Source organism: Amblyomma mixtum, chromosome 5, assembly GCF_055824585.1.
Source record: "Amblyomma mixtum isolate Tamu chromosome 5, ASM5582458v1, whole genome shotgun sequence".
Taxonomy (NCBI): Eukaryota; Metazoa; Arthropoda; class Arachnida; order Ixodida; family Ixodidae; genus Amblyomma; species Amblyomma mixtum.
Genome location: NC_143016.1, coordinates 151,335,436 through 151,479,614, shown reverse-complemented (window position 1 = coordinate 151,479,614; position 144,179 = coordinate 151,335,436). Strand labels below are relative to the sequence as shown.

The following is a 144,179-nucleotide window of genomic DNA, read 5'->3' as shown; positions in this document are numbered from 1 at the left end:
GCGTTAATTGGTGATACAAATTGGTAACCTTAACTAACTACATGTTGTCTGCTGTGTATCGTGGTCTCCGGTATGTGGCTCTAAAGAAGCACCTCCTTTTGCCGCTCTCAACCAAAGACCTACCTGTATAAAACCTATCCAGAAGCTGGATGCAAAAGTTCTGATTGAGAGGCTATACAACAGTTTATTCAAGCTGGCGCAACAGGTGTTTGTTCAATCGGCCACAAAGAGTTTTTTTTTAAACTTCACACGTTAAGTTTCCCTGCCAAAACGTGGCTTCGTGAAAAAGGGAGTTCTATGCCATGGTCTCTGAACTGTCCCTTATGTCAGCAGCCAGAAACTATTGGTCGTTGCTTTGTGTTTTGTCATGATTTCGTGTTTTTTGGGGACATTCTCTAATGGACTCTCAAAAACGGCGTTGAGGTTACGCCGTATACTATATTTTTGCCTACAATTGAAGCTTCTAAGGATCCATGTTATCTTTTAGTGCACATGGGACTGTTCAGCCAATGGAAGAGCCGCATCACAGATCGCCACGCAGAACCACCACGTTCATCGAAGTGTATTTTAAGAGAGCAGTTTACTGTGGTAGAAGAATATATGCTGCACAGGATTAAATCTCCTTTCTGGCTGTCTTTATTCGATGCGTGTGTGTGTGTCACAGAATTTTGATGTGCGGGCAAAGTGACAGCAGGATCCTGGTGTTACTGTGTATGACGGGTTACGGGATGCGACCTGGTTAAGTCGGGCTTGAAGCCTGTCCGGGTGGGTGTACTTACATGCAATAAGGATAAAGAAGCGCTTACATGGTCTAGGGTTAGCGTTCGTGGGTCGCGACCCGAGGGACAGCTGCTCGAGTCCCGGCTCGATCTTTTTTTCTTTTCAGCGCAGTCGCTTTTGTTTCTTCACAGGCACTGTGCATTACCGATTGAATGACATGAAGACCCTGTAGGCAAATGAGCAATTTCGTTGTGACCCTGTCGTCTTCACCGAAAGTCCGCTCTAACTCTATCTCTTCAGAACGAACTAAACTATTCTAGCCGCTAGTGAGACATACGCCTCTTTCTTTTGGCCATCTTTCATCATCGCCAGCCCATACTTCACTGTACAGCTCATGTGTTCACACTGAATGGGCCATCACGCCTTTCCTGCCTCCTCCTCTGTGTATCCTTCGAGGTCCCTCATTATCCTTCTTGACACGCATAAACGTCGCACCTGTATCGTAGGTAAGACCTAGCAATGCAGCGCTTTGGCTTCCTGACTTCCGTCTCATGGATTAATGGGTTTTGAGTACCAAAGCAGGATTTTCGGCTTTAAGAACCGCGGTGCTTTATAAGCATGTCTTGTGATCTTTCATATGGTATGAAAACAGTGACCAAGTCTGCGTGGACAAGAGCAGCAGCTGGCGGGAAGCTAAAGGTGGAGCTTATGGGTGTCTCAAATTGTTTTCAGGCGAAAGTCTTGCTAGCCCCATTATACAAAATTCCGTCATCAACCAAGAGATGGTTCCAAAAAATGGTATAGCACTGCAGTCTGCTGCACTGGAGAAATGCGAAAGCATTTGCGTTCCAACGTCAGCAACTTTTCCCTGCAAGTCATAATTGTCACGTGTCACACGACCCTTGGATTACGTCGGCAACTTTTTTGCAACTTATTGCTGTCACGTGACACAACGTCACCCTTGCATGAAGGCAGAAACTTTTTTTTTGCAAGTCACCGGCGTCTAACATAGTACACATCCCCAACACACTATACCATCGTTGAAACCACCACGCGTTCACTCCGTGCCCCTCTAGCACGTTTTAACCAACGAAAAAAATACCCTTCCTGGCGTATCCGTTGCGTGTTCGCCTGCCACTCACATGGCCTGTGTTCGAACCACAATGCCCACGAATTTCTTTTTTCGGGTGGTCATTTTGTGCGGACACGCTCTAATGACGCGCTCAGACGACACGCCTCGCCAACACACTCTGCTGACAGGTCCTGTACTCGCCACTCATGAGACGAGAATTTCGCATTAAAAGATGCCATCGCAACAGCCGTCGTCTAGCCACCGATGCGGTGAGCGCGACGACGGCGCGCACAAAAGATACTAGATGCACAAAAGCCCTCATAGCCTGAGTCACTCTCGGTCGTTAAACTTCGTCGTTATCTCGGCGGCCCACTGCGGCTGAGCAGACGTGCTTGCGTCTGCCATGGCTAATTATAGGTGGAGACACAGAGGTCCGGGCCCCTCTCATATGAAGTCTCCTAGTTGATCGCAGCACCCAAGATGACTGTTCGCTCAGCGGCCTGTGACACAATGCAGGGCAAGGATTTTTTTTTTTTAAACACGCGCTTTTTAAGGCCATTCTATCGGAAACTGTAGCAAATCAAGAGAAGGAATATTTTTGCCGCATTGTTTTCCTTCAGCTTCGCTATTTGCTCCATTTGGTTTGGTTTCTTTTGGTTCATGCGATTTAACTTCCTAAAGCGAGTCGGGCTATGGGGGACGCCGTAGTTAAGGACACCGGAAATTTCGACCACCTGGGGTTCATGCACTGACTTCGCACAGTGAACGGGTCTCTTTAATTTCGCCTCCATCAAAAATCAACCTCCTCGGCCTGGATCGAACCCGTGTTTTTCGGGTCAGCAGCCGAGCACCATAACCTCTGAGCCACTGCAGCGGCTATATACTCGTTTTGTGAAGTAGCGGCTTCGTGCACGCTTAGCTGAAGGCGCAGAAGGCGATGAATTTTGGCACGTTTTTTTCGGCCTGTTACAGAGTAAACGCCGGCGCCTTATTATCCAAGCAGTCACCATCGCTCGTTCCGTTGGCTCTCTAGACCATTGCCTCGTTAGTCCATGCGGAAGTTTGCCCGCTCACCCAATTGGCCGCTCCACGCCCACTCTTTTGTTGCCTAGTTTGCTCGTTAGACAATTCCTTAAATAACTGCAGCATTTCTTCCTGCGTTCGTCAGCCCCGCTCTTTCGTAGTCTCTTTCACTTGCTTGCGGTCTCGTTCGTTCAAATTGTCCATTGTTCGCCTGTGATTTGTCCAGTCGTTCGCATGTCTCTTTCTTCGACTTTCTCCAATTCGGCTGTTCAAGCACGAGCGTGGTTTGCGATATGGTGTGCCCAGCTTTCTTGCCTTAGTAAACGTTGTCAAAAAAGTCGGAGAACTGTTTCTCTTCCGCCTACAGCATAATAACCATGACTCAGTGGTAGGGTTATATGCTGTTGTCTCCGCTGCAATGAAACATCAAGCGCAACCTCAACATTCTCTTTCTTGCGTTGTAACAAGTAAATCCTTAATAATATTAACACACAGATAACACATTATTCTAGTTTTCGCTTCTGCAGTGAAACAGTGGGTGCTCTAAGACTCTAGACCACAAGGTGCACTGTAGCAAGATGGTGATAGTGACCTTAGCTCTGATTTTTTCCTGCACATCTCATTCATGCCCACTATTTTGCGCGTCACTTTTGCGTTACTGCATCTCGCTGATCTTGGCTTACCCACACATCCAAGTAACTCGTGGCACTGCAATTACTGTACTTATGCTTCTGCTTACAAAGGGAAGCTATTTTTCGATACTTGATAATGCTCATCACCATTGTCTTTCTTTTGTAATTAGAAGCTATCTCAAAAAAGCATGCAATCAGGAAAGTTGCGTTGTTCACTGTAATAAACGTTTGTTCATTTCTGCTCGGTGAGCTTAAGTTTCAAGGGCCTTAAGAAAACACAGTGAAATAATGTTTGTGCATTAGGTGGCAGGGAGCTGTGCGGCTGTCTATTTGGTTACAGCTGTACAGAGTCGATCATACTTGTCTAGAGCGCTGGAAAGGTGCAGCTCGGAGGAAATGGAGAGAAATTGTGAAGCAGGTATTGACTTTCATTGATAATGCTTGCGCTGGAGAGCAGCTGAATAGAGACGTGAACGTACAGGCACCAGTGCCTTAACACTAGCAAAGCAGCTCCGAAAAGATTTCAGTTCATTCGCTCCGCAGCACACCGTCCAAGCACTCTAGACAAGTGTGATCGACTCTGTGCGACTAAGCTGCTGGCAACGACGAAGGAAAAAATTCAGGCCATGCGAGTGGCTTGTGCGATGTAGGCGAGCCGTGCGATATTATCTTATTGCTATCGCAACGAGATCATTCATGTATGTTTTTTTTTTCGATGGAGTTCCACCGCTCAGCCGACGCTGAGGCTGCGATCGGCTCGGTTTGGAGGAGCGTGGCAAGTACCTTATCTGGTCGTTTGCGCCCAGTACGTCACTCGCAATATGTCGCACTTCAGCGCGACCTACGCTTTGAACCCCTAAGAAGACGAAGCGGCCACTGGTGCGTGAGGAGCACTCGTGCTGCGCTGCAGCTCAACAGTGGTTCACGTGTCAACAAACCCTATCGTCGTTGAGCTCTCCATAGCTACTTTTCGCAGCGAAATTCTTCTTCGACGCTCACTTCTCAATGACAGGCTCAAGAAGACGAATGCTCACGCAGTCGCAAGCCGATGCGGACGGGCCGACATTGCAGAAGTTCAGCTGTTCCTTCTTTTAGTGTGAAAGCATTAGCCCAATGCGTAAACCATGAGCAAGATCTTGCGATGTTTGTATGCTTGCGGTGTTTGAGCCAAGTGAACGAAATAAGTAAAGAACCGATGGAGTGTAAATCAGTTATACCTAATGACACGAGCGAAAGACCGGCCTCGATCACTCCGCAGAACCGAGCCGCCAACGGTTCCGGCTGAAGCGACCGTGGCGAGGCGGGCTATATACGGCTCACACGGGGTTATGTCACCTGGTACCACGGCAACATGGCGCAGCTTCGAGGCGAGCGGCGAGGCGCAGCTCGGCTCCGGCTGTAGCCAGTCAGGTGGTATGACGTCAGACGTGTGAAGCCTGGTTCAAGTTCAAAGTGAAACCTCGTTGAACTTGAAAGTTGCAGCTGGTAGAGTGGAGCTCTAGCTCCAAGACAGATTAAATAAATATCCGCGATTTGGATTACAACCCGCGGCGGCGCGAGCAGATCAGCTTCGCAGCTCAGCTCGAGAGCACTAGGCTATCGCCACAGCCGAACACGCCTCGTGTTCAACTGGAACACACCCTTGAGCTGCCCATTTTACAATGTCTTCTTCATCAACGAATAGTATTATCAAACTATATTATCGCTTTGAGCTATTTCGCGGTAGTGAAAGAAAAATGCGCGCTTCAACATTGCGCGCTTCAATATGTACAACATTATGGCAGAAACAAGATACTAGAGTACAGGCCAACGTTGTACACTGGGTAAATTCATATTGACGACGAAGAAGTTCAAGATGCGCATTACTGGCTCCCTACGGCAGGGGGCACCTTAATGGCGCTTTTATTAATACGCGGCTGTGGTGTCCACCTGCAAGAAAACTGTGTTTTCGCACATTATTTTGTGCTTATAATTGTTACATCGCCAGCCATTTTTTTTATTATCGATTTTCTTTGTGCCGCCAGTTTACTTGCCTGGAAAGGAAAGTTCTTGTCTCCTCAGAGGGATCACAAAATGAACAAGGGAGAGGAAAACCTCAGGTTGCTTGAGCCAACACCACTTTCCTTCCCCACCCCCGGGGCCTTCCTCCTCGGAGCGAAGGCCCTATTTAATCCCTGCCAATGATGAACGCTTTGCCCAGACGAAGACAAGTCCCCTTGTCGAAACGTTGGCTCAAGCAACCTGAGCTTTTCCCCTCCCTTGTTCATTTTGTGATTGCCAAGGACCATCTACCTCACCCTCTCTCTACCATGGACTCCTCAGAGGGAGGCAGTTAAGGCCTTATGACACCACTGTCCACTTATTGAAATCAAATCAAGCCCAACCATTTTGTTTCAGGACATTTACTGCGGAGAGAAATACTAACGGCCAGCATTGCCTGGCAAGGTCGCTGCCACCGCTCAGGTCACACAGCATTTTTCATAACCTACGCTCAGGGGCACTTTACATAAAAATCGTGGTTTTCACTCGGTATACAAGCGCGACAAAATAACTTATAGCTCACCACATAACATAAACAAGAGAGCAGTACTCTTATACAGAGTTCAGGCAGCAGAGATCACATGCACCGAAAAACTTAGTAAACCTGAGCGCGTAATAAGTATTGAAATAACGCAGCAGTACACAGAGCATACAAAACATAAACATAACAGTAAATCACAAAACATGATAAATATAAAGAGAACAATACGAAGCAATCAAAATAGCACACGCTGTCGTCACAAGAAGTTTTTTACATGTGTTGATCTTACCCGGGCTATTTGTCCAGTTGAATATATTTTCATGTTTATTCACAATCTGACTAACTTAATACGACAATGACTATTTCCCATAATTGGTTCTAGCTTTCGGAAACCATTTTTGATGCCTAAAACCGTGTTGATCATCCACTATTATAAAGAAATGAGTGCACTGCAACGCCGAAATCAAACGTGAACTGTATGAGGCTTTAATACGGGAGGTAAATACGTTTTCCCCGCTTAATCACGGCTGACTTCGTTCAAAGCCGCCGCACCACGCTCCGTGATCGCGCGCGCTACCGAGTGCACGCTGGCCCCGAAGGGACTTGCTCTGAGGGAACAAAGGAACGACACACTGGCTGACACAATCAGGCATTTATTGCTACACCAACAATAGCACCAGCTAGCAACAAAAGGTCGTCCGACTCCCTAGCAAGGTTACGAGCGAATCGTTCACCCACGCTACGGCAAGGGAGATACTCCACGGCCGAACGGGATGAGATGAGGGAAAACGTTCTCCCCCACGGCCTGGCCCCGCTGGCTAAGAGCGGAGCGCTGCGCCGAAACATCAACTCCCGCCGGATTCCCGAGCCGAAGAGAAAGTCGTCTCCCTTGCTCGTGCGCGCCACAATCACGCCGTCCGTGACGCTTAGAGTACGGCATTCCTTTTCCGCGCGCCACCGGCCTTGGAAAGAAAATGTTCACTATGGTCCCAGGTTGCCGGAACAGGAGCACCAAAATTTTCAGGTAAATGCATGGGCCGGAGGTCGTCCAAAGCCTCTGGGCTTCTTTTGTAGGGAGACAATACCAGCGTAAGTTGTTTCTTAGACGAGTTAGAAATATCATTGCTTCTAGTTTCTTCTGAATGTTCATTCACAATATCACTAAAGCTCCCTCCGCTAAGTCTGCCGAAGATTATTTTATATTTTATAATACCAACGTTACGAAGGCAGATACGCATGGCACCACAGACGTAACTGCCATGCAGCAAGTGTCAGGCAGCGGCCGTCATATACCTTCTGGATCCGTTTGCATGGAGAGTGGTTTCGCTGTACTCTGAAAGTTATTCCACTGACTCTAGTGTCGCTGCGACGCTAGCGCCCACCCTTGCTTGTCAAGGCAACAAGCTAGACTAGGGAGGCTGCATCGGGAGAGAAGCAACCACTAAAAGCCAAGTAGCGGGGCGTGGCCCCTACTAGTGCGCCTGTAAACATAACAGAATATTTTGCCCGTGTACTTTCATCGACAGTACAACCAAGCCTGCATCATGTTTCTGTGTAAAGGGTTTAAAATTTAGTTATTTATAAGCCAGATGACAACTAATATCTCGCTACAAGGTAGAAACATACGCCATTTGAATTTTCGCGTTCCATTCCGGCCTTAATGTGCAGTCAGGGACAAATGTGCAACACGTGTTCTTCAAACGAAGCCGATTGCTGTACTATTAGTCCGTGGCTGGAGACCACATTTGTGGAGACGAAAGAAATTTTGAGTTTCACCTTCACAAGTGTGGTCTGCAGCGGCCGCCTAACAGCCGAGCTGTCGTCTTCGTTTGGAGAACACGTGGCCTAAAGACTTTTGTCCCCCACTGTTACATGTTCATGGCGCTGATATGTTAGATTATTTTCTATAGATAAATCAGATTGTCCATGAGCATGTCATCTATCAGAAATAACTCCCTGTTGCGTAACACAGGGATATAAACTGCATAATTTTCAAAAATATGTGTTGTGTTAGCCACCCACCGCCATCGCATTCCCATATATCTAAACCTCTTCTAGGCTTTCTATATTAATTTTCTGACCTTCATTCGGTTAACTGTCTCCCATATTTGTTTTTGCATTGGCATTATAGACGAAAAACTAGCTTTGATAATAGATTTGTTCTCCTTTTTTTAGGTCGGAATTAAATTTACTTCGGACCTTTCTCAAATGCTTGAAAGTCTTACATCTAGTGTAGCAATAAAAGTATGATACGTATTAATTGTTTCTCTTATTCTTCTCTAAAGTACAACGTGGAGCAGTTGTTTTCTGACTGCTTTCTTATTTTTTAGGCGTCCTAGCAACGAAAATGCACCATTTTAACACACTTTTAACCTGTTTTGAAGGCTTTAGTAAGTATAATTGGGATCACGGTAATTGCACAGACTGGTCCAATTTATACCGCCAGCCAAACAAAAGAAAATGCAGCGATTTGTTCCGTATTGTTTGATACTTGGTCACTTCAGGGTATCATCTATGTGTAAAGTGAGTTCTAACACGAAACAGGCAGATGATCACTTATATCGCAGGCTATCACTCTACTCATCGGTTACAACATGCTGATATTCGTAAGACAAGTGCCTATAGTTGTACCTGTTCTACAACCATACGTGTGGGTACATGAGCAGTACTTTCTAAACCGACTAGATAGAAGAGGACGTGGTGTGCGCGTGTGCGTGCGGGAAAATGTACAATCCCGGAGGCTTGTAGATACTTGCTGCCATTACCGCCCTCCATGTGGCTTTTTTGAAAACTTTTTGAGTATGCAGAAAGTATTTTCCACTTTTGTCACCCAAATAACTACAGCTTGTTTCTCGGTGGTGACCTAAATAGTAACATGTGTGCGATTACGACTATAAAGTCACGGTTAGCGGTCTCTTTCGAATCATATATGCTCATTAATGTGGTATATTTGCCAACAAGTATCACAAAAACTATACCAAAAATTTCAGATATCATTGTCACTAATTAAACTGATGAGTCTGTATCCTGAGAAGTTATAAACAGCTGCTAAAAAAGAAAAAAAGAGACAAAATAATACACGCTAGCATTTCTACTACCTCAGTATACCTCACGTGCAACATTAGCACAAAACACAATGTAAAAACACCCTTCTAAAAATTAGCATAGAGCAAATTAATCAAACAACACTAGATACATTTCGGCTTGAAATCTCAAGCTGTGACTGGGGGGAAATATTTGCACATGACACTGCGGATGAAGCTTTTAACCCTTTTACAACGCTTTTAGCCTCGGTTTATAAGAAATGCTTTCCTATAAGCCTACTAAGAAGCCTAAGCAAGCCACGACGCCGCGTGACCAGCGCCAACTTCCGAGGACAAGGTGGCGTCAGCACGCGCTACCACGGGAACACCACCACGGGCACAGCGGTTCGTTTAATTGGTCTGATTGTGTAGTTTGTACTCTTGTTTCATATCACATTGGTAATTTTTGTCCAGATGTTCCCCATATATTTACTGCGTAAAGTATCAATGTGTTTCAAGCTTAGTGGCATTATTTCTGAAAACTGATGTTTATCTAAAGCTGCTCTTCACGTCGGTTACTTACAGGTTTCTTCTGGCGCTTAAAAGTTTGTTGAGTATAATCATTGTCGTGTTCTTCCTGGCCTTTCTTTTTTAATCATTCCTCAGTCAGCATGCCAGCTTGAAGCGTGAACACATAATATTAAAAACGAAAGCTGAATGAATACGACCTTGCATTTTGTCACCAAGTACACATATACACGCTGGATTCATTCTGTACTAACAGCGAGCGAAGCTGTTTAATTGTACGCGTCTGCAGAGAGCGTTGAAACTCATAGCGACGAAAACGATAAGAACCGCTTTCGACGCTGCCGGTGCATGGGCAGACAGATTATCCACCCGAGTATTTCTAATAAAACGCACAGGATTTCTAAAGTCTGCTTACTTGCTCATACGCTCGTGATACATGCGCGGGATAGGAGCCATCGAATGCACTCTTCATTAAAAAAAAAACTCGTTTGGTTGTTTTTCCTTTCAAGGCAGCAGAAATGAACCAATCAAAGCACACAACATTAAATGCGTTTAAATTCAGTGTATTTACACAACGCACAAATGGAACCAATGATGTATTTGACGTTTCTTGCAGAGTTCTTGGCGGCGTGGAGAAGCTGCGTGTTGTCGACGCTTCGGCGATGCCATACCTCCCGACAGGCAACCTCAACTTCCCTACTATGATGATGGGACACAAAGCAGCCGCCATGATTATTGAAGACAATCAGGAGTAGTGGTAAAAATAGAAAAGTTCCAGCCAGCTGCTGATCTGCTGTGCGCGATGGTGATGGTAGGGAAACTTTATTTCAAGCGGATACAGAGCAGCGACCCGAAGCCGCCCCCCGCTGAAACGACGGCCGCTGTCCCTTGGGCACTGGCCGTCGAGCTCCAAGTACGTCATCATTCTTAATGCACATGCGGAAGGAGACAAAAGCAGTACTTTATCATTGGCGCTCTCCTGCTCCCACTTCACAAAATAAAATTATTGTAAACAAGGATTTGGTACTTCTACAGCCATCCATATTCTGCTGTAAGTTGCTACTCGAGTAGCCGCCGCCTTGTTCTGTCGGATGGGACCGCCTATGATTGGTGCGCATTCCACTAGAATCAGGAGTACCCAGCACGGATTTTTTCGCGCTAAATGCGACGTATACTACACCAAGATTCATTTCTTATTACAGCTGAAAGCCGCAGATGTACATTTGGCTTACTACTTCGTAATGCTAATCTGCATGATTGAATAGCCGATGATCGCAAAGGCCTTGTCGCCTGTCGCTGCTTGAGAGCAACGTGCCAATGGACGCATATTGAAGGTTTAGCCCTATGTGCTTAGGCAAATCCCTCAAGGCGGGATAGTAGAGTATGCTATTGTAATTGCTTGTTATATACCGAAGGAAAAACTATATAATAGCTATATCTTGCCAGCGCTCACCTACTCGGCAGAAGCTTGGAGGATAACAGAATTATTTGAAACTAAATTGAGGACAGCCCCGCGAGCAGTCGAGAGGAAATGCGACTGGCGCAGGATAGGTCAATAAGGGAAGCTTTTGTTCTGTAGTGGACATAATTAAGCTGACGATGACGCTTCAGATTATTCATTATCACCCACCCACGGGCACCTTATCGCAGCGAATGAAAGCTATGCACTTATCACAAAAGCTACATAGTTGCGGAAAGTATTAACGAAAAAAAAATTCACTAACACAATAATTTTTTTCAGTGTATAAGTATGTGTGAAATTTCAATACCTTTACTCTTCATTTTTGTGGCTGGGCGTTGTTAATTTTAATGAGTAATCAATCCCTCTCTTTTGTTGAAGGACTTCGCCTGAGGCTGCTTTGTGCGAGCTACGCACTCGGCTGCAGACCACGGTAAACACCGTGGTATACATGATTTTAGTTTCGATACCTGGGCGCCGCCATGTTTGTTTTACTCGAGCGCCGCCTACCGCCGACGCCATCGTCGGCTGATAATTTGCAGCCCGTGGGCTGCAGCCGAAGCAGCGTGCGATCTCTGAAAGTGTCATTCGCCCGTTTTATTCCGGCCAAGCCTAGAAATTTTGGGTGGGCGTTCGTCTCGTGTCCATCCTCGTGTGTGCTATGCCATTAGCTCCTGCAATAACCAACTGGGAGCAAGCGACCATTCCTCGACGCAGCGAACGATCAGCATCGGTGAGTGCCATGCTCGCAGTTCACACGTGCTTTTTTGTCGCCGGTTGCCTGTAGGGCAAATGCGGCACAGTGTTGCATGTTAGAAAAACGAAAGCAAAATGTGTTGAAACACAAGATCGCGGAGAGCAATGAATTCTAGTTTTTCGTGGAGCGCAGTTTTTCATGAACGCTTTCGCTGCCTGCTTGGACATGGCGAGTGTGACAGTTTAGATGCTGAGCTTGCGACAGAGTACCCCGTTTACAAACTGAACATTTTGGAAACAGCGAGTACATGACCGAAGTGAATCCACTTCTGATGATTAGAATGTTTGTTTGCGGAGATACGCGCGATGAAATTGAAATTCGGCCCCGCCTGCCGCTTGCGTAGGGCTGTTCGTACTACGAGCGATACAAGCCAGTTGACTCAAAGCAATTCGCATTCTCGCCTTCTCCGCTCCCACCAGTACTCACTGGTGAACAAATACCATAAAATGTGCAATTACACGATCTAATAGGTTGGTACGCTAATAGAACGCTATTACCACTTACTGGCAGGCAGAATCGCCGCACCTGTGTTGAGAATTCCAATCTCAATCGGGTTGGGGGACTGCTGAAGTCGCTGCGTTTGTTGTATCTTTGGCACGGTTATGCATAGTGTGGATTTTTTTTTACAGTGCATTCGATGCGATTTCAGTCGAATAATTTATTACAATGCGTGGCATAGTTTACCGTCTTATGCAATTCAGTGTATTTTTTCATCTCACGTTGCCATGACAGCATTTTTCCTCACTAGCAGTTGGGTAAAAGTTCATGTCGCCGCTTCTATTCATGTCATGCTGTGCAAATTAAATTTGTATTTTTGCACTAACGACATGTTTATTTTTTTCAGGTGGCGATCCCCACACCCTCCCGATATTGACGATCATGTGGGGCGGCGAAACGAAGTTGTGGCCAAATTTGTGAAGTCCTCACACAGTGTACTGCTGAATTAAAAGAGCCCTGCCAAGGCCGTCCAAATACTTTATCTCTTAAAATTATGCGCAGATTATAGTTTGGTAACCCAGGCGCTGCGCTTCGTTCCGCGCCCGATATTAAGCACAGGCAGTGGGTTTGTTTCTGTCTGCATTTCGTTCACAAAGTGCGCTAACGTTTAAGCTTTTTGTTGGCGCAAGTATTTTTTGTTCCACAACTAGGCCCACTGCCAATGCAACTCGGGACCGGCGGAAAAGCGGTGAAGAAATGGACACCGCAGACGTGCTGAGACCTTCACATAACATGGTGCGCGTACATACTGGCGGCGTTTGTTTTTTTTTTTTCTACGTTCGTCGACTATTTCCGCAACCGACAATAAAACAATGATGTCTAGAAGACGTTGGCGTTCCGTACAACATTGCTGCTTTTGTTGTACAGACGCAAACACGCGCTTGACAGGCAGCTAAGCAGCCGCGGACGTTGCTCCGCGCGCCCGTTTATCAGCCCAGGGGAGGACGGCAACAGTGGGGTGCCGCGCAGCGCACGTGTTTGAGAGTATTTCTCCCTCTTCTGCCCGCTCCTCGTAAAATGGTGTATAGCGAACGAATATAATGATAGCTCAAATCTTTAACAATGCATTTGAGATTTTAGCGAACAGACCGTGAGACGGAAGTCTGATTGGTCGAAGAAGGTGACGTCTCTAGGAAGTAAACCAACTTTTGGTGTGGGTCTACGGCTATAACGGAAAGTTCTGTCATTGAATTACTCGGAAGAACCGGATGTTTTCAGATGAAACCGCTCTTGGTCTTTTCAATGCAGTTTTCTATTTGAGCTCTGGCATGGAGGGGCGAATTAGTCCAGTAAATACTCGAAAAACATGATCACAGATTACGTAAGTATTCAATCGCTTCGCTTCCGAGAGCGGATAGCTTGAAATTCATGAACAGTCACCGAAACCACGGAGCATAGAGGAAAGTTTCGATGTCTTTTTTTTTGTTTTCTGTTGTGTTAATGAATGGGAAATAATGATAGTGAATATTTTCTCGCCGCAGGATAGATAATTAAAAGGCATTGTAACTTATCACAAAAACTCATTGTATCGCATTATTTCAATTGGTTGTACTGTTTTCATGAAAACAAACAAAGGGTGAGTGTTGCAGCATAAGCAGACATACTCGCCGTCTTTGCCTGTACGTGAAGAAATTAAACTAGTGTTAGAGTGGATTGTTCTCTGCCTATAGTCGGCACAATCTCTGTCGTTCAGCAGTGACGTTGTGCCGAAACATTAATCTCGTGATGACCACAGTTTAATATTTACGCGGACATATGAGGTAATCTAAGCGCTGAAGAATCCACTTAAATGTCCTTTTTTTTTAACACAACATCACCGTCTGAAATGCATCGAAAATGATACCTTTCTTACTAATAGGCAGGCACACACACAAAATCAGGGACTGCCAAAGAGTACTAATAGCAAACCGCGTGATATTAAAAACTATGTGAATACGATTTATTTACAACGGCCAATGCGTGTTGCTGATGCAAACTGTTGAAAAAAAATAGAAAGCAAGGGCACCTATTGGACAAAAGATTTGTTTTTCAGAGCCTGATAAGGAAACATTCTATCTGCCAGTGTTGTGGACCTTAGGAAAATAAACACTTGAGTGCAGTGCGTTCGTGTGGGGAACCAGGGGAGTGCTCCGAATTCCTTTCATATAATTAAGTTTTTTCTCTCCCTCTTCGCGACTTGTAACTCAGATACTTCGATACTTCGCGCACTGTAAGTACAAAATTCCGGCCCCGCTTTAGATGGAAACTTATGCAAGCGCTCATGAACATTAGTCGCTGCATACATGTTTTCCTAATTTCGCACGTGAAGGTGTTATGAAACAGCTACTTGAACAACTCGGCCCGTGCTCGTTTTCCCCATCATGCCCCCGATGAAAGCGGCTGCAATAACAAAACATCGTTCTTATAGTTTTTTTCTATTGCTGTTGTTTTTACTGATGCAAAAGCATTAGGTGGCTCAAACTCAACGTCAAGTACGGAAAAAGATCGCAAGGAACCGCACCTTATGTGACGGCATGAGCCGACGAGTCACGTGATGATCAAACGTCACATCATTAATTAGCGCTAATTGTTGTACTCTACTTAAGACATAATTAACGTAGTTATGTACTGCCATGGCTAATTAGTATATTTAGAGACATCATATGAGTGTGACGCCATGCCAACAATCGAATCCGCACCGCTGGACTAACTACATGAGCAATGTCATTGACATACAAAATATTTGATATTTGATATTTGGTATTTATTTACCACCACAATATACATGGTGACAGGGTGCCCATAGTAAAAGCGGCCTCTTGGACCGCTTGACTTGGCCATAGACACCCAGCTGCGAACTTTGGCAACAAAACCGTGGCACACTTTGAAACTAAATACAATATTGCAAAAAAATCGCGACAGGTACTTCCCACAAGAAAAACAAAATGACAAACAAAGCAATGAAGAGTGCAATACAGTAAATTCGGTTCACAGATTCAATGCAGTATCTATAAATAAAAAATATTCTAAAAGCTTTCTGTGTGAGGTAGTTTTTAGGTCAATGTCATTGACACAAAGAGCATTTAGTAGACGCGGTAATATGTTTTCAAGTGTTTGACAGCCATATGTTGTTCTGTATGTTTTAATGCGCCACTGATCGACGTTTCTTGTGTTGTGTACTTTATAGCTTACTACAATGTTGGAGAGTTCATGAAGGAAGGACGTGTGATTAATAATTTCGCGCTTCAGTGCGTGGCTGAGGCGAAAGGTGTACAATTTAGTTACCGGGAGTATTTTGTATTTATAAAAAAGGTCTTGTGTATGGAATGTTCTAGGAACATTTTCAATTATTCTGATAAAATTTTTCTGTAATACGAGTAGCTTATTGATGTTTTCTTGCGAAGTTTTTCCCCACACTAAATTACAGTAATTGAGGCGAGAACAAAAGAGTGAATGATATATGGCCAGCAATGCTCTTGTTGGCAGCAGTTGGCGATATCTGCAAATTAAACCAATAATTTGCGACAGTTTGCTGGAAATAAAATAGGCATGGTCATCCCAAGTCATTTTTTCATTAAATACAACGCCCAGTGTTTTAAATGTAGGTACTATGTCTACTTGAGCATTATTGAAGCAAATGTCTTTTACAAGTGTAACTTTCTTATTTTTTGCTCTAAAAATAACTGCTTTTGTTTTCGCGACATTTACCTGCAAACCATTTCTTTTTGTCCATTCATATAAATTTGAGAGGGTAGAATTCACTGTATCTATTAGAGTATCTACTTGAGTTCCTGAAAAAAATATACTGGTATCGTCAGCATATATTATGTATTTTGCAGGGGCGATTTGCACAATATCATTAATAAAAATATTAAAAAGAAAAGGACCCAGTATGCTGCCCTGGGGAACACCGCGGTGAAGTGATTCTATTTCTGATATATACCCATTATTACTGACAGCTTGTCTGCGATTACTCAAGTAAGAGTGTACAAGAGATCCTGCGTGACCTCGGAAACCGTAGCGGTCAAGTTTGCGGATTAGTAATGCATGATTCAACAAATCAAACGCTTTTGTAAAGTCTATGAAAATGCCGATGACTATTTTATTTTGATCAAGGTGTTTTAATATGTACTCTTTTTGAGCTAGTAATGCGTGCTCTGTAGAACGGTGCTTACGAAAGCCATACTGTGAGTCAGTTATTACATTTTGTTTCTCCTCGAACTTTGCGAAACGTTTGTGAATTAGCTTTTCAAGTGGTTTAGAAAATACTGGTAGCACAGAGATGGGCCTATAATTGCCGAAGTCATTTTTGTCGCCTTTTTTGTATATGACAGACACACGTGCAATCTGCATTTTAGATGGGAAGATAGCATTAGCAATGCACAAATTAAAAATATGTGTGAGGCATGGAAGCAGGACATCAAGGGCAAACTTGATGGGTTTTAGTTGCATCCCGTCAATGTCTACACTTGTGGTATTGTTCAGCTCCTGGAAAACATGCAGTACCTCAGCCAGGGTTGCCAGATGGCTCCGACCTCAGGTAGCCAAATTGGCCTCCGTAGTAGCCCAAACGTAGCCAAAAGCGAAATTTTTGCGTAGCCCAAAAGTAGCCAAAAATATTTGTTTTTTGACGACATTTCTTAAGCATATTGAATTAATTTTCGGCAAGAATATTTACATATCAGATTTCTTTCCCGCAGATGATGTCTGAGGGGGTGCGCACGGCGTGTTCTTTCCGTTGTTACGTTTCGCATCCGTCACGCGCTAACCAGTGCGGCTAACAGGGCAGGTCCTAAAGATGGAGCCGCAGTTCCACTTTGCAGGCGCGGCAGTAGGCCATATCACCTGAGGCGGGTGACGCCCGCCAGTCTGCATGCGGAAAAGAAAGGCGGTGCTAAAAAACGCAATTGCAGCTCTAGTTTAGGAATATTTCACCTTTTAAATGTTCGCGCGCAGATTAGACGCATCGACAGTGAAAATACCTTACTGTATACTTACGCAGCCTCACATTTCAATTTTATATGCTTTAAGAGAAAGGTTCTCACTGAGAGTGTCACCTCAATAAAAGCATCTAGCATGCGCCTTCTTGAAGCTACATTCCGCCTTCGTTAGTTACAGTGGGTTCCGCGCCGCGCCGAAGGGTGGCTCCATGGCTCCGCATGAGTGCATGCAGATTAGGCAACGGACAGGCGCTCTCGCGTCGCTCGCGATGAATCTCGAGGGCTGCACGTGTGCCGCTTGAGGCTGCAGAAAAAGCGTAGGCTCTTGCGAGTGGCGCGCATGCTGTGTCCACCACGAGAAAAGGAAGAAACAGAAAAAGACCTTATTAATGCGTAAGCATTACTTGCCTCATATGCGCATCTTGAGCATAATGTGTCCGCAGAACCAGAATAAACAATACAAGAAAAGAACATGCCTGGCAGTGGGTTTCCAAACAGCCACCTACCGCAGCCGAAGCTGACGGCCAAACCACTAGGCCACGGCTAACGGTTAACACGTGAGGATCCCGAAACCAGGCAACAGAAGCGAAATAGTACCATTTAATGCTTACGCATTCGCATCACGTAGGGAGACTTAAGTTCTCTTAATGTTTTCTCTCTTCTGGTACCATGGTTGTCATGGTCACCCGAGGTGCACCGTCAATGGGAGAACGCTAACATGTGTAGCCGGCAACAGTCTTTATTCGGTGGCGCGCGCGCGCGCGGGGGTGGCGTTATAGTTTGCGGATTAAGTGGAATCCATAGGCCGTTAAGTGTTTTAGGGGGGCAATTTTCACGTAGTGTCCACTCTTTATAAAAGAAATCGAAAGGCCATGATCCTTGACCGCCTGAAATACAAGCTTTCTCGAACACAGCGTTCACAAATTGTCATTTTGTAGCAGACGCGCTCAATTTCTTTAACCTTCTATAGCCTGCATTTTGATTCCAGCATGCCTTTTATTTCTGTCACTGTATAATTGTAACAGAGCACATTATATTGTCACGTAGCAGTTGGTACAGGTAGCGCCGCGTCCAGACGGCAGAGGAACGCCAACACCGAGATGATGCCAGCGCACACCGAGACGGCCAGGATGGAACGTCGAGCTTCGTCTTCTTCAGCAGCGAACCGCGTGGCGCACGAGCTGCGTGCCGAACAGCCGCCGAGCGGCTATTGTTGTAGACGCGGCATTACCCTCCCTCTCGGAAAGAGCATCGGCCCGATGCTTTAAGAAGAAAATAGGGAGAACGAAACAAAAAAAAAAAAAACAGAGTAACGCACAGCACTGAGTCACTGAATGTCTCGCGAAAAATAGGGCTTCATCCGCACTACATGAACAATCTCTGGTCTCTGCTGACGGCGAGTAGTCCGGGAAGCCCCATCAGGGAGGACTTCATAGGTTACGTCGCTTAGCTGACGGAGAACTCGGTAGGGGCCGAAATACTGCTTGAGCAGTTTTTCGGAAAGGCCACGGCGTCGAATGGGGGTCCATACCCACACTTTGTCGTCCGGAGCGAACGTCATCAGTCTGTGGCGGCGGTTGTAACGTCGGGCGTCACGGTCTTGTTGGTTCAGGATGCGCACTCTTGCAAGTTGTCGAGCTTCTTCTGCGCGAAGCGTGAACTCCTCGGCGCCAACGTCGGGGTCGCGGCCATCATGGGGCAGCATTGCTTCCAACATTGTCGACACTTCGCGGCCGTACAACAGACAGAAGGGCGTCCTCCGCGTGGTTTCCTGTTGAGCCGTGTTATACGCGAAAGTAATATATGGCAGGATATTGTCCCAAGATCGATGCTCAACGTCAACATACATGGACAGCATGTCGACGAGAGTTTTGTTGAGGCGCTCGGTCAGGCCATTCGTCTGGGGATGGTAGGCGGTTGTTTTCCTGTGAGTAGTGCCACTCAGCCGCATGAGGGATTCCAAGAGTTTGGCAGTGAAAGCGGTGCCTCTATCCGTGATAATTAGTGCTGGAGCGCCATGCCGGAGGACGATGCGTTCCACGAAAAATTTCGCAGCCTCGGCTGCTGTGCCGCGCTGGAGGGCCTTGGTTTCAGCGTAGCGCGTAAGGTAATCAGTAGCGACGATAATCCACCGGTTTCCCGAAGATGAAGTTGGAAAAGGGCCGAGAAGGTCCATGCCAACTTGCTCAAACGGGAGTCTGGGCACTTGAACGGGATGTAAAAGTCCAGCTGGCTTGACAGGGGGTGTTTTTCGTCGTTGACAATTACGGCACGTGCGCACATAGTGTCGTACAGTCGCCGCAAGCTTAGGCCAGTAATAGCTCTTTTTGATCCGAGCCAGAGTGCGGGCGTAGCCGAGGTGACCTGCGGTGGGCTCGTCGTGACACGCCTGCAAGATTTCTTCACGCAGATTCGCTGGAACGACGAGGAGGTAGTCGCTTCCGGTTGGAGAAAAGTTGGCTTTGTACAGCACGTTGTTGCGCAGACAAAAGGAGGACTGGGTTCTTGCGAAGGGCTGGGGAACCTCCTCGGTACGTGCTTCCAGGAAGTCGATGAGAGGTTTCAGCGCCGGGTCCTCACGTTGCTGACTGGAAATAGTCGCTGCGTCTACGGCTGCGATGAGAGGAAAGTCCGGTTCGTCGTCGTCGCGCGCAGCCTCGACTGGATATCTGGACAAGCAGTCCGCATCGTTGTGCTGGCGCCCTGATTTATAGACGATGGACATGTCAAACTCCTGAAGGCGTAAGCTCCAACGCGCAAGGCGGCCAGAGGGATCCCGTAAGTTCGTCAACCAGCAGAGAGAGTGGTGGTCGGTTACAACTTGAAAATGTCGGCCGTACAGGTAAGGTCGAAATTTTGTCACAGCCCATACCACGGCAAGGCATTCTTTTTCGGTCGTGGAATAATTAGATTCGGCACGAGACAGAGTGCGGCTGGCGTATGCTATTACGCGCTCAGCGCCGTCCTGCCACTGGACGAGTACAGCACCGAGACCCACGTTGCTGGCATCTGTGTGGACGAGAGCCTCCGCACAAGAATCGAAATGACCAAGGACAGGCGTGGTTTGCAACCGTCGCCGTAATTCATCAAATGCCTGCTGCTGCTGTTCTGTCCACGTGAATGGGACATCCTCTCTTGTAAGATGCGTCAACGGTGCAGCAAGTCGGGAAAAGTTGGCAATGAACCGCCGGTAATACGCGCAAAGGCCCAAAAAACGCCGGACCGTTTTCTTGTCCGAAGGAGTGGGAAAGTTGGCGACGGCAGCTGTTTTAGCAGGATCCGGCCGGACTCCACGATGGCTGACGACATGGCCCAGGAAAAGGAGCTCCTCATAACCAAAGTGGCATTTCTCGGGCTTCAACGTCAGGCCGGCAGATCGTATAGCCTGTAGCACGGTCAAGAGGCGCTGGAGGTGTTCTTCGAACGTTGGCGAAAATACAACAACGTCGTCCAGGTATACCAAGCACGTCTGCCATTTCAGGCCCGACAAAACAGCGTCCATCATTCTCTGAAATGTTGCTGGAGCTGAACACAAACCGAAAGGAAGGACCTTGAACTCATAAGGCCATCCGGCGTCACGAACGCTGTCTTCTCGCGATCCCGCTCGTCAACTTCGATCTGCCAGTAACCACTTTTTAAGTCCAGCGAAGAAAAGTAGCGCGCGTGCCGCAACCGGTCAAGAGAGTCGTCAATGCGTGGTAACGGGTAGACGTCTTTCTTGGTAACCTGGTTAAGCTTCCGGTAGTCAACGCAAAATCGCAGACTACCATCCTTCTTCTTAACCAAAACCACAGGCGAAGCCCACGGGCTCCTCGACGGCTGAATAACACCATCCTGCAGCATCTCTTTGACTTGTTCAGCTATGGCTTCACGCTCCCGCAGTGAGACACGGTATGGGTTTTGCCGAATTGGTCGGGTACTGCAGTCCGTAATGATGCGGTCCTTAGCGAGAGGCGTCTGTTTGACTGCCGACGTAGACGAGAAACAGTCTTGGAACTGATGCAGTAGGCCGACTAGGCTCTCCCTATCGGCTGGGGGTAAGCCTGGGTTCACGTCGAGGATCAGCTGAGGTGTGCAAGAATTGGACGACGTTTCGCTCTGGAGGGCAAGGCAGTCGTTAATTTCGGCGATGCCCTCGAAGTATGCGACCGCAGTGCCTTTGGAGATGTGTTGCCGTTCGGTCCCGAAATTCGTTAGAAGGACATCTGCCAGGCCGTTCCGTAGCGTGACGATACCTCTGGCGATGCAGACCCCATGAGAGAGTACAAGCGCAGTGTTCTGTTCTGCTACGCCGTCAGCATTGCACAGGTCGTCACAAATGACGGTAACGAGGGCACAGGATCGCGGAGGGACGGTCACATCGGCGTCGATTATTCGCAGGGCCACTCTGCGTGGTTCGTTGTCGATTGGAATCGTTCCAGGGGTCGAAAATGTTACCAGACGATCAGGAAGGTTTATGATGGCACCATGCTCACGCAAGAAGTCCATTCCGAGGATCAGGTCTTTGCAGCAGTGCGGCAGAACAACAAAAGTGCCAACAAAAGCAGAATTGGCAATGGTGACTCGAGCAGTGCATCTTCCGACAGGCGGCATGAGGTGACCCCCAGCAGTACGTATTTGAGGTCCATCCCAGGCTGTCTTTACCTTGCTGAGGCGATCCGCGAGGTGCTTGCTTATGATCGAAAAGTCCGCGCCTGTATCGACTAAAGCAGTCACTGGGTGCCCGTCAACGTTAATGCGGAGGTCGGCGCTAACTGCATCGGTGTCAGGGAAACTCGGGTTCACAGAATCGTGCTGCGGCGGCATCGGGATCTCGGCATCGCGCTCCGGCGGCGTTCGGGGGTCTTCGTTATATCCGCTGTCAGCAACCTTCCCCCCTGAGGTCGCCGCTTTCAGTTTCCCCGGCGCGGGCTTGGAGACCGGCCCCGCAGTCCATCTGAGAAAGCCTGGCGGCTGGGAGACGTGACGCGTGCGGGAGACGGAGATCGGGGTCGGCGGTTAGAGGTGGTGTCATGGGCAGCAAGGTACTCCTCTATTTCGTGGGGTCGCTCACCGAAACGGGGACAAGGAGCGTCACGTGGGAAACCCCGGAGGCCGATTTCACGGTATGGGCAACGGCGATACAGGTGGCCGGCTTCCCCGCAATGGTAACAGAGCGGCTGCTGATCAGAAGTGCGCCAAACAGCCGCCTTCCGGGCCGGTGGACGCATGGCAGGTCCTCGCTGAGGCCGCTGGTAGAATGACGGTGGCGGAGCGGTTGGCGGAGGCGGGTGGTACGGCAAGCGTTGCACAGGTGGCAACTCGGAACGGAGAGCCGCGGCGTAGCTCATGGGGCGTGGCTCCGGCATGACTGGAGGAGGCGGTGAAAATGCTTGACGAATCTCGTTGCGCACAACCTCGGTAAGAGCCGCAGCCGTCGGGTCAGACGAGGCAAGGGTCAGTTTCTGCAGCTCTTCACGGACCACAGCGCGTATGAGCTCACGCAGCGACGCATTGTCGCTGGACACGCTGAAAGAAGCCGCACTGGCGCTTGGCTCTCCGCACAAGGAGTCATTTCGGCGGCAGCGTTGATGCAAGGCCCGCTCAATGGCGGTCGCCTCTTTGATGAAGTCGGCTACCGTCTGCGGGGGATTCCGGACCAAACCAGCGAGAGTTGGTCCTTCACACCTTGCATCAGGTGGCGGAGCTTCGCGGATTCCGCCATATCTGGGTCAGCGCGCCGACAAAGACGGGTCACGTCCTCGGCGAACATGGCAACGGTCTCATTAGGCTTTTGGACGCGAGCGTCCAGGAGGCGCCGCGCACGATCCCGGCGGTCCGTGCTAGCAAAGGTGTCCCGGACCTGCTGGCGGAAGGTATCCCAGCTTTGGAGATCGGCCTCCCTGTTCTCGAACCAAATCTTGGCTCCGTCTTCGAGGGCGAAATACACGTTCCGCAGCTTCTGCGCAGGGCTCCATTGGTTGAAATCGGCAACCCGCTCAAACTGGTCAAGCCAGTCTTCAACGTCTTCGAAAGTGACGCCATGGAAGCTGGCTGGCACGCGGGGTTGCTGGAGCGTCAAATGTGAAGCGCTAGCCTGAGCCATGGTGGTATGCTCACCAGGTCGATGAGTGCGTGCCTCTTTTGGGAGGAGACCAAACTCTGGGACCAGTCCCAGGAGGCGGCGGCTGCTGCGGTGAACGGGCGTGCAGACAAGGGGTAGCTGGTCGGGACTCGATGAGCGGCTGTCTGAAGAGATGTTGGACATGGGACGTCGAGCCCGCACCTCCACCAGTGTCACGTAGCAGTTGGTACAGGTAGCGCCGCGTCCAGACGGCAGAGGAACGCCAACACCGAGATGATGCCAGCGCACACCGAGACGGCCAGGATGGAACGTCGAGCTTCGTCTTCTTCAGCAGCGAACCGCGTGGCGCACGAGCTGCGTGCCGAACAGCCGCCGAGCGGCTATTGTTGTAGACGCGGCAATATCTACTTCAACTTTTTTTCTCACGCACCAAAAAGATGTCGCCCAAAAGTAGCCACATAGCCAAAACGAAATTTCTGACGCCAACTCGGACAACAAGTAGCCCAATTTGGCTATTAATAGCCCAATCTGGCAACCGTGACTCAGCTTCTTCAATAGCGTCGAGAAATATTGTTTCACTGCTCAAAGGGATGTTGCGAAGGTCGTTATGCACGTATGGCGGGATTGAAAGATTAACGAAATGCTGGTTGAATTTGTTTACTAACTGTTGTCCCGATATCTCAACCCCATTTTGCTTGATAACATTAATATCATTGCGAGTATTACTAAAAGCGAAAAGATTGCTTAATTTTTTCCACATTATCTCCGTCTTACCTCCTGCAGAACCAAACTGGTTAACGTAGTAAGCGTTTCTTGCTCGCTCAAGTTCTTTGTTCAGGCGGTTTCGGTATATTTTGAAAGTCTGCAGTTCACTGATCTCTTTTGATTTGATGAATTTGTGATAGAGTTTGTGCTTCTTATTAATTTTATTTTTCAGGTCAGGTGTGATCCATGGTTTACGGGTGTGATGACTGCGCTTTGTCGTTCTTACAGGAAAGCTTTCTTGGTAAACACTCTTGACGATGTCTAAAAAATGTTCGTACGCTTTGTTCGGGTCAGTCTCGTGAAGCACACTAGTCCAATCGACATTTGTCAACGTGCCTCTGAATTTAAGGAGGTTGTCGCTGTTTATAACTTGAAAACACTGCTTTGAATTCTTGAACTTATTTTTTCTGTGTTTTATACAGAGGAATATGGGCAAGTGGTCACTGAGATCAGAAATAATAATCCCAGCTTTGAGATTGTCAGTTTCAAAATTTGTGATGAACACATCTAGTAATGACGAGCATGTAGGTGTAATTCGCGTTGGTGAATTAATTACATTGCAAAATCCGTTTACTTTTAACAAAAGGTCTAGATTTTTAGTGTGACTATCTGGCACTAATAAGTTAATATTTATATCACCACCAAACAGCAGCCTTAAACAGTTATCATTAGCATAAGAAATCAATGATTCAAGAAAACTAAAGAAATTCGAAATACAACCTTGAGGGGGCCGATAACAAACAACAAAAATCACATTTTCGACACGAGTGGACAAAATTTCATAATCACATGTAGAAATAGTGAACATGGGTAGTAACTCGGGTTGCCATGCCTTCTCAAACAAAACACACACACCGCCACCGCGGCCAAAGACACGGTTTAAAAAGAAAGTCCGGTAGCTGTCTAACCGAGGGACGTCTATTTCACTCGTACACCAGGTTTCAGAAATCATAATGACATCAAAAGAATCATTGCAACATTGAAGTAAAGCTGATAGCTGCGATTCCTTGTTTCTTATTGACCGAGCATTAATATGGAGACATTTTAAGTGCTTTGAAAACGTTGAGCCGATATGACCTCTAAACTCACCCGGAAGAATGTACGGGGTGGTAGAATGACTTACAGTACCAGCCATGCGATGGGAATACAACCATAGGTTAGCCGATCGAGTACAGACGCTTTAGTGATGTGAATGGCTGACATGCCATCAGACTTCCTTAGCAATACCTTGCCATTTGTGTGCCACACATACTTGTGATCGTGTACTTTTGCCCAATCCTTGACAGTTTTCAAGAGTTCCCGATTTCTTCTAGTCAGGTTTTCGAGCACATGCACTCCGTCGCCAGCAGCGATCAGTTTCTTTCGATTCATCCACCACATGTCCCTGACGCCTTGCCTAGCGAACCGGCAGATAACGCCCGGAACTTTATCGCGCCTTCCTGGCAAGCGATGGAGTGCATCTACATCTTGGTTACTAAGCAGTGGCACTTCAAGTTTTTCGGCGATAGCGTTCAGTTTGCCCAAAAGATCTTCGCTGTCCGTTTCCTGAATTCCATGAAATTCTAAGTTTGCTCGCCGATGTCGCCATTCCAGTTCATCGATCTGTCTTTCAAGTGATTCCACACTTTTCTCTTTCGCCTCAAGTCTGTCCACTCTAATCCTGATTTCTTTTATTTCTCGTTCATTCTGTTCAGTGCGCCGAAGCAAGTCAGACATCTGATCAGACATGAACTGCACGGCATCCTCAATGCCATCGACTGTTTCTTTCAATGGCATTAAGATATTAAGTTTTTGATTGATTGCGTTGAGAATGAGCAATATATCCTGTTGTTCTTCTACGCTGTTGATTTCGGGTTTCTCAGTTCGTTGTAGGCGACCTTTCGATCCTCTGCATTGCTGACACCTCCAAGCTTTGCAATATACATCGCCTTTTGATTTCAGAGTAGCCTCAGACACTCCGGCGCATTTACCCATGTGATACACAGTGCTACAAACTGTGCAAAGCACGCCATCATCAGACTCTGACACACTATCTTTACATTCAGCGCACAAAGAAGTTCCAGACATTGCGATAGTTTTGGCAGCAGCAGCAGCAGCAATTAAACAAAATCAGATTTGGTTCATGACAAAAGGCCACCAACCTGCAATAGTACAGATGACGGTTTAGCAGTGTGTTTCCGCGGCCACCGCTGCTGCCAAAGTGCTGCTGTTGATCCCTTGAGGTGATCTTATATCCAGTGCTGGCGACGGCGTTGGCGCCACTGCCGCGGTGGGCGTGTTCCAGAGCAGATGACGGGGCGGCTTTCACAGTGTGAAGGGGGCGTGCGCAGAGACTTCTTCCCACGTGCGGCCGTTGCTTGCGTGCAGCAGGAGCTCTGCAATAGTACAGACGACGGTTTAGCAGTGTGTTTCCGCGGCCACCGCTGCTGCCAAAGTGCTGCTGTTGATCCCTTGAGGTGATCTTATATCCAGTGCTGGCGACGGCTTTGGCGCCACTGCCGCGGTGGGCGTGTTCCAGAGCAGATGACGGGGCGGCTTTCACAGTGTGAAGGGGGCGTGCGCAGAGACTTCTTCCCACGTGCGGCCGTTGCTTGCGTGCAGCAGGAGCTCTGCAATAGTACAGACGACGGTTTAGCAGTGTGTTTCCGCGGCCACCGCTGCTGCCAAAGTGCTATAAAGCAGAGATCCCGATACACTTCCCTGCGGAACACTTGAAGAAACGGGAACAGAGTCCTTACGTTGTTCAACCACTATTACAAACTGTGATCTTTTAAGTACGAGGGTAACCATGCTATGAAAATATCAGGAATGCCAATTTCATTCAATTTACAATAAGTTTACCATGAGGTACCTTGTGAAACACATTGCTAAAATCCCCAAACATTGCACAACTTGGCGCTTTTGTTTATGCGTGATGTTTAATTACCTCTGTTGCCAACCATGTGTTATCAGAGTTGGAATTTATTTAACACTAAATTTCTTCCTAAAAATTTATTCATGCAGTGTGCAACTGTTCTATGAGCTTATAGCACGATGACGTCACTGGTATCAGACGGTAGCCCTGCAACAAAAGACGATCTCCTTTTTTTTGCAAACGGGAGCAACTTGGGCTCTCCTCCAATCATCAGGCACTCTGCATGTCAGCAAAGAAACGCCAAGAATAATCGCAAGGAATTTAGCCAGAGGTTCGGGAAACGACGCAGAATACATTTTTCAGGAATACACCGCGTTTTGGATTTGAGGGTCAGCAACGTAGAAGATGTGCAAGGGACCAGAAAGGAAAATTATTCGAAATTTAGGAACAGCTTAGGGTAAAACAAATGCCTGTATACTCGGCGAGTGAGCCACATCTTCGATGTTGTCGAGCCGCCGCTTATTGCACAGCTTGCGCCAGCCGCGGTAGCTCAGTGGCTTTGGCGTTGGGCTCCTGATTCCAATTTTCCGGGTTCCGTATCAGCCGCGGCAGCTGTACTTTGAAGGAGGCGAATTACAAAAACGCTCCTGTGCTGTGCGATGTCGGCGCACATAGAGAACATCTGGCGGTGTAAATTAATTCGGATTCTTTTACGTTGGCGTCCCAACAGCCCGTGTTTAGCTTCGAAACTTCAAATCTCAAAATTCACTATTTATTGAAGTAATTTTCTTTTCTTGGCAATGGCGCGTCTGACAAAACAGCATCGAACAAATATGGTAGAGGGTGGTATCGTGACCCATCAAGAGAAAGGTTGCCATAGGGCAAAATCGAACGTAAAGAACGTCTTTGCTGTCGGGCACAATGAACGGGAAAAGAACTTTGCTCTGGGTAGCAAATTCATGGGCAGGTAATAATTGTAGGCAACGAGGCCAAGATCATGTACGATATCTTACTGATGATATCAAGCCTTTGTTTTTAACGCAGACTGTATCTTATTTCCCGATACGAATCGGCACGTAGGAGGTATGGATGACTACGTAGATCATAGGAAAGATAACGTTAAAACTCCGTAACATAGTCTAGTTACCGAGAATAGAAAGCCTGACGGTAAGGGCATGTAGCGGCGCCTGCAGGCCTTGCATTCGAAAGGAAACAAGAAGTACGGAGTGAGAAGCCGCGTAGAATAAATATGGCATCCAGGTAGAGCCAGCTGGTTTGTAGGCTGGCCGCCGTCGTTCATCGCGTCGCAAGCCACTCTCAGTAAATATCGTAACGCACTTCCCCACATATCGCGCACATATTCGCACTTCCCCGCTCAGCCAGCACTCAAGTCGTCTTTACCGCAGTGTTCCGCACACATGTGTTATCGGTCCTCAACTGTCAAAAAGTTGCGCGTTCGAATCACTTCCGGGTTATGATTTATGTGTGGAGAAGGGCGGCCTGCTATTTCTGAGGGCGGATTGCGGCTCGCCTATCGGACATCTAAACATCGGTTAGAGGACATTCTTTCTTTTTTTTTATAGATTTCATTTTATTGGTGCACAAACTGCAGATCGAAGAAAGAGCAGGCCAAAGGCGTCTAGTTACACCTTGGAAAGGCCCACCCTCCCCATGTAAATAAAAAAATAGTAGCACTTCGTAATCTTAACAAATTTGAAAAACTAACGAAGAATATTGAGATTATACAACAATACTGACAAAAAATATGTATTCAATAATTGTGCACACAATACAGACAGCATAAAGCAACGAAAACAAAGAAACTTGTTGAGGTAGATAAGCAACCATAGTATTGATTACAGGAACACTCATTGCTTCGCACATTCTTCGTACGCTTGTAGTACAGTGTGCAATCGCCAGACGGGCCAGAATAGGCACATGAGCCGAGAGCTGAAGCCAACGCAAATGTCATCTGGTGTGCTTTCATGTATGTGTAATTGTGCTCAATATGATCTGCAGGAGCTCAGCTCTCCAATCAGGGCGAGCTCACTGGGAATTGGTGCAGTAAGCTGTCGATGAAAAGAGAAAATATACCGTATGTTTGTTTAATTTGGGTGCTCTGTGTGAAGCGCTTTGACTTACTATAAACTGGAAATCGCATTTGGCTCACTTCGGGTGCGTTTCAAGTCATACTGAGTGTGATAGTATGTAAGCCCCTTCACCACCAACTGATGATCGCACAGCCGATTGCTATCGCGACTTGGTGATAGCGAGATAAGTGACGGAAGAGCCACATTTTTGTCTCGCATGTAGCGTACTTAAAGGCATGGCACGGTATACATATTAGGAATGAAGGCACATCCACATCGCCTTGTTCCGAATATAGTGAAAAAGGTTTTCGTTGACCCGCCATGAATTCCAAGTTACTTCAAGCGTCTTCACGGGCGACTAAAACCTCTCGCTCCGAACGAAATTTTTCAGAAGAGGCGCCATTTTAGCTCCCTTTCGGCCTCCCGGCGTCTGCTCTCCAACGCTGCCAAGTCGATCACATCCTGGTGGTCTCACCCTCCCTCTCCCCCCCCCCCCCCCCTCCTCCCAAGTCACGAACGCATAGGACGATTGGAGCGAAGAAAAGTTCCACGCCCTGTTCATATATAATTCAGTATACGCGGCGCAGAAAGCTATCTTGCAGCAAAAACGGAAAAAACAGTGTTGTGCACTGCGCCTTTGTTTGTAGTCGCGCCAAGCAGTCAGCTCGACGTCGACGACAAGCAGTCAGATTCGACGCTTCGCGGATGATTCACAGGGCACATGTCCTGCCGCAGAAGCGAGCGTCGTCGAATTTACCAACGAAACAGGAATCCCGTTGAGAAAGTCACGACTCATGGTGTTATTTCCGACAGTACCGCGGGTTTGTTGCTTGGTTCTCCGGCGCAACGTCCCGTCGCGAAAAAACCAATAAACCAGCGACTGCCCCAAGCATGGGTCTCAGACAACATTTTTTTACGGTTCCCTTACCTTCACAAATTGGCCAAAATCTGTCGTGCCGCAAACGTCGTTTGCTGGTGTGAGCGATCCTCACCGGTCCTTAATTGCTTTAGCGAGCTGCAGTTTGCTTGCCTTCAGTTGTTTACATTTTCCGCTTATATTTGATGCATTTTCAATAAATATTGCCGAACTGATTCACCGACCGAATTATGTAAATTAGCAAACCTTAAAAGTTTAGAATACCGCGCTAAGGTAGATAGGCTAAAGTTTCTTTACCTTTTAATCCATGGCCACTTGAATATCAACACATCACCATATTTTACAATACACCCTAATCAAACCTCAAGACATCGCCATTCCATGTATATTCCTGTGCCGCGTTCTTATAACGATTGTTTTAAGTACAGTTTTTTTTCCTCGTGTTATTAAAGAATGGAACATGCTGCCAGAGTCCATTGTAAATATTAACTCCCTCGACGCCTTACTAGAATGCCTGAAATCTTACCTAGACCGTAGTACACCAATGTAATAGTTTTGCCTCAGCACTTGCATGCGTTATTCTTATCTACTGTTTGATTTTTCCTTTGTTTTTGTGTCGATATCTCAGTTGTGAAATGTACTTTGTTTTGAATGTGAATTTATTAGGCTTTCCACTCCTGTAATAGCCTGCGAAAGGCTGACAGTATCAATGAATGAATGAATGAATGAATGAATGAATGAATGAATGAATGAATGAATGAATGAATGAATGAATGAATGAATGAATGAATGAATGAATGAATGAATGAATGAATGGTTTGATTTGGTTTATGGGGTTTAACGTCCCAAAGCGACTAAGGCTATGAGAGACGCCGTAGTGGAGGGCTCCGGAAATTTCGACCACGTGGGGTTCTTTAACGTGCACTGACATCGCACAGTACACGGGCCTCTAGAATTTCTCCTCCAAAGATATTCTAGCCGCATGAATGAATGAATGAATGAATGAATGAATGAATGAATGAATGAATGAATGAATGAATGAATGAATGAAGAACCGCGCGTTATCCGCGAAAAAATTCGTGTTCAAGTCCGAGCTTCCTTCCATCATGCAAGCTTAGGCGATTGGTTTTTCATTTGTTAGATCCGACGCATTTTAAAGAAAAGCAGTCTGACAAGCAACGTAGCCTTCAAGTCACATCTATTTGCAAAATGCTGTTGCTATCGCTGATCAGTTGTGAAGTACACCAACCACGAAAGGGCTCTGTGTTCCTGCTGTTGCGTTGTGTCTGCTCCGGTAGCGGACTCAACGGGTAGCGAAAACCAAGTCAGTAGTCGAGCTGCAGGCACTCGGGCATCGGGGCTGACGCCGATGCAGAGACGGGTCGAGGAAGAGAGAAACTTAGCAGAGATTTATTTACATGGTGATCAAGGAGATTTCGGTACTGAAAATGAGCACTGCGGCTCCTTTTAAAGGGGTCCCTTGTCCATAGGTCCCTGGTTGGGGAATTTAGCTCGATTAAAAGCGTCCAATCATTGTAGTTTAGGTCACGTGTACAGTCTTCGGGAACCGCCCACCAGGACGTCCCCGACACACTCTCGCCATATCCGGCAAAATGTTGTCCCGGCCGTTCTTGCAGCAGTGATGACAAGCGCGAAGGAGATCCAAGTGGGGGCCAAGGCAGACACCTGAACTGCACAGCTCTCCGTGTGGACGGAATGCCGAAGCTCCACTCGCGCTTGGGTTCCGCACAAGGCAAGAGGAGTAGTCTCTTCACAAGCGCGAGTATACAGGCGTCGTTGCTCGCTGTAAACAACCTCTGCCGCCTCCGCCGTGATGGACTGCCGAAGCTTCCCTCGCGCCCACGGTTCCGCACAAGGCAAGCGGAGAAGTCTCTTCAGAAGCGCGAGTACACAGGCGTTGTTGCTCGTTGTAAACAGCTTCTGCCGCATCCGCCGTGAATCACGCAGACCACCGCCGTCGCCGCCGACGTACACGATACCATGCTGTTGTGGCCCAAGTAGATGGCCGTGATGAAACTTCCCAGGCAGCGGACGGCCATCTCGACGCCGCGGTCTCGATGCACAGAGGAATTTGAAACGTAAGAGCACCGCGAGCCCGTGGGATCAGCCGGAAGGAATTTGCGCAGACAAGCGGATGTCCATCCGAAACCCACTGTCTCGAAGCTCGGAATATTTCGAAACGTAACAGCTTCTCCGGCGGCGCCAGAGATCCCGATGGATAAAGGTCAACAACCATTGTTCAGAGGGATAGTTGGGGAGGATTTCGTTCACCATGTGCTTCACTGTTGCTGGTACTCAGTACTCAGTAGTTGGTACTCAAGGAATTTGCGCAGACTGCACGAAAAGCCTATTAAACCACGTTTGCGCAGCCAGGAGCTGTTTTCGCATACGCTTACTCTCGTCGGGTTTTCAGCTACGCAAACACCCCCGAGAGCGGCGGTCTCAAACTTACATTTGTTTGCAGGCTGCAATGAGAAAATTTCGTCCCCCTCTAGTCAGAAGCAGCAAAATAAAAAACAGGGGTAGGTGGGTCAACAACAATGGAGTTTTTTTTCCTCGGGGGGGCTTTGCGGGGGTGAAGACCACCAATCTGCTTGTGAGTTAAATAAAATAAACTGCGAAGATCATTGGCTTTGTCAAGAAGAGGTTTTGTTTTTTATCGCAAGAATTATCCTTCAGTTCCAAGCATGCTGCTGGCTTGAGGTTTTCGAAACCTTAGCAGCGACAAGGAATGCAATACCTAGCGTTAGGTCTCATAAGGAGATGATTCGCATAGTGGCTCTTAGGTGGTTGTCTGTCATCCTTGAACGCAGTGAATATTTGTTTACTTTCAATAAAAAGAGGTGCGCCTCTCACAAGTAAGTGCTCCCGAACATGGCAATGACCCTTGTCGCTTGCTAGCGCAGAGTCGGAAAATCTGTCTCATCTAATAAAGTGTAAAACTTCTGGACACCTATGCCTTCAGGCTTCTGTCATAATGTGGTGCTTACTTGATGTGCAATAAGCTCTATTTGTGACTCGGGCTCAACGTTGTCAACTCGCAGAGCGATGGGCACAGAGAAAATTTCGAACTGTTTGGAGAGGCTGCGGATGACTTGAAACCAGATTTTGAATTATTCCTCGAGATTTCGGAGCAATTCTGCAAAACATCGCAACAAAACATCGCATAAAAAGAGCCCATCGCATCGCCCGCTTTCGCCATCAAAATACAGTGCTTCCCCCACAAGCCCATACTGTGACCTTTCAACAATCATTTTTCCTACGTACAGCGCGAGACTGAAATGACCCGCCCACCGAAGTTGCCACTATCATCAACCCACATGCATTCAAACGGCTCATCGAAAACCTCTCATCATAATTTATTATCTTTGTTTGCCATAACCGCCCACTCCCTCATGTAATGCCTTCCCCTGAGATCTTTGAGAAAATGAATGAATGAATGAATGAATGAATGAATGAATGAATGAATGAATGAATGAATGAATGAATGAATGAATGAATGAATGAATGAATGAATGAATGAATGAATGAATGAATGAATGAATGAATGAATGTTCTTGGGCAACGTTTCCTAGTGACTTGAGAGTTGGAAATTGGTCCAGCTTATTTGATTTTATATCGCCCTGGTAGAGTTGTAACTTGAACTAAAATGTGCGAGTGTAAACGCTATCTTCTTTATCATTTTTCATTTTCCCTGAAGTTTTACGTTGAAGATGTTCGGATGATCATATATGTCCGAAATAAATACAAGGGAATGGAGCCACTTCTCTTCTGACAGCTAAGCAATTGGCTTAGTTTTCTCCTTCAAGAAGCTTCGATTTCCTCTCCGGGGTCAAAAAATCTTTTCCGCCGCTCAACTAGCGTACGTTCGTACGGTGTAGGATCTCCTCGTGATTGCATTCTTCCTCTTGTAACAGAGTGGTCAAGTGACGGTGGTTGAGCGCTTTTGAACGAACCAAGTCCTCTGCGCCGAATGTAATAGCCATGACATATTTCATATTCAGTGTCCTGCCGTATGCTGCTTCTTTGTGTAAGCTACAGTGCACGGCCACAAACTGTTCAGTTACTCCTAGCCGTTCAAGCTACGCTCGCAAGCTTCCTACAAAGCCGCTTGTGTCTCCTACCATTGACGGAGCACCGTCGGTTACCACACACATCATCCGCTCCCACTGCAAGCCAGCGCATTCAACAACTCCTTCAAGCGCCAAAATAATCTCCACTTCTGTAGTGGTACCTTAATAGGAACAACATTCGGTAGTTCTACTGTCACGTTGAGATTTTTGTCTGGACGTTATTTCTGATGTGAGCTCCTTCGTCAATAGCGCGAGAAAAGGCTTCGAAGATACGACAAAGGTTCACTAAGGCGTTTTCAGTGTAGCGTCCTATCTCATATATTCTCTCCGCAACTGTATCTGGTAAAAGGTTTATAGTTTCAAATTGCTTTTTCATGCTGGGAGAGATAGCGCTTGCGGCTTCAAGCAAGGAGTTTTTCACAAGTAACCGATCGTGAAAGGTTTTGCCGATTTTGTAATTAGATGGGAAATAATTTAGCTTGCTCTCAGCGTTTCTTGCGCTGTTTTGAGACGGCTCTTGGAAAAATTCTTACTGTTTTCCGAGTGACACTTCAGTTGATTAGCTTGGTCGTCACGCATCGTTCCAGCTAATGCTCCGTACTTGTCATGATGACAGCTAGGACATGAAGTGGAGTCGCACGTTTTACTCATTCGGCACAGACACAGCCTAACGTGAGATTAAACACATCCCCTTGTCCCGCGACACGATGAATAAATATAACTGTCTCCGTTAAGTTTGAAAACACCGCCCTTCATCTTCAACTTTTCGTTTTGTAGAAACCTTTGTCAGCGGCATTCCAACACTGAACTGTCGCTGCAAAAAGCCTATGTTCTTACAGCCACAAGGGCTTAGGAAATATAAGTGAAGACCAGTTAGAGCAGGCTAATAACTGAGTGGCGTTCGGTACGGTGACGTGCATAATATAGCTTCCCAAATAATGTCAGAAAGTGTGAGCAAAAGAGGAAAAACTCTCCTCATAAATGCGGCTGTAGTATACGGTATGTGCATTTCAATGTCTGCAAGTGGTAAGTGAGCTATGAGGTATGCAACAAGTACTTCTGGCTAAGAGGGCCACTCCTCCACCCACCCAATGTATGCCTTCGTAGGAACACTTGCATGGCACTGCGATCACCGGTACTGACTGAAAGCGCTTAAGGAAACAAGCAAAAGAGGTGGCCAGCTAAATTTTTTCTTCATTCTACGCGTCTTAACCACCCCCTAGAATTCCTTTATCTCCAATTCTTAAATCTAGAGTATACAATTATCTGCCCCAGCTAAACCTTCATACTTCATACTTGTAGCCTTTTTCACCTTGGTTTTCCTGATATTTCGAACCGCAGTTCTGCTAAACGGGGAAACATACTGCGTGTGGGTAAGAGCGGGTTTTCAGCAATGAGGGAGGACAGAGCTTTTGTAGGGTTGCTGGCACTCAGGAAGTCTGTGGCTTGATCCAAAGGGAAGAAATAAATCGTACATGGGCACACTTTGTCCTTCTTTCAGTAAAGCAGTGACAACTTAACAAGGCCCGCAGGCACCACTCCCCCTTCCCTAAAAAACAAAGAAACTTCGTTTCTCTTCCGCCCTACTCACACAGGGATACTTTGTGTACAATCCGAGGTGTGCCCTCAGCGTCTTCAGATCTTTCATTAATCGCCTGTAGTTGCCCGTCGCGTCTTCGGAATTCGATTTCACCGTCTGAACAAAACAGCATTGTTGCTGGAGCGCCCGGGAGATAGGTAATGGCACAATTTACAGATTAGCTGTGCCGTGGCTACTGCGAAGTGCATCGTCCGTGCCTTTTATTACCAGCTAAATACCTTCGCCACGCACAAGACAAAAGATACTGACTCACAGTCATTAAGATGACCGGAAGACTGGAAACTAAGCAAGGTAGTGCCAGTATTCAAATCAGGAAACCGCTCATATCCGTCCAACTATCGCCCAATTTCATTAACGTGCATTGCATGTAAGCTCATGGAACACATTATATACTCTCAAGTCGCCAGCCACCTTCACAATAACTCATTTTTCTTTTCTAAGCAGCAAGGCTTCCGCCCCCGTCTCTCATGCGAGACACAACTTTTTGAATTCACTACTGACCTTCATTTGCATTTGGAATCATCATTTCAAACTGATGTCATATTTTTAGACTTTTCAAAAGCGTTCGATCGCGTCCCGCATCGACGTCTTATGTCTAAACTTTCTTGCCTCAATATTGATCCCCTCACATTATCCTGGATTAACTGTTTCCTCACTAACCGGTTTCAATATACCGTCATCGGCGGTTATCATTCAGCAACTCATGAAGTGATTTCTGGCGTGCCGCAGGGTTCTGTGCTTGGGCCCCCTGCTCTTTCTCATATTTATCAATGATCTCCCATCCGGCATAACTTCGTCCATTCGTCTTTTCGCGGACGACTGTGTGTTATATCGTCGCATTTCCTCTCACGACGACCAGGTTATCCTACAAAATGACTTACAAAAATTAGATAATTGGTGTTCCGAATAGTTGATGGAGCTGAACATCACTAAATGCAAATTTATGCAAATTTCGCGCAAGCATTTCAATATTACGTATCCTTATTCTCTTCAATCAACTATCCTTTCGCAGGTTGAATCATACAAGTACTTAGGTGTAAGAATAAGCAGCAAACTGACGTGGGAAAAACACATCACTGAACTCGTTCCTGATACATCAAGAACAATAGGTTTTTTTAGAAGGTCACTTTCACTGTCTCCTCAATCAATCCGTAAGCTTGCATACGAGACTTTCATTCACACTAAACTTGAGTACGCATCAGCAATTTGGTCTCCTCACCAGGCTTACTTAATTAACACCATTGAATCCATTCAGAATCGTGCGGCACGCTTTATTACTTCAGATTACGATTTTCACCACAGCATTACCGCTATCAAGTCATCCATCGCTATCAGCCCACTAGCCCTTAGACGCAAAGTTTCTCGCTTATGTTTATTGCACAAATTATATCACAATTTTCCTAACCTACACGAGTCCCTTGTAGTCCCTCCTGTGTGCACGTCATCCCGTTTATTCAACTCCATGAGCATCCAACGTTTACACGGATCAACTAATGCCTTTAACAAATCTTTTTTGCCAGCCGCTATTCAAGACTGGAATCGGCTTCCAGAATCTGTTGTCATTGAATGCGATCCAGTAAGGTTTAAAGAACGTCTGATGTGTTATCTTGCTGTATAAATTGTTTCATTTCCTTTTCATGACTTTATTTCTCTTTATGCTTTTGTTGCGGGTGTGTTTTTTTTTAATTCTTTTTTTTCCACTAATGTGAGTCATGTTGAATGTACTACTCCCCCCCCCCCCCCTTATGTAATACCCCCCCAGGGGCCTTTAAGGGTCAAATAAATGATGATGATGATGATGATGAATAAAGGGACCATTTCCACACCAGAGATTTACACTGCGGTATGAAATTTGTACACTCCCAGACAGCTTCCTATGTCTCTCCAGCGAAGGCTACGCAGGAAGCGGATGGAGGCGGGCTTTTGTCTCTTTGTTCCCGTGTCCTGGGGAGTAAGTTAGTTTTTCAGTTTAGTGGTGCGGAGGTGTTGAAGGGAGAGAGAGAGAGTTGTCGGGCGCCTCGCTCCTTGTGCGCTGTCGAAGGAAGCTGCCGTCCGCCTGCAGGTAACGCATATTTATGTATAGCTTCAAATAACAGCGCAAAAACACAGAGACGGGACAGACAGAACGGGAACACACAACGAGCCCTGCGCTCGTTGTGTTTTCTCGTTCTGTGTGTCCCGTCTCTGTGTTGTTTGCGCTGTTACTTGAGGATGAATAACCAACAAGCCCAAGCTGCTGTTCTGGCAGATTTAGGGACCCCTGTCTTTTTTACTGTCCGGAAAGGATCAGTGCTGTCGGCCAACGTAACTTTTTGGCCGATCTTAGTTGGAGAAAAATGTCTGACGCTAAAGGTGGCTCGTGCAGCTGGCACGAACTTTTAGAATAAAAGATGAACCTTAGAGGACCGGCTGGCCGCAGGCCACAGCTCTGCATTAAAAACGTAACAAAGATCATCCCCCCAAGATCATTCTGTCGGCTCCCATCCATCATGTTTCTTTGGCCCTATACACCACGTGTCATGCCTTTTAATGTTCTTCCGCCGCTTTTATCGCTCCCGCCGTTGATGAAGCGCTGGTACGCCGGCTGGTCAACGCTTCTACTATATTGTTAAAAAATTGGCCTTAGTTGCATTCATTTTCCTTTGGAGCACTTAAAAACTTCCTTTCAAACTTAGGTACCAAGCATTTCGTTGCATGTTTTCTTTTTTTCTGATTATACGTACAACCGTTAGCGCAAAAAACGAGACATTCACAAGAAAGGTGGACGAGACAACGCGCTATTAACAACTGAGAGAGAGAGGCTTCAATGAATAAAGGAGAGGTCTGCCTGATTATGAGCCTACCATGCTGCCCCAGTAGTGACAACTGATTGCTTTATTAAAAGAAACACGTAACATATAGGGACACCGTCACACCACCTATCAGTTGCAGCATACGTCGGAAAGATGTAACGGGTCATAAAAGAGATAAAAGACGCAAACACTAAAATCAAGAGGTAGCTAAAAACGATAGAAGTGGCGGAAGAACATTGAAAGGCATTAATATTAAAAGAACTTAAAAGAATTCACATTAAAGGAGCTTTGGTCCTATACACGTTGTGTATAGAACCTAAGAAGCATGATGGATGCGATCCGACAGGATGATAACAAAACGAAAAGGCATTAAAAACGTAAAAACAAAGCTCATCCCCCAAACTCATCCTGTTGGATCCCATCCATCATGTTTCTTTGGCCCTGTACACCACGTGTCATGCCTTTTAATGTTCTTCCGCCGCTTTTATCGTTTTTAGCTACGTCTTGTTCAGTGTTTGTGACCTTTTAACGCTTTTATGACCCTTTACGTCTTTCTGACGTTTGCTGCAGCTGTTAGGCGGTGTGCCTATATATTACGTCTTTCTTTAATTAAAAGAATCAGTTATCAGTAGCGCGTTGTTTCGTCCACCTTTCATATGAACATCTCGTTTTTTGCGCTAACATTTGTATATAGTAATATACACCGACTATCCCAGCAACAAGTATTACTTGAGTTCTTTCCAATTATAGGTAAGTCATTAGTATACATGAATCATTATGCTGTATTGGTCTGCGACCGCTATATTCTTAATTTTTGGCTTCATTATCTCCTGCTTCTTGGGTTAACGTTTCAGCAGCCGAATCACGGCTGCGACGTAATAGGTTAAATAGAATTCAGCGCAAAAAAACAGACAAGGGACGAAGTAAGGGACACAGAGACGTTCACGAGCGCTAACTACCAACTGTTTATTCATGCTGAAGTACAGGGGATATATAGGAAGGGAATGGAGAGCATGCGCGTAGAGGTACAGATAATGCACATCCGTCAAGCAAACAAGTTAATCAAAAAACGAATCTAAAAAAGAACATTCAGCTGAGTATATGTGTACAGACGTGTCACTGACACAACGTTCGGACAGCTTTTTGATATAATACGATTCTAAAACGAGCCTTGCCTTATCATTGCCGCTCTTGCTAAGAATCTTGGTCTTCTCTAATCCCGCCCTACATTTACACGAAGCAAGGTGCCGCACAAGATTCACATTCGTGTCGTTATTTTCTATATTTTTGGCATACTCCCGTAGCCGCGGTCATTAATACAGCGGCCAGTTTGGCCAACGTATGAAGCCCCACATGAGAGGGAGGTGCAGTACACCACGTATGAAGCCCCACATGAGAGGGCGATGCAGTGCACCACTGCACCCCCCTCTCATGGCGGTGTACTGCACCCCCTTCTCATGTGGGGCTTCATACGTTGGCCAAACTGGCCGCTGTATTAATGACCGGCTACGGGAGCATGCCAAAAATATAGAAAATAACGACACGAATGTGAATCTCGTGCGGCACCTTGCTTCGTGTAAATGTAGGGCGGGATTAGAGAAGACCAAGATTCTTGGCAAGAGCGGCAATAATAAGGCAATGCTCGTTTTAGAATCTTATTATATCAAAAAGCGGTCCGAACGTTGTGTCAGTGACATGTCTGTACAGATATACTCAGCTGAATGTGCTTTTTTGGATTCGTTTTTTGATTAACTTGTTTGCTTGGCGGATGTGCATTATCTGTACCTCTACGCGCATGCTCTCCATTCCCTTCCTATATATCCCCTGTACTTCAGCATGAATAAACAGTTGGTAGTTAGCGCTCGTGAACGTCTCTGTGTCCCGTACTTCGTCCCTTGCCCTTTTTTTGCGCTGAATTCTATTTAACATGCTTCACCAACTAGCCCGGCAGCTTGCTCTCCTGGACGTAATAGGCAACGTGAGGACACGTGAGGCACAAAAAACTGCAACTAATTCGGTGGTTCTTAATTCCTTTTGAATCACTGCAGTGCTTAAACTGGCCAGCCTCAGGAGCCATAATAGTATCGAATGAATAAGCAGAGACCGTATCGCAGTATTTCCTCGTGTTCCCCCAATCCGAACCTCGAGTCTTAAATAATTAGAATAATAAGAGTAGGGTGGCATGTGCCCTCAAACCATGAATGGAAGTTTACCAGCATAGCTAAAGAAGTAAGTTTGGTAGGTTTGAAATAGCTGTATCTTACCAGTACTCACTGATGGGGCGGGAACGTATGGGATAACAAAAAAGTGTTGTTCTTAAATTGAGGACCACGAAGCGAGCTATGGAAAATAATTTTAAAGGTTTAATTATAAGAGACCGAAAGAGAGCAGATTGGGTCAGGGAACAAACACGAGTTAATGACATGAAAGAACAAATGGACATGGCCAAGACATGTATTGCGAAGGTTGAAAAACCGATGGTCGGTAAGGGTAACGGACTAGATTCCAAGAAGGCGCAGTTGCAGCAGTGGGCGTCAAAACATCAGGTGGTCGGATAACATTACTACGTTTGCGAGTATAAGGTGGCTGCAGCTGGCACCGGTTTTAAGGCTGATTGGAGAGATGGTTTATCATGTATAGCGCCTCAGAGCGACTCAGGCTATGATGGACGCGGTCACGCCGTAGTGAAGGGCTCCAGAAATTCCGCCCACCTAGGGGTTCTTTAACGTGCACTAACGTCGCGCAGTACACGGGCCTCTAGCATTTCGCCTCCATCTAAATGCGCCACCGCGGCCGGGATTGAAACGCGTCTTTCGGATTAGCAGCCGGGCACAATAACTAGTGATCCACCGCGGCACTTTTTCATTGGGGGTGCATAGGAGAGGCCTTCGTGCTGCAGTGAGTCTATTTAGGCTAATGTTGATGATGATAATGATGATATAGCAGTTTTTATACATCATATGACCTATGAACTTTGCCGTCACAGCCATCGTTAGGGCTTTTAAAACCAACACCAAGTAAGAGAAAAAATTCAGTAGTAATAAACGTACCGATTATACGGGATGCCACGTGGTGATCGATTTAAACTGATTTCGTGAGCGTGATTGCTAAGTGCAAAACGTGCAACCACAACTTGTCACCCCATTTCCTTTCAAACTATGTGACGATAAGTCTGTGAAGTGCGTACGTTTTGCATGAGCCTTTAAATTTTTTTTAATACGACCGGTGGTTTAAAGTTTCGTCGTTTAGCTGCTCTTCTCTCTTTAAAGAAGTCTGAGTGTTCTCAGTGAGCTTTCTATTTTAAGATCACATCTATGGCCTGCTAATAAGAAAAGGAAGGTGAAAAGTTGAAGAGTGACAGTGGAGGTGAGAGCGCCAATGCACAGCGCTCTGGCATCAATAACTTCACTTAACCCTTAAAGCCACCTGCCATTCGCCGACGTGCCATCTTGTGCTCTGCAGATGCGCAGAAGTGCTGTGCAGCCATTTCGGGTTTCGTCTCCTGACTGGTGTCAAAGCTTTATAAAGGGAAAATTTTGATTACAAATATTTCAAAATGCAACTTAAAAGGTAACGCACATTGGCAGAGGGCTAAGTGGTTTTCGCTCAGATAATTTCAGGGACATGAAAAAGAGAGGGACATGAAAACCAGTCCCCAGAAAACATATTTCTGGGGACTGGTTTAATCGGAGATTTTGACTCAAAAGCACCTCAGAATGCGATCTAAAAGGGAACATATCCACAGGTTTTAATGATAATTAACATTCGTGCGGCAACGTTTGGTCAAAAAAAAAGAAGAAAAAATATTAGCAAAAAAAAAACAGATTCCAACCACGGTGCTACGCACTCGAAACCGCAGTATTAATTCATTGCGCCACATCGCGACTTTATGTTGTTGTCTTACCTGTACTCAAAAATATTGCCGTATATTCGCACATGAGCGGAACAGCAGATCACGCGCTGGCAAATATCTGAGTGTCAGGCCAAACTTCGAAACGAGTTCAGGCTGAAGTTCAGCCCAGACCACAAACTGTGCAGAGAAGTACCACTGACACTCTGAAAACTTGTCTTCAGTTCGGAATTCCGGTGCCCTTGACGACAGAGAGAATAATCGGTAGTTTCAATAAACGGAAATTTATTTTTTAAATGTGGCCGTCTAAACCATGCTACAACTGTCTTAACCCACTGTGTCGTGTTTTGCAAGGCGAACATAGCCAGTATTGCCACTAAACAAACCTTTAAGCACTCGTTTCATTGAGTTTGTAGGGATAAATCACATGGCAACAACTGAGACATAGCGCTTACGTCGTGTACGTAGTAGCCGCAAGGTTGCTGTTGATGTTCCTATGTAGTATTTCTACTAAACAAACCTTTACGCACTCGTTTCATTGGGTTCGTAGGGGGAAATCACATGGCAACAACTGAGACATAGCGCTTACGCCGTGTACGTAGTAGCCGCAAGGTTGCTGTTGATGTTCCTATCTAGTATTTCTGACTAAACAAACCTTTACGCACTCGTTTCATTGGGTTCGTAGGGAGAAATCACATGGCAACAACGGAGACATAGCGCTTACGTGTAGCCGCAAGGTTGCTGTTTATGTTCCTATCTACTATTTTTGACTAACAATAAGGAACTGGCTAACTCAAGAGCAGTGGGTTCGAATCGCACTGAAACCTAGTTTCCTTCTGGCTATTTTGTTTTCGTGAGTTCTCCAGCTGTATAGGCGGAAGTACGGACAGAAGTATGCGGACAAGAGAGGCGAAAATGTTGCCGTCAAATTCAATCCTCCATTGATTACACTGCTTGCTTGTTTTCAAAGAAACCCGCGCAAGAAGCTAGCTGTCAGTAGTGTGCATATTTTTCCTCTCCTGGCAAGAGTGAGGACTCTTCTGTTTTTCGAGAAAGTGCAGCCATGCAGCGTTGTTCAAGAAGTGCGCGTCTGCGGTCTCGACACTAGGTCAAGCGTGAAACAGCTCTGTGCCCCTCGAGCAGCGTGGACCTGCTGACTGGGCCCCAGACAGACAGAGTGACCTCAGCCATTCAACCCATCGCTGCCGTGTGGTCTGCTGAGACACCATGCACCCCAGCGAGACTGCTTGCTCTTTTCTACGGTGTTCTTTTACTTTCTTCCCGTTCCTCGCCTCCTCGCCATGCAGCTGAGCTAAGCTTAGCATTTTATAGGTTATAAAAGCTCCGTTCTCGGTCAGAGTGTTTCCTTCGGGTTTAGAGTACGGCACCCTGTCGATGCAGGCCTTCTATTTCTTGCCATTGTCCGCTTAAACGGAGGGTGAAGTGGTTTTTTGACAATTCGAAGTTATTCGAGAATTCGAATCTATGAAGCTCCTTGGTAATGCGTGCAAAGTAGTCTTGCGCTAAAGCATTTAAAATGGCGACGCAATCACCGATTAAACCCACGACGATTTTCAGGTTTCTCCTCACTGCTATGAAGAAGTGCGGGGAAGCTCGTGGTGACGTCATAACTGTCTACATTTCAGATGTCCACTGCCTTCGTCTACATGCTGTCATGCGTCGTCCGATGCCGCCAAACAATGCTTCATGAGCTTCACCTTCGACGGCATTCTTTTTCATCCTTGAAACAACCGCTTCTTCGCTGGAAACTCAGCGCCGCCGTACGTGACGTCATCACTGGGGCCTCTGCCTGTCGCTGTGCACTGCAGAAAAGCCTGAACACCGATGTCCCTTTAGTTTGCGATTACATCACCATTCGAAATCGTAGCGCAAAAAGATTTCGCATGCTTTACCTGCAAGTTTCAAGCATTCGTCTCGGCTAAAATCATCGAATTCTAAAAACTCTTCAGTTGCTCTGTAATGTTATTCATGTGAGGTACTCTCGAACCAAGCGCTCCACATTAAGGCTATCAGCGTTAAATTCCTGTATGTTTTGTAGGCATCTGTATTTAGAACTTTGAATTGTTCGTTTCGCAGATGCGTAGCTTTTGAGATTTACCTTTCTTGAATTATCAAAGAAATATTTTGACTATTACCTTAAGCTCTGTTCTCATTATGATGAGAATTCGACCACATATTCTAGCAGGGCAGTATAATTCTACAGATACGGAATACAGGCTCGTTAGTAATTCATCTTTTACGGAACAGCGCACGAAATGACACGGATGCAGATAAGAACACGAATACACAAGCGCTCGTGTCGTCGTCTTCTTTTCTGCGTTTGCGTTCTTTTCTGTTATATTCCGTAAAAGATGACTCCATACCTTTAAGGCCCCTTCCCCAATATCATCTGGGCGACTTATGCCTTGCATGCTCGTGAAGTGAACAAGTAAAAGAGCATCTTGCAAACTCTGAAAGCGCTTTAAGACTGAGGCCTGAACCTGCACAAAATATATTCCGCATTGTGGAGAGTGATTTCTGCGTCAGACTTCTCGTAAATATGCTGCATTGGTGAAAGTGCTGCTGAGCACGTGGTGGCTGCTCTGCCCGGTTGAAAAAAAAGTTGAATACCGGGCGAGTAATAAGGGAGTAATTACTCATTGGCATTCACCCAAGCGCAGCCATACGGCTACAAAGGAAAGCTATACAGCTTTCTCAGAAACTTCGTAGTTAAAGAAAAATCCGTCCTGGTCCGGGGTTCGAACCCGGGACCACCGATTCACCGGAGCAGTCGCTCTACCAACTGAGCTTACCGGGACGGCAAGCTTAAGGTATGGCGAGAGCGAATTGCGAGAGCGAATCCTTTGTAGCCGTATGGCTGCGCTTGGGTGGATGCCAATGAGTAATTACTCCCTTATTACAAATTTACTCCCCTTGGGAGTTTCCCCTAAACATTTGACCAACACTGTTTCCACTTCGAGTTATTGGTCAATTCGCTCTCGCCCTACCATAAGCTTGCCATCCCGGTTAGCTCAGTTGGTAGAGCGACTGCTCCGGTGAAGCGGTGGTCCCGGGTTCGAACCCCGGACCAGGACGAATTTTTCTTTAACTACGAAGTTTCTGAGAAAGCTGTATAGCTTTCCTTTCTAGCCGTATGGCTGCGCTTGAGTGGATGCCAATGAGTAATTACTCCCTTATTACAAATTTACTCCCCTTGGGGGTTTCCCCTAAACATTTGACCAACACTGTTCCCACTTTGAGTTATTGATCAATTCACTCTCGCCCTACCATAAGCTTGCCATACAGGTAAGCTCAGTTGGTAGAGCGACTGCTCCGGTGAAGCGGTGGTCCTGGGTTCGAACCCCGGACCAGGTCGAATTTTTCTTTAACTACGAAGTTTCTGAGAAAGCTGTATAGCTTTCCTTTGTAGCCGTATGGCTGCGCTCGGGTGGATGCCAATGAGTAATTACTCCCTTATTACAAATTTACTCCACCTTGGGGTTTGCCCCTAAACATTTGACCGGGCGAGTAAAATGAAGTGATGGGCAGCCATTCAGACGAGCTATTGGAAAGGCTAGCTTTAGTGAGATTAAAACAGCAGAGTGCTTGGATTGCGAGCAATTCGTGTCGAAGGCTTTCCTAGGGCTACACCAGGACGCAGTTTCCTTTCGTTCACTACGATGCCAATGAGCGCGCATATGTTGGCCGGGCGTAACACAAGAAGCCCTGATGTCCCCTACGAAGAAGAATACGAAGAATATTGTAAAGGGCCGAACTTCTTTTCGCGATTTTGATGCGATGTGAGCCTTACGTGGCTTCCCTTATCGGGGTTTAACGACCCAAAGCGACTCAGGTTATCAGAAACGTCATAGTTAAGGGCTCAAGAAATTTCAACCGCCTGGGATTCTTTAACGTCCACTGACATCGCACAGCACACTGGCTCGCAGCATCTCGCCTCCATCGAAATGCGAACGCCGAGGCAGGGATCTAACCTGCGTCTTTCAAGTCAGCAGGCGAGCGCCGTAACCACTGAGGCACCGCGGCGGCACGCCAGCCTTACATGAAGGCATCATTCTTACGCTTAATTTTTTTTACTAAAATGTAGCCCACAACATGCATACTCCGTTTATACGACGGCCCGCTAAATTAAGAAGAATAAGCGTGTGTCTGGTGGACGCTTCATGGAGGACCCTCAGTAAAAGAGTGGTGGACGCGCTATAAAACAGGGTCGTAGAGCGCTTTATTGCCAATCCACGCGTCACCTCATAATATTCTGAGTACCAATAAGGCAGCTGTTGCACACATGTCGCTGCTTGCGGAACACGTAGTGCAAGGAAAACGTATACATACGAAACCTAATTCCTATGCGACGACTACTTTTCTTTTTTTCAATTAACTCCTCCAGAAAAAGCCCGGAGCAACGGTCTTTGCACGAGTGCGGCAGTTATTCGAGTGTTGACAATAATATTATGCTGCTCTGGTTAGATTCCTGCGGACGGCTGAGTAGTTGCTGGTTTTCGTATTGCTGAGAAAGACATCACACCAGACACTTAAAAATCAAATAAACAAGCAGAATGGCACGGCATAGCAGGATTTATGGTTCTCTGATGCAGAGCGCCACTTCAATTGGTGTAATGACGCTATCTACTACGACGGAAAGTAAGCCACTACTTCACGCAATGGCTTCGGAAATGGTGTTGAACTTCCTGGCCCACTCAGCACGTCATCATGGCAGGAGTCATCTGTTAGGATCGAATAAATACTAAGAAAACGAATGTATGATTATGTAACCGCAATCACAAAAAATGGCTGAGGCTTAACTTGGCTAAGCCTGGAGAATGCGAAGCATCATCGTGTCGCGTAATTTGGAGGCGCACAAACACAGCGACGGCGCGAGGTGGGCCCCCGTTTCTCCACTGTCGTGACGTCATCGTGTCACGTGGTGTGACGTCATGCATCACGTGATTTGGAGGCGCACAACCACAGCGACGGCGCGAGGTGGGCCCCCGTTTCTCCACTGTCATGACGTCATCGTGTCACGTGGTGTGACGTAATGTATCATGCGATTTGGAGGCGCACAACCACAGCGACGGCGCGAGGTGGGCCCCCGTTTCTCTACTGTCGTGACGTCATCGTGTCACGTGGTGTGACGTCGTGTATCACGTGATTTGGAGGCGCATAACCACGGTGAAGGGCTGAAGTGGTAGCCAAAGTAGTATGCTTCGCATAAAATGTATTTGGCGCGTGGATAAACATGAACAAATCGTTATCGGGCTTTGCGCAGCTATTACACATCGTGGCTCTCATTGTATGGCGGCATACGGGAAAAAAAAAGCTGATGAAGGTACTCAACTCTAGTTCCCACCGAAAATCATGTTTGAAAATGAATTTACAAGTAACGATGGGGCAGAAGAAGGCCGGGTCCAAAAGGTGATATTTCCCGCATTTTCGAGTTCCGCATAATTTCTAAGTGCTCGAAGAGATAATGTTGAAGGATGAGACAGGGCAGCAGATCATATCTTCATAAGAGCTGAAAATTTTCTCGATTGGCCATATGAAGGCAAAGAAAAAATTGCTTGTTGTCGCAAGTGACTTAAGAAAGGACTGAAAAGCGCCACATTATATAAATCAGTTTCTTCTGGTGTGCAGCCGCCGCGGTGGCTCTGTGGTTATGGTGCTCGGCTGCTGACCCGAAAGACGCGGGTTCGATCCCGGCCGCGGCGGCTGAATTTCGATGGAGGAGAAATTCTAGAGGCCCGTGTACTGTGCGATGTCAGTGCGCGTTAATGAACCCCAGGGGGTCGAAATCTCCGGAGCCCTCCACTACGGCGTCTCTCATAGCCTTAGTCACTTTGGGACGTTAAACCCCATAAATCACACCAAACCTTCTGGTGTGCATCGAATGAACGGTAGCCTAGTCAAGCAACCTCTGCTCCGTATCAATGCACTTCTGTGTTTGCTCTCGTGAATCAAAATCTACCAACCTCGATGTTTTTTTGTTTCTTGTTGGTGTGGTGTTATTAATAACGAAGGCTACTCATAACCGAAGTCACAATGCGGTTTTCTCCAAAAGCTATAACAACCCCTGCGTTTTGTTTGGTTGAATAGCTGTTGGTTTCTTTTATATACATGACGTGTGGAGCCCATCATGGCCCTACTATTGTCGTCTCAGTCACACGTGTTGAGTGTAACCCTATGCCCCTTTTTCGCAAAAGCATACTCAAAAGTTTGAAAACGCTGTTTAATTTAAAATTTCCTGCCCTTTTTAAAGCATCATCATAGCAGGGAACAAGCTGACAAGTGCATCTTTTCGAAATTCCAAATAGGGGTGGAAAGGTGGGTTGTTTATAAACAAAACCATTAGAAATGTTCTCTCTTCGCCATGTTCAAGTCCTCTATTATCATCATCCTAACTACGCCCCCTGCAGGACAAAGGCCGCTCCCATGTCTCTCCAATCGACCCTGTCCGCAGAAAATCTATTATCACAAACTTCTTCATCTCATGCGCCAACTCAAGTCATCTAAATGACAATAAAAATACGCCTAGCTTCACTGTTATTTCTTCTCAGACTTTTATCCTAAGGCTATTCTTTGTGGCGTGTCTGTAGTGCTCGCCTCCTGTGAGTTTTATTAATTTATTATACCTTGAGAACCGTGAGCATAAATGAGGGGAGTCGCTATAAGCACAAAGTAAAAAGGTACTATGCAGTGAAACTACTCATTGCGGCAGCAGTTTCTGCTGAAAATATATTAGCTAAGGTTTCCTGAATGAACGAATCAAATAATAAAACTCCTGAGGAAAGGTGGTTCCCTTGGGTAGATGTGCGACACAAACAAGATTGAAAGAGTAACCCTATGCCATGGCTAAATTCTAACAATAAATATATGTTCTCTGCAGAATGATAAAAAGAGGATGGCGTCGCGGGATCACCTCCTGGAGCAATAAACAGTGGTAGTAGAATTAAATTAAACAAGGGCAACCAGACATTTTATGGCGGGATGGCAGATTAAGGTTCGTTTCCATGCTTTATATTTAATAGCGCAGTTATTCTGAAACCGGAGCTCTAGAGAAGTTTCAGCGAAACTACCTATGCCCTCGGTTAACGTTGTTAATGAAGTAATCGAGGTGAAATGTCCGCGTTAGTTTAGCTTAGATAAGAACACTGAACTACAGGCAAGAATTTACAAATTTAATGGCAGCGTTATTTATGCAGTAAGCAAGAAAGTTGCGAGCAGTTCGAGACAAGACTTTCTTCAAGCTAGTAAATGTTAACTTTCTGCAGCCACTCATTACACCTGGTACCTTTGTTAATGGGGTTATATTAGACATTAATGACATACTATATATAACAGTCTTTTGACGAGCTCCGTATTTCGTGAAATCGGCTCAAGTCCGTATAAAGAAAACTTCGGAGTGCCAAATTTCGCTAAGCATACGTGGAAGCCCCCTAGATCAGTTTTATGGCCCGAAGTCTTAAAGCTTTCTGTCGCCGCAACTGCAGGTATATACTGTACTTCCGGTAGCACGCGTAGCATGAACGCTCGCGCGCGTGTCATCCTCTAACATTAGCTCCGATGGGCGTTGGTTGCTGGGTCTGAGACAATGTTAGGGTTTAAGACGGGCACCGGCTGTCTCCAACTGCCGCAAAAACACCGTGCAGCAGGGTCTCGGACCCAGCGCCCAGTGCTCAGCGGCTCTGTCAGTGCAGGACTTGTACTCGAGCGTTCGTGTTAAGTGTGCTGTCGGGGGCGGTACAACGTGCACAAGGATTTTTAGAGAGCTCAGAACGGTGCACCTGGGAGTACACTTGCACCATTTGTGAGCGGCCTGGGTCTCGAGTGAAGAACTTATCATGCATGCGCGTTACAGTAGGTCGTGTTGAACTCCTGATGCCTTTAAAAGCTATAAAGGGCCAGCCTGAATAAAAGGGTTCAAAGTGACGGGTCGCGATATGATATTACTGTTTCTACAGTGACCCACAAACAGCTGCATTTCAACTCCGATCCGTGTTTATTGGCAATACCACTTCATAGCAAGAATAAACGTTTTGTTCGTTGTCTAGTGATTGATATGCACAGCGCAAAGAGCGAGATCACCATCGCAACAAAAAAGTGAAGCCAACAATAGGCCACCGGCAAAGTGACCAGGATACCAAAAAATCAAAGCAAACGAGTATACGTCAGGCGCAGTGCAAGCAGCGGCTGCTCCAGGAGAACGAAATATTGTTTGTCTTCCTGTGTTCGTTCTCTTGCTTCATTAAAGTTTATTATGAACCAACTAGACCAACAGCAAGTACTTCTGCAACGAAATATTATTCCCGCCCGCGGCGAATGGACAACCAATGCGTACGCTTCTTGTACCTCGCTGTTTAAGTGCAAACAACCTCAGGTTACTTTAGCGACGACAAGCAACCAGAAAATGCACTCGAACGGGAGATACGCATACTAGCGTTCATAACTTCGGGACTGGGCGAATTATCTTTCGCGCATTACTATGAAGAACGGGTGAGACGAGGGGCGATGCAAACATACGGACGCCCGCAGGCTGCAGTCATTATTTATGACACCTTCTTTTATTTCTCGATTATTACTCCGCTGGCACTATCAGCGCTTTTAACCGCACTACAGATGCTGGTTCCGTACCAGGGCACTTTTTCCACTCCTGTCTTTCAGCTTAACAACCACCGACGCACACGAACGCTGGAGAGCGTGTGCGAAAGTCGATGCGAAATTAAGTCAAACAAACCACTTCATTCGCTTCCTGTCCGATGCCGAAAACATCAAAGAGAGCTAATGGAGACTCACGATGCACTAATTCATCGATCGCAAAGACAGCACTTTCGGCAAGTCGCTTTAAACGGGGAGGAAAACATAGGAGAAAGGGCGTCCCTGCTTTCCCTTGAAGCGGAGACAGACCTACGCTACAACACTGCGCTCGCTGGTTAGGCGGTTTTTGTCGTCGAATTTCACAACCTGGTGACGTTCTGATTGGCGCGGAACATTGATTCATCGATGAAAAAAACCAAAACTGCCGCGGATCACGCCTGAACGCGGGAAAAACTGAACGTGAGAGCGTGACGCACGCTATGAAATGCGATCCGGCAGTAGATCGATCAGCCGCCGTCGATGCCGTCGCGATAGTTGGCTGGCGTCGTGTCACGTCATGCAGGCTTGGCTTTTCTCGCTCTGATTGGCAGTGACAGGTGATGATAGGGGTGGCAGCCGCCGTCCGAAAATTGCTAGGGAGCACCGAAATGTGGGGCCACACCAAAGTCACAAAGGCATCATGCATGCCGAAAATTTAATCAGGCTCCGTCCACGCTGCACTATCCCACTAAATATTTCCTGGCGCCGTTCCTGCTGGTTGGCAGGAGAGCCGGGGTACGACGACCTCATAAAAGTGAGGTTTACGCGAGGAAATTTCGTGGGCGATTTTAATGCGTCTAGATTCCTGGGGTTTGATTTGCGATTTTCTCAAGAACACGTCCACCTTTCTGCACAGGAAAAACATTGGCAGTGTTTCTGAGGAATACTGTACCCATGTTTCGAAGCTGGCTATTTTCCTTTAGTGTGTCCCTTTAATACTTCGCCGCCTGACAAAAATGTCGTGTATAAAATGCATAAACTAGATCAAAAGACATGATCATGGGTGCCTTCTGGTCAAAATAAATTGTTAAGCGCTTTGGTTCGGCACCATTTATCCCTGTGAAGCCAGCGCAATGAAGATACTGTCAAGTGCACCATGCTCACTGCCAAACGGTTTTAACCGTACGACCATGCTTCAAAAATAGAAACTGCAGAGCGCATAAAAGCAGAGACGCAGAGGGCGCTCTCAGTTGGCCAGATATAGAGCCAATAGAATAACTTCAGCAGAATATAACCGGATACAGCGAGGAGGTTCGAGAATGGCTAACAGGGGGCAACTCTAATGACCTTGGAAACTGTGCCGAGGCATAACGGACCGTAGGCACCAAGCAGCGTGGCATCTTTCATGGTGCCACGTACGCAATTTTAGGCAAATAAGGGAACGTCAGCGTCAAACTGCGTACTGAATCTTACAACTGTCTATACAAACACTCTATGGAGGCCTCGCTTGTGGCAGTATTAATTCTAGGCATATTTTGTGCGGTGCTGGACACAGCAGACTATGCGCAGTGATTTCAGTTTGCCACACCGAATCGGCGCGAAAGTTTCGGGCACCGCTACAAAATCACATACGCAGTGCAAAATAGCCAGGAAGTTCATTGATTCATTCGTTCATTTATTTAGCCTGAGTCAGAATGAATTCAAACATCATTGGTACAAGTATCAGGATCCTTAATTCACAGGATAGTTAGATGCATGCACATGTTGATGAGGAAATGGAAATAACGGGCATCACAGAATAAATAACAGTCTCATAGCAGCAGTTGCTTTGTTATATCCCACTGCAGGAAACTTTTGCTTCATGAAAACGAGAGAGCAGATGTATTCGCCTCTATGGGAGCTTCCAAGGGGGATGGCTATTTCTTCGTTGTATCCATTGTTTCGTTATAAACCGGTAAGTTATCCTGAGCGCGGACTGTAAGTGTCATGAAATCGTTCTTGCGTTCTAAAAAGCTTGTGAAATCCAAAGAGCTCGCAGCGAGAGCGCATCTTCTGTATTAGATATACAGAAGATGCGCTCTCGCTGCGAGCTCTTTGGATTTCACAAGCTTTTCAGAACGCAAGAACGATTTCATAACTTACAGTCAGCGCTCAAGACAACTTAACGGTTTATAACGAAACAATGAATACACGGAACAAATAGTCATCCCCCTTGGAAGCTCCCATAGAAGTCAATGCATCCGCTATCTCGATTTTATTAAGCAAAAGTTTTCTGCAGTGGGATATAAAGAACCCCCTGCTGCTATGAGCCTGTTATATATTCTGTGACTCTACGCTAGGCATCACCCTCCAGATCAACCCAGCACATCCCACACGAATGGGAAACTCTGTGACTCGGGACACGTGTCCTGATCTCACACTTTCCAAACACATCCAACGCGTGGAATGGAACAATACAGAAGACACACTAGGCAGTGACCACTGCATCATTAACTCACTAATTCACACACGGCCTCTCAAAAGGCCGCTCACACAGGCTCGACTCCCAGACTGGCAGGCTTTCAGAAAGTCCCTGCCCAAAACCAGCCTGGTTAAAGATGGATACCAGCAGTGGGCCCGAACACTTATGATAACACTCAAGAAACACGAAACACAGATACAGACAACGGAGGACTGCCCAGCGGTGGACAACCATCTACTCCAAATCTGGTAAGCCCACCGCAGTCTCACGAAACGTTGGAAAAGACAGAAACATAACAGAACACTCAAGAAGCGCATCCTATATCTCACTCACAAAGCAGCTCAGTATGCCTCAAAACTTGCTGACGCCAACTGGATAGATCGCTGTAACACGGCTGCCAGGCAGATTTCCGGGAAGAACACTTGGAGGCTTTTCCGCAGCCTTGTAGACCCCGTGCAGACCCGGGGCGAAACACAGCGCCACTTACAACGAGCACTTCATAATTTCAAGGGCACCACAACACAACTCGCAGACACACTCAGGGACAAGTATCTCTGCTGCAAACAGGACCCTTCTGGTCAGGAGTATCTTTACGCAGGCAAAGATAATCCTGAGTTAGACGAACCGTTCCAACTCTTTCATCTCAAGGCAGCCCTGGCTAAAATGAGGAGGGGCACTGCGCCTGGACGGGACAAGGTCGCAGTCAAGCTGCTGGTCAATCTCCCTGACCAGGCGTATGAGGCCCTTCTGGAATACATCAACACTATATGGAAGGGCGAAACCCCGCTCCTTCTAGACTGGAAAACAGCTCTAGTAACCTTCATCCCCAAGCCGGGAAAGGAAATCAACACAGACAACTTGAGGCCTATCTCGCTCACGTCGTGTGTGGGCAAGCTAATGGAGACAATGGTGCGGGATAGGCTCTCCGAATACTTGGAACAACGAAACACGCTTCCAGACACTATGTTCGGCTTTCGCCACATAAGTCGGCACAGAACATACTCCTCCAACTCAACAGAGACATAATACAACCAGTTTAACATCCACATAATGACAAGGTCGTCCTGGCCTTGGACTTGAAAGGAGCCTTCGACAATATCAAACACAGCGTCATACGGACACACCTCAATGAGACCCACTGTGGCCGCAACACTTTCAACTATATCAAAGACTTGCTCACCCATCGAGCAGCATTAATCAAAATCCAAGAGGCAGAATATGGTCCGTATCAAATGGGTCCCCGGGGGACACCACAAGGAGCGGTGCTATCCCCCCTACTCTTTAATCTGGCGATGCTCCATCTCCCGGACCAGTTGCAGGGTATTGAAGGCATACGGCATGCGCTGTATGCCGATGATATCGCGATCCGGGCCACAGAGGGGAACGTAGGGCGCATGGAGGAATGCCTGCAAACAGCCGCTCACGTAGTGGATCGCTACGCAGGGCACTGTGGTCTCCGATGCGCACCCAGCAAATCTGAATTTGTACACCTTAGGGCATCCCCTAAGGACACTACCAAAACACATCTCTCCTTAACAAGTGGCCCCATACGTGAAGTCAAAGAGATTCGAATACTCGGACTCTTCATCCATATCCAAAGAAGAGTAGACACAACATTGCACAAACTCCGCAAAATTGGAGACCAGGTGGGCCGTATGGTCCGTCGCGTCTCCAATAAGAGAGGGGGTTTGCGAAGCAGGGATGCAGTTCGGCTGGTCCATGCTTTCGTAATCAGCCGAATTTTCTACTCCGTCCCTTACCTACACTTGCGGAAGCACGACGAAGACAAAGTTCAGGTAATACTCCGTAAAATAATGAAGAGGGCACTTGACCTTCCTGTCTCCACCCCCAATGCGAGACTTCTTGCATTGGGAGGGGTTAACACCTTTCAGGAGCTCAAGGAAGCCCATCTCACAAATCAATACTCGAGGCTAGCCCAAACGAAGTCGGGCCGGGACTTGCTAGCCCGGCTTCACATCCAACACGATTTCCACATTCAGGAGCGGGTCCGAGTGCCCGAACTCTAGAGACGCGCCGTCAGAGTTCGACCCCTCCCCACTAAGATGGATAAGGACGACCATAGTGGTCGCCGCCAGGCTAGGGCAGAAGCCTTAGCGAGCCACTGCAACAAGCAAGGTGTCTACTACGTAGATGTAGCCGGGCCGACCCACGGGGGGTGGTACACGGCCGCGGTCATACATCAAGAAATACAGGTGGATGGGCCCCAGGCACAACACAAGCTGAAGAGGTTGCTATCGCCCTAGCTGCTTCTGGTATCAAATCAAAACACATCATAACAGACTCGCGTTCGGCGTGTAAAAATTGTGAGGCTGGCTGGATAACTCCACTAGCTGAACGGATACTAAGGAACTGCAGCCGAGACACCAATCCTACTCCCCGCTGCATAGTTTGGACTCCGGGCCATCAGGGCCTAGCAGGAAACGAAGCTGCAGGCGCGGCGGCCCGAGCACTCATTCACCGGGCGTTCCCATTGGCTCCTGAGCACCTGAAACCTGAAGGTGGCTCTTTACTCTCGTTCAAAGATATAACATCTTATTATAAGGATAGGCACTGCGTTTACCCAGCCCCTGCAAAGGGACTGGGGAAAGCAAAAGAACGCGTTCTACTTAGACTATTCACTAATACAATGCTGTGCCCGGCAGAATTAAAACATTTCGATCCCGCGTTCACTTGCAGGTGCAAACACAGTGGCGAGGTGGCTGACGCCTACCACATGGTTTGGGCTTGCCAGATCAACTCAGCTCTCTCCCCCCACCCCAACCCTACCAGAGAGGAATGGGAGGCGGCCCTGCTTGGCTGCTCGGACCTTCAGGCCCAAAAGGCTTTGGTCAAGAGGGCTAAGCTGGCGGCTTCGACCAATAGGGTCCCGGAATAGGGACTCCACCCATCGCGGGGCTCTTAAGAGAGCCTCACCTCTTTTATTAAATAAAGGCTTTTCATCATCATCATCTGTATATCTAACGCTTTACCATCAATCAAGACAAGTGCTTCTAGTTTCCCTGGCTGCCAGCACGTGCTGCGTGTCTTTGAGCATTCAAAAACAGTGCGTTGACGCTAACTGTAAATTAAAGAAGTAAGAGAATGACCGAGTGGCCCCCCACTGAAGTGCTTGTGGAGCTAGGCTTAGCGGAGCCGGTTAGGCGCTGTACCGAATACTTGGTAATGGGTGACATTGCTCACACACGGGCCACGACTTACCACAGCTAAGTTCACCTAACCTAAGCTCAGCTAAGCTAAGCCGTAGTCTTTTAAGGCGGAAGCCTTTAATGCCTCATCGTTGTAAGCAGGAGCTGTCGACAGAAATTTCAAGCTTTTCAATTGGTCGAAACGGTCGTGACGTCACAGTGCGCGAATTTCAAACGGGGCCAATTGTACTTTGGCTACTAACCATGAAACCAATTAAAGAGATCGTATAGTGATGATCCAAATAACTTTGACTGAGTTTAGTTAATTGCATAATTACCTTATTAGTATAATTAACCTTTGTAGTCAGACCAGATAAATAAATAAAACCAAGTAAGAAATTGGCCGAGCTCGGGAATCGAACCCCGGTCTCCGGAGTGCGAGTCGAGCACGCTACCACTCCGCCATGCCAGCTTTTTTTTTTTTCTTTATTGCCTTCAAAGGCGTGGAAATACAGTGCATTACAACATATGTGACTATTTACATGGCTATTTACATGGCTACAGCACTCCTCGCTTCCAGCGACCATTCCAACTTCTTCAGTTGGGATAGATTCTGGAAAAGGGATACAATTTATTCGCCAAAACCTCGGTCTTTTAACACATCGCAAATTTTCAGGACACTCTCAACAAAATATTGATACACAGATCTGGCTCCAGGATCGCAATGGCGATATGCCATGGCACTACGCCACACTGCATGCAAGCCAAGCAGAAAAATGGTGTCATATGGAGCTCCATCGTCTTCGACAGGCAGAAACCTAATGCCGTGCGGAGTGAGCGGCAAATCTTTCTTTATGGTTCGCTGCAACACGTCCCAAAAGAAGATTGCATTATTACAGTCGACAAAAACATGGTCAATTGTTTCCTCCTTCCTACACAGAAGGCAATGGGTGCCCCACGGGACGTACATGTCTCTTTCCTGTAACCAGCTTTTAACAGGTAAGGTACCTGTGTGCAGCTGAAAGAAGAAAGTTTTTGCTGAAGGCGTTACCCACATTCTTCTTACCCTCTTTAACACATTTTGTCCCGGTGAGGCCCCAAAGGCCGACCGATACAAGGGAGCGGGAAAAGGACGTGTAATAAGTCTTTCTTAAGTTGCCTTTTCTTCACAGTTGTCAAATATTCTCTGGAAAAACGGGTGGCAAGGAATCGATAAGATGCGACAACCTCACGGAGGTAACGGGACACACTGTAGCGACCACCTCCGGCAGAGGAGATTACAAAGTCTGGGAGTGCATTTGGCAACATAAACTGAACAAAGCACTGGAGGAAAGGGTTTCTTCTTTCGCGGAGAAACATGAAGCGTGAGAAACATGAAACATGAAACATGAGAAACATATTTAGGTCGTATTCGCGTAGGTCAGCACGGCAGAGACTGTGGCGCCTAAAGTAACAGCAATACGTAAGCTTCATAGCTGTTCCTTAATAAACCAAACATCTTTTTTTTTACAATCATTTTATATCCATGCATCTTTTCGAACTTAATGTTCTCCATTAATAGTTCGTCTCCAAATGATCAATGGCGGCTGAAAGAACGATGGGGTGATCTTTCCAAAAAAAGGCAGCTTTTGAGCTACCCACAAGCGGCCAGAAACAAAAAGTTCCGTTGCGACGCACGCAACCTGCTTATCTACGAGGCACGTTGCGAGACTGGAGTAAGCATGCGCCTAGCCAATATGGCGCTGCGCCGCTAGCGTGCTGTTCTTGCGATATCGTTTTGCGAGATGTAGGCCGAGCGAGGGTGCGCTTCAGCATCAGGGATACAAGAGCGAGTTCCAAAACAAACGCCGGCCCCACTGACACAGTCACTGATTTTCTTTGTACTGGCGCCGTTCTAGTCGTAGATGGGCAGCCGAGGGACTCATTCCGAAACCCTGACGAGTGGGAGTACCTCGCTATTAGGCTGAGAAACGCTCCACGTAAACATCCACTTCCGGCAGCGTGCGTGATCGTTTTGATATCTCTTGGTCACGCTACTCCGCGGGCGACTGCAGGAACCTGCAGAAGTATTTCTTCGGCAGCCGCCACTATAAATAGGCACGAGTCTATCATGTAAATGCTCCTTTTTAGGCAATGTAGAGAGGAATAATATTCTGATTGTTACCAGCTGCCGCTGTATACCCTGACCTAACGCTCGGGAACTGAAAAAGAAATGTGCCAAGGGTGCGTCGTTTGCAGCGTAGGGAACGCTCATTATTTTGCAAATGATGCCCGTTAATAACCCGTTGAGTACGGCTAAGCAAAATGTCATTCGAGGACAAAATAAACGTGGGAAGCGCCATTCGAACACCAACAGGATGAGTAGGGTTAGTTCTCGGGATTAAACTGTTTTATTGTCAATTTTTGCGCAATAACAAAGCTCGGGGATAGCCCTACGGTACCAGTGACAAGGCTGTTTGCTTGCTTTTGCTTTTTAAGGCGAAAGCCTTGAATGGCTTATACTGTCGTTCGTTAACAAAGCATGTCACACGCGTTTAACTCGGGAACTAAAAGAGATAAAAGAAAAGCAATAGTTGCTTCAGATAGATGGGAAAAAAATATACCTAGAAGCCAAGTTTGATGACTGTGGATTAACTAGTTAATTAATTATACGCAAAAATGATTCGAAATTGTATAGAAATAGCACGGACGTCGATATAGGCACGGGAACGGTGTGACGTCACATCCACCGGAATTCATCACGTCATAGTGAAAACTGTCACAGAATGGTCGGAAAAACGTCGGATTTCTATCAAATTAGAAGGAAAATATGTAATTAATGGCGATTAACACTCAAGATTCCCGAAAGATGTATAATTTGGGTATCGATATAGTCACGGGAGCCTTGTGACGCCTCATCCACCGGAAGTCGCCATGGCATAGTGTCCTCGGCTTTCGCCTCTCAACACTTTAGTTGCCAAAGTGTCCTCGCAATTTTTTATTCGATCTATTAGTCTAGTATCCTAGCGTTCACAATGAATTATCCTCCTCGCATTTCATTTGTCCTCCATCGTAGTACGTGGAAATCCTCGTAGCGCTCGAGTGCTCTTGTGAGGTCTCTACCGCTCAAAACCACCAGGCTTATAACCTTCGGGGCCACCCGAGGATATTTCGTGTGTTCCTACTGTTACACCACTTTCCTGTTTTGTGGCTGGAAGGAAATTAAAATGTATCAGCGAATGTTTCGAACGCAGAAGTGAGGAATGCAGTGGTGACCTGTTCGGGCCACCCAAGACATAATAAGGCCGCGATCTGTCCCCGAGGAACAGTTGAATGCAAGCGGTAAACACGCGATCCAAGCACACCGTAGTCAGTTTCATCGTCATCTCTAATTTATTGGCACTTTCCATGCTTTCTCTGCTCCTATCTGTGTGTGCTTAATGAACAAAAAACCCATCAAGCAGACCGAGTTCAAGGAACCATAACCTAGTAGGTTTAATGCTTGGGTCTGGTTTCGTAAGGTTCTGCTTTAAGTAGCAAGCACTGTCTTGAACCTTCGTGTCCATAGCAGTGCTTCACCCCCTTGCCACCGTAGGCCTCCGAACGATTATCCGTCCTGTCAGACCGCGCCATGCATTTCAAATGGTGTTACGCGGTGCGTGAGACAGAACATGGAGGCTAACGAGGATAGGGTTCAACTGAAATTGCCGACAACGCAGCGAGCTACTGAAAGGAAAATCACAGATGAAACGTTAGGGGACAGCAAATAGTCAAAGTGAGTCAGGTATCACCCGCGAGTTAATGGCATCTTCGTCGAAACTGATTAGAAATGGGTATGGGCAGGGCATGTAGTGCGAAAGCAAGATAACTGATGGTTCACAATCATGACGAAGCGGATTTCTAGAGAAGTGAAGCGTATTAGTAGCGGCAGATAATAAAGTTGGGAGGTGAGATTAGCAAGCTTGCAGAGATGCGGGGACCGCAGCCGGTAGAGAACAGTTAATTGGAGCGATATGGGAGAGGCCTTTGTCTATCCGTGGACGTGGTTAGGTTGTTGATGATGATGACGCCGCGTAACCTGCGCATTGCCTTTGGCTTAGAGTGCTAGGCTCAATTTTTTCCTCCTTCACCGCATCGTAATTTGCAATACTAGTACGACAGGGTGCTACCCTTCGTCCTCGTGTACAGTGCGCTCCGATACGACCACCCGCAGTGCCATCCATCGCCAACGCGCCCAAGCAGTACTAGACCAGCGCCCCTTGCTGCCCCGTGAAAACCAGTACCGACCGCTAAGCGCGTGAACATTATCTTGCAGGCGAAATATCACCTCTTGCCTCGCAAATTCTAAGACGCGCTCTCGCGGATCCAACTCGCACAAAAGTAATCTGGGCTCCTGGCCACCAGGGTCTACGAGGCAATGAGGCCGCTGATGCGGCCGCCCGAGCGCTCACACACCGGGCTCCTCATCCTAGCTCTCATGGCTCAGAAGCTCATAAACCGCTTCTGCGGTTCCGCGAAATCCTAATTTATTATTGCGACAGCCACCGTCTCTACCCGGCACCCGCCAAGGGGCTGAGTAAGGCAGAGGAGCGAACTCTGCGGCGCCTGCAGACAGGAACCCTTCTCTGTCCTGCAATAGCAAAACACTTCGATCCGAACACAGATGGGCGCTGCCCGCACTGTGGAGAGATCTGCGATATCTTTCACATGGTGTGGGCATGTACTCAGAATCCTCACCTTCCCCCCTCCCCCACCCCCACCCGAGAGGCATGGGAGACTGCTCTCCTCAACTGCTCCACACTGGAGTCCCAAAGGGCTCTGGTCAAGCGGGCGCGAGACGGGGCCTCGTCATGCGGTGTCCCGGACTAAGGATACCGACCATGCAGCAGGGTTTTTTTTTTCACCCTCAAGCTCTCTTTGATTAAAGTTTTTCACCACCACCACCACTGAGCGCGTGGTTGCACAACGGAGACTGCTATAACTTATACCTTTTTCGCTCTGATAAAATCAATAAATTGTCCTGTCCCTTTTTTACTGTTCTAGCTATTCATTCTAATTGTTCGCGACATGATTTCTATTTTTGGAGTACAGGATTTTCAGCACTCTTTCAACTGAGCGAATATGATGCTTTCGATGTTTTTCTGACGCATAATGCTCTAAGCTCTGGACCAGGCTATTTGTTTGAGATTAACAACCAAAGCAAACAACACTGCAGACAGTCAGTCCCACCAGAAGCACGTCGCAGAGGTAGCACCTTGTGGTTAACTTTCCCAAAACAACGAGCAGTTTATTAAATATCAGTACAGAAAAATTCGCGATCGCACTTTGCATTTTCTTTAACTACACTTTCTCAGTGGAGCTGCATAAAATTATTGGACCCAATAAATGTTCTACATAATCATCACCTGTGCAAACAACATATTATCTTAGTATACGCACCGTGGACACCACGATCAAGCCAACTGTTTCGAGTGCTGGTTTCTTTATTTTCCTTGCATGATGGGGCCGCCACGGTGGCTCTGTGGTTAGTGTTCGGCTGCTGACCCGAAAGATGCGGCTCCGATCCCGGCCGCGGCGGACGCATTTCGATACAGGTGAAACGCTAGAGGCCCGTGTAATGTACGATATCAGTGTTAAAGAACCGCAGGAGGTAGAACTTATCTGGAGCCCTGTACTACGGCGTCCCTCATAGCCTGAGTCGCTTTGGTAGGTTAAGTCCCTATAAACCAAACCAAACCATTCTCAGATGTAAAAACAGATAAGAAAGTGCCTTAGGAAAAGTTTTGTATTCTGTCATCTATACGACGCAGAAAGTCCTACAACCTAACAGTTTCTCGCGAATACGAAACGTCTCACAGAATACAAAAAACATCTCGTTGATCCCACAGGCAAACATCCAGATTTGCCCTCGAAAAGTCTACTAGTTTCATTTTTCTGTACACAGCAGCTTACTAACTGCAAAAATCACAACTGAGATCAGAAATGTTCTCCTCAATTTATCCCACACCAAGCGTGAAACGTTTCACTTGATTATGGTTGCGTCGTAAACTCCGCGGTCCTGGCGAATCATAGGCGCCACAGTCGGATAATGGAAATGCGACGGAATTGTAAGAATTTTGTTTACGCTAGTTGATTTTATCGAGACATATCTCCACAAATGCGAATAGGCGTGAGGAAATGAGAGCAGGACTGGCGCCATGGCGCTCTTCCTGTCCTCGATCACCCCCGCCTCTGCTTCGTAAGGTTGCAGGTTCGACTCCCACTGCCGGTCGGTTACCCACTGGTATTTTAAAAAGAGGACCAGGAGGAGGTGGAAGAGGAATGGCAGGGAGGTTAGCCGAAAGAATAATCGGTTTGCTACCCTACACGGGGGGAAAGGAGTTAGGGGATAAATAAACGAAATAGAGAGGAGCAGCAGAAAAATGAAGTCACTCTAAAAAGTCACTTTTCGTTTAAGTCACAGCCTATCATGCAGGCCAGAAGTTCGCCAGAAGCGGAGCAGTACCTTGGAGGCCTTCACCGCCGACCATCGCCGCGGCCAGTGGCCGCGAATCTTCATTTCCACCAGTGAGCGGGGATCTAGGCGCTCTAGCGCACGGCTGAGAGACTGCCTTTCGGCGCTGTAGGCAGGGCAGTCACAAAGAATGTGGGTTATAGTCTCGTCATGCCCGCAGACGGCACATTCAGGGCTATCAGCCATGCCGATTAAGAATGAGTAATGGTTGGTGAAGCCTACACCAAGCCAAAGGCGACACAGCAAAGTTTCTTCTCGTCGTGGTAGGCCTGATGGAAGCCGGAGCCTCAGATCTGGGTCCAAGGATTTTAAACTTGAATTGCAAAACTGGCCGGAATTCCACGCGGCAAGCGTGATGTCCCGCGCAAGTGCGCGAAGCCTGCCCGCTGCGTCTGATCTCGAAATAGGGATCGACACAAAATCGCCGTCGTCGTGAGCAGTTCGCGCGACCTCATCCGCGCGGTGATTGCCTGCTATGCCGCTGTGCCCCGGTACTCATTGGTATATGGTGTCATGTCCTTTGTTGATGGCAGAGTGATGTACTTGTCCAATTTCTGTTGTCTAATTAACCCGGACATTATATCTGGATATATGCGGTAGCGCTCCAGGTACGACTCAATACGTGTAAGTACCATAATTTCCAGTACTTTGCCAACGCAACTAGCCAGCGCAATTGGACGGTATGACGTCAAGTAAAGAGGCGATTTCCCCGGTTTCAGCAGCGGAACTAGACGACTGGACTTCCACTCGTCTGGAACTGTGCCCTCCTTCCATGATTTGTTGTAATACTCCAAAAGGACACGCCTAGCTTCTTGTCCAAGGTGTGCAAGTGCAGTGTATGGCACACCGTCGGGTCCCGACGATGATGGCCGTCTGCAACAAGCCAGCGTGGCGTCAAGTTCCTCCACGGAGAAGGGAAGGTCCATTCTAGAATCGCGAGAAGCGGGAACATCGCTGCAATGCAGCGTCGCAGATGGGGCACGTGGTCCTGCTACCCTATCGCAGAAATCCTCAGCTACTTCGACCACGCCACGTCGTTGGGAGAGTGCAAGAGACTTGAAAGGGTGCAGCTGGTGTGGGGATGTTCTAAGGCCACGGACTACATACCAGATACGTGACAAAGGTTTCCGTAGATCAAGCGTTTCACAGAATGACCTCCAACGTTGGGCCTGGAGAGTTTGGATTCTGCGCTGGAGTTTCTTTTGCATGCGCCTCGCATCTCTGAGGTCAAGGCTCAACTTTGTGCTTCGGTACCTACGCTCTGCCTTCCGTCACAGTGATCGCAGGCACTGCAATTCTATATCGAATTCCGTGTACTTTTTGAATGGGGGGAATAACCATGTAGCGGTCTCCATGGCCTCTTGAATTTTGTCTTCGAAACTAGCGTATGAACCTTCTCTGCAAGCATCTTCCATAAGTGCTTGAAACACTGACCAATCGATGCGTCGCATGCGTGTGACAGAGGTGCATGTGGAAAGGCCAGTAATGGCCAGATATGTAGGGATATGGTCACTGCCGCGGGTTTCAATATCCGAAACCACCGGACGTTGCTGATAAGGCATCGAGAAACCAAAGCCAAGTCAAGGCAGCTGCTGTAAGTTGTCCCTCGAATATAAGTTGGGGAGCCGTCATTTAAACACTGAGGGTCATGGTCAGAGGCGAAAAACACAAGTTTCCATCCTCTAATGTTAATTCTAACGCCTCCCCACAGGGTGTAGTCAGCGTTAAAGTCGCCCATGACGATCCAAGGGCCGGGTGTAACCGCCATCAGGTCACTCAGTCGTGCGGCGTCAAGTCTACTTGATGGCGACATATGCTCACCCACAAGCGTAAACGTGAGATTACGCCTCTTCACTGTTAGGCAAACGTACTGGTTGTCGTTATTAGGGGAACTGGATGAAGCACATATGTAAGTTCACGCCGAATGTAGACGATGACTTTACTCTTCCCTCGGTGCGTGGGAGATGCAAACGCCTCGTAACCTGACAGTCCCAATATCTTTGGCACATTAGGCTAACAACTGACAAGGATGGGGAAATTATTTACGTAAACATATTGCCGAATATCTGAAATTCGGGACTGAAGTCCGCGGGCATTTCATTGAAAAATAGAGGCTTGCCTCAGCTGATTTTGAAATGTTAATGCTGGGGAGCCATTGTTCCTGCTACTATAGCGCCGCTAGGTCTGGAGTTAGCGCGTCCAGTACTTGCAGCGCATTTTGTGCAGCTGGCGTGCGCAGGCCTGCCAGCACAGCGCGGATTGCACTCAGGATGTACTTCAGCATTGCCATAACCTGTAGTTCTTGGCCAGGGCTGAGATCTTGGCCTTTCTCCGGATCAACAGTAGGCGCCGAACGTGAAGATGGCATTGACCTTCCTGACCTTGTGGATGTGGAAGGTTTCGGGAGTGACGGCCAGGTAACGGCCGATGCAGCAAGTCCGGCCTCATCAACTATCGGGCTCCCTTGATGTAGTACGGCAGGTGGAGGAGGAGGGCAAGATGCAGCAGTGCTAGAGGCCTCCGTGCCAAAAGTAACGGCTTTCTTAGAAGGTCCTTCCACGACGCGAACGACGTCGTCCCACCTTAGCAGCGGCCGCTCTGTGCGTGGAATGGTCTCGAACCATTTGCTCCCTAACTGCTCGTTCATTCTTTAGGCGTGGGCAGTCTTTCGAGGAGGAATCGTGAGGGCCACGGCAATTGGCACACTTCAGAGTAGTCGCGCGGCAAACGTCGCCGCAATGTGACTCAGAGCATCTAGAACACACGATGTTCTTCTTGCAGACGCCACTCACGTGTCCGATCTTCATGCACTTTCTGCACTCCAGTGGCTTGGGCACAAAAGGTCGAACCGGGTGGCGAAAATGCCCAACTTTCACATACGATGGCATGCAGTCGCCCTGGAATGTGAGCTTGATGCACTGAGATCGTACAAGGCGCTGAACTGCCATTATTGAGATGCTGTTGGAAGCTGCCTTGATTAAAATAGACAAATCAGCGTCAGCGATCGAAATGTCGACGTTTTAAATGACGCCTGCTGTAGTGCCGCTGTCTTGAAGGACATGGGAGAGTACGCTGATGTCGCCGAGTTTGTTAACGGCGGGCAGACTTTGCAGTGCGCTGCACTCCGTGACATCAACGACGATAATGTTTTTGTAAGGGTAGACTCGCACGTCTTTAATCCCCCCAGGGACGAGGCCTTCAAGGAACATAGACGTGGCTTGCCTGTGCAGGTGGTTGGGGTTTCCGTTTGGCGTTTCAGGCACAAACAAGATGGCGTGCGTCGGAGGACCACACGACTTGATGGCTGTAGACGTGCTTTATGAGGACGATTCCTCACGTCAGCGCAGTCTTCGCTTGGCCTTCTTGCTGAGGACTAGTACGAACCCATCGTCCGTCGAAAAGTCTTCACTGGCCGCCGAGTACACCTCGGTGGCCTAGCTACTTGCGTCACTAAGATGATAGAGACGCTTCATCTGGGCGGCCGCTGCCGGCCCACTGGGTTCAAAGGGGGGCCCATGAGCCTCCACTTCCATCGCCGTATGTGGAAGGGAGCGGCGCCTCCCTGGTTATAGCACAAATTGGAAAAAAAAACTGCAGATCCGTGAAGGCAACGTTCTAGTAAGAAAAACTTCTTCCGGTTTTCTCAAATGGGTACAAGCCATCTGCCGACCTGGCATTCGACTTTCCAGATCAGCATTGCTTGGGAAAGGAGCCTGTGCCTTCAAATCCCGTCACTGTGGGCTTGAATAGGCACTCGGAAAACCCAGTTGGCTCCGACTACCCAGCTCATTCTGGAAAATTTCAGCCTCCCTCGATGGCAAATCAATCCACGAGTGACTGAAATCCGTCTTATGGGGTAAAGCCCACGGTGGCCCTTTTTAAACTTAAAGCTTCGCTACTAGCCTAGTAAAGCCAAGGTCATCGGCGCCGCAATTTCACCTTCAAGTGGAGGAGCGGTGGTGGTGTGGCAGCCACGTGACATATCTTCTCTCATTCCCTCCTTTACCCCTTCCCTTAAGGCGCGGTTCAGGTGTGGACCTAAATGTGACAATTACTGCGCCATTTCCTATACTTAAAAAGAGAACCGAAAATAACAAGTGGGCAGCCGGTGTTCATTGGGTCCATTGGAAATGGCGTTAACAACGTTGTAGAGTACGCCGATTTCGACGAAAGGAATGGCGCACAACTGGCTCTCTGGATCAGTGGACACCTCAATCTGCTTTCATGTATGTGGCGTTGATGTCCAGCTGGAACAACCCGCTTTCGCTAAATATTTTGTTCTTAGCAATGCTAAGCCACCAGCGATTTTTAGGTCGTGACAGGAGCCCAAGAAGTCGCCGCCAGTATTCATTGACGGCTACCTAGCAATATCAACTAATCCATTTGTTACTCAAGGCTATAATAATTTTTCCAATCCAATCGTCTACACAAGTTATGATGAAAGCAGCATTTCCAAAGCATATAAACCAATAGAAGCCAACTTGCGCCGTAAGAAGCATGAACTTGAGCCATGAGAAGAGTAGCAACTAGCGCCATGGCACTAATCCTGTCTAGTGTATTTCGTCGTTGTTTCATGGCGCCAGTTCTCATTTATGCAGATGTATCACGACAGGAAACATCGACAGTTCAGCAAAGAACTAGAAACTGTCAGCAGTGCTGCCATCAATGCGTTATTTGCGAAGACACCTTTGTCAAAATCTACAGTGTTCAGCCCCTGTTATGTACGAAACTTTTAAAAGAACTCAATGCAACTAACGAGAACAACGATTTGGCAGGACAATAAGCGATGACAGCGCGAACGCGTATGGTGCTGCCTCTTGGTTCTCCAAAGCTGCGGCACTGCGACCGGTGTTTCTTACCTTTGCGGTGGTATGGTGTCGGCCCAGTGGATAGTAGCAGGCTATTACTCGCATCATTGAAATTTACTCAACCTTTATTGAGCTGAAACAGCTGCATTAAACCCCGGGAACGAAGCTAAAACCGCCAAATCTGACAGAAATCGCCATAGCTGGCAGCTTGATCTGTGGTTATGATTGCATTTTTATTTTTATTTTATTTATTTGTCTTTTTAAGGCACGGAGGCATTGCATGAGGAGGAGTGTCCGTAGAAGATGGGGTGGTGGCACAACAAAAAAAAAGAGGGAAAGGAAAAAAGCAACACAATAAAATACCTCTAAGAGACGATACAAAACAGTGTAAAAACATGCATTAAAAACCATGGGGGCACTTTGGCAGCCTAAAGCGGGCTAGGCGAAAGCCTTTGTCGACTACTTTGACTGCTTATGTTTGTAACGACTGAGATCACACCGTTGTGTTTCTTTGTGAATGCTTGACGCTGTTCACGCCTTCATTGCGCCTCCCTGGCTTTGGTACCCGACGAAGCGGCTTTCCTGCCCCGGCGACGCGTTTAGCCGCCGCTGACGAATGTGTTCATTGATCTCTCGCTGTTTCGTGTTCGGAGGGTCGCCCTTCCTTTGCTGAGCCGAACCACCTGGCGCGGAATCGCTGCACCGCTTGGGAGCCATCCTCCTCCACTAGTCGCCGCACACCGACTGAGCGCTGCTCCAGCGCTCGACGGCGCCGCGCCTACAGCTCCACCTGTCGACGAAGATGACGTCACCTTTTGGCAGCTGCGCTTGTCTATGAGTCACGCCAGGCGCTGGATGTAACGCCGGACGGACGGACGGCAGGAGAATGAGCCATTAAAGGCTTTCGCCTTAAAATTCAAAACGAGGTACAGCCGACACCTCAGCATCGTAGTATGGTTTTTACAGCTTTGAAGTGAAGTAATACGCAGCGCCGATAGACAGGTCGGTGAGGTTACGAAAGGTGATTTCCCAGTTTGTCGCGGAATATTTCACGTTCAGAGAATGCGACTAACATCGGGCGGGCTATTTCAAAATGTTACGGCGTTGGGGAAAAACGAGTGCCTCATGGCGTAGGAGCGGGCTTTAATGAGAGCGACGGGGTGGCTGTAGGTTAGGCTAGATGGCGTTCTTGGGGATAGTTTATGCAATCTTGGTGGGCCATAAAAATAAAGGAGTGGAAAACGCATAGACGTGAAATTAAGAGGCGGGTTGCGAGCGTTGAAAAGCCGAGGGATCATTTTAATAAAGTGACTCTAGTGTTCCTCATACATATATTGCAATGAGATAAAACGGGCGGCTGGGTTTTTAATTGCTTCCAGGTCTGAGGTGATCTATGCATTCGAAGAATGATACACAAATGACGCGTATTCCAGGCTCTCACATATGAACATCATGTATGGCAACTGTGTTACTTCAGGTGTTACAGATTTTAGGTCGTGCTGAAGGAGAAGTGGGCGTGCTGCCTTGGAGAAGATGGTTTGAATGTGTGTGGCCTGATAACAATGGCGTAATGTGCACTCCCAGGAATTTATAACGTCACTTTGTATTTATTGTAACTTATTTAATGTGGCAAGTACTGGCGATTACTGTGCGTTTGTGCGAGAATGACTGATGTATATTTGTTTAGATTAATATGCATATGTGCTTAGTTGGACGTTGTGGCGAGCAGCTGTTTCATAGGTCCAGAAAGGTTAAAACTGTGAACAAGACGAGGACGTAGGCAACGAGGAACACACTGCACCCGTGGTGTTTCGTGAGTTCCTCGTTGCCTATGTCCTCGTCTCTTCCGCAGTTCTAACCTTTCTGGAATTATGCATACGTGACATTTGTCATCCCACGTTGCAATGGACTTTGTATCCTGCTGGAGGGTGATGGAGTTCCTGGAGCTCAGAATGGGCTTATGAATGATGCAGTCGTCTTGAATAACATCATCATAAATTTGATATTAGCAGGTAGGACAATAATGTAGATGAGGTATCGAAACACTTGCGCCTTGTGGAACACCAGATATTGCATTGTAAAGAGGTGAAAGGCAGTTATTGACATTAAGGTGAACTGCTTGCGTCCTTTCGGGAAGTGTTGCAGCGAGGATAGCAAGTTTTGATGGAATTCCAAGAAACTGGAGTTTAAGAAGAAAATTATGAGAAACACGAACGAATTCTTTCCAAGTCTAGAACGATGACGTCGATCTGAGCAAGGTAATCTAAAAAATGTGCTCTCGCTAGGAGCCGATAGTAGACGTCAGCATGAAATGCTTTGCAGTAGCGGCGCATGGCACGGTCTCGTCTCAGCCAGAGACAACAATCCTTCAACAGCGTCACTGCGCTGGCGAAGCGCAATGTCCAGGACACAATACATACCGCCATCCTCACTGTTTACCACGGGTTCTGCGACGCACCGAAAGATGGTGCCACTGCTTTTTACGTTACCACTGAACGAGTTGCAGTTACCCGCAGGTGCGAGGATCACGGAACACGCCCGTGCGCCGCTCATGCTGCTCGAGAGAACGTAGGCTCCCGTGCCGCACGCTGGGTCCCCTACTTCAGGACTAGGAAGACATTTCTTGACGCATGCGATGCTCCGGCGGCGGCGCAGCACATAGGCACCAGGGAGGACAAAAAGTTTCGCCGCAGTTCATTCTGGTTGCTTCCATGTGCTCCCGCTTCTCTGGCTCTAAGGTCAGCCATGTTTTTTCACTGTATTTATACCCAAGGTTAGCCATGTGTTCTCTGTCCATTCTGACGGCGAGGTCAGCCGTGTTTTCATCCTACGTTCTAGCACTAAGGTAAGCCGTGTTTTCTTCCGCCGTTCTAGCGCCAAGGTCAGCGTGTTTTCTCCCTAAGCTCTGGCGTCAAGGTCAGCCGTGTTTGCTCTCTCCATCCTGGCGCCGAGGTAAGACGTGTTTTCTCCCTCCGCTCTGGCGTCAAGGTCAGCCGTGTTTGCTCGCCCCATCCTGGCGCCGAGGTCAGACGTGTTTTCTCCCTCCGCTCTGGCGTCAAGGTCAGCCGTGTTTGCTCTTTCCATCCTGGCGCCGAGGTAAGACGTGTTTTCTCCCTCCGCTCTGGCGTCAAGGTCAGCCGTGTTTGCTCGCCCCATCCTGGCGCCGAGGTCAGACGTGTTTTCTCCCTCCGCTCTGGTGTCAAGGTCAGCCGTGTTTGCTCTCTCCATCCTGGCACCGAGGTAAGACGTGTTTTCTCCTTCTGCTCTGGCGTCAAGGTCAGCCGTGTTTGCTCTCTCCATCCTGGCGCCGAGGTCAGACGTGTTTTCTCCCTCCGCTCTGGCGTCAAGGTCAGCCGTGTTTGCTCTCTCCATCCTGGCGCCGAGGTCAGACGTGTTTTCTCCCTCCGCTCTGGCGTCAAGGTCAGCCGTGTTTGCTCTCTCCATCCTGGCGCCGAGGTCAGACGTGTTTTCACCCTCCGCTCTGGCGTCAAGGTCAGCCGTGTTCGCTCGCTCCATCCTGGCGCCGAGGTCAGACGTGTTTTCTCCCTCCGCTCTGGCGTCAAGGTCAGCCGTGTTTGCTCTCTCCATCCTGGCGCCGAGGTCAGACGTGTTTTCTCCCTCCGCTCTGGCGTCAAGGTCAGCCATGTTTGCTCTCTCCATCCTGGCGCCGAGGTCAGACGTGTTTTCTCCCTCCGCTCTGACGTCAAGGTCAGCCGTGTTTGCTCTCTCCATCCTGGCGCCGAGGTCAGACGTGTTTTCTCCCTCCGCTCTGGCGTCAAGGTCAGCCGTGTTTGCTCTCTCCATCCTGGCGCCGAGGTCAGACGTGTTTTCTCCCTCCGCTATGGCGTCAAGGTCAGCCGTGTTTGCTCTCTCCATCCTGGCGCCGAGGTCAGACGTGTTTTCACCCTCCGCTCTGGCGTCAAGGTCAGCCGTGTTCGCTCGCTCCATCCTGGCGCCGAGGTCAGACGTGTTTTCTCCCTCCGCTCTGGCGTCAAGGTCAGCCGTGTTTGCTCTCTCCATCCTGGCGCCGAGGTCAGACGTGTTTTCTCCCTCCGCTCTGGCGTCAAGGTCAGCCATGTTTGCTCTCTCCATCCTGGCGCCGAGGTCAGACGTGTTTTCTCCCTCCGCTCTGGCGTCAAGGTCAGCCGTGTTTGCTCTCTCCATCCTGGCGCCGAGGTCAGACGTGTTTTCTCCCTCCGCTCTGGCGTCAAGGTCAGCCGTGTTTGCTCGCTCCATCCTGGCGCCGAGGTCAGACGTGTTTTCTCCCTCCGCTCTGGCGTCAAGGTCAGCCGTGTTTCCTCGCTCCATCCTGGCGCCGAGGTCAGACGTGTTTTCTCCCTCCGCTCTGGCGTCAAGGCCAGCCATGTTTGCTCTCTCCGTCCTGGCGCCGAGGTCAGACGTGTTTTCTCCCTCCGCTCTGGCGTCAAGGTCAGCCGTGTTTGCTCGCTCCATCCTGGCGCCGAGGTCAGACGTGTTTTCTCCCTCCGCTCTGGCGTCAAGGCCAGCCGTGTTTGCTCTCTCCATCCTGGCGCCGAGGTCAGACGTGTTTTCTCCCTCCGCTCTGGCGTCAAGGTCAGCCGTGTTTGCTCGCTCCATCCTGGGGCCGAGGTCAGACGTGTTTTCTCCCTCCGCTCTGGCGTCAAGGTCAGCCGTGTTTGCTCTCTCCGTCCTGGCGCCGAGGTCAGACGTGTTTTCTCCCTCCGCTCTGGCGTCAAGGTCAGCCGTGTTTGCTCGCTCCATCCTGGCGCCGAGGTCAGACGTATTTTCTTCCTCCGCTCTGGCGTCAACGTCAGCCGTGTTTGCTCGCTCCATCCTGGCGCCGAGGTCAGACGTGTTTCCTCCCTCGTTTATAGCCCCAAGGCCAGCCATGTTTTCTTCCTCACTTATAGCTTTAAGGTCCTCCCCCTCCATTCTGGCGTCGAGGTCAGCGCTAAGGTTGACCATGTTTTACCCCTCCACCCCTCCGCTCTGGCGCCAAGGTCAACCGTGTTTTCGCCCGACTACCATTAAGGTTCATAAGGCACTGTTTTGTCTTTCCGAAAGACTGCCTTGCTTGCTAGATTGTGACTTTGTCTCTCGTTCCTTCTCTCTTCTCTTCCCTTTTTATCCCCTCATTCCCTTCCCCAGTGCAGGGTAGCCAACCGGAAACCTTTCTGGTTAACATCCCTGCCTTTCCTCCTCTCTTTATCTCTCTCTCTCTCGCCCTCCACATTGGCGGCAAGGTCGGCCGTCTTTCCTCCCTCCGTTCTGCTGCCAAGAGAAGCCGTACTTTCTCCCTCCATTTTGGCACCGAGATCAGCCGTGTTTTCTCTGGAGCCAAGGTCAGCCGTGGTTTTTCCCTCCGCTCTGGCGCGAAGGACAGCCGTGTTTTCTGCTTTCCTACTTGCGCCATGGTCAGCCATGTTTTCTCCTTTCCTACTAGCGCCAATGTCAGCCGTGTTTTCTCCTTTCTTACTAGCCCCATGGTCAGCCATGTTTTCTCCCTCCACTCCGGTGTCAAGGTCAGCCGTTTTTTCCCTCCGTTCTGGCGCCCAAGTCAACGGAGTTTTCCCCCTAATCTTTAGTGCCAAGGTCAGCCATATTTTATTCCTTCTAGCGCCAAGGTCAGCAGTGTTCTCTCCAACCGCACTGGTACCAAGGTCAGCCATGTTTTCGCCCAACGCACTGGTACCAAGGTCAGCCATGTTTTCGCCCTCCGCTCTGGCGCCAAGGTCAGCCGTGTTTTCTCTCCATATTCTAGCGCTAAGTTTGGTCGTGTTTCTCCCTCCGTTCTAGCTTCAAGGTCAGCCTGTTTTCTCCCTAAGTTCGCGTGCCAAGGTCCCCGATGGCACACTGAGAACGGGAGCGAAAAGCATTTCATGCTTACAACTAAAACATCGCAAGTGAATTCAGCGAGCTGGGTATCCCATGATAAGTACTTTCGGAAGCCGTGTTTGCTGTAGTAGAAAAAATTAACTAACCGATTCTAAATGAGTCAATAGACTGAAGGGCAGGGGGCGAGAGAAATCGGGTGGTGGTTAGTAGAGATTAATTTTAATCTCAACTTGGTACCAGGCGTGATGTGCTGCGTTGAAAAAGTCTTGAAATCAGACGTCCACCCATCGTGCTCCCAGCGGTTGGTTTAGCACCGTAAGATATAAATGAAAATTAGAAAAACCTGTCATCTCATGGGAAATGCTACGAAAGCCCAGAAGTAGGAATACAATGGCTCTGATGCGAGCGCAGAGAACCAATTTTTTCGTTAAATACAAGAACCGCTTATAGTGGTCATTGTGTTCACAAGGATGTCTCTGTTTGCACATTATATTATCTACACTGTGAAGACACTCTAGGGATACAGCGGAGCTTGTGAATGCCCGGTCGCATCATGGTGTTGTCGTTCATGTTGGCGTCCACCTCTCGCCCTTCTTCCGGCAGCACCATGAACTTCTGCAGGATGGATGACACGTAGAGGTATATCTCAACAGAAGCGAAGTTTACAGCGGGACACATCCTCTTTCCTGCGTGAGATAAAAAAGACGTCAAGAGGATTTCCAACGCCATTTAAAAAGTAGTAGTGCCGGGCATCTGAAAAAGCAGAATGTAGAGAAGCACAATAAAAAAAAGAAGCCAAAGAATTTGTGAAGATCAACAGAGGGTGGGTACACTCCAGCCTGCCAGACCAAGGGATAAGGTTTTGCTCAATGAAAAATTGCCGGTGATTACCTTGCTCCCTAATGCAAAATTTGAGCGCAGCTCATCAGCGGTTCCAGCTTTTCGACAGACTAAGGCAAAGAATTCGAGCAAGACATATATGTACAATAACAGACAACTTGTTATTTTTTACATATATTCCTTCCTCAAGAAACACTCCGCTAACAGTTCTTGATTGTCATGAAGGAAGCTAGGTGGACGGAGGAACAGATGGATATATGCTCGACTTGCTGCACCAATGCCTGGTTCTCAAAGACGAGGTCTGCGCAAGTATTTCGAGAGGTTGTCACAGCTTTGGGAGCCGTTACGAGCGAGAGTAACGGGATGTTCGCCCGGATAAGTGGTAAGAAATTCCTGCTTGTCTTTATATCTAAATTAAAGTCCCCACCCATCCTGCCTCCCTGACAGGTGGCAGGTTTTCTGGCACAAAGTTGCCAATGCCAAAGCATGCTGCGCACATCTGTCACTACCGCCATGTAGTTTAAAGCATGACTAAGGTGTCCACTGTTCCAAGAGGGCAGTTATGTGCCTTCCTTCTGGTTCAGGTGTCCACCGAGATGTATGAGACAGATGCTGCGCATTTTCTTTCCTTAAAACCAATTTACATATTCTTCCTTCTGCTTTCCAAGCCCCATTCTATTGGTTTCGCAGCTGTGGGAGATAGATACTGCGCATTTCCTTTCCCCAAAAAAGTACCGAAGACACTTCGGAAATTCTAAAGTGTGCTTGGCGGAAGCCTTGTGGTCAACTCACTGCCGCTTCCCTGAAGCGCTTGACGCGGAATCACTGGGACGCTTCGGAGCCATGTGTCTGACTCACTCGACTGCAACGACACGTCTGGCGAAGGAGCGGCGGTGTAACTGCCACCGCCGACGTACGCGCGCTCGTTCTACCGCTACTGTGTGACGTCACGATTGCTATGCACAGATGCCTCCCCCCACCGGCGCGCCGGTTGCTACGGAGGGGAGGAGGTTGAGCTTTTACTTTCTGCTTTCCAAGCTCCCGCTCAATTGCTTTCGCAGCTGGTTGACGGCGACGCCGCGAAACGCAGAAACTGACGCTTAAGAGATGCGCTTTAAAAGCACAGTAGTGTCGACATGTGACAATATTGAAACATAAAATACACTTGGAAACACTTCGGTTAGATGCCGGTCACTCCGTCCTTCATACTTTCAGTAAGTTTGCCTATAGTTCAAAATTGCCAGTTTTTCTGATGAATCAATGTTGCGCAGAGGTAGGTCCCAGGCCGAAGTGAAAATTCACCCGAAGCAATAGTTTTAAAATCCTTTGTGCCTTCGGCGACTTTTTTTGCGTGTTTTTAAATGCTGTTTATCCAGTTTCTGCATTTCTAAGCATTCCTCGCAAACCTTCATGATTGACAAAACGCAGTTAAGGTGACTTAATTAAAGATTACGTATGAAAGCGGCGCCTTCAAATCACTGACCTACTGAAAACGGGATGACTCTTTCGGCCTTTTCCCACGCTAGCGAGCCGTCGCTGTTTAAGAATCGGGTTGGATCAAAATTTTCCGGATCGTCCCAGTATTCAGGGTCGTGGTGGACACCCCAAACGTTGGCGATGACTGTGGCGTCTTGAGGGACGAAGTACTCTCCTATGACGACGTCTTGGTACGCACTGCAAACAAAATCATTTAAAGAAATGAGATTTGTGCTCCTAGTGCCCCGTTCATCTACCGGATGTGCCGCACAAAGTGAAACACTGAATAAAAACAGCACAATTTTCGTTGCGCAATGGCTCCGTCATGCTCATTTGTGCAGATCCTGTTCGCAAATTTTGTGCGACGCGCGTCATGTAATACAGGTGATAATATCTGCGTTTGCTAGTGAACCACAGCTTGTTTAGCACTGTGACCACAGCCTTGCCAGCCTCGTGATGAATTAATTGAAGAGAATTTGTTTGCTTCTGTTGATGTTGACAAGAGAGCACTAGGAGTAGTGAGTACATCATCTGTACATGCAGGAACATTTCTTTTTCTCATACAATAGAATGAGCGTTTACTCAGCCTGCCTGCTAGTTCGGTTCCACCGACTGGTACGAGTATGTTCAATCACAGTAGAGATCATCACAGCCAAAATGGCACGTTAACATTCAACAAAAACAACATGCATGCACTCTTCAATACTTATTTCATCACAGAAGAATGCAAGCTGAGTTAAGGCACTTACAGCTATTCTTGGCCATGTGATCATAAACGCTAGGGCCAATATTTTAACTCTACTTAAACCTGAGCTGCAACGGATTGTTTGCACGAACCGCATGCCAATTGGTGCTGCGGTTCAGACGGTCCCCAAAATACACTATTGGCAGTCTTCCAATAGGACCTTTCTCTGCGGAGAAAAGCGTCCGGCGCGGCGCCTCTTCTGGCAACCAGACCTGTATGTTCAGACTTGAGAACCATGAATGCATTTCTCCCGCAGTGCGAGCAACTGTCGCTTTGTGTGAGCGTCTACCTAATTAACTACTGCTTAGGGCCGCTTGTCCGAAGATGACTCAAGTGGCGAGTATGGTGTTAGCCTATCATTGCGGCCTGACTGTGAATGTTTCTCCAGATAATGATTTTATTGTTTTTTGGAGTTGAACATCCCCAAGCAACTCAGGCTATGAGGGACGCCGTAGTGAAGGGCTCCGGAAATTTCGACCACCTGGGGTCCTTTAACGTGCACTGACATCGCACAGCACACAGAGCCTCTAGAATTTCGCCTCCATCGAAATGTGACCGACGCGGCCGGGATCGAACCCCCGTCTTTCGGGTCAGGAGCCAAGCGCCATAACCACTGAGCCACAGCGGCGGTGTTTCTCCGGATGATCGTTCGCTGGCGACCTTTTCCTCCTTCACCCCTCTCCCCAAACTAACTCTAAACCTTACGTCAAATTTTTCAACGGCTGCCCTTAAGAAGCCTTGAGAGTCGCTGTCGGGACAGGAACAACATGAGTGAGGCTTCTAGGCCCCGCATTCAAAAATTAAATGGCCGAGGTGCTTCTGCGCCTGCGGGCGGCTCACATGGACAAGAACGCAGTCGAATAATTATTGCACAGCGATCGGCCATGCGAGACCGTGCATGATTGCACAGTGCAGGCGGACACTGCTACTCAGTGAAAGAGGCCAGTGGAGTCTTCTATGTAAGTGGTTGCGTAAACAGTGCACTCAGCTAATGACTCGTAGTTTTAACTTGACCTAAAAAATTTCCAAAACGCTCACAGGACAATTACCAGTCTGCAACGCGAATGGTTAACCTTTAGCTGTGATATGAAATCTAATAATATTTCACATACATCAGTTTTTATGGTTTTTGTTTATGTTTAACCATCGGTCAGGGTATCTTGATTTAACGACGGGAACCTTGGGACACGACCTGAACGAAGAAAGAGAAGTGGCGTCGTGCGCCATGCCTCCTCGGTTTTGTGGCGCCGTTTGTGCACGGCGACAAACTCTAGCTTTGGAGCCATGCGCCGCGAGACGGTTTCGTGCCGCCCTTTAGAGCAGCGGTGGAACTAGAGCTTGGGGACGCCGATGGCGCCGCCGTAAACCCGGGATAATAGCTAGGAGCTCACGCTCTGCAATAAAGCCTCCCTAAGCCGGAGCAGCACGGCTCTGGTCTGTACATAGCTAGAGGAAATGACAGAGAAGGGGAATATGCGCTAATAGTTTACGACGGCATAATATCGACAGGAATATTGGGCAACATACATATGACGAATATAGAGCCACATTTTGATCGGCTTAGGTGATTCGAAACGGCACTTGTATGCTGCTCAAACTTGAGTTAGCCGCGGAGGTTACCGTCTGGGCACCGCGAAGGGCAATAGCGGATGCCAGCGGTGCGTCTCCCATATGGTGGCCACGGTATAAGGCGTCGAGTGGCGGTCCTCCCAAGTCGGCTGGCGCTCGCCGCCCACCACGGCGTCGATCTCGCGATGGATGCGAGCCTGGACTGTGTCCAAGTTGTCGGCCAGCAGCAGAAGCAGCCGCATAAGCACGGCTGACACCGTGTTCGAGCCGGCCAGCACGAAGCTCCCGGCGTTGCCCACAAGGGAGGACACTACGCAGGGAACGAAAAAAGCAGCCTTTTGGGTGTGCATTAAAGTTTGCCCGAATAAAACTCTTGCTTGAGTTAACTGGTTCATAGTGAAAGTAATGAAGACGGCGGCACCAACAAAGAAAGAGAAGATACAAAATTACGAGACCAGCGCCCCTCGGACTTGAGCATTTTGCAGACAAGCCTAACGTGACCCCAAGCAGTATGAAACCACCGAGTGGTTTCATACTGCTTGGTTTCTTACAGGTTCGGTGCGGAAGCTTCACACAAGAAAAAGGTCAATGTAGAAGAAATATGCTCATGTAAAACAATTGTTTGGGATATTTTGTTCATGGTGAAAACAATTTGAAGAAGGCGCGAGCAACGGGCCAGGGAAAACAGACATGTGGACATAGTTGATGTATTAAGTATTAAATGCTTCCGGCTCCCGTTGTCAGCGCGGTGCGAATGACTTTAGCGCCATAACGGAGGAGAACACAGAGCCGAACATCAACCAACATTAGCGAAACTTTCAGTTCACCCGCCCCTGGCGCCTACGTGCGGCCCTGCCGCCGGAACAGCGCATGAGTCAACAACAGCGTCTTCGTAGTCACGCAGCGCGAAAGAGCCTAAGTTCTGCCCTGCAGCCCGAGAGGAGCACGCCCAGTCAAAGAGGCACTTTTAGGGCGCCTCGGTACAGCGTTCCTTTGCATCGAAGCACCCTAGAACCTATCACAAGCGAGGCGCAACGCTACGTGAGTTGCCGCCATCACGAAATGCGCGCACAGCTGAGGCAGGTCCGTGGCGAGGTCTTTCAGCATGGCCGGTAACTAGCTGTAGTTGCTGGGGTTGCCATACATAAAAAGAGGCAAAGAAAGCTGAGAGCGCTGTCACTCGCGAAGGAAAGCTTAAGAAAGAAAAACGGCTGATTTGGGGCGTCCCCGAGACTCAAGTGCGGCTTTTAGTGTCTATGAGCCGTTCTAGAATGCGCTACACGTTCCCTGCACTCAATTTCATGCTTACATCTGCTCTTAGCGACGAGATAGTCGGAATTATCATTAACTGTGGATTACAAAGCTGTCTTTAGAGTGCGGTTTTGAGAAGTCTTAAAAACCACCAACGCAGGAGATGCGCGTAGAAACAGCATTTTAGCTCAACAGCTTTCATTTCTGGTTGAGGCTGGGGTACAAACAACGAAAGGACACATTACAACAATGTATCCCGTTGTTGCTTCTTCCTCGGTATCACACAAAGATTCAAGCTGCTCTGGTAAGATGTATCTCGACCAATCAGTCTATAATGAAACTGTGCTGCTCAACCTGAAATTTCTGCCTCTTTTTGTGTTGTTTTGCGTGTTATGTCGTATATCGACCTGAGTAATGGATGGTCAATGTTCTGCTGCTGCAAGTGACAAACAGCACTCATATAACCAATCCAATATCCAGGTATTTGCGTTTCATTTCCTGTATGCGTACTTTACGCGTATATTTATAATGCAGCCTACCAAAATTTTCTGCTTTTACTTACAGTTTTTCTCTCCCTCTCAGCCCGCGCTTTTACACGCCACAAGAATACCTATTATCTCTGTAGAGAGGCGACCTGAACTTCTGTACAGTTATACTGCTTGCGCAGCTTTGGTGCAGCAGGAAGAAATTAAACTCCAGGTAACGGCTGGCTGTCTTCCTAAAGCATACTGTTGTGTCAGCTTCTGCTACATAATGTTTACTTAAATTGGAAGAGCCAAGGACGGCTCCGTGACTTCCTGCCCAAGCTGTCCGTCACTGATAATGTTAAATCTCAGGGTTGCTCACTCCTCTTTTACGCCCTGGATAAGCATTATTTCAGTCAGGTTATCAGCAATTTACGTAACAAAGGCGCTATAATCGGCCCGTCGCTTCATTTTAAAGAACGCCGCTTGCATCGCCCGTCAGTCATGCACCCCATGTTTCTCTTGAAAGCCTCCTCACACGGCAGCGCTGCTTTGATAAGCACCGAAGCCATTTTTTTTTCAGCCACGCACCAGCACCCTGCGTGACGACCAGTGGTTTACTGCTCGCAGAGCGCCTGTCGTTTGCCGCTCTATGGTCGGAGCAGCCAACACTCTGGTATTTAAAATATGCTAATAGCTCTCAAAATTTTTCTCACTACAAGCCTCGCCTTCAGCAACTTTTAATTTTTGTTCCATGTTATCCTTTCCGATCATTAAATCGCTTGTTTTCCGATCCCTGCTTCAGTAACGCTCCGTTCATTTTGGTACTGTGTACTCAACCAGAGCTCTGTGATGGTATTTAAGGGTAACGGCTTTACTTTCCGTTTAAAGCAAGAGCGCAGCGATAAATATGCTGGTTTTAGAGATTCTTTTCTTTTTCTTCGAAATGTCAATGCATGACTTTTATGTACAGTTGGTTACGTATGGAGCATTCAGGAAGATAAACAACAATCTTTCACGAATGACAAACTTCCCTTTGATCGATCGCGGTCAAGACAGCCGGGATGGAGCCTTGGTCCCGTGCCAGTATTTACAACTTTGCACTTTGCAGTAGTTACAAGTTTGCAAACTTGGATACGACTTTCTCTAAGCGGCGACATCCACGATTAGGTGTTTCGTGAGCCTGGGATTGTACAAGATTGCTCTCAATGCTTTTCGGGCGCCTGCAAACAACGCAGGGAGCGAATGTGACGTTATGATATATTAGAGCGGGTTGGTCGTTCGTGCGATTTCGTGCATATTGTTCATCGTGGTTCGGTTCGCTTGGTTGAGGAATACTGTTAATTGAAAATTTTATTTATGTTCGCTGGGGGTACTGGCAAATGTAACAATAGGTTTTTTCTATCAGCTCTTTCAACACTTTTTCGTCGTCCTTGCAGTAACCATTACCAATAAGGTAGAAGGTCATTGATGCCACAATCGCTGATAGAGGTTGGGTAATGCTGCGTTAAGAGCAATTTAAGCATACTTTTGAAGTTGCCGTAAAGGTGTACATCACTGCAGCATATTCCTGAATGTAATGAGCGTGCGAATGGGGGATGATGTTATTGCAGTGAGCCAGGGGGGGGGGAGCTTTTAAATTATGCTTGCTACTTTGTATATATGACAGATAACGGCCTCGACCGCCTTTTTGGTGCTTCTTACTTATCTTTCGTGGATCTAGAATCCGCAAAAAAATGCATTTGTAACTCTGGATTCCCATTTTAGATTGAAGGTGATGCCCTTAGGACTGAAATGCGCCTGCGGCCTGCGAAAGATTAATGAAGACGGCACTGCGCGGCTCTTAGTGAAACATTTTTTCAGTGCTACCTTGATGAAGGCATGTTACCGGGCTGGTTGGTGCCATTTTGTTTAGATTGACAGCCTGTTTCTCTTTCTATATCCGTGTCTTAATATACAAGTCGACCCACCCGAACGGTACCTTAATTATCTCGTCATTTTTAGGAAATTATTCGATGAGCATAACGAACTATTGTTCGTGTCTTTGACTGCTTGCATCATGCCGGGCTAGTTCTCAACTCGAAGTGCTGCTTTGGCGGGCGTCGAGCGTTGGTGCTGGGGCCTGTCTCTCGTCGACGACAAGGGAGTGAGACCAGATCCCCAGAAAACACCGGCAGTTGAGTCTTTTAAACCACAGCAGACAGTTAAGAAGCTCCGCAGTTTTATGGAGTATGCCCTTATTTCGCCATTTCAGTCTCCGCTTCGCTGACATTAGATCTTTTTAGGATACTAAAGACGTATCAGCGAGACGTATACTGGTTTACCGGACGCTTCCCGCGCACGCGCAGTGGCCCCACCTGACCCCACCCAGCTGTGTGGTCGACCTTCGACATTCATCCGGTGGGCCCTCTGTCTACAGGAGTATGTGATTTCAGTGTTGTCTACAAGAGCGGGCGACGGCACGCTGAAACATACTGTCTCCCCCAATCACGCTTACCACATCCTGGTGCGACGGTGGCAGTTTCCATCGCAACATTTCACCCCTCGACGCGAAGTTTCCCGTCGTTAATGTTTTTAAAACTTAGGAACAAAAATATCCGGATCTGCAACCACTCTTCACTGCCGCCCAAAAAAAATTTGCCGACAATTACGTTACTTCCAAATGCGAAATTTGAGCGCAGCTGATCAGCTGTTCCAGCTTTCCGATAGATTAAAGCAAAGAATTCGACGGCGGCGAAGGTAAGCTTCTGCTTCGGCGGCACGCACCTCTGGATTCTGGCGGCGACGGTGCTGGACCTCTGCTCTGGCAGCTCGTTTAGTAGCAGCGGCAGACGAAGGACTTCCACCGGTTTCCTCGCTCATGGCTCACAAAGAACTCGCAGAGAGTAAAGTAGTTATATAGTCAGGCCGTTCGCAGTGACAAACGGCGGCGGCTATAGGTTTTGGCTCGGGCGGTGCGCATATCGAGATCCGCCGCCACCGATCCGGCGCTTTGAGTGCCGCCGCACAGGGGTGGCATTGCAGGGGGAGCGAAGCGAGCAGTCCAGTTATCGGGAGGTCGCGGAAAATGGCGCCAGGAGCGCGTGCAAATAGAGCAGCGCGCTGCCCCGGCTACGGAGCTGGTTAAGAGGGACAGCGGTGACGCCGCGAAGGGTCTACAAGCGGCTTTTTTTTTATGTACGCAGGCGACTGCCGCCACTGAAAAAGCAGCTACTTTCCTGTGAGTATGATTTATGCTCACGCTCAGCATAAATGCTGAGCATAAATCATGTTGATGATAATAATTTATGGTTCTAAAAACCTATGCGCCTCCGTTTTACATGTCTGGTACGATGACCCCACCTGTGGCGCACTCTGGTTGGCTTGCACACTCCACCTCGCTCAAGAACTGTTTTTTTTTGTCCGATAATGTGTTCCACGACTCAACGGTACGTGGCCATTTGCACACAGTGTCAGCGACATACACGCCATAATCCACCTGGCCTCCTTCACCCTATGACGCCTCCCGGCAGTCCGTTCGAGGAAGTCGGTATTGATCTACCAGACCTTTTCCAAATTCTTCCAACGGCAGTCGCTACACAGCCGTGCGGGCCGATTACCTTGCCTGTTATTGTAAAACGGCCTCTCTTCCATCATCTGCCACGTACCAAGGTCGCTATTCATAGCGCTTGAGCATCTTACGCCATGGCTCCCCGTGAGTTGTAATCAGTGACAGAGGCCGTCAATTAACTGCTGATGTCGTTCGAAAAGTCGTGTTTGAACGCAATAGCTTTCCAACACTCACTGGCACACGTCTACCTACAGCCACTCGCAACAAACGGTTTCAGCGAATGCATCAACAGAACCATCACCAACATGCTCATATATGCGCTTTTAATAGCGTAATCCCTGAGGCGACAGAGTATATCCCATTTTTCCTCCGGTACGTTTGCCCACCGCAATACACCCTTGGCACCATCCTGCCCTCTTCCATCAATGACGACCCCGGCATAGCGGAGACCTTGTCTCTTGCCGAAGAGGTTTTGCCGGATCGCCTGTCTGCGGTCCATTGCTCTTCAACAGCGCTTGAAGACAGGCTACGATGAGCACCGGCGCATTGTCACCTACGCTCGAGCCGATGTGGACTGGCTCTGGCGGCCCGTCAGGCCCCACGGCTTGCATCAAAAGCTACAGGCCCGCTATGATTGGCCTTATGTGGTTGTTGCCAGAATCAGTGACGTGACTTGTCAGACTGCACGCCTCACCTATCGGACTCAACTATCGGACGTCGCTTGTTTGAAGCCCCGGCAATCTCGCGAGATACCATGCGCAGTGCGCTTCAGCTGCGGAAGAGAAAATTGCTACGGCCCCAAAGACAAAAGGCAATTCGCGTGCTGAAGGGAATGACGATCGCTTTCAATCCTCAAGCTACCAATGGATGACATCGCAAGCCTCACTCGATCCTGTCCGATGTAAAGGCCTTCACTCATAACAATATATGTTTACACGCATTTACAAATTAACAAGGGTAGCGGCCGCCGTATTAACCGTAGAGAACCCAAGAAGAGAGAAGAATACATTCCTCGTAGTCTCTGTCCGCCTTCTACTCGAGCCATAGACAAACTTCGTCGCCGTCTGCCCGTTTCGAAATAGTTTGAGCAGTTGGTAGGTTTTCTATAAACGGTTGCAGTGACTGAATACATGTCTAGACAAGTGTCAGTCCGCACAAACATTTTTTCGTTTCAGCAGATAGAGTCAAACACCTGTTTGCAATATCTGTAGATACCAATTAGCAATATCCATATCAGATTTTAGAATTTCAACGCCTCTCTTACGCTCCGCACATCACGTTTTAGCCGTCATGTCGTTCCTGTGCCCCGTCTCTGCGCTGTTAACTATTTTAACAGCAGGATATACCTCCACCAAAAGCTAAACACAGTGGATACTGTAGCCTGGCGCCAAATACAGACAAACCCATTTCGAAAGTTGCGTAAGTGCATCAAAATGTATTCTGCCCAATACCCTGACACTCGAGTTCTAGAACGGGGAATACTGCCATCTGATCGCCAGGCAACACTAAAGGCCAGTTTCTCAATAAAATTTATTGCCTCTTGCTGTCTCTCCCATTCTTCTTGGCCGCCGCGGTGGCTCAGTGGTTACGGCGCTCGGCTGCTGATCCGAAATACGCGAGTTCGATCCCGGCCGCGGCGGTCGAATTTTGATGGAGGCGAAATTCTAGATTCCCGTGTACTGTGCGATGTCAGTGCACGTTAAAGAACCCCAGGTGGTCGAAATTTCCGGAGCCCTTCACTGCGGCGTGTCTTATAACCTGGGTCGCTTTGAGACGTTAAACCCTATAAAGCAACCAACCTCTCTTCCTGTCAGCCGTTACGAGTGGGCTATTCTAAAAAAGTATTTCATTGTAACGCAAATACAACCTCGCCGAATAAACCTCCTGGTACCACTCGAAGCTTATTATTTTCACCAATTAGCCGTTCATTTGACTCAAATCGGAAATCCACTTAGTTTTAGCACTGCTTCTAGCACGAGTGCTCAATACAATAGGCTGGGCAACTGAAAAATGGGGTGGCAGGTTTGTCAGAATACGGACAAATGCGTTTGAAACGAATCAGAACATTCATAATTCGGAAGCTACCGCCGATCAGTTTGTCATACTTATGCAGTCATTCAGATTCTTTGAGCCGTATTTAATTACTTTGATGCCGTTCTTGGTAGTGCAGCCATTAGACCTTCCTTGCCAAAAGTAGCCTAGCTCAGCGGTCTTAGAATCATCCAGAGGATGATGGCACAGGTACACGTCAAGCAGGTTATCCTCGCAGGCTGTGGACCGCAGCGTCACCACTTCGCTGCGCGGTCGCTCCGATCGCGGTGACGGCAGCATCGGTTCTTTTCGCAAAGATGGTATTTATTTTAGTAGGCTCTTAGGTGAACGTTATTTTGACCAAGCTTAAAAATCACATCAAGATAAATTACGGAATGAATCTTGAAATAAATATGACGCACTTGTGTAGGTGGAGTTCGAGGCTTCCGGCTCGCAGCACTTTTTCAGGTAAGCATCCATAAAATCGCGATCTTCTCCATCTCTGAACGTTTCCAAGTGCTCGGGAACATGGCGACTGGAAAACGAAAATGTAATTTTAATGAGAAATGAGCAAAACGACGCCGGGCAGGATATGAGAGATGACATCGATTCCACGAAACATTAATCTAATTTGCGACTTAAACGGAGCACTGCAGTCAGCCTTCTGAAGGCTGATGACATTACAATATAAGCAGATGAGATTACCTATGCGTTATATGCAGATGACATTACTATCTTAACCACCGCAGGCAGCTTTAGGGAAATAGAGGCCCGCCTTCAACAGTCCACTTCCATAGTCGATGCGTATGCTATCGACTGTGGGCTCTAATGTGCCCCAGCTAAATCAAAGCTTCTGCACGTCAGAGCAAACGCAAAGGGTAAGAAAGCAGGTCCTGTCAGAGAGTCGGAGGAGCTCCGGATTCTGGGCCTGTTCATTCACCGCAGACTAAGACCGGAAACTCAAGATAATAGGCGAACAGGTAAGGCTCATGACCTGCCGCGTTTCCTACAAGAGGGGCGGTCAGCGGGATAGGGTCGCGCTTCAGCTCACCCATGCCTTCGTGACCAGCCGGATCATCTACGCTGTGCCGTACCTTCGCACTACTAAGCGAGAAGATGAGCGAATAGACGCCATAATCAGCAAGGCACCTAAGCGAACCCTGGATCTCCTGGTGGCTACCCCTAACGCTAAACCCAAGGCATGATGGTGTTACCAGGAGTTGTGGAAGGCCCACCTCGTGAACCAATGCATGCGGCTCCCGCGGACGGCCCCCGGACTCCGCCTGCTCAACCGCTTCCTCATCCAACAGGACTGCACTCCAGAGGAGACGGATCGCATCCTAGAACTGTGGCGCCATGTGCTCTGGGTCTCTCCGCTCCGCCCTAACGTGCACACCGACACGCACGAAAGTAGACGACAAGCGCTGGCTAGGGAGCTTGAGAGACAAGAAGGCTCCCGACCGCTGCACACTATGTAGACGTAGCACAGCCGTCGTCCACGGGATTTTACACCGCCGCTGCCATTCGCCAGGAAAAACACGTCGATGAACAATCCTCCCGAGCCCAGAATTCAGCGCGAGCCGAGAAAGTAGCGACAGCGCTTGCTGCTGCGGACCTCAATTCCAGAATCATCATCACAGACTCCAGAAAACCATATGACCATTGGCAGGGAAGATCTCCCCCTTAGCCACTCAAATTCTAGGACGGTCTGCCACTGATCCAAGACCTAAAAGAATCATTTGGGTCCGGGCCACCAGGCCTTACGAGGTACTGAGGCCGCTCACGCAGCTGCCCGAGCGCTTACCCACCGGGCTCTTCATGGCAGCTCTTCTGGCTCGGAGACAAACCAGCTCATCCTCAACGTTTACAGCCACTCGAAGTGCCTGCGGTACGACTTCGACGGACTCACGGTTGCCAAACGGGCCGCGCACAAATGCCCCCTCCTAACTGTAAGGGAATTCAACGCCTCGCACACGGCCTGGGGCTACACACCGTACGAGGGCTTACACACCGGGCTCCTCATCCTAGCTCTCCTGGCTCGAAAACTCACCAACCACTTCTGCATTTCCACGAAATCTTAGTTCATTACTGCGACAGCCACTGCCTCTACCCTGTCCCTATCAAGGGGCTGAGTAAGGAGGAGGAGGGAACTCTGCGGCGCCTGCAGACAGAAACTCTTCTCTCTCCAGCCGTAATGAAACACTTTGACCCTAAAATAGATGGGCGTTGCCCGCAATGTGAAGAGATCTGTGATATAGTTCAATGGTGTGTGCATGTACTCAGAATCCTCATCTTCCCCTTCCCCTACCCTAGAGGCATGGGAGACTAAGGATACCGACCATGTAGCGGGGTATTCTCACCCCCAAACTCTCTTTCTGAGTATTAGAAACTTTTTTATCGCCATCACCTCCATCAAAGCCCTGACAAACTACTTCAGTGAATGCTGGCTGCACGGCGCCCTCCCACTTCACTTTAAAGACGGCAAAGTAGTCTTTGATCCCAAATTCGGCAAACCACTTCCAGCTAACCTTCGTCTCGACTCTCTTACGTCGTGTGCGGGTAAGCTCATGGAGCACGTTCTCCAGATAGCCGGTGTCTGGAGAGCAACCTCATGCCATCATGCGTGTTTGGTTTCCGCGCGGGCTTATCCACCCGGACGTCTTTCTACAACTGAAACACCCCATCCTTGACTCCCCGCGGGCGACACCAAGGCTATCCTCGGCGCAACGTAAGAGCAGCTTTCCACAACGTTACCCACGCAGCCATCCTACAAGGTCTCGAAGCCCTACGCGTAGACCAGCGGATTTACAATTGCGTCCTCAACTTCCTCTCCGAGCGCACCCCACACTTACCCTGGGCGACCACCGGCTCCCCGGTTTCTCACTGAGAACAGTGAAAACGTGTCAGGGTGCTGTGCTGTCTCCTATCTCTTCACCATAGTCCTTCTAGAACCCTCCCACCAACTCGCCCAAGTCCGTGACATACATTCCAGCTTCTATGCTGACGATATCACTGTCTGTGCAAATCGAGGCAGTGATGCCAACATGGAACACAATCTACAGTCGGCCCTCAATATCATCGACTCGTAAGCTTGCGCGCGCGGCATGGCCTGCTCCTTTTCTAAATCAGAACTTTTCCTATACCGCCCCAGGCAGCAAGACCCCGCAAACACTCCCATCTCACTCACGATAGGGAACCACCCCATTCCCCTAGTCGCCAAGATTCGCATCCTTGGCCTCGTCCTTCACTCCCACGGCGCGAACGGCAACACCATCCAAGATCTCATGACCCAAACACAGCAAGCCACCCGTCTCATTCGGCGCGTAGCGAATCCGGCGCGCCGGTCAACGAGAGCATCACGAGCCGCACGGCGCACTCACTCCTCTATCTCTCCCAAATGCAGAAGGAGCAGGACCGCACCAACGTGCTCTTCAGGAGCTGCACGAAGGTCGCCCTCCGCCTTCCCCTCAGCGCCTCTACTGCTCAGCTTCTCAACCTTGGTACCCACAACACGTTTGAGGACCTGGCATAAGCCGCCTAACAGCACAGGTGACTCGCCTGTCGGGTACCGCGAAAGGCCGCGCTCTACTCTGTCAGCTAGGCACGGCCCCGATCACCCATCCTACCGAGGGTGTCTCCCTACCTTCAAACCTACGCTCTCATCTCCTTATCCTTCCCATCCCTAAGAATATGCACCCCGAGGACGACGGAGAACGCAGGGCAGCCCGCGCCAAAGCCCTGTACAAGCTGTACGGCGACATGCGAGGTAGCCTACGTGGACGTGGCAGCGTACGCATCGCGCTCCCGCATGGTCCTCGCCGTCGCAATAGTCAGGCCAAATTACTCGCATGAGGCTACATCACTACACACTCATGCGGAATTGCAGAGGAAGCGGCTATTGCACTCGCTGTCATATCAATCAATCAATCAATCAATCAATCAAATCTTTATTTACATCATCCAGATGTTAGGGGCGCAGACAAAAAGCTCTCACTGGAGCTTGATTGCGCGCCTGAGCCCCCGTACAAGGTTTCAAGATTTGTTTGATTGCATATATTGGCAGCAACTAACAAAACAATTGCGTTTGAGGAAAAATAAGCGAGACACAACTGACTCGGAAAAAATAAATAAACAAGAGATAAAAACAGACAAAAACAGCAAAAGAAATAAGATGCAAAAAGACTGGTTTGTAAGACTAACACAAAGCATTTAGCAATAATGGTAAGTGGTAGCTGAGCATTTGACGTCCATAGTAAGTACGTATTTGGGGAATGAACCATTTATCGCGGTTTCTTATGGCATGAGTGTGTTCTCTAGGTGTTAGTTGAGACAAGGTTTCAAGAAAATTACGGTAGGTAGTAAGGTGGAAAGTTGGGCGAGTTGAATCTTATTCATGATGAAGTTTAGCGCCAAAAACGAGGACAAAGAAGGTTCTAAGGTTTATCTCTAAGGTTTATCTTGACCATATCATGTATGTTTCTTCTTTTTGATTTACTTCACGAGATGGGTATATATGTTATGTGTTCTTCCATTAAAGTTTTAGTTGCGAAAAAGCGCTCGTGTTGTGTCTTCACTCCTTCTTTGTCCTCGTTTTTGGCGCTAAACTTCATCATGAATGTACGGTAGGTATTACTTCTCCTATATCGTTTTATTAAGTTGACATTATATAGATCGTGTATTGGAGTTATGTGGAAGGCATTAAAAAGAGGTTTTGTCGTAACGTCGCGGGGGATGCTTGCAATGCTTCTTATGGCTCGTTTTTGGATTACATGTAACCTGTTTAAGTTTGAGAGTGTGGTAGTTCCCCATACCGTGAAACAGTAGTTTAAAACGGAAGCAAACATGGAATTATAAAGAATTAGTTTCACTTTTTGTGGCAGAAAATAGCGCAGTTTACTTAACACACCAGTTATTTTTGACAGCTTTTCCGCTGTTTTATCGACATGTGTTGACCACGATAAATGCTTCTCAAAATATACTCCAAGGCTTTTTACGACAGGGACAACTTCTAAAGGCACAAACCCAATCCGAAGTGAAATGCCGCTATCGCATACTGTTTTGTTTCTTGGCCTGAAAAGCACAACTTTTGTTTTATTTATGTTTATAGATAGTGAGTTTACGATCGACCAATGATTTAAAAGATGTAAACACGTGTTTGCTTGTTCAGTCAGATTATGTATATTGCTAGAGGTGACAAATAAACTCGTATCATCAGCATATATTATAAATGTTGGGCGTGGGTCAATGAGAACGATGTCTCCATCTCCACCTTTGCCACCAAACTTCTCTCCGAGTCAAAATCGGCCCTATCCAATTTCACCACAGGCCTGATATCCCGCACCGCGGCTCGGCTTCTACGCTTCTCGCACCCCACCCACCCCGTAACCCTGATATAGATCCCCGCATATGCAGGCCTCCCGGCTAACGAGGAGGTCCATTCCCTTGCCCGAGGTCTCACTTTCCGGGCCGGAGTTGGATCACCTCCGCCATCCTAGGAGCGTCTGATTACCTTCAAAGCTATCCTTACCCACTACCGAGGTACCCGGCGCGTTTACGCACCGCCGGCTCCCTCCCTAACCCTAACCCAGGCCTCCCACTGGCGTCGACTTAAGACCCGTGCTGCTCCCTACCCTCCCTCCATTCTCCCTCATGCCCGTTACTCAGATCAGCTCCCGTACTAGAGATGCCGACCATGTAGCGTAGCCACTATGCAGCTCACAAACTATCTCTATTCCACCAAGTTTCTACCACCACCACTACAAGATGGTATAAAAAATCCCATCGGTGGCAAGAAAAATCGGGTGCCAACATCAAGCGGCCATAGGACACACACAGCGAATACTGTATCGTACATGTGGTTCCTCTGTATATGTACCCGCCCCCTGGCTGACCTCAATATTACCCCAGTTTTACTGACTACATTCGCGCCAAAATTTTCCAAAATTGTCGGCAACTGTTTGTCGCACAGTGTTCCCGGTGGCGTCATATGATTTCTCGTAGCATACAGCTTATGTTTTAGTCAAGTTGGTGGCTAGTTTTCGACAGGGATTCGAACACAAGACACCTTCGATTGTATGCCTCCTCAGGCTCTTTTCCATTTACCTCAGGGTGCGGATGAAGTGTCCACCGAGATGCGATACATTTATTGCGCTACTTCATTGCCTAAAAAAAATTTCCGCATCAAAGTTCTGACAGAACCGTATGTCGCCGTACACTGTTGAGGATGGTGCCATAAGATTCTTCACTGCATATAGCTTACGTCTCTTAGTCGGGTTGGAGGCTAGCTCACGACAGTAGTTTAACCGACTGTACGGGTGTTTCAGTCGGACCTTTGTGGAATCGGCGTTTGTAGAACGAGCGTGTGGAGGTGCATCTTCGTTTCATTTTTCAGTGCGCAACCTCCGTCGTGGTCGACGCTCACGACGACACACTAATGCTTCCGCATTCACTGCACGTAATTAGTCAAAGGGGCCCTGAAACACCTTCCTAGGAGAGCGCATGAACTCGCTCAATCACTGCATTGTGTGGTCATGAACACGCGAGCTAAGTAATACACTTCTACACGCATCAGAAAACCCACAATCACGTGCTAATGTTGGCAAGGCCTTTCCAGCGACTTTTTCATGCTCGCACCCTACTCCTTCGCACCACTCCTACGAATACTGTTTCAGAGGTGGTTATTGGTTTAGATGCTGTCAGACTGCAGGCAGCTACCATGGCCGCGGCCAGCAAGCGGCGTAGCTCCGGAAGGTCAGGAAGCTCCGCTCCCGTCGGTGGGGCCAGCAGAGGAGCACCGACCTTCCAGCGTGCAAAAAGTTACGAGAGGAGAGGGAAAAGCGCGAAGAGACTGAAATTTGAATTTTGACTACAGATAACTCAGTTCATACAAAGCGCACCAAAAAAAAATTCTTGCTGGAGGATATTCATGAAGTGGCGCCCGTTAACATCGCAGGCCTACCTCAACTTTATTAGAGTCCGTTTCAGAGCCCCCTTAACTGTCCTCTGAATTTTCAGCTCCCGGCAAGCGGGCCGTCGAGTCTGTGAAGTGTGTAGGGAACGCGATCGACCCGATGACCGCAAGCAGAAGGCTGAGTATGCACGGGAGCGTAAAGACGCCAAAACTGGCGTGTGAGACACCCAACAGGGCAGTCGCCTGTGAAACGTCAGAATGGGCCTGCCACTCTGCACCTCTCGGCCGCTAATGCCATTCAGTTTTTGCTGATTAATATGCTAAGCCGGTAAGCTCAGATCTAATTTTCTTTTTCAGATGAGAAATAGCAAGTGGCGTAATGCTACCAAGAGCATAAATACTACAAGCCCTTTCTTTCTTGAGGAAGCAAATTATTTAAGCGTAGGTATGCTGCGGTAACAAGGAAATAGCAGATGATCAAGAAATCTAGTTTTAGTATGTTTACCACACGCCGCCACATGTTCGTGGAACAAAACAGCGCGACATTGGGCGTTTAAGACTCCTTTACACACTCACAGCTAGGCATGATGTAACTGACAAATTACAGAATATTGAGCGCCCTCTACAATTTTCTTACTAAAAACCCTTGTTTACTGAGGCAATCTCGCATTCTTGTTCGAAAAAGGGAGGAGGAGATGGCCCTTTATCTTTATGAGATTGAAGTTGTTGAAAGGCCGCAATAGAGCAAGGGCGCGAACGGGTCGAGACAGGTACTCTTCGAGGGAAACTCTATCTTGAAATCGGATGGTAACCGTCGGGGCTTAACGTTCAAGCAAATTAGGAGGTAGCCCCCCCACCTTTTCGAAGAAAGATACAGTGGAGCGCGACTGGTTCCTCTGCCCTCGTGTTAACCCCTTCAGTCAGCAGAGCAAAAGTGAAAACGCGGTCTGTGAACCAGAAATTTTCGTTGGAAGAAGCCTTCCTGTAAGTCAGCTTTCTTGAAATTTAGCCAGTTGCTCATAGCTGATCCCAGAATCGAAGCTCAAAGGGTGGGTTGGTTGTTCAGACCACATAAACAATGTCAGAACAGGACGGGAGAAGAAAAGGCACCCAATGACAAAAGCGCTGACTTCCAACAGCTTATTTCTTGCAGAGGCACGTATTCATGCGCACACATATCTATATTGTGTATACATAAATCGTGCCTCAGCCGCAAAAAACTGCTTGGTGTCAGCGCTCTTGTTCTTGGGTGCCCCTTTATGTCCCGTCCTGGTTCCGCGCTTTTAATGCGGCTCACCCCTACTTGTTTTGAACTTAAACAACATACTGAATGAACGCACTTTTTCAGTTTTCATTTTTCTGGCCCATCATTCCATCAGTTTCAATGCTCATTGCAAAAATTATTCATTTAATTCATTTACGTGCTTTTTAAGTCATGTTCGGCTTTTTTTTTGCTGTCTTGCGCCTCTGAAGAAAGAAAACACAAAACAGTTCTTTCCGAGCCTACCATCGCTTCCCAGAATACTTTTAGCCTGTTCTCACCACTTGTTCCTGTATCAATGTGTATAACTTCCATAGGGGCGCTCTTAGTTCAACCAATAAAAAGTTGATAACCACGTGATCAGCAAGCTGTATCACGCTCGTGGTGATGTCACACCGCAGGGTCATGCTGGTCACGTAGGTGCCGTTGGCCACGCGATAGGGCATAACAAAGCTAATGACGAGCCTCTAGGACCTGTGCTCAGCATTTTGGCGGCTGCTAGTTCCCAGTGACGTCGTGGTCACGAGAAGTCTAGTGACAGGTGACGTGCAGGTGACGCCACAAGTGATGCCGCGTGACCAGGAGATGATCACCAGATGTGTTACACCATCATCGGACGCCGCCCAAGTTAGGAATTGGCGCTAAACAGCTGCACTATAAAACAATTTTCCCCTTAAGGGTCATACACACAGCGCAATAGGTCCGCGAACTAAGCACCGCCTTTTCAAGCAAAATCGCTTAGTATGGTGACCGCGGAAGGAGCACGAACAGTAAACAGAAATGAAGAAATGCGGTGCAGATATGACCACACCCTTTTTTGTTTCGTCATACCTTTAATGCCCCAAGGCAATAAACACCTATAAAAACAGTGCCACCCTACCATGTCCTCTTTTTCCTCTTAGCAGTGCACTCACGATACCCAACAATGTGTTCAATGGACATCTGGGCCACAACCATAGTGGATGTGCTATTACCTTACAAAATCCTGAATGCCCTTCACAGCCACGAGGAGGGTGGCCGCGCGGGTGAATGGCAGCCACCTGGCGAGCGTCGTGGCAAAAGCCGGCAGCGAATCCAGTGCACTCGTGTCACGGCTGGCCGAGAACTCCTCCCGTAGGGCTTCATGCAGGCTGCTGTGCTCGAGGTTGCCGAACGAGTAGCGGCGGCCGAAGACGAACAGGCCGACGTTGTCCGATGCGCTCGCCAGTAAAAGCTCGGGCATGTCGATTGGCTCTCCATGTGCCTCGGCGATGCGATGGACAAGCCGTTCACATCCTTCCTGCAACATTAAGTTCATTACGCGCCTGTTTGCTTAAGCCATATATTATTCAAAAAGGTGTCTTTCCAGCAGCAGCATGGTCTCTTTCTAGAATTTTCTAGTACCTAAGAGCGCCATGGGAAAACCTGGGGACATAATTAAAAGAAGAGGGCATGTTACTTGCAGTGCTTACTATTGAAACGTGAGATCGGAAAACTCTTATAACGCCACCAGAAAAAAAAAAACGAAGAAATCTGAGACAGAATATCACGACCGTTCCAGCGCGCCAAATGGTACATCTTGGCGGCAGCCAATCTACGCCGTAAGGCGGTGAACTTTTTATACCGTTTCTCCTCTTCCAATGTCCAAGAATTCTTGTTTTTATGAAAAGGACTCAAGATAGCGTGGTGCAAACAAGCAATATGCTCAGTGTCCTTTTAGTGTTAAAAGAATAACGGAAATCAACAAGTCCGAATACACGCACGCACTTGTCGCAAGGAAGTAGTGGGCAACAGCTGCATGAACTCTTTGCGCACACCATGCTTTCTGAACGTCTGCCGTTAGCTGAACTACCTTGCATCTTTGCTTTGCGTATGTTGCGAAAACCTTGCACCACTAATATCTTCTTAAACTAGCAGAGTTTGAAGCAACAAGATCCGTTGTCTATTACAGCTGAGAAAGATGCGACAGACGTCTGGAGATAGCAAACATGAGAATGCTGACTGTGAATGGGTTTACTTGCCAGAGACATTTCGAATATTCTTTAAATGTCAGCATCGCATATGTGGCCTGAAACGGTAAATGTTCGCAATCACTAACTTGTTGAAGAGCCTATGCTTGAATCTAGACAGCTGAACTGCGAAACTATAGAGACTTCACAAGGCTACCTGTTAAACAGGAGAGCTGAAAGACGAAATAGGGCTCAGGGGACAGACATTTTGTAGCGTGAGCTACGTTGATCACAGGTCCGCCGTTTTGCGAGCTCTCTTACTCCACCATACTGCGCATGCGCGAGAAGCAAGTGACGTCACTACGCACAGCTGGTGTGCCTCGCCGCGAGCGCTCGCCGCTGCGGGCTACTGCGCATGCGCGAGGGGATTGCGCCGCGTGTATAAATGTGGAGTTATACACAGCTACTGCGCCGTGTTCCATGGAGGAAAAACGCCAACGGCAATGAACACAATGAACGCCGACGGCCTATGGCTACAGCGCCGCGTTTTTGGCACAACTTTGTCAACGCCTGCAGCACACATCCCTTTCTCGTCACCCCACGTACCTATAAGTACGATTCAGGCGTCCACTGACCCAGGGAGCCATTATGCGCAATTTCTTTGCTTAAAATGACCGAAGTGTAAAACGCTGTCAACGCCAATGAACACAAAGAACGCCGATGGCCTATGGCTTCAACGAGGAGAACAAGAAGAGAAGCCATAAGAAATAAATAAACGCTTCACAATTGATATTGCACATTGTATCGTCTTTAATTTAGTCATAGTTACACGTATCGGAATTTCAAGGTTTAACAGGGGGGAAACCTAGCTAATAACAACAAGCTTAACCAAGATCTACCATTACCTCACGCTACGTATATCCTGGCACAGCAGAGCTAAGCCACTGCCAATTTTGTTTTTCTACACACGCAGCCCGAAACAGACATTCCGCCGCAGACATTGCGCGAATAGGCAGCAATTTTGTGTTCTTTCCCATCGAGGCAATTCGTTACCCATTCCGCAATCCAGAACGACACTTCCCTGCATTGTCCAAGCGCACCAGCACCATTTGTAAAATACTGGGTCAGGAAGCAAATGGAAGTGCCCGCACAATCGCACACTGCAAGGGGCTGTGTACATCGGGCACCCAAAGATTACCACACCACGGTACTCACAGCGATGGCCTCCTTCATGGCGGTTTTGCCAAACCCCACATTGCGCAGCGCCTTGACAGAGAAGCGGCGATTGTCGACCCATGGCTTCCCTCCGTACCTTGCAAAACCTGCACATATATGTTTTAGGCTTCCTTTACAAAATCATACCTGCCGCGCGTTTTTCCAGTAGCATAATCGTTTGCTTTCACATTCGTAGCCCTTTTCCTTCTAGTGGTGTGACTGCTGTGCTCTTTTTCACTGTATTATTTAGTACTATGGCTGAAGCCCCTCCTGCTCGGGCCTGAATATAGACTGCAGTGTGCCCAAATAAAATAAAAACAAAATAAATAAATTGTTTACGAGCAGTCGTTCCCCGCAGCAAAGGCCGAATGCATTTTTTTTTTCAAATGACAGAGTTACGATTCACGACTTATCTTGCGCAAGGCAGAGTACTGCAAAAACGTGAAAGAAAAAATATGATCCGACAACGAATGCCGAACATGGAAAAGAAGCAAATCTGAATGATGCCGTTGGACAAATTCTCCTGAACTAATTTTTGAAAGCAGAGGGGCAGACGGTGCCACAGGAAACGCGAAGCCATAATTGTAAAACCCGTAAAGATAAGGCCAAATGTAGTTTTTCTGGGTCAGCGCAAACCCCCGGCAGTGGCTGCACAAAGACAGCTTATCTCCTGAGAGGTGTTCAATTTCGCGCGGCTCGTTTTTGGGCTATGAAAAAGAGCGAAAGCGACGTAAAACGTATATCTCCTTAGAAAAAGTGGTACACCACACAAGTGCAACGAATTTCAGAGCAGCCATGGTAAAATTTCTTCTGTGAAGCCGCCCACCCCTCTTGTAAAACCGTTGCCCAGGGCATTTGCGGAATAAATAAACAAAACGTGTCGCACTTCCGCCGGAAACAGTTTAAAAAAGATGCATGCAGTTGAAAGACGGAGAAAGTTGCGTTCGGGAATCACACGCAAGCAGCGCTCCTTCTAATCTTAATATCCTTACCACTTTTAGTTTGGACAACGCGGACTGAAAAGATGATTTCTCAGCATTTTGGTTTGGTTTGGTTTATGGGGTTTAACGTCCCAAAGCGACTGAGGCTATGAGAGACGCCGTAGTGAAGGGCTCCGGAAATTTCGACCACCTGGGGTTCTTTAACGTGCACTGACATTGCACAGTACACGGGCCTCTAGAATTTCTCCTCCAAAGAAATTCCAGCCGCCGCGGCCGGGATCGAACCCGCGTCTTTCGGGTCAGCAGCCGAGCACCATAGCCACTGAGCCACCGCGGCGGCAGTCTCAGCATTTTAATACTTCCACTGAAGAAACCCAGCAGCTATGTCGTAAATAAGTAGTGGTAATGAAGCTTTTAATAGTTGCGATGCTTCTTCTTAGTTTTTAACCTTTCAAGTCCGTACTGGGTTAGTTCAAATAGAATTAAGTACGCTTGCGGCGAGGTGATTCAGGGGCTTTGGTGTCCAGCTGCTGATCCATGGTCGCGTGTATGATCCCGGATGCGCGTCCGTATTTCAATTGAAGCGAAATACAAAAAAGCCTATGTGTTGTTTCAGGTGGTTGCTGTCCCGTGTGTTGTCCCAGAATCCCAGGTTGTCTAAATTAATCCGTAGTACTCCCCTTCAGCTTCCCTCAGAACGCCGCCTTGGGACTTTAAATCCCCACAGTCCACTTATGTAGACTTCAATTATGCGTGAATGACACACAACTTTATGCGTGCATAACTCACAGTTTTAGCCGCAAGACATTTCTGGGATAGATTACGTTAACTGCTTGCTATTTTCAGCATGTTAAGTTACAAGAATTATTTTACAAACTTGATTTCCGATTCATGATTTGCATCGATCATTTGCGTCCATGGATTCTTATTTCCACATTTTTGTGTGAAAGCACTACTTAACACGGCTCCAACAAAGAATCTCGTGTGTAGCCACGGATTAACTATGACGGTAAGATTGCGTCAGTTCGGAAGAGCATCGCGCAAGCTGCAGCCAATAGGAGGATGACTATGAGGGTGACCTTGGGCAAGCCTAGCATAGCAGCACCCTATCCAGAAATAAAATAAATATTGCTGCAGTTGCGTTTCGGACCGGCAGTGGCGCAAACAGATCAGCTTTGCTGGCCACTGCACACAGCGCTATGCTATCACCGCAGCCAATCCCGCCTCGTGTGAAACTGGAACACACTCTCGAGCTGTGTATAGCACATCGTCCTCTTCAGCAAGTTCCATCTGCGGCACGAACAGATCATATCGGCATAACCTCGACCAGAGATTAACCTGAGCCTAATATCGTCGCCAGACGTGCCGATCACCCAGCAATGAGTCAACCAGGCTTAACACATGGTTTCGCACGTCAACTCGGTTGAGCAACGTCAAAACCCTGCCACTTTTTTATGTGTGCAAGTTTGTTGCCTCTTAATATTAGCAGCTGTGCACCTTCTGCAGTCACGGCTGCTGATGTTGAAGGGATGCGGAAGTTATCTTTGTTGCAGTAGAAAATTTACGTCCAAATATAAAAGATATCAGCAGCCGAGCTTCCGACCCTTATATATCCACGTTTACACTAGCACTAGTAAGGGGGCTGAGTGTTTTTAACCACATCTCAGTACACATGCGGTACAGACTACGATAGGAAGCGACATTAATTAAGCTCACCTGTGCATTCATTTGCTTTTGTGCGACCGCTTCTGCTGCCTTCTCAGGCTTCATAATGCTCATTCGGCTCAACAGTTATAGCCCTGGCCACCCTTGGCCACGGAAAAAGATGAGATGCTAAACAAGGAGGACAAGTGATCGTCCTTAGAAGTGTATTGTCCAGCAAAAGCTCTGTACAAGAAATTAAACAGCCGAAGCGTAAAAGAGTTTTTGCCAAATCTAGAAAAAACAGTGACCCATTCTTGAGGCGCATGTGTTTCTTTTTGAGAGAGAGAACTTACCGATGTCGACTGCGTCGCTGAAGATCCACGTTCGAGAACGAAACAGAATGTCCTTGTGACTTAAGAATGCCTTGATAGAGTCCAAGTCATTGAGTATTATGTTCTCGGAACAGCCAGCCTTGACTCTGCGCACACAATAGTCCAGTCACCAGGATGCTAAATTTCGAATGTTATATATCGCCAACAAACCCACGAGGCATGTCAGAGAGGTTTGAACGCGAAGGTTCTCAATCGATACCAGTGCACGAGACTGGCGTGCGTTCCTAAGCACACGACATGTAATACTAAACCGCGCCGCTAGATTCATCTTCTCTGCTTATTTTTATCATGAAAGTATCACCAAACTAAAATGCAATGCTCATCTCACAAATTTAATTAACAGACGTCACATTGCAAGACTATGTCTATATCACCAACTCTATTAACATGTTCCGCACAAATCGGTTATCACCGCTGCCTACCGCACCTCCAGCCTCATGAAGAATGAAAAGACCACCTATCCTCCGCCTGCCAGCACATCTGTCTTCATTTTTTCTGCGCACTGCGAAAGACTCGTATGACTTGCCCGGCCACGTCATGCTCCATACTTACCCATCACTATTCAACTCATTAACTAAACCAATGTTATGCTCTGTAACCCACTACCTTCTTTAATGCCCCTTGAACGGGGCCTTAGAGGTATTAATAAATAAACAAAAATAAATAAGCTAAATTTCCTGCCTCTGCATGCACAAGAGAATGAAAAAGATGGACTCGTTGTGAATGCTTCCGTCATGCAGGCCTTCGCATACGGCAGATAAGACTAACTTGTGGACAAGTCTGCAAACACTCTATAAGATTACTGTCGGAATACATCGGCCTTCGCTTTCTCATCACGACCTGCTCCATCGATCGTGACCCACCGCAGCGGCTCAGCCGCTATGAGGTCGGTTGCTCAGCACGAGTTCAAGGGTGTTCTCAGGGGAGCTCCAATGAAAGCTAAAATTTTTTAATACGGCCCCCTCCTTATTGCCCCACAGCGTTTTTGTCATTTTGATTCGCTTTGCTAAGCGCACCTCATAAATCTGTATTCTATTGCCCTTCCTTCAGTTTACTTGTGCCAACAGAATTTCGTTATCGGTCAGGAAACGGTAGCCGTGACGAACCCCGCAGTGTGCGAAGGTGCCGTGGGACGTGCATTTCTGCATTACAAGGAAACCTAGAACTAAAAGCAGGCGCAGTCGATCAGAACTGCCGCTCTGCCTTTTCTTTCCGCGAAATAAATCGATTAATGCACATACTCTCCTGGAGATCAAGGGATCAAGTAGCACGTGGGAAAGATTCCAGGTTGCACATCCTTCGAGGTGAAGGACTGAACACACGGGTGTATTACTGAGAAATCCCACTTTCCACCCGGATCCATCGCATTCTAATTAGAATCCGACGAATGCGGGGTTTTTCGATAACGGCACCCTGGATGACTGCTTGCCCCGAAAAAAAGGGCCCTACGAATAAGCGCCTTACGCAACATCTGGAACAGGTTCCACCATTCCCATCCGCTAAGATACAGCGAAGAATGCCATGCTAGTTTCAGCGCCGGCTAGATAATTAACCGATGAGCAATACTGAAGAACACAACGCTCAGAATTTGGCAATCACTGAGGTTCAAAGTAGGTTCTCTTCAAACGTCAACGACATTCAGGCTGTTCTGCCTGTCAGAGAAGAATGCCAGCAAAGCGCATTGCTCCAAAACGGATCTAGGCTCACTATGGGCGAGTTTTCAACTCCTGCTGTTAAAATTCCCGTTCCGTCCACGTCCGCCCAATGGGATTGAAATACAACAGCACGAAGGCGACAGTATGTTATTGTACGGAACGTCGCAACATCGCATTCACATGAAACCTTCAAAACAAGCTGTCATTATTTATATATATTAACTACCACATTGTCTTAGTCATTAGTACAATTAATATCTACGAGCTTAGCGTAGCCTAGACCAGAATACTCGCTCAAAGCCGCCAGCCATAAGGTTCTGCTCCCTCAAAAGTTTGTCAGCCCTTGAACGTGCTTTGTAAAAACCACTTGCATCTATAATATGCTTCTGCTAACCCCTGTTTAATTATTGGTATTTACTTAATGCAACACGCAACGCCTAAATAGCATGATTGCAGCAGATACAGCGCTTTGTAGGACATGTCTGTAGTATTATACCTCACCACATCACGGGCGTACGCGAGCCCTTGAGACTGAAATATTTACTTCACTTTGTTTTTATTCCCAAATTTCGCGCACAGAAACGCGATCTTCTACGGCTCTGTTCTGTGAGCTACGGCAAAAAGGTCCGTTCCTCGCCGGCTTCTCTTCCATGGCAGGACGCATTTACCTTATCACGGGTCCGTACGTTCGGGACCAAGCGAAAGCCCTCTTGGGACACAACCCACCAAGTAGGGTTGTGAGGTCTCCGATGAGAGGAAAACCAGGCGGTCCTGGAGGCAACCGCTTTCCTTCTGGGATCTTTCGTAGCTTTTCGGCCTCGAAACGCTGGCACAGTTCACAAAACAGCCATCCCAGAACCAACAGCGGCACGCTCGCAATGACTGCAGCCACCGCCAGCTCCATCGTCGTGACGCTTCGTCGCCACCTCTTGTCGCTGCGGAAACAGCAGCGAAAATATAGGTTCGTTTTCATTCCACAGCTAGCGAGAGCCCGCATGGCGCTGCCACTGAATTCTGTCCAAGATTCATCGGAGGTTATTATTTGCCCATTTCATGATGCACTGTCGGTTATTATTTATGGTCAGAAGATTGGTGTAGTGAGTGGTTTATAACTCCATTCTGTCTTCAATTTCACTAGCAGTCCTTTTTATCAAAGGATTTATTCTAACTCGTCAGATTCAAGACATGACAGCATTTTTTTACATGTGATGCTTCATGAATGCTTTATCTCAGCACTGAGCATAGTGAAGCATGGAAATACAAAATCAACAGAAAACAAAGGCGATGTCAGTGACTTGAAATGTGCCCTTGAATCTTTCACGCCATGCATATTACCGCGCCAGTGAAAACCCGCTGGCAGTGGAGCAGGGGTGCTTTGCACGCTGGGATTACAGACGCCGTTACCGACTGGGCAGGTCAGATTAGAGCCTATTTTACTGACAAAGGAAGGCGGCGAGGCAGACGAAGACAAAACAGGCTCAAAAAACGACGGGACCGGCATTTTCTGTGCCTCTTTTGTCTTCGTCTGTCGCGCCGTCTTCTTTTGTAAATGTCATGTACCAACTAGCCCATACAAGAGTTTTACTTGAAAACACCTCTTTTACTGCTCCCTCCTTGAGTTCAGTGTTTGGCCATCAACTCATGGTCTTTCTTAAAAAAGCACAATAACACTATGCTGATTAAATTCCTCTCTGTCCGCTATGCGACATTTAAAAAGGCTAATTGATAGTCTGAGGAGAGCAACATTAGACATCAAACAGCCCAGAAAGCTGGCTGGCTTTCTGAAAGAGCAGTCGACGATACGCATTTTCAGTACCACTATTCAGGTTACACACAAATCTTTAAAGCACAACAGGTATACTCTAAACGGCCTTAGTACGTTACAAAGGACATTCAGTATAAACATCAAGAGGCACTTACACGTCGCATAAGAAGGGCGTGGGGGAAGCGTGCGCGAATTCCCGTGGAAGAAAAGTGCATCAATTTCACCGTGCGCAATCCACCGCACCTAAATCCCAGTTGTCCCGTTACTAATCTCTAATTGCGTCGTCTCATGTTTTGGACTGTGCCTTTTTCACAAGTTTTATCGAATGCCACTTGATATTCTATTCATTCTACCAGTCACCACGTATCAAGTCGCACAGGACGTTTCCAAAGCCGGCAATCCTTCCTCAGAGCAGACTTTCCGAAAACCGTTCGGGACACGGATGATCTACCCTCGACGCCCTCCACCCTCTGATCCACTCAATTTCAAAACTGTCATCGGATCCCTGACCATTTGAATGCTGAGCCCTACCTAATGCAAAACCCACATTCCTGAAGAATTTAACTGTATTAATAATAAAAATAAAAAAGCGCTAAGCAGAGTACACAGCTTCTTTATTAACGTCAGGACTAGTGAAAAAAATGGCTGAGGCTTAGCTAAGGTTAAGCCTAGTCAGATGCGAAGCTTATTGATGGCTAGGCTTGGTAATACATGGCTTTTCTAGGTTGACGTTCATCCCGCTCGTCATCGGTCTCTGTGGCACGCTGAAGCTTTCGCTTCTCGTTCAAATCAGCCCTGCTTCTAGGCGGCATCCCAACACCTGGCCGCCTCGTAAGTGCCCGGAGAGCGAGGCAAGCTCAGCTTTATACCGCTGCTGTAGCGTCACGTGGTCAGCCGCCGCGCCTCTGATGTGGAGCCTCCACCGCCGCGGCCGACCGCGCGAGCCGGCAGCCCACCTCTCCTCTGCTGTGACGTCATGTTGTCACGTGGTCAGCCGCCGCGCCTCTGATGTGGAGCCTCCACCGCCGCGGCCGACCGCGCGAGCCGGCAGCCCATCTCTACTCTGCAATGACGTCATGTTGTCACGTGGTGTCACGTGGTCACGCTAAAGGTCAATGGTAGCTCCACCACCGCGCTCGACGGGCTGTAGTGTAGCTCTAGTAATATGCTTCGCATAAAAAGTACAAATCAGAAAGGATCGTATTTTCAGTGACGCGAGCACATTCAAGAGACGAAGAGGCGGACGCAAAAGAGCACTGAACTAACAGTTTGTTGGGCTCAACTAACAAAGTTGTTCAGCGCCCTTTCCTGTCCACCTCTTCCTTCCTTTAATGTGTTCGCGTTACTTAAAATATGATTCAACATCAACTAGCCCAACAGCTTGTGCTATTCTAGTCATAAAGGATGGCAGGCTTGAAAGCGGAACCTCTTTTTTTAACGACCGCAAGTATAGACAGCTGGTTTCCTAACTTTGAATGGGCAGAATTAAGCCCAGAATACGTAAAAAAAAAACATAAGAAAAACTAAATTTAGTACTGAATTTCTTTTTATTTCTTCATACAATACTGCGGATCATTACTCAACCGAGCGTAAGGGAGGATATAAACAAAGGCAGGATATAAACAAAATTCCAAGCAAAAAAAAACACATTGTGACGAGCGTCACTGGTACCTCCCGCTGTGACTTCTAACAACGACTACACTGCGCGTAAAAAATTAAAACTTAAACACAACTGTTCGCTCGAATAAAGGAGTTAGCAGAGTCAGGGGTATGGTGCCTAGGGTGCCGCGTTAGAGATTGGAATAGTTATGACTAGGGATTAATTACAAGTTCATGGCTAAGAAGTGAGGAAATAAATTCGAAGCGGAATTTTCTTCTCACTGGTAGCTGTTCGATTTGATTGAGTTAGCGGGGAATGAGAAGATGAGTATTTTAATACATAAAATTCCTGCATTCCTCTGCATTCGCTAAAAATAGTTAATAATTTTAGTGTGAAACAGAGTCTTGGTAAGTAATTAAGGCGATTAATCGCTGCGCAAGACAAGCAACACAAATAAATCGAGGCAATAAAACATTGCACAAACACTCGCCAGGGCAGCTCTTCAGAAAATATACAAGCATCATGCAAAAAATTACGTTGCATGTTTCACCCACTAGAAGTAATAGCCGCTACCAAGGCGACATTTTTCACGCCACAAATCATTTTTTTTATCAGGGTTTAACGTCCCAAAGCGACTCAGGCTATGATGGACGCCGTAGTGAAGGTTTCCGAAAATTTCGACCACCTGGGGTTCTTTAACGTGCACTGACATTGCACAGTACACGTGCCTCTAAAATTTCACCTCCATCGAAATTCGGCTGCCGCGGCCGGTATCGAACCAACGTCTTTCTGGCCAGCAGTCAGGCACCGTAACCACTGAGCCCCCGCGGCGACCATAAATCCATCTAAACGTCTAAATCACCTAAATTACGCTGAGTCATTAAGCTGAAGATCATTTGCGCCTCGCGACCGAAACCCGAGATAAGGAGGAGTAGGAACAAGGACAAATTGTTAAGCAGTCGACCTTGATTACGGCTTCTTATCCGCCTTGACACTTCAGTGCCACTGTTGACACAATTTCAACTAGGATATATTCTGTCCTGCTCGCTTCGGAGTAAGAAGAGACTCTTATTAGGGTCAGTTAATCTCCAAGCAGATACTAAACGGCAAATATGAAACTGCATACCGCATTATTTATATAAAGGCCTAAAGCGACAAGCGTCGAGGAACTAGGCAATGCGGCTGATATACTGCTCGCCGCACTGTACTTTATATGTGTAACCTGTGCAATGCATACTCAACATTTAGAGCTGTGTACAGCAACTACGTGGACGGTAGATGACGTACCCCGTCCTACAACCAAAAATTTTGTAAAATGAAGCGAAACATTAAAAAGGCCAAAAAAGCAGAGGGGGAGCGAAGCCGATATTCATACCTTACTATTTTGTCTGGACGCTGAATAGCAGCTACTGATGCAGGCGTACTCCGCACCGACACCAAACCACGGCTGCTTTTGCTGTGAAAACTTCACAGAGCGCGCACCACATGAAAACGCCGAATAACGGTAGAGCGAATCTATTTAAAGTGTGTTGCGAAAACATGCTTTAGAGCCACCGACACGTGGGCACAAAGGTATGAAGAACGAAAGCTGTTTTCGACGCGCTGTAAGGATCGATGTACGGGTTCGCCTAAAATTTACAATGTGAGCGCGTTGAAAAAAAACCACAAAGGGCCCACAAATCTGTAATTGTCTGCCTCAATCTCAAAAACAGGTGGTTCAGGCACGGCATTGACGTAAAGTAATGACGTGGACACAGTGCATCTTTGCCTCAAAAGCTTGTTTTTTTATAGTCGCAGTACACATGTCTGTAGCGTCATAAATCTGAACAGAAATGCACACAGCTTTAGGGGCAAATTTTATTTCCGTTTCCCGAATTCGTGGTGGAGTATGCAGGCGCTTTCAGTGCTCTACGAAGCAATAGAACAGGTCGGACGTTTCTTTTTAACCCAGCGCCTATGCATTCTGTCACGAGAACTGTTTGTCGCAAAGATAAACAGGGTGACAGGCTAATGATCATACTGCACCCATAATTTATTCCCATGCCTTTCATGAACCAGTCCCATAGATTTCCTATCTCTGGAGAGTCCTCTCGGTAATATGTCTAGCCATGAATTCCGGAGGCAAAGCAATAGAATAAAATACTCTCGTACTGAACTTCTTTTAATTTTCTATTAGTTTTTCTTTCTTCATTCGCGCTCCTCTTCCTGTGATCATCGAAAGTCTATCCGTGGTGTGCAGTGAGTTTTGGAACGGAAAACGGTAAGAGTAAAGTTAAAAGGCAGAAAAGGAGGAGTGCGGGTCAGGAAACACATATGAGGTGAGGATATCGGAGCCGAAAAACACAAAAGGAAATGGGCATCGGAAGGGAACGTAATGCAAAGAGAAATCAACCAATGATCACTTAGGATAAGAAAGTGTTTTTTAAGAGAGCGTAAATCATTCAAGAGTCGACAGGAAATCATACAAGCTTTTGAACACGTCGCACTCGCCGGACTCACTCAACAAATGGCGGAGCAAGACCTCTACCCGCACAGCATGGTGGGCTTCCGTCCCCATCTGTCGGAACAGGACGCCATGCTCCAACTCACGCAGGACATTTTCGGCCCCCTCATTCCGGGTCACACCAAAGCTGTCCTAGCCTTGGATCTCTCCAAGGCCTTTGATCGCCTAAACCATCAAGCGATCATGGCGGCCCTCTCCCCCTTGAACATAGGTGAACGTATGTACACGTATATTCAAGCATTCCTTACAGACCGCACGGCCCAAATTCACTTCGGTCCCCACATATCCCCCCATACACCCTAAGTGGGGTTGTCACCCCCCAGGGGTCTGTCCTCTCCCCTTTTCTCTTCAATGTCACACTCATTCCCCTTGCCATCCCTCACCTTCGAAATACACTCTATACCGATGATATCACGTTATGGACCACCCATGGCAGTGATGGAGACAGAGAATACTCTACAGTCGGCAGCTACCATCACACAAACACATGCGCGAAGTATCGGACTCTCCTGCTCTCCGGAGAAGTCGGAGCTCCTCATAATCCGCCCCACAGCCCCCATCACCATGACATTGGAAAACCGGCACATCCCGGAGGTAAACACTCTCCGGGTACTGGGCCTCCACATCCAGAACAACGGGAAAAACACACTCACCATACGGAAACTCAAGCAGACAACGGTGTCGATATCCCACCTAATCCGCCGCGTTTCTGCACACCATCGGGACATGAAGGAGCATGACCTATGTCGTCCCATTCATGCCTTCGTCCTCAGCCGCTTTATCTTCACGCTCCCCTACCTGAAACTCCAGGCCGGAGAAATCTCCACCCCGGATGCCATGATCCGAACAACATTTAAGGCAGCACTACACCTACCCCTAAATACTTCAACCGAAAAACTACTACAACTAGGCCTGCACAATATGATAGGGGAGCTTATCGAGGCCCACCGACAGGCACAATACATACGTCTCGCGAGAACCACCACTGGCAGACACATCCTACACACTCTCGGTATCCGAATACCAGCCACGGATCCCACACAGCTCCAGGTCCCCCGCCATATTCACCGCGAATATGGCGGGGAATTCACCACGAATACTTGTCAAACCTCTCCCCAAAAACATGCACCCCACCTACGACGACCCTCGACGCAGAGCTCGCGCTCGGGCGCTCCGCAAACACTATGGCATGGAACCGTATGCCGTTTGGGCGGATGCCGCATGCACAGGCGAGGACGCGGTTGTATCCATCACAAACCCTTCCCTCCAACCGATTGCCACCCTTCACATATCCCCCGCTGCCACTTCGGAGGAGGCCGAAGAGGCCGCCATTGCCCTGGCCATCACACGTACGGAGGCGCTATATATACTGTCTGATTCTAAAACTGCCATACTAAATTTTTTTCGCGGGAGAGTTCACGTCCCTGCATTTCGCATACTGAACTCCCTCGCCGCACACCCGCCCCGCCACGTGGAGCTGATATGGGTGCTTGCCCACTCCATGAATCCCGGAAACGAGGCCGTCAACGCCTTAGCACGAGGTTCTCTCAACCGGGTACCGGCGGCCTCCGATCTGGGGTTTTCGCGGGAGCGCATGCACTCATTCAGTGAAATGACGCAGGCCTGCAGAGCCGAGCGTCGACTCTACCCACCACGCCATACCTCCCTCGACAATTACCATCAGACACTTTGGAGGCGACTCCAAACACGAACTTTGCCCTCCCCTTATATACGCTCGCGCTATCACCAAGTCTGCACAAACCCCTCCTGTACCTTCTGCCACCACTCCAAAGCCACTCTCGACCATATCCTTTTCCTCTGACCAGCGGATCCTCCCCCGCGGGGCCTGGAGCACCTTACCACTTGGGAGGCATGGAAGACCCTACTGCACTCCGAGGACCCGGCCAAGCAAGCCATCGCCGCAGGCCGGGCTGCCAGCGTCATGAGCCTCCGGGACATGGACGTTTGAGTGCAGTGGGGCCGTGCTGAGGCCCAAGGACCTACGTGTTCTAAACTCCCCAGTTTCAAATAGTTTTCACCACCTACTCCAACCTGCGCAACTTTCGCATCTTTACGAAAGGCCGCGGGCCAACTATTAATCAAGCGGTCTGTCAGTGTTGCTGCACGAAAACATAATTTGTGCAGTATGCCGGTCATAAGTACAGAAAAAGATCTTGGAACTATTGAAATAAAGCGGAACCTCGTGTTTCTTATGAATGGACTAAGTAAGACATTAGTTCAAGCTACACTGCAATCACAATTAAACAAAGCACGCAGCAAAAAGAATGTGCAAGGAATAAGAAAAGGAACAGTGCACACGTTTATTCGTATGTCAAATAGAAGCAATGCAAGAAAGCTGAATAAGTGGGGTATATATTTCCTCATGAAAAAGATACAGCAGCTAATATAGACGTGTAAAAATTCGTTCTATAGCAAATTCAGTCCTTTCAGCCTATAATAAAAGCGAGGCTTGAGTGCTATTTATTGCCAGGTTTTTATGATTACTAATTTTTGAACAGCTATCCGCTCCCACGAGAAGAAACTCCGCGTGACTAAAAGCATTATTTACGCCCGGTCTGGGTCAACGAGGATCCTATCTATGGTATTAAGGCGAAAGCTTTTTATGGCTCATAAGGCTGTGTCACGCTTTTACCAATCCATAGCCATTAAACAAGGCAATCCATATTCCAATTTACTGCCCAACAATCCAAACAGTAATCCACAATACAATCCATAATCCAAAAATATAAGAACTGAAGAAAAGGGAAAATCGAAGAAATGGGAGAAATGGGGCAGAAACGTGGAGGCTATTGGAGAGGGTTCCGCTTAAGTTAAGGACAACGCAGCGAGGTATGGAAAGAAAAATGATATGTGTAACGTTAAGAGATCGGAAGAGGGTGTAGTGGATGAGGGAACAAACGCGGGTTAATGACACCCTAGTCGAAATCAAGAGGAAGAAATGAGCTTGGTAAGGGCATCTAATGCGAAGGCAAGAAAACCGCTCGTCCTTAAGGGTAAGGGAGTGGATTCTAAGACAAGGCAAGCTAGCAGGGGTAGGCAGAAAGTCGGGTGGGTCGACGAGATTACGAAGTTTGCGGCGATACGGTGGCCGCAACGGGCAAAGGACAGGGTAAAATGGATAGACATAGGAGAGGTCCTGGCCCTGCAGAGAGGCCCTGCAGTGGGCGTAGTCATGCTGATGATGATGTCGTTGATGACAGAAGTGGTAAAGGAAGACGTTTGTTTAGGGCAGGCAGTGACCACAGATTCGAATCGCGAGAGCGGAACAACTAGGATAATAAGGAAGGGTGAGGGGCACGTTTGGCAGGTTCTCTCAGATCATGAATGGCAGGTTACCAATATCTCTCAAGAGAAAAGTATACAGCCGGTCTCGATGTATACTTGTTTATAGGCAAGGCGCTCTTCTTTGAAACCCTCAGGTCGACCTAAAGGCTCAATAATTCGGCGGAGGTGGCGGCTAATCATGCTGTCATTTTGCTAACGCAAAACCTAGCTTGGGTTGTTCGCACGACATCGTATTGCTTTGTGAAGCTCAGGTGTGTAGGCTTGATATGGATAAGCAAAGGGTACGGCGGAGCAGTTTTAGCCGCGACAACAACAAAAGGGCCGCTCCGCTCATTCTATCATTCAGGAGTCAATTCTCCGTCCACTCAATAACGGTGGCTTTTTTTTAAGGCAATCGGTGGCAGCAGGCACCGTCGTTCAGGTGGCCCACCGCCCGCAAACCAGTCCGTTGAGATGCGTTTCCGCTTCGAAGCGAAGTCAGAATACTGTTCATCTGGGCATTGCCAGGAAGAGCAACATCCGTGAAAACAATGAACACATCGTCCAACACTCGAATGACGCGTGTATGTGTTTTATAGCTTTTGTGGTGCCGTCGCCCCCGCCACACGATCAGCCCGTAACGCACAAAGGATCTTCGTCGATGCCGATCAACTTTGCCCGGTTTTAGCCGCTCGCAGGCCAGGGAGGCCACGAATTCCAAGCAGTATAAAGAAGGCCCTCGAAGCAGGTAGCCGAACGAACGCGTACGTATCGTTTTGCCCGATATTCGGATGGTTATTAGAACATCCCGGCATCAAATCATGGCCGCAGCCGCCGCATTTCGAAAGCCGCGAAATTGAAAACACACTCATTGGCTGTGCGACTTGACTGCATGTTAGAGAACTCCAGGTGCTCGAAGGTAATCCAGGAAACTGCTGTTCTTGATAGAAGCAGAGACAGCGTAGAGCGGGAGTTGAAGGAAGCCTTCTTTATAAAAAGAAAGAGCTTGGATTGTGTCAGTGACGCGTCAAAATCATTGTACGGGAGTGAACTTTCCTTTTTAGGACAACATTGCTGGGTTTTTATCGTTGACGGCATGTGTTTGGGTCATTGAGTGTCACTGTTTCACCCTTTTTTTAGCCACATGTTGTCACATTCATTCGGTTTATATTCTTTCTACAATTCATTTCCTCACTTTTTATCGGTTATGCTCTTTTTACCATGCTATTGATAATTTTTATTGATGTTTTACCGTGCTATTGATGATTCATGGCTCTTTGCACCATGTGACATTAACTGCTTATAGTCATCAAGCGTACGTTTTTCATTCGGTTACTATCCCTTTTGAGATTCAATCGTCCCTTTGCTTTATCACCCTGGTATGTTTTTTATCGTTTTACGGCTCTTTACATCATGTGACGTTGACTGCATCTGATTACCTCCGCCGCTGCCTTCCTATATATTGTGGGCGTTTCGATTAATAAAATTCAGTTGTCAGTTCAGCGCTCTTCCCTGTCCCTTCCTCGTTTCGCCTCAGGGCTTCTTTTTTCGCGCTGCTTCACTTATGTCAGGGTGTAATTGATATGAGATGCAACAAATGTTTTCCTGTTCTGCCGCCAAAAAGTTCGAACAAAACAAGAGAACCGCAGCCGTTGATCGTTAGTGAGCAGTCCAACATTCGCGCCCATTTTTCCTTCTCACACCTTTCTCACAGCGGCGAATCGAAATAGGTGGACGGCATGCATTGTTATGGCGTGAAATCGCGGCAATTGGATCTAACCGGTTAGGGAACAATGTTGGGGAACAACCGTGATTTAATGATATTCTACCTGAAACCAAGAACAGATCATTCACGTAGTCGAAGTATGCAATAAGTATAGAGAAGCGATGGCATCTTAGGCTAACAAGGTAAATTCCAGGAGAAGGCACCCGTAGCAGGGGGCGGCAGAAAATCAGACAGGTAAATTAGATTATAAACTTTATTACAAGTGTACACAAAAATGCAAATCTTGGGCTTTAACATCCCGAAGCTCCCGAATTAAATTCGACTACCTAGTATTCTTTAAAATCGTGTGACATTGCCATGCATACAGGCGCCTTTTTGTGTTTCGCCTACATCGAATCGCCGGCACCGTGGCCGGGACTGAGCAGTGGTATGTTTGCCATTATAGACTCTATTGCCATCTTTAAGGCGTTTATTTTTTTCTATAGATTATCTCTAGACTAAAGTCTATAACAGATTTAATTTATTTTTGTCTATACACTATCTTAGACTGCAGTCTTTTAATGCTTTAATTTCCTTCTTGTCTATACACTATCAATAGACCAATGTGTAAAAGCAGTTTCACTTTTATTTGGCCTCTAGGCAACCTGTAGACTATATATATATATATATATATATATAAACCAATGCCTATTAGAATTTAAATTTGTTTTGTCTGTAGACTATCTATAGACCAAAGCCTAACAAATTTTATTTCGTTATGTCTATAGACAATGTACATAATACTTATAAACCGTAGTTTCCTTTGGTCCATACACAATCTATATATTCGTCTATAACCATTCCGATTTCCTTTGTCTGTGGACAACCTATAGAGTAGATTTAGACTAAATTCAACCACAATTTCAGTTTTATTTTGCCTATAGACGATCTATAGACTTCATCTCGACTAATGTCTATAGCAATATCATTTTTTTTATGTCTGCAGACAATGTACAGAGTACCTTTAGACCAGTCTACAACAATGCCGATTTTCTGCTGTCTACAGACAATCTATGGGTGTCTTGCGACTGTCTGTAGCAATTTCAATTTCTGACGTGCATACGAGCACGTACTCTAGACTCAAGCTGACAAGATGACCTGTCGATGGAATCATGGGTGATGTCTCTTGCCGCTGTCTTGGGGATACGGTGCTGCAGCTGCATTGTGCGATCATAGAACATCCACCTGGTACAAATGTTTTGTATTACTGGAACGAAAGCGTTCACTGGAACGAAAGCGTGCTTTTATGTAAGCACGAGGATAAGTGACTTGATCCCTTGGAAAATCTCAGCATCTGATCGGCCAGTGGTTCAAGACATACAAAACAAGGATTTGCTGTCACATGTAATAAAAAAGCTCCCATATGTCAGACAGCGTGGTTAGCTTAGGCGTTCAGTTTAGTGACGCTTATTGACTTGTGCCTACATAGCTTTTTAATCGCACTCGAAAGGTGAGTACCATCATTACAATTGTTTTTGTCGAAACTAGCAGGGTCTAGCGCAACCGCCTGTGTCGCACCTGTGAACGTGCTCCATTCTGCGTGCAGTGGGGAAGTCTGCACCGGGTGTCCGCAACTATTGCTAGGGTCCTTCACCTCCTTCATTGTATTGGAATAAAAAAAATTCGTGAGGGAAATGCAATGCCTTCCAGTATACTTTTTTTAAGAAGCCTTCAAAGCCACCTTTTCTATATACCCTGACGTACACCGTACGCAGAAATAAACAGTATTTAATGCTAACACGTGAAGCGAGGAAATGCAGCCCTTCCTGAAGTAAGGGTTCTCGAAAAATATACTACATCTAGTGAACGCGCTCTCCCTTAAAGGAGTGGGTCGAGACAATTTCATTTTATCTTTCGATCGTTACTAGCTGCCCAACGAGCTTAACTCGGAAACTTTTCATAAGCCGTTCCAAATCTCTTCTTAAACCTTCCTCAAATTAAAGGGGGAAAGACAGGCGTGATAACTCAAGCATGTGCGCATCTCATGGAAACACCGTTAGAAAAGTCTCGAAAGAGCATTGTTCTGTGAGCGATTATTAACTACCCTTCATAACTTGCCCGTTTGCATTCATGTGTAAAAGTGCTGCGACGCGACAATCACAACGCCACTATTTTTCTCGTTCCTCCCCAAATAGCTGCTGCTTCGGAGCCGATGACACACTGACGTCGTCCAGAACAGTTTTAAGCACAAAAAAAAATCTTTTTCGGTATGCAAATTTTAATTATTATTCACAAAGTATGCCACGTACTGGGTCGCGTATGGAAAAAGCGGTAAGGTTTTGGTTTTGTTATCTCGAAAACAATGGGATTTTTAAATCGTGAGAGGAGAATTTAAGCTTACAAACCAATAGTCTACTGTGGTATTTGATACCAAAACAAACTACTCACCCGTAGCTTGCGAATGGTAAAGATGCATCCGTGAAACGAGCTTTTTTAACACGTCTTACGCTGATGTAGCGGTAAATCAGTCGGGCTGAAAGCGACTGTATGTGTCGGTGTCGTTGGTGTGTTCTCAAGCAAATTACGTTTCCAACGAAATACAACTTAATCGACCACATATGGTAAGTCTACACGATGATGTTTTATTGATTTGGACCTGTAAACCACTGTAAGCACAGCTGTGTGCGTAGAACAGATTATTTGCGCAGCGACAACTTCCTATCCCCGCTTGTAAACGGCGTTATAAGCAGCGGAAACCATCGGCCTATCGACTAATGATGCCGCTTATGTCTGTGCTGCTATGTTCTTCCTAACACGCGCAAAAGGCAGTCGATGAGGAACCCGTGATGATAAGCCACTCCTCGCGAGCTGTGCGATCTCTTTTTCGTAATGGATGATACAGACGCGACCGGAAAAATCGCTTAGCCCGTGAATGACGGCCGAAACACAATTATGCGCCATAAGAACTCGATTTACTTGGCGCCTCCAGGAACGAACACTCGCATTACGTTCATTTATTTATTTTAAATCTTTGCGTTATCGCTTTTCCGGACCATGGAGTGTTGTTCATTGAGAAACATCGCTCATTACGTGCAGACGCTCTCTCGGCGCGCGGCATGGCCGGCAACGTTTCGTTTAACGAAAGATGTTTTGTAATACTATAGGCCGGCGCATGGAACGTTTGTCAAAGTTGCAGTCAAGCGGCGCTGGAGGAATGCAGGGTTGAATAAAAGTCACTGCCGGTGCGAACAGCCAGCGGGTACACACACCGCGAAGAACCTACGAGCTACATCCCGTCTCCCCTTTCTTTGCACACGTATCGATTCGTCCATCCCTGTTTTCCGAGCCGTTGGCTGCCGCCGCTGGCTTGCGGGCACCTCATTTTTAAAGCTGAGTAAAGGTCGCCTCGACAAGAAATGGCTTACATTTCGTTTCCAGAGACTCGTTCATGAGCCCCGCTCACGTGTGCGGAAATTTCTCGAACAGCATAATGCGAGAGGCAGAGTATGCGTTTCTGATCTCGGACTGCTACATTACGGAAACGTCGTGCGCGAACTAATGCAACTCAGTTCCCGCTGCGTTATTATTACTGCGCCTGTGGTACAAAACGTTAATGGCTTCATTGAAATAGCTGCTATTGGGAGTGCGTCCGTTCTTTTCGTTGGTATTTCTAGCGGCTTTAGTTTACGGTACCTGCATGCAAAAACCATCTTTTTACTGCGCTGCTTTGGCTATACAGTTGAAGGAAAAATTAAGTCAATTTCACATGTATTTCCATCATGGCGGTAATGAGTATGTTGTTTCAAGTTCACGTCTGCTTTTGTAAGGCCGCCGCTGTAGCCGCAATGTGCTGCTTCAGTTTTTCAGAATAATGCGCGCTATATGGAAGCGCTGCAACCAGCTTGTTTTTAGGAGCGCGCGCTTATTTATGACAGTGCTATTCTCTCTTCGTGCGTCAAGTTATGGACGCAAAACTGTGGTGAACTGGTTCGCGATCTGCACGGTAGGCTTTGCGTGGCTTGTGCCCGCTTCAGTATCGGCGTACCTAACAGATTTCAAGCAGCGCGTGTTCTTGAAGGCGCTTGATTAACAGTGGGTATAAGAATAAACGCTGCCGCATTCCCTTGTATCATTGAAAGTCCATTTTATAAGCATTAGTCAATGCTTATACAGGGCCTGTTCTGAAAGTAGTAGGACTGGTTTTTTCCTGGGCGAACGGGTGGACGAGAGGTGGTCTGCGCGTGCAGGATCGTTGAAGGGGGATATTGGGAATGCTGGGGAAAATCGGCAGTCGGCTCTCGGCCATTGAAGAGAGGAGGTCGCTTGTACTGTGAACCACTGTCGAAACGTCTCGTCACGCAGAATCGTCGAGCGTTTACTGGATCAGCGATACGCGATCAAATTTTTAGTAAATCTTGGTAAAATGGGCAAAGAGACTCACAACATGATTAAGGAGGCCTACGGTGACGCTTCCATGGGTAGATCAGGTGTTTTTTGAGTGGCACAAGCTTTTCCGAGAAGGTAAGGAAAGAGTGGAGGAAGACGACCGCTCCAGACGCCCTTCGACCAGCAAGACCAACGAAAATGTGTAGCGAGCGAAACATTTACTTAACAGTGATCGTAGAATGAGTATTAGAATGATTGCTGATGACTTGAGCATTCCTCAAACCCAAGTTTTTGAGATCGTGACAGAAGACTTATTCATGAGGAAAGCGTGCGCGAATTTGGTGCCGGGAGTGTTGTCAGAGGAGCAAAAGGCCAACCGGTAGGATCTTCTTCTTCATGTGAATGAGGACCCCGATTTTTTGCCCAGCACAAGGCGGCAACGCTGCCTCAGCCCCCCTACAGCCTCGACTTGGCCCCGGCAGACTTTTTTCTATTCCCGAGAATAAAATCGACGCTCGAGGGGAAACATTACGGATCGGTAGAGGTGGTTCAACAGGCCGTGACGAGGGAGCTATACAGCATTCCGGTCCAGGCGTTCCTGGAGGCGTACGAAAACTGTAAAACTCATTTGCAGCAGCGTGTAGGTGCGGAAGGGTGCTATCTTGAAAAATTGTATTCGTTTGTACTGTTCTCTTGAATAAATTTTGTTTAAAAAAATGAGTCCTACTACTTTCAGAACAGACCATGTATATGGCACAATTCTTCGAAGTCTTCTGTTGCAATGTAAAAGGAATGTTATACAGAGATCAGTATTGGCAGTTGGAATTCAGTGCAGAAGGAAAGTGCTCCACGGATTATGGATCTTCATGGAAATGTTTTATGCAAATAATTTAGACCTTTTGGTGCGTATTTAATGAAATGATGAAGCCGTCGCGATGGCTCAGTGGTTATCGTGTTTGTTTGCTGACCCGAAAGATGCAGTTTTTATGCCGGCATCGGCGGTCGCATTTTGACGGAGGCGAAATGCTAGAGGCTCCTGTACTATACGATTTAATTGCACGGTAAAAAAACTCCAGGTGGTCGAAATTATCCGCAGTTCATCAGTGCAGCGTCCCTTATATCCTGCGCCGCCTTGCGTCGTTGAACCCCATAAAACGAAACAGAAACGATCGTGATTACTTTTGCAAAATGGGAAAGCCGAGATATACCTTTCGTAGTAAAGCACGTGTGTAGAGATGGTGTAGAATTTTTTTTACTTGCAAAAGCACCACTTCATGAAGTCCAACCGGCTCATCGGGTTTGTGTGAAGCTTGACCCCTCTCGCGCTGCGCAATCCAAAACGCCGTCTTCATCATATTACATCTGCGGCGCGAACAAGATCAGTTTAAATTCGATCACAGCTTAACCTGTATCTGACATCACCGCCAGGCGTGCTGACGACCCAGCAAAGCACGCCATGATGAAAAGCGAGCCGGGTCCGTCTAACATATCGGAGGAGGAATACCGCCGTCTACGTCGCATTGATGTAAAGCGAGAAAGAAGGCAGCCTCCACGTGAGTCTACAGATCCCGAGGACGCGGCTAGACCCAATTAACTTGCGAGCCGCGGACAATTCCGAATTAAGAGACCGAACGTCAACTTTCCGATGGACATTGGCGAGATGCTTAAGGCTCGGCCTCGCAGTTTGGACAATCAAGCCGGACCGTGCTTTCGCATGTCTAACACGGTTCAACTTGGTTAAAACCCTGTAGTTCTTTTTTTACAGTTACCCTTCTATTATTATTTTCTCCTTTGGGCTGTGCAGGTGAGCATGCCCGGATGGTTGGCTGCAGACAAGGCTCAAGAATGCTTCTGAGCAAACTAGCTGCACCGTTACTTTCAACATTTGATTGCGTGTGTAGTGCGTATCTTATGGTATATGTATTGCATATTCCCAGCCCGAATAGTTTAGAAATAAACTAAATTTGTAAATATATTGATCACCATGCAATTTGTGAAAGCCGTGTGGTGATCATTTTCGCCGGTTGCAGACTTTCTATAGACAATGGTCTACAGAAGGTTTAATAAACAGGGGTGTCTAGACTGTCTGTAGACAAAGGTTACAAAACTGTCAGGCTATAAATCTATGGAATGCCTATAGATAGTCTATTAACTAATGTCCACTGGACCGGTAGTCGTTTGCCTATAGTCTCTCTATAGACTGATATCTCAGTCGCCTACCATTGCCGTGCTTGGGTGACCGTGGAGGGCAAGAGCCCATGGAATACGTGCTGTATACGCAGAGCTTAGATTCCATGGCCCTTTCCGCTAAGGAAATAGCAGAGCTAAGCCGCTCGGACGAGGCGCTTCGTCAGATCAGGGAGTGGATCTCACGCGGCTGGCCACGGCACTTATCAGCAGCACACCAACACCTGATGCCGTACTTTTCTCGCCGTAACGAGCTCGCGGCCAGTCATGATCTGATTTACTGAGGTCATCACGTAGTGTTGCTGGATGCGGCGCGACGATGCATGCTGAAGGAACTGCACGACAGCCACCCCGGTATCTGTGCCATGAAGCGCACAGCGTGAGCGTTGTTTTGGTATCCTGGATTAGATAGGGACATCGAAGTGCTGGTTCATGGTTGCCCTCAATTCATACAATGGTGGCCCATGCCGGCTGCTGCAGTGCCGTCTCCATGGCCGGCGAGCAACAAACCATGGTACAGGTTGCATATGGATTTTGCGGGCCCCATCAATGACTGGCAGGTTGTTGGTTGATGCCGAGACGAAGTGGATTGAGGCCATACCTTTGAAGACCATCACAGCGGAGACCACCATTCAAGTACTTCAAGAGATTTTCGCGCGTTTTTGCCTACCATACTGCTTAGTATCGGATAACGGACCACAGTTTTCAAGTGCCGCCATGTCTAGTTTCTTGCAAGAAAGCCATGTGAAACACATCAGAACAGCCCCATACCATTCTCAGTCAAATGGGTTTGCGGAACGGGCCATGCGGACAGTAAAAGAAGGGCTTCGAAAGAATCCGGCAGGCACGTTGCAAGAACGACTAATCAAGTTTTTATTCCGTTATAGAACGACACCATTGGAAGGAGGAAAGTCGCCAGTGGAACTGCTGTTGGGCTTCCGTCCCCGAACCCGGCTGACAGCTTCACTCACAGACACCAAGGTAACACGAAATGATGGCTCCGGCGAACCTGTGCCAGAAGCAGCAAAAGCACCGACACAGTTTCAACAGGAAAGGCATGTATGATCGCGCCAGTTTCAGTCTGATCGAAAGTGGATGCCGGCGACAGTAGTGTCCACGACGGGAGCACGTATGGTTACACTGGAAACACCGGAGGGACAGCAGCGGCGCCACGTAGACCAACTCCGGCCACGGCTCGACACAGGGGCGTCACCTAGCAAGCCGAGCCAAGTCCACGACGAAGCTCAGCGTAGCTCCGAGCAGGCAGAAGCTCATCAAGGCACGGATGCACGGGAAGTCAGCTCTCAAGCCGAAGACCACCAACCACCACGTCGTTCGACTCGCCTACGGAGGCCTCCAGATCGTCTCGCATACTCCAGCTAGGGAGAAGGGATGTAGTATTATCAAGCACGCGTGATGCAGTGTTATCAAGCACGCTGCTGATGTATAGCATGAGCAGGACGGTTCACACGTGTCGCACTCTTGCGTACCATGACCAGTCATGTGACCTTTGCTGTGTCGTTATAAAGCCAGTAACACCAAGCAATAAACGTTCATTCCTTGTTCTACCCACCGGATAGTTCCGTTGCTTCAGTATAGACATAAGTCTATAGATCGTCTATAGGCTGTTTATAGACCTGTGTCTATTAGATTTACAGTAGACATTTGCATTAAAGAGCAAAGTACTAAAAGTGTATGGCCATAAAGCTATAGATTGTCTATAGACAGTGGCAGGGGCCGTGTTATGGTGCGGCCACTGCCATATTAAGTGTGGCGCACGTGTGTGGCGCGCGTGTGTGGCGCGCGTGTGTGGCGATCGTGTGTGGTGCACGTTGTTCGTGCGCGGATTTTGTGCGCGGTTTTCAACCCGGCGTGCTTCCCCCGCGTATGGACCAACTAGAACTTTCTTGGGCACTTTTTGTTTTTGGACACTTACGTTCCCTGTGAGTGTGTGTGCATAGGACGACATCAGTTGCCGCAATGTATCTTTGTTTTTGTAAAGGGACCGATGTCCCTTTTTGATTGTGAGTCCAAATAAGCTTCTCTTTTTTGTCTATAGACAGTGTAAAGAAATTTTTGCAAAGGCAATGTTCGCATTTGACGCGGACAGGGTTCATAGAACGTCAGTGGCAGAGGCATTTCTTCCAATTAAATGTAATTGGGTTCGTGATGATGAGCAGGACAAGGGCGGAGGCATGCACCGAGGAGAATGGAAGGTTTCTTAACATCACTAAAAAATAATAGTATTAGACCAGCAAATTTCAGACAGCTGGCGGAGACATATGAAATTGATTTCGAAAGGACAAAGAGGCAAGAGAGACAAGGACACGTGATCTTGCAGCATCCTCACAACCTGACCACCAGATAGTGGGAAAACTGCCCACCGCGACAGGTGGCAGTTAAACTCATGATTTATCACTCGGGCAGAGCAACCTGGGTCGCACAAAGCCCACTGCTGGGAGCACCTGCCATCGCAGGGCAGTGGCTCATCGCTTAGCCGCAGCACCGCTGCGCCACGATGGGTATGAGGACTCCCAGCGATCTATGAATGTAAAGTAGAGGTTGACCTTCTGTATATGTAGGAATTAACCCAATACGCCATCGCGTCATACCCTTAAAGCGGAGCTTAAGTGTCCCATTAATGTTTTTTTTTACATTACTTCTAAGTGCTTGTCAACACATAGCTTGGGATTCGCATTATTCGTGGCTACCGCGTCCCTCGATGCATCTATGCCCAATCTCGTACTTTCGGTAATGAGCAGTACCCGAGCTTTACGCGGTAATGTCGTCGAACACGATATGGCGGTACGAAATGGTTATTAGTCTCTCACGCACCCTTCTTTCATTCAAAGAGGTCACGAGCCAGAATTCAAACAACGCCCTCGAAATATGAAAAATCCCACTTGACTGCGCTCTTGCTCTGCCATATATGCTGTAGCGCTATCAATCGTGTTTCGGACGAAAGCGCGGACGCTGACCGCGTCAATGTGAGCGGCCGCCGCTGAATTAGACGCGCTGCATAAAGATGCAAAAAATAAACTGAGGTTATCCGGGTTTCTATCTTCAAGGACGCTATTTTAGCACTTTCCTTTACTTCTTTGTTTCTCTATGTCAGGACTGAATGCGATGACGCCTCAAGTGGCTTTCGGAGGCCTTCCTATCACTTATCGGAGACGGCGGCACTCGTTTGCATGTTCCGGTGGAATGTGCTGACGCAATTTCAGGCCGATACAGATAGCTGCGTCGGCCACTCACTTCGACAGTCACCGAAAACGCTTTGTTCGAACAAAATACGGTTGAGAGCGCTGAAATATGGTGCTGCTAGAGCCCAGTCACGTGATATTTTTTGTATTTCCCTTCCTGAAGTGCAGAAAAAGAGACCACGCAGGAAGCATGTTGCGACAGAAAAGTGGCTCGGATGTTTCTGAACCCACTCTACACCTTGAGGAAACGCACTTGGGCTTAAAGTAAAAACTTCCCATTTTGCACAAATAAGCACAGATTAGACAGAATTTTAAACTTTGTCTTAGCTGCTCCACACGACGGTAAGCACTATGTTGTCAGTTTCACTCAACTGTGGTATACCCCTCTTTTTTTAACCTGGACTTTTTTTAACCTGGAATGTTTGTGAAACGCCCTGTACATAGAATTCAGGCACTCACGTTGTTGTGCAGTTGCGTTGTTTATCCCTTGAGAGTACCGTGAGCTCGTGCTTATATGCATACCGATTAATCGGGTCCCACAATTGTTAGTTTTTAATGGCTAAAAACCAGTTATGCCGCCATTTGTGCAATTTAAGCCAAGCGCAATCGAAGAGGTTTAGCTGAAGAGTTCTTTTAGTCGAATAAAATGATTACCGTAAAAGATTCACGGATAATCAATCGCATTGATATGGAGGAGAATGCGTTAGCATGTAGGCTCCGATTTCGTGATCAACATGGGATGGCGTACTGAATTCATTCACAGCAGTTGCAATTTAAGTTTCGCTTTGACAAGTTATTTCTTTGCATGCATTCCAATTACTCGGCTGCAATTTTGATACTTTCAATTACATTTGCAATTCTTAAATTTCACTTCCAAACAAAATTTTTCAATTCCGATTCTAATCCTAATTGCAATTTTTCCCATTCACGTCCCAATTTTTCTAGTTGCAATGTTAATTCGAATTTTTCTCATTCGGTGGCGATTCACCTTCGGTGGCGAACCCCTGCGACAGAGGGCCGGGGTTCGAACCGCAGTGACGGCAGATTTCTTTATTCGAATGGTCATTTTTTGTGAACACGCTATCATGACCAGCTCTCCCGACACGCTTTGCCGACACACTCTGCTGACAGGTCCTGTACACGCCACTTATGAGACAAGAAATGCTTCTGCATTAATTTCTTCGTCCACGGAGCTAGAGGCATATCACCCACTCGAACAAGTATGTGATGTCCAGGCAGACAGAAGAATTTTAGCAGTGCATGGCCGCAAAGAAAAAATCATAGAAGTCTGATATTTTTAACTGCTGCAGCGGCTGAAAACAAAAACTCAGCAGACAAAGGACCCAGCAGAAAACGAACAGCAAATACACCTCGCTCCTATCACCCCCTCACCCCTCAAAAAGGACGACTGAAGAAACGATAGCAAACAATGAGTGCCGTCCAAGCATTTAAAGGAACACCGAAGACAAATAAAAGTTAGCCTGGATCGGCTTCGACGCACGCATTTTGCAAACGGTGTTTAAATCACAATAAGGCCACTCTCACAGAAAATAGAGCTGTTATCAAGTAAAAACGAGAGAAAACGAACTGGAACCGTCGCCACCACCGGCCGATTTTGGAAGTAAAATGCGTGCGTCGAAGCCGATTTTTAGTGCGAAACCGCAACTTCATTAGCAATCCTGAAAAAGCTAATGGGCCTCCGAAGCCTCGACCTTTGACCTTTGAGATGAAATGGCTTCGATACGGTGTTGCAAAGGGAAGGTCTCGTGGTAGGCAAGTTTTAAAAAAATTGTCTTGGAGGGCGACGTAAGGTAGCGTCTGCGCAAGAGTCAAGCGAATTCGAAACCAAGAGCTATCGCAGATACTCGGTGCAACGGCGTTAAAACTCTAGCTCTTTTTTTTTTTCGCGGATGTAAACAGGAATCATGAAGCCAGATCGTAACTTCGACATATAGGAAGCCCAAGAACCCAACAGCGGTGTGTCACCAAAACTCTTCAATATCACCCTCATGAAGCTGCCAGAGAAACCGGACAACATAAGTGGAATCAAATATGCTGTATATGCGGATAATCTCTTAATTTAAATTAAAGAGCTCCTCTCTATGATAAAACCACATGGATTAATGAAGGGCCAGAAGTCTCCATAAAGCAACAGCAACAAGCTGCCAAGGTAGTCCAAAAGTGCGCAGAAGAATGCGGACTTCAATGAGTGCCATAAAAATCAGTACTCCTCATTGCGAAGAAAAATTCCTGGGGAATACCAGAAGAGCAACCTTATACTACCATCACTATAACGAATGACATGATACAGACAGTGCCCCAGACTAGAATCCTTGCCCGGGAATAGGGCCCAAGACTAGAATGAAAGAGACATGACACGCTTAACACAGACATTCGTCATCAGCAGCATAGCATGTCACAAACCGCATGCTCTGCTTAAGCCCCAAAAAAAGTCAGTAAATGGACTAATCAGGCAAGCTTACTAACAGTCGCTTGGGCTGCGCCCTGCATGACAAATATGAAATTACAGGCCGTAGGCATTCATAACAGCGAGTACGTTTTTGCAGGCTAGTTGGTGCCTAAGCATTCTGGGTTTTTTGCGCGAAAGACACGACACAAAAGAAACGAGGTAGACAGGACTTCATAACATCCTTGAGAATTCATAACAGCCTTGAGGAAATCACAGACGCACACCTAATCATCCAACGATAACGACTATCACAAACACACACCGGAAGACGCATGCTCAAATCGAGGACGACATACCACGAAAAATTCGCAAACATATTGCGCACATACAGTGGTCATTATGTTTGCCAATCGAGCGTCCCTTCCGATCCTCAGCTTTTCATCGCACAGATCACACTTCGTCCTCTTCGCGCTCCGCGCACGAGCCCAGCACTGTCTTCTTCGTTGTCCACTGACAACATCTAGATAGCAGCAGTGCTTAGAAATTTGCACCTGTAACGTCACGTAGAGAAAAGGAAAGGCAGGGCTAAGTACCTACAAAAAGCGTATGGGAGCATACCACAACGCTTATGTACGGACGTAGCCGCATATGACGGGAAAAGTGCAATGGTAATAGCTGTCACTGATAACGCGCTAAACACCAGAGCAAGCGCCACACTTTCAGAATCTCAAAGAAAGAGAAGCTGGGGTAATCGCAGTAGATTTATAGCCATCAACGCAAACAGTGTCAACCAGAACCTAATAATCATAACAGATTCGCAATCGGCATGAAGCATCTTGAAACTTGGGAAGAAAAACCCCCACCTAGGCGCAAATCATTTCACAAGGACACAAAAAGAGACAAGGAGACAACGGACAGGCGCCAACTTCCAACTGTTTATTGCTCAATAAAAACGCATACATTTATAGTCTCGGGCAACGCCCACATTTACACACCACGTGCCTTTACCACGTGCCTTTACACAAGGCACGTGGTAAAGGCACGTGGTGTGTAAATGTGGGCGTTGCCCGAGAATATAAATGTATGTGTTTTTTTTAGCAATAAACAGTTGGAAGTTGGCGCCTGTCCGTTGTCTCCTTGTCTCTTTTTGTGTCCTTGTGAAATTATTTGCGTATAGGGGTTTTTTTTCCCAAGTTGCAAGATGCAAAACCAATTAGCCCGTCAACATGCCTTACTGGGCATGAAGTAATTACATCAAAGCAAATATCTTAAGTAAAGGACTAAATACACTTCTGAAAGGAACACACAACAAGACACAAACAATAATCTGGGTCTCTGAACACAATCGGCACCCTCCGAGGCAACAAATGGAATGGCCAGGTGCTGACCCGAAAGACGCTGGTTCGATCCCGGCCGCGGCGGTTATAGAGGCCCGTGTACTGTTCGATGTCAGTGCACGTTAAAGAACCCCAGGTGGTCGAAAGTTTTGCCGGGCCCTTCACTACGGTGTCCCTCATAGCCTGAGTCGCTTTGGGACGTTAAACCCCGATAAACCAAACCGAAATAGCAGGCCACAATGCTCGGGAAGATTGATCCCTGCGCCAGAAGCCGTACCAAACAACTCCGTTAATCAAAGAACTGTGCAGATGCTTGTTTTGTCAGCGCAGGAAAATGCGAAATAATCTTCATGAGCGAACTCCATAAGCTCGTTAACGAAAGCATTAAGAATGCGCAACTATTAAGTATTCGCATAATCGCCAGTTCTCTGTAAGGAACTAAATGCGCAGTGATAACGAGAAGAACAGGAAAAGCTTTATTCGGGGCCCAGTGAACAGAAACGCTTACTCAGCTAAGGCTTCTTGGTCATCCGCTAATCCCGAGTGAAGCTAAGCGCTGCAGGAAGACTGGAAAACGTGAGAGAAATATGGACAGATTACTGCAGTGTTATACAGGGGGTTTCATCTGACACTTTACACAATATTTAAAAAAAAATTAAGTTAGGAGAGCGCTTTTTTCGGCATATCATTGTCGGCGGCGCAGTCAATCAGAATATAGCTAAGATATGCTAACAAGTAGGCTGGTTAAATTATATTGAATAATGAACTTTTTATTTATTACATTAGGCCCCTTATTTACTGAAAAAAATTGTTGTACACCGTAATTAAAATCCATGTCAGTTTCTAGAATTTGGAAAACGCAGTTACCTTCGGCGCTGTGACCCAACAAATTCTGGCAACATTGCGCCAAAATACATGCGCTTTCGAGCAGCTTGCAGGCAAAGCAGCCTCTCTCTCCAGCGCAGGTAACTGGTCGAAATAGCCAAACTTTTTTGGGCCATAGCGCCGAGGCTAACCTCGTTTTCGAATTTTAAAAATTACATAGGCATTACTTACGGTCGGCTACACGTTTTTCAATAAGTTAAGGAGCCTAAAATCAATAACTAGAACGTTAACTATTTAATATTAGTCAACCAGTCTGCTGGTTAGCACGTCATAGCTGAATTCTTATGTACCACACCGCTGACAGTGGGGTGCCGGAAAAGGGCGCTCTTCTAAGACACAAACCCTATTTTTAAAAATTGTGCAACTCTTAGGTGAAACGACCTGTATAAGCTAGGGTGCAATCTATATATGCCCTGATCTCCCGCAGTTGCGAAAGGTGTCATACAATCCGTTGTTGGAGAGCGTTAGTGAAATGAGGAAAGTGTTCGTCTCAAACTTGCCTTGGAGTCGTGCTTGCTTCGTGTAGAGCGGCGGGTGGGGTTGAGAGAAGATATTGTGGATTACTGTGTTCGGCTATTTGCCCTTAATGTGGCTAGGCGTCTTCCGCTGACGTTAGATTTGGCCAGCGGATCTGGGGCGCCTGGAATTTCTTGGGCTCGTTGATGAGCCCAATCATTTCCTTTCAGGCCCTAATGTCCAGATAACGAGCGAAATATAACTGCAATATGATTGCAGTTATGGGACTCCATCAGAATGTCGCGTGGGTTGGGTTCCAGTAGTCTTCACTGCGAATATGGCTTTGCTGGAGGAGGTATAGATGCTTGCGCCAGAGTGTTTCGGTTTATGAGAATGGAGGCTCCTTGCACGGCATATATTCATGATTGGTTTCAAAGCGCGACAAGACGGAGACGAAAGGAAGAAACAAACACGACAATCGTCTCCGTCTTGTCGCGCTTTGAAACCAATCATGAATGTTTACCAACTTGCCCAACTTTCTGCCCTCCTTCACGGCATATATTATCGGATCGTGGCCAAGCTTGTTCTACCGCAGAAAGTATTGACACAAGTTGCGAAAGGAAACATTTACCAGTCAAGCGTATGGAGCAGTTATTGTGGAAAAGGCGTGCTGCAGACAGAACTGAACCCGCACTGACTTCTTCTTGAAGAAAAAAAAATGAATTAAGGATGCATGCAAACAGTTTGAAACTGTGATGTACAGAGCTTCTTTTTAACGCGATAGTTTTAAAGGCCCCGCTCGCCAGAAAATCTGGCATCGGCGTTGTCGGGGTTGTGAGCGAAAAACCGCGCGCATGACTCTGGCAGGCGGTGCCCAGAGAGCAACCTAGGAGGCAGGTGGGACGCCTAACTCATGTGACCTTGCGACGCCATCGCAACCTGCCACCGGATTGTGAGAAAACTACCCATTTGCAGTTAAAATAATTATTGGCTACTCGGGAAGACCTACTGTGCCGCACAAGGTCCATCGCTGGGAGCACCTGCCATCACAGAGCAGTGGCGCAACGCTTAACCGCTGCACCACTGCGCAGTGATGAGTATCAGGACGCCCAAGTATCTATGAATGTAAAGTAGAGCATGACCTTCTGCATATACGGCAATTAATCCATTACTCTATCATGTCTACCCTTAAGACACAGCTGAAGTGTCTCCTCCAGTTTTTCTCACTTTCGTACACTTCGCGGAAGACGGTGCGGGGTGCGGAGCCTATGTCTCAAAGCGGAGTGTACTGCTGCTATAGTCAGGTACAAGTGAAGAAAAGCGGCTTTTACCCGTCAGAGGACCCCTTCCAGCCAGTGGTATCGGCCGATTCTCATGAACCTGCTAGCAGGACAGTGCAGGGAATGGCAGATGAAAGGGGAATAGCCCTCCTCTCTGCAATGTCTAGGGTAGTCCCCTCCCTTTACTGTCATGCTACTCACTCTAGTAGGTTTTGAACCTTGATGTCAAAAAATCACCAGGTCCCGATAACATACCAAACACTTTTTTGAAGCGCTATGCAGTGTGGTGCTCAAAGTACTTGACAGTAATATTCAACAGATCTTTAAATGACTTCTTTACCGGATGACTGGAGGACAGCCGCGATTAAACCTCTGCACAAAACCGGAAAAAAAGCACACATCGAGAATTACCGACCCATATATCTAACGTCGACATCATGTAAAAGTTTAGAACATATAATTCATAAACATATATTAGGTTTCTTGGAACAGCACAAAGTGCTTACCGATTTTCAGCATGGTTTCAGGTGTGGGTTTTCTACAAGTACACAGTTAGTTGAAACTGTGCATGACTTTGCTCAGTCGATTAACCAGGGAAAGCAAACAGACGCAATATTCATGGATTTCCGCAAAGCATTCGATAAGGTGTCACATAACAAACTAATTCATAAATTAAGTTATTACATTAAAATTGACAGGATACTTGCATGGATTACAGCTTATCTCTCGAACAGATGTCAGTTCGTCACTCTAAACAATATTTCTTCTAGCAGTGTCCGGGTTATGTCTGGCGTCCCCCAGGGATCTGTTTTGGGACCACTCTTATTTCTTTTGTTTATTAATGACATTGTGGCAGATCTTTCAGTCCGCGTGAAACTACGCGGATGACTGTATCCTGTATCAAATGGTGTCTTCAGTTGACGACCAGGTGCGTCTAAATAATGACCTAGCGAAGGTGGTTGCGTGGTGCAACAAATGGCAGATGCGCATTAATTTTGAAAAAACCGTCTTCATGAAAATTACAAAAAAGAAAATGCCTCTTCATTTTGTGTACGGTACTAACAGCATATCATTATTAGAAGTGACAGAGTATAAATATTTGGGCCTATGGATCACTAACAACCTTTCGTGGTCAAAACACATAGACGCTGTAGTAGCAAACTCAATGCGGAAACCATTTTTCTTGAGGCGCTCCCTAAAGTCATCCCCGCCTAGTTTTCGTCTATTGGCGTACAATTCCCTCATCCGTCCGTTACTAGAATATGCCGTAATCATTTGGGACCCTTTTACGTTAACAAACATTCAGAAATTAGAGCGAATACAGCATAAAGTAGCTATATTTGTTTTTAACTCATATGGCCGTGCATCTGTAAGTGAGCTCGTGAGGCGAAGTGGGTTACTCCCGTCGTTGAGCGCAATCGTGTTTGTCGGTTAAAGTTTTTTTTTTTCCAGCTTATAAAAGGACATTATAAAGTTGATACCTCTAATTATTTCTCTTTCGCCTCAGGTTACAACACGAGACAAAGGCATGCACTAACAATAACCCCTTTGAACGCGCGAAATAACTGCTTTAAATATTCTTTTTTTTCGAGGACAATTACTGATTGGAACAAACTTAATAGCGAGACTGTTAATCAAAATTCTTTACTGTTGTTTGAAAAGTGCCTGTAAATGTTATGAATTTGTGTGTGTTTATATGCTTGTATTTTATTTTGTCCCACCCTGCTATGATCTGTACAAGATCGCAGTATCTGTAAATAAATAAATAAACTACCGACGCTGTTGGCTGAGGTGCTTGAGGTTGGGTAGTTGGAGAATGATCATATGCAAGGCATGCGCTGTTTAGTATGGTTTATGGGGGTTTCAGGTCCCAAAGCGACTCCGAATATGAGGGACGCCGTATTGAAGAGCTGCAGAAATTTCGACCACCTGGAGTTCTTTAACATGCACTGACATTGCACAGTACACGGGTGCATGACTGACACATTAAAAGCCGACAACAGTAATGGTTAAGTACAATCTACCAACTTATATTTTATTCCATTCCAGTGTAAAAAGGCAACAAGAGCACGTTACATAAGTTTGATGAAATATATATATACTATATACTATATATATATATAGTTATGCAACAAGAGCACGTTACATAAGTTTGATGAAATATATATATATATATATATATATATATATATATATATATATATATATATATATATATATATATATATAAAAGGGAAACGAGAATAATCCTCGGAAGTGCATTGTGTTGATAGCAAAAATGACAGATGAAGATATTTAAAGGAATGAAAAAGAAACGAAACATGCAAAAATGAAAAGGATACCAAATAAGTGTTAGGGAAGTTTGCCTTGGAATTTCGCTGACTAACAGTATCCACCCTGCCTTACTAATACAAACGCGTAGCTGGCAGTCGTGTGATTTTTTTTTTAGCTTTTTGCAGCATATCGATCTCCCTCTGGATGAGTGCAACCGATGGGGAACATGAGTAGTCGCCCACCATGCCAGAAATCACTAGGAAAGCCTCGATTATCGCACGTTTATTCTTGGCATTTCGCATTGCATGGATTACGGACTTTCCAAAAGATGGATTTAAATCGTGTTTTCTACAGTGACTGGCCAAATTCCCTGGCCCAGGGAACGACAATTTCTTCTGGGCTCTAGGAGCCATTCGTTTAGGCACCGTCCAGTTTGCCCCACATGGACATGCAACATGAAAGGTATTTTGCAAACAATCCCTGTTAAACAGGTGACAAAATGTGAGCATGGCGAAATCCACAGCCCGATTCACTTCCTCAACTGCAGTTTCTACCTGATTAACTTTTTTACAGACACCTTTAAACTTAAATCGGCCATCTGTGTGGCTGCGGGTACCCCAAGAATCTATCTATTAGTTTGGCAGAGATTTGCCTGAGAGATTCAAAAACGATAAACCAGCTTTCATTGGCAAAAAGGAATAAAAAAAAGCATTTTGCGATCTTGCTTTACATCCACGGCACCTCGCACAGGCTGCAAAAAATTGCCCTCAGGTGTTTCCTTTTTTCACTGGAGTGTAATTAAATCTCAGTTTGCAGATTGCGCTTTACCATTCGTGTTGTCGCCATTTACTCTGCCAGTCTAAGCAGCGCACGTCTTGCATCTGGTCATTGGCTGGAAGGTAATCCCTTGATGGCGAAAAGCCACTACTATTCTAGACTTATATTTAACTGTAGGCGTGACACAGTAGATATGCACCCGCGAGAGATGCGCACGCGCCCATGCTACGGCATGAAACTTTTGAGTAATTCTCCCACATCTTGGTGGACATCTTAATCGCACCGTTAGAAAAGGAAAGAAGGTGGAAGTGAAAGCATACAGAGATTCGATATGGAGGTCTCCGGAACAATTTTGACCACCCAGGGTTCTTCAACGCGCACTGACATCGCGCAGTACGTGGGCCTTTTTTACTTCGCCTCCAATGACATGGGGCCCCCTTGGCCAGGATTGAACCCGCGACCTTGTGATCAGGCGCAGAACGCCAAAGCTATTGGGCGAATAAGCCTTCTTGAGTGTAAAGGTAGAAGGCACAGATAGCAGACGTGCAAAAATCTCAGAGGGCATGAGTGGCGTTGCCCGGCAGCTAGGTCGCGAAAAAAGTGCACATAACTATTACTGAAATATTAAATCTTAAATTATCAAAAGTAACTTTAAACATCAGACGCCCTAGGTGTTTTCTTAAGCTCAAGTCTCAAGTGTGCATGTTGCACAGAGCTGTTGTTTTTTAAGTGTGGCGGGGAACATAATACCGACGCGTTTTTTTTCTATATTTAGTCGCAGCCTTTCAAATCAGATATCGCATTCTGGGTCTTAGGCTGCGGCTGGTGCATCCGGCAGCTTGAAGATGAATGCTTAACTTCAATACATTCGACGAACTGAACAGCTGAAATGTATCTGCATCATTAATTAGATCACACCTGTATGCAGTACAGCACACACCGAAACTGTAAAATTCAACTAATTCTGTGGTAAACCTCAACTAACCCGGCACACTGTAACCTAGAGCCCTTACCGCTCTTCGGTGGTAGCGACAGGCTAGGCCACTGTTACGCGTCTCAACCGTGCCCGGTCAGGCAGATGGAATGGGCACCGAAGCCACCGTTGCACAAGCACAAGAACTCATTTCATGGAATGAAAACCTAACACACACACACAGAAAGCGAAAAAATGCGGTAACTTCAAAGCACAAGCGATCGAGCGTCGCTACAGATAAATGTCGCAAAGATAAAATCGTGCATGCACACTGAGCATTCAATGCAAACGCAAGGCCCTAGTTGAGTAAGTACTCTGTACCTTTTAGCTCACAGTCTTTGGTCGGGCTGGTCAGCTGGCATCGATGACCACTGGAGCGTCCTTTGTTGACGAATCCTTTAGTGAGTCGGAGCAGCGAAATCGATGTTAAAATACTTTTTCGGCGGATGCTCGGTCCGGGGTCATTGACGCTGCCACTACTAAGGCTTTCGGATGCGGTGCCGCGGGAGGCTGAAGGCCGGAGGGACAGTATAAAATCAGTGGAGCTCCTTATCGGCCGTATGATGCTCCCACGAAGCTGGATCAGCACAGAGCGCAGGTAAGACGTCGCCTTCCACGTCTCGTGCGATTTCCCCGCCCAAGCATGTGTACGAGAGAGACAACGGTTGTAGGAAAGAAGAGGAAGGGGTACGCGCCTTTTGTCACAGTCACCTGTTGATTAGCGCCTGCAAGACCACTATCACTGCCACGTGCGCAAACAAGCGAGGTAAAAGAAAAACTAGAAAGATAGCACCGCCGCCGCCGTGTGCGTCGAAGTGGCGATGACGGCTTAGAAAAAGCCAGATACCCCGTGTACTCCGTCGTACCCCATTCCTCTTTTATACTCTGTGCTTCTTCTTCATCTTGTTCTACAGAAGAGTTCGCTTCTGTCTGTTCTAATCGTGTTCTACTTTCTTCGCCTTCTAGTTCGTGGTCTCTCTTCTTCTCAGTCGTCTGTGCCTATCCTCTTTGTGAATCATGACAGCCACCTAGGCCACCTTCTCAATTTCGGTAGCTGCTACATAAAGCTGTCGTTGTCGCACGAGGCGACAATTTGGTCCAAGGCCCTTTTCCCAAGCACTTGACCTCAGAAAAGCCGAGCACCAAGCGAGGTAAACACTGTGCTCATTAAAACACCTGCGGCCACCCGGTGGCACTGGAGATAGGACCCACCACCTCTTTAATGCTAGGCGGGTGCTCCATCGCAAGGCCACCGCTTCGGTTCATCAAACTCTCAGCTATTCAGTCTCTGTTGAACAGACATAGCGGCAGAGCTGCCACCCTGCATTTGGAAGCGAAGAGCTAACAAATGGAAGATGACGACAGTTATACTATTAAAGCAGTACCACGAGTGACTACAAGTTAAAACGCACAGTCTTTGATCGCCCAAATCAGTTGCAAATGGTGTCCTCCGCCATGGAGCTGGCCTTCGCTCAAGATTCCGAACCCTCTAGGACCTGCTCACGGTTCCTGAAAGCCGCAACGAATCTGTAAGACGGCACTGATAACGTGCAAGATTGTATTGATTCACAGCTCGTGGCCACACGTCTGGTGAGGCCTAACAACAGTAGGCAAATCAAACTGCAGTAGAATCGACAAGGCATTAAAAAAAAAATAGTATATACCGGGTGTTTCAGCGAACATTTCAAAAATTTTCAAAAATAGCTTTTTAGGGTAAAAATATGGCTTTTGCGGCATAGTATTACCAGTGCTAGTGGACACTAGAAAACAGGTGAATCGTTTTAAGTAATGAGCTCGTTAACTAATTTTAATAATGAACTTTTTAACTATTAGAGCTGGGCGCCTAGTTTCAATTAGATATTTGTAGCCCTGGTTGCTAGTAGTAGACGTATGAGTTTTTAGAATTTCGAAAACGCGATTACCCTCGCTGCTGTGGCTCAACAAAATATGGCCGCATCGTGCGAAAAATACATGCGCATCGAAAGCATGCAGGCAAAGCAATCCCGCCAGCGCACGTAAGTGGTCAAAAAATCCAAATTTTGTCGAGCCACAGCGCCAAGGATAATCGCGTTTTTGAAATTCTAAAAACTGATATGGCTATTACTAACGACGGGCTAAAAATATCTAATTGCAACTAGGTTCCTAACTCTAATAGTTAAAAATGAACTATTAACAATTAGTTCACCAGCTTACTACTTAATAAAATTCACCGGTTTTCTGGTGTCCGTCAAGTCTGGTAATACTATGCCGCAAAAGCCACATTTTTACCCAAAAAAGCTTATTTATGAAAATTTTTGAAAGTGTTCGCTGAAACACCCGGTATATTAAATAGCCTATTAAATTTATAGCCATCAATAATCCGTACTCTTTATTTGTCATTGCGGCTACCAGCGATGCAATGTCTCACGCTGCATGTTGCAATTAGTGCGCAGCACGTGCTAGCGATTAAATAGCCGTTTTTGTCATCTTATTGCACCCAGTCGTTCTCCCCTATGTTCGGCAGCGGTACGACTGCAGCCGTGGCCATGCAATGCAGCCGGATACGGGGCGGTAGGAACGCTCGCCTGCGTTTCCAACGGACACTTTACGTCCCTGCGCACTAAGGCGGGAATGTGACAAGAGCGGCTCAACGCGTCACTAAGGCCGATAAAGACCGCGCTAATGCTATAGTGCGTCATGCAGGGAGTAATAAGGTTCAACAAGGGGAAGCTTTGGGCCAGTTGGTCAGACGTGTTGGGGAGGAGGGATAACCGCAAACTTGACAGGACTGAAGATCGAGAAGAGGACAGGACGAGCCAGGCTCGTCCTGTCCTCTTCTCGATCTTCAGTCCTGTCAAGTTTGCGGTTATCCCTCCTCCCCAACATGCAGGGAGTAAAGTCGACTGAACGCAGCGGAACGCAAAGAACTGAAAAACGCAGACGCTGCAAATTATCTTCCATTTCTGAAGCTTGTCAACAGTGAACAGCTGGTTTGAAAACAGCGCAAGCCAGATAAATTACGCCTCATGCCAGTGGAGCATTTAGAAGTACTGAGCTACGGAACGCCATCAGCCGATGGACTGCGGGTAACGGCCGCTGTTCCACAGATGCGGGCCTTCGAAGGAATGAAAAAGCACAGGTGCTAATTCGTAGCTGGGATATGCAGCGATGTCCATTTACAGCATGTTCCCGCGAAACCTTTGAAATCATCGCCCACGCATAGGGCCTTATACTTTTGTTTGCCGTGCCAGTCACTACGAGACTTCTGTAGAACGATTCTTACTCCGGGCGGCATTTACTTGGGTGCTCGAGATTCTCGTCAGTATTGTTGTCGCTTTATCTTGAGTGTTCCTAGTGACCTCTCAATCGAGCGCAGCTGAGAGCGAATGCCATCCTGATTGTCCAGCGGTCATCGCACTTAGGGCTATCGCCACCGCCGAGTTCAGCTCAAGGAGTTCGAGAGGGTTGTCCTGCTGGAAGAGAAGGAGCTCATGGTGACAACTCCTCAGGCGACGATTGCAAAGACGCACAGCAAGCGTCGCGCCCAATTCGAACAAGAGAGAAAGCAGCGCAATGTCTAGCTGGCAAAGGACCAGGTAGATGCCAACTGAACGAGTGCGGCTATTACCATCCATGAGCCATCCTAAATGCGCTACGTCTTTTCTACAAATTATTTCATGCTTACACGCACTCTTGACGCCGAGGTATTTTGCAGTTTGTGTTTTGAATCTGACTGTCTATCGAAAATTTGTGGTACTGTAGAATTTTATTGGATTTTAATGCTTTTCTGGTACTAACGTTGGGTAGTCTTTATTCTGATGGCAATGTGGTTTCCTGATGTCACATTTAGAGCTACTAGGGCTTTTCTGTCGGTAGTTTTCCGGAAGCTTTTGATTTCTGCTTCCCTAATGTGCAGCGTCGGTTGTCGCTGATGCTTTAACTCGTGGCTGCTCAGAAGTTTTAAATTTAAAGAAAAAAGGTCCAGAAGGACGAAGACCAGGAGGGCGAGGCCATGATAGGCCACCGCTGCGGAAACTACGTATTCTGGATTCTAGCTTCACAGTGTCCTACGGGTACTTTTGCACGAACCTGATAAATGCCGCGGGCCGTGAGTGATGCTGGTGTTCTACATGTCCACAGGGTGACCACAGCAACAAGATCAGAGGTCTGGTTTGCAAAAATACAAACTTATTCACAGAGAGGGTTGGAAAATACCTGCCAGAAATGCGGCAATTCTAAATAAACACCGCCGAAGTCTTTCCCTCCTAAAGCCCAATTTCCTCGACCTCTCAACAATGCGTGTGAGTGGCAGTGCTGTGCTGACGAGTGTTTAACATCAGCTCCGCAGCGATACGTCGCTGCTTCTAGTTTGGCACTGCTTTCTCTGGCAACCTCCTCTCCGGCAACCTGTACATTTCTTGTTTGAACGTTAACACCGCTACTGAGCCCGGCCACCATGACGTAATGTGCGAATGTGCTAATCGCAATCCGAAAGGATCCTGGGGAATTTGTTGTCCTCACCAGCGAATTGATCGCCGCACCTTCAGTTAAGTGTGTACAGCCTTTGAAAAACTACACAGCCCAAGGGGTCTGCTTCTGAGACCTGCAGCGCGGCTCCTCTTGCATAAGCAGTCACCCTAATCTCAGGAAGCCGAAAGGAACTTGCGTCCTCAGCGCTCCCAAGTTTAGGGCAGTCAAATATATTAAATAGCCCCGCAGCATTGCTTTCAAGCAAACCTATGGGCTCTGTATTTTGAAAAAGACTGTGCGTGGGCGGTTTCTGCTACCTCACCTGAAGAGTGGTGTTACAGCTTGTCTATGAAATTTTGCGTGGGTTCCTTTCTCACTCAAAAGCAGCATTCGGTACTTGTTTTGTTAATTATATAAGGACATAAAACTCTAAACACAGCTTTACGCATTTTGCGTGGCAGAATCCACAAAGCGGATGCAGAGCAAATCGTAGTGGGTTGAGGGGGGGGAGGGGGGGGGGGGCAAGGAATAGTGTTCGACTTTGCCATGTTTTTACGAAACAGGAAAATTTCACCTTGCAAAGGGTGTTTGCAACTCGTTCTGCTGAAAGCACCTACCGGTACCGGAATCGAATCACGCGACCTCGTGCTCAATAACAGAGTCGTGGCCACTGAGTCACCCTGTCGTGGATACCACTACGCTAAAAGCAGTACCATGAGCGCATTCTTTCTTTGTTTTTGACGCATACCATCCGGAGCACCATAACGCACGTGCCTTTCGAAGTACCTCGCCGTTTCATCTGCTGTTTTCAATCCTGTTTTGACAATTGGATCAATTTCCGACGAACTGGTTTTTTTCCCGCTTCAATGTTTGTTTTTTTGTGTGGCCGCATGTGGCACATCCAGTGGATGTGCCACATGCGGCGTCTGCTCGATCGTTCTTTGTAACAACGCCACGCAAGTGAGCCGGTCTTGTCGACGAAATTCACAGCAGTTTAATGTGTTTCATTAGGCCATCTGTTGTCAAAATTCCTAGTCTGGAGTGTAGCAGGATGTAGAAGACCGAAAAAGCACGACTTTCCCACTGTATGTACATTTATTCCTTCTAAGTCACAAAGTCGCAAACCCTACCACAGTAAATGCAGTCCAGCCAGTCGAGACCATACTAAGTGCGACGGTGCAAAAACACAGAGTTCAGAACCGCACAAGTTTGGCAAGGCATCGATGATCACACTTCCGTAGTAAAAAGAACCTGGTGTTCACAATAAATACAAAGCGGAAAAAATCACAACGTTAAAAATATGTTACCTTTAAAACTGAATGTATTTCGGGCTTTTCTGTAATCCAGAATCGTATTGCTAGAAGACAGAAGGCGATAATCCTCGACCAGTGCACCCAACAGATGCTTTAGAGTTTTTCTTTTACTATTACTGTGTCGGAATAATTGAGTGGCGCTACTCGGAAAAAGGTGAAAGGCGAAAACATAAGCTGTTATCCGAAATTTCCTGTCAGCCGACAAGTCACGAGAACAATAACGTTCTAAATTTCTTACTGCAATCAGGCGCAATGTTCGGTGGCGTCATGATTTTCTCTCACGCTTTTTTTATTTATTATTTATTTCTCGCTGTATTAATTTATGGCATACTGCAGGCAGTCAAGCCAAAGCAGGGGATAAGCACAGTTTGTAATAGAAAAAAAAGAAGAAACTCCAGCACCAAGGCGCGAAGCACAAAAAACATGTGCAGCAGGAGAGCACTCACAACGCAAAATGGTGATGCCGAAGATGGACATTTATAAGACCAAGGGATTGCAGAAAGTATCCTGGTAAAATGTTCCAGTCAGTTATATTTGTTACAAAGGTAGAGCACAGAAACAAACTAACCTTATAAAAGGTACGGTCATAAGAAAGCGGGCTATAGTGACGGCTTTGTTCAGTCATTTGTAATGTTAGGTATGGGGCAGAACTTTTTTCTAACTTTGCGGAAAAATAGCGAATGGAGAAATATTTGTCGTAGAAATTCGTGCCACGATTACAGCGTCCGGAGGAAGCTGCATTGGATTAATGCTTAGTCCGAGACCGTTCCCTAGTGTTTCGAAAAAAAAATGAAACCGATAACTCTTGTTTGTATTTTTAAAACGCAATTATGATAGTTTTGCTGGTTCCACAGATACATGCGTACTCTTTCAAAATACTAATCTGGCCTGCCTAAATCTATCCTTTCTATTCGCCTATTCGCCGACCACTGTGTTATATACCTTGAAATCACTGCAACATTCATTTTTTGCAGCTAAACTTGGCATAAATACCTTTCCCATTGGTTTCAAACGTGGCTAATACACTTAAATATTAACAAATACAAGCTGATGCACGTGTCACATACTAATTCTCTCCCTGTCAAATAAGCTGTCAATGAAACTAACGTGGAACCGTTCCATGCTATGAGTATTTAGAGCTGCATGTAACACCTGGCCTCTTTCATCCAGACGAAAACGTTCGCAAGCTGCCTGAGGCTTCCCCCTCCCTCGTTCAACTCATCTACCTGCCCTTTCTCTACCGCTTACTTGGAAGTGACACATAAACTACATTATTAAAAGCGAAAACCACACTCTTGGATCTCTGCGTCCGAATTTTGCTAACCCACCTACGGCACACAAAATAACGACGTGCAGTACATTCATCATCACCCTGACTACCCCTACTGCAGGGCAAAGGCCTCTCGAAAATCTCTTCAATTGACCCTGTCCTTTGCCGGCTGCGGCCACCGTACCTCTGCAAGCTTCTTGATCTCATCCGCCTTCTGTTACGCTTGCGCTCTCTTGGAATCCACTCCGTTACCCTTAAGGACCAGCGGTTATCTTGTCTTCGCATTACATGCCTTGCCCAAGCCCACTTCTTCCTTTTGATTTCGACTCGGGTGTCATCAACCCGCGTTTGTTCCCTCACCCACTCTGCCCGCTTCCGGTCTCTTAACGTTACACCTACCATTTTTCTTTCCATAGTTCGCTGCGTTGTCCTTAACTCTTTCGCTACCGCGCCATAAGCTGAACCCTCTTTGTTAGCCTCAACATTTCTGCCCCATAAGTGAGTGCTTATAAGAAACAGCTTTTGTATACTTTTCGTCTGGGGGATATTGGTAAACTGCTATTCATTATTTTTATTCTTATTTGTCTTATTTCCTCTTTATCCGGATAATATTGCCCAGGCAGCTAATTTAAACCAACCTTTGATAAGCACAGGGGGCCCAGTCCCTCTCACTGTTTGTTTCTTAAGCCCACGGAAACTGAGGAGGTCTACCACACATTTATTACCATGAAAACAGTAAAGTGTTGAACCCCAATGACATTCAGATGAGGTCAGTAAAATTTGTAATAGAATATATCACTCCTGTTTTAGCCCACATTTTTAATTTAGCTCTGGAATCCAGCACTTTCCCCGATGACATGAAGAAGGCTAGAATTACAATAGTGCACAAAGGAGGTGATATAAATGTCGTGAATAATTATAGGCCAATATCTATTCTCTCGATTTTTTCAAAAGGGCTTGAAAAGGTTATATTTCATAGATTTAATAACTTCCTGGAGAAAAACAGGATAATAACTGACTCCCAATATGGATTTAGGAAGGGACGATCGACAGAAATGGCATCGCTTCTACTTAAAGAACAAATAGTTCAAAATTTAGATTCTGGTCTTTTTACACTTGGTCTCTTCATTGACTTCAGTAAAGCCTTTGACCCCCTCTACCATAATGTTTTGTTAGGTAAGTTATCACGGTATGGAATACGGGACGGACCCTTCAATTTAATTAAATCATACCTGAAAGACAGAGTCCATTGTGTCCGTATACACAATGTTTAATCATCTCTGCTGCCCCTACAAACCGGAGTACCGCAAGGTAGTGTTTTAGGCCCGCTATTATTTAATCTATATATTATGATATAGTTCTTACTGATCAATCAGCTAAATGGTTTATATATGGTGATGACAGTAGCATTCCTTATGAAGGTGCAGATCCAAACGACTTAGTTCTGCAGTGCAACCGAACGCTCGAATCCCTATCAGGGTGATCCCAGTCTAACTGCATAATAATCAATCCCACTAAGACTGAGGTTTTACTATTTAGACCAAGAAATAAAGTTTTCACACTTCAAAATAAGATCATTTATAAGAATAAAGATATAACAATAGTAGATGAGCATAAGGTTCTTGGCGTTACTTCTAATTCTCACCTAAAATGGGATCACCACATTAATCACGTCTGCAAGAAGCTGTCTGCTGCAGGAACCTGATTCCCGAAAGGGTTAAACTCCTGCTGTACCAAGCGTTCTTTGCATCCCACATAAATTATTTCAGTCTCGTATGGAGCTCAACAACAAAAATAAATAAGGATAAAATTAATGTGCTCCAGAAGAAAGTTTTCCGCTATGTGGCTAATGCTGGAATATATGCATCTACAAATAACCTATTTCCAAAGTATGGGATCATTTGTCTCCAGCACAGTTATGAATATCAACTCTTAAATCGGCTTTATTATTCATCCGCTGAGTCTGCAAATTTTCTTAAAACTGTTGCAACATTACATCAGCGAACAACAGATGTAATGACTAGAAATCCCCCACACTGGCTAGTTCCCTATTTCCGCACCCATAACAAGCTTCAGTCACTAAAGCACAATGTTCCATCACTTCTAAACAAAAATCCAAAAGGGTTTTTTCCATCTAAGAAAGAATTTAAAAATATTATTTCTGTAACTTGGACTGAACTCCTACGTGTAACCCTGATTTGTTGTGTCGTGCCTTAGTTTTAAACTAATTGTCCTTTGGTCGTGTGCTTCCATGTCAACAATTGATTTTTCTTTTTCTTTTTATTGTCCCACTGTTTGTTTCAGGTGTATGTAGGCTTTTGAAACCTGCTTCTTTACCCATATATTTTCAATGTGATTTTTGATGACCGCAGTTTCTTTTTGTTAATCTATGTCGACTGCTGTCGTGAAGGTGGCCCCTGGACCGTCGTCAAGTTGCTCTGTGCGACTTTTAGTCCAGGAGACCATTCAGAGTTTGTATTTGTACCACTCTGGAAAATAAACTAAATGAATTGAATTGAATTGAAATAAATAGAAGATTAAGTTTGGGGTAGAGCGCATATGGCAGGTTCTCTCAGATCATTAATTGCAAGTGAATAGTTAGGCGTAAATTAGAATATTCGCATTCAGTGTTTAACCCTGGACTTCGGACATCTCCTGGACTAGACATTTCCCTCTTATCGAAATAAACCCGGGCACAACACAAGCCACGAATATCTTGAGATAATTAAGAATAACTGAGCATACTTTATGTGGTCCAACTAACCGCATAAGTAGCGTCTCATTTGTGAAAAAAGCCTTACCACTCCTACTTCTCGAACACCGCAGAGAGGTACCTCGGCTCTTCTGTGATTTCATCTCTCATCGGGCATCGGTCACATTCACACAGTCCATGTCGTCACTTGTACCAGCAACTCTTTACTCATTCATCCAGGAGCACATCAGCTTACTGGAACCTCCTTCTACAAGGCGTCCTGTCACTGACAGATCCTGTTATTTTACATAATCCACTACGTCACCTTTTCTGCAGTGACTTGTTTTAGCTTACCACCTTTTTTCTATTTCATTTCATTTCATATTTCTCCTTAAGGGCCCGAGGGCATTACATAAGAGGGAGGCGAGGGAGGCGAAACAAATCTTGAACGTGGAAAAATGTGAAGGAGCAAGATACAAAATACAACGTAGGCAAGCAAAAACAAAAGCAAGAAAAAAATACAGTAAAAAATGCAGACATACATTTAAGTCAGATAACAGCAAACAAGCAAGCGCAAGAGAAACAAAACTACACTAAGGCGCAGAAATTCAACTAAACTAAGTAACAAAAGAGTACAAAGGGGACAATCTATTCAGGATGGCTGGAGTTTTAGCTTATTACAGAATTGTTTTCTGTCTGTGCATTCGGCTATGTTTTCGGGTAAGGAATTTCATAAGACTATTGCATGAGGGAAAAATGAGCTACTCATTGCAAGGGTGCGGGTGGAAATTCGTACTAGAGACTGGCTGTGGCTTAAACGGGAAGATCTTCTTAGTGGTGTTGTTAGTAGCTCACGTCTGGACCGTGGGTGATAATAGAATGTGTGAAGAAGGCACAAACGAGATATGATGCGGCGTGATGCGAGGGACGGCAAGTCGAGGTCTCTTTTCATTGAGGTGACGCGGGAATTTCTTGAATAGTTCGAGGTGATAAATCGTGCTGCGCGGTTTTGAATGACTTCGAGGTTTGCGGCGAGGTATGATTGTGACTGGTTCCAGATGGCTGATGCGTATTCAAGCTTTGGTCTGACGAATGTGAGATATGCTAGTTTTTTAATGTCTGAGGATGAGTCGGAGAGACTACGCCGCATGTAGCCGAGAACGCGTGAGGCTTCGGAGCAAATGGTTTCAATATGTGTAATCCATGATAGCGATGGTGTCATGTGCAGGCCTAGATATTTGTATGATGATGTGTAGGCAACGGGTGTAGAGTTGAGGTAGTAGGTAGTCTTAATTTGGTTGCGAAGTCGGGAAAATGTCATGACTTTACATTTGGTCGTGTTTAAAGGCATGAGCCGTGTTTCACACCAAAGTGAGATAGCGTTTAGGTCTTGTTGGAGGGTGCACGTGTAGTCTTCGTTAGTTATGGCGCGGTATACAATGCAATCATCGGCGAACAATCTCAGTTTAGATTTGATGTTGGAGGGCAGATCATTGTATTGTATTGTATTGTTTTTTTCTTGCTTTTTTCTTGTATTGTATTGTATTGTTTGCTTCCGTGCTTTTTATGCTTTCGTGCTGGAACCGCCTTCTACAAGACGTCTTGTCAATTACAGATCCCGTTCTTTTTCACAATCGACTTCGTCATCTTTCCCGCAGTAAACTATTTATATTGCGATCATATCTCGGTTTGTATTTGTTTCCCCTTCTTTTTCATTAGTGTCACATTTTGTTTATATTTTTTGGTGTCGCGCTCTTTATGCTTTTTATTTTTGCCACCACGTCCCTATGTATTGCTTTTATCCTATTGAGTATAAATAAAATTAAATGAAGTGAAATTTAAGAGTGACGTATGTGAGTTAATGGCGGAGCAAGAAAAAAACTTTCGTAAAACACGGGAAGAAAAGTTAGCAATTAGAGGTCAAGTTGCTTGTTCACGTCGTACGTAGATGTTTACGTTCTTTGATTTCAGTAATTATCTGACAAAGTAAAAATTTAAATTTATTTTCTTTGTAGCTTTAACTAAGATTGCCTTTTCGGAGCCTAACTTCGTACAACACACTGCTCAAAGTGAGAGCATTTTAGAGGCTCTGTTGGATCTCATTAAAAAGC

At 47.1% G+C, this 144,179-nt stretch overlaps 1 protein-coding gene across 3 annotated transcripts; it reads right to left on the bottom strand.

The window, feature by feature from the left end:
* Window positions 1–73,846: 73,846 nt before the first annotated feature.
* On the bottom strand, window positions 73,847–132,992 carry LOC149344162 (cytochrome P450 2H2-like). Of its 3 annotated transcripts, XM_089546185.1 has the most exons (10): window positions 132,666–132,992; window positions 103,953–104,146; window positions 101,987–102,253; window positions 99,625–99,749; window positions 96,687–96,793; window positions 94,518–94,822; window positions 85,795–85,907; window positions 78,128–78,386; window positions 75,770–75,960; window positions 73,847–74,132 (listed from the first exon to the last, which is right to left on the bottom strand). In XM_089546185.1, exons 3-10 carry the CDS (start codon window positions 102,220–102,222, stop codon window positions 73,939–73,941), a joined length of 1,530 nt encoding a protein of 509 aa, XP_089402311.1. In that variant the 5' UTR covers window positions 102,223–102,253; window positions 103,953–104,146; window positions 132,666–132,992; the 3' UTR covers window positions 73,847–73,938. The 3 variants fall into 3 exon arrangements, with proteins under 3 accessions (XP_089402311.1, XP_089402309.1, XP_089402310.1); XM_089546183.1 differs by lacking the exon at window positions 103,953–104,146; XM_089546184.1 differs by lacking the exons at window positions 103,953–104,146; window positions 132,666–132,992 and adding an exon at window positions 106,059–106,302.
* Window positions 132,993–144,179: the final 11,187 nt, after the last annotated feature.

Bases quoted from the DNA above. Each gene is read 5' to 3' on its own strand.
- LOC149344162 (XM_089546185.1), bottom strand. From the start codon at position 102,222: ATGGAGCTGGCGGTGGCTGCAGTCATTGCGAGCGTGCCGCTGTTGGTT. The intron at 96,794-99,624 runs GTAAGTTCTCTC...ATATATGTGCAG, and splicing joins CAGCGACGCAGTCGACATCG to GTTTTGCAAGGTACGGAGGG. The intron at 75,961-78,127 runs GTAACCTCCGCG...TTTTGTTTGCAG, and splicing joins CCCTTCGCGGTGCCCAGACG to TGCGTACCAAGACGTCGTCA.